Here is a 144179-nt window from a genome sequence, read left to right as displayed (position 1 = left end):
CCGACTTTTACCAGTCAATAGAGCTTTGAGTATATAACCTGTACTGTCTGCCTTCTACATATATCCAGCCTGCTTATATAACCAGTAGATAGCTTTGCCTTACCCGTACATGTGTATACTCTTGCACGCTTTTGAATATAACCTATATAATAACTTTTGATTGCATAATACAACTCATGACAGAATATAAATTGTTGAAGTTTTTGCGTGAACCTATTGTACCACCTCCTGGTCAACGCCTATTACCTCCGGTTGTTCTTACTGACAGTAAGGGATACTGGGTCAGCAAACATTGTACTATCCCCACAGAAAACACAATCAAGTGGTGGTTCAGGTCTGGACGTACCTCAACACAAGGACTTGAATGGTTACATAGCAATCTAGACTCCAAGATTGGTCAGCTTGACAATATATCTCTCTATATATGGTTAGGGACGTGCGACATTACATCCTATGACGGAAAATACATATCATTAAGGTCTGAGGAACAAGACACAATCAAAACACTTACTGATAACTATCAACATATTATTGAACTTTTTAGAAACTATCCAGGTTGTAAACTCACCTTCTTACAACTCCCACCATAGGCTTGGAATAAATATAAACAACATCAGAGCTAAAGCAATTTATAGAACAAGACATCAAACTTCTAAAACAATACACAGAAATCAATGAGCATATTGGCAACCTCAACAGGACACTTAGATCAATTACACCAAATTTCGCCTCAGATATCTATCATAAAATAAACAAAAAAAATCAGACAATTAACGTAAGGCATCTGATCAGTATAACTTTAACTTGTACCGTGACGGAATACATCCAGACACGAACCTAGCAAGAGTGTGGCTACGTAAGATCACAAAACAGGCAATATTTGACTGTTGGTAAATTGACATATAGGTACTAGCGATCAGGGTGGGAATCTTCACAGGTATCGCTGGTCTTATAGACAATTTCAATACTAGAAAATTTTATAATTATACAAGATGGCTTTAGTTAAAAAACCATTAAACATTCAAAAAGTGACAGCAAGCTTTATATTGGAAAAACTTATGAGAACAGATATGTGTTAAATATCGAAAAATCTTTAAAGAAAAAATTTGAGACTACACAGAGATCTGAGATTGAATATTCATATACAGGCGGGGGTATCACTGCTCAACTGGATACAGTATCCTTTGAACTATTCATATATGCATGTGAAACATACTTTGATACATGTAATAAAACAACTGCCAAGGACAAAACCGGCAAAAAAGGTACAATATACCTATCAAATCACTGACTCGACAAACTTGAGCTTCACAATCAATGCTTAATATGTAACAAAATGTACACTACTGATAAATGGAAAAGATGCTCATCAATTCATACATCAACATGCTCAAGAAATTTACAAAATTATGAGTAACACACAGATAAATGGAGCAAAAATTAATATAGAAATGTTAAATCAAAATCTGGCAATAAAACTTAAAACTGGGTCCATTATAAATGTGACAAACTAGCTGAAAACGAAATTGAAGAAATAGAACAAAGTGTACATATCTATGTGTGTAAAATTTGCATAAATGAAGAGTTTGATACAAGAAACAACTTTGTATAGTTAGCAATATTACATAATGACTGTGCTATTAATAATCCAGAATTGTCAGTAGCTGACATGATTTTACAAGAAGAAATTCAATGTAATGCCTGCAATAATTTTTGAACAAAGTGTTGAAAACAGATGCTTAATATGTGACATGCCATTTCATGACAATTGTCTAGATAATGATACTCAAAAATGAAACTCGTGCATAGGGTTAGCTGAACAGAGAGACCTCAGTGACAAAACCCAACAACAAACACATGAAACAATACCAAAATCTGTAGAAATAGAGACAACTTACATTAATGAATCAGGACCAGTTAACATTTCTCTTGAAACAACTACAAAATATATTCAACCTGAATTTAGAGCTACTGTCGGTACTGCACAAAGTGATGAAATACGCCAAAAGACACAACCTGAATCTCCGAATACTTCACATCTGATCACTGATGGTTCTACATATACTGTTACAGCTGATAAAAACAAGTTAAGATGAAAATCACAAAATTCATATGAAGGAATTAAAACAATTAGAACAAAAGTTGAAAAAAGAGAAGAACAATTAAAAATGAAAGAAGCCATGATTAATGAAAATATGAAGGAAAAAACAAACATCTTAGATAGATTACATAAAGCAGAATTTCGAAATTTAGAACTGGAAAATACAATTAAAACTCTGTACACCAAAATAGAGTCTTTTCAGAAGAGGCAAAATCAACATCCTCCTGAACACCAAAATACGACTAGCACTGCAACTGATGACCTTGTGATTGGTATACGAGAAAAAGTGACAAAATATGTACTTAGTAAAGTTGATGATGAAATAAATAAACTTCAAAATGAAAATAAAAATACCAACAATGATACTCTCAATAGACAAAATCAAACATCATATGATTACAAGCAAATGTATCCTTCAAACCAACAACTGTACTATAGAGATAGCAGCTATAACCAAAACTATGGTGAACCACCAGCAACTAATCAGTACAGTATGTATGGAGCGCAGTTCAGTGAACCCAATCAATACTGGTACCGATCAGAAAATGAAGATAGGAAGTATCAGAATCATGATAAAAGAGAAATATCTAGTCAATACTCATATCAAACAAAACTAGAGACCCGAAACATCTGCAAGGATAACTTTATAGAAGTTGTTCCAAATTGGACAAACAAAGAAAAGGTCCAAAACCACATATCTATTCAAAACAATACAACACAACTTTTAAGAACTAATGATCAGAATACATACCACTCGAGGCATATCGATCAGCAAACAATAGATAATCAGTATAGAAAAATAGGACAACCATTGTACTACCAACCTACAAGTTATACAGATCATTTTTTATACCATCCAAGCCTCAACCAGACACCGCACTAGATGACAATCCACGTACATATGTAAATAGTAACTGTACAAATAACGTTTTAGATTTTAATGATTGTGAGCAGAAGAATATGAAAGTTTTGAGTTTTAACTGTAAAAATATTTTAACTAAGTCTTGTGGTCCATTCTTCAGAGAGATGAAGGAAGATGTAGATATTTATTTACTTCAGGAACATTGGTTGTTTGATTGTCAACTCAACATGTTGAATGAAATTGACTCTAAATATATAGGAATAGGAAGGCCGGTTGACACTGATGACCCTCTGCCTCCAATACAAATGCCGAGAGGATACGGTGGGGTGGCAATATTGTGGCGAAAAGAACTAGACCCCTTAATTTCGACTTTGAAAGCAGGAAATAGTAGAATTCAATGCATTGAAATAGAAGGAGATCCTAACATCATCATTGTTTTCTTATATCTACCATGCAAAGGACCCACTAACAGTACACAAGAGCTACTAGAATGTATAGACCAACTGAATGAGATTGTATGTACATACTCCAATACTCATCAGATAATTATAGGAGGAGACTTTAATGAAGACATAATTAATGGTGCTTCCTCTCATAGAAAGAAATATATCAATGACTTTATGCAAGACCATGAGCTATCTTCAAAAGAAACTGGACTTACCTTTATACATTCAAATGGAAAAGATGCCACTGCCATTGACTTTATTCTTTATCAAAATAAATATTCAGAGAACATAATAGATATACAGAAACTAAATGTAACTTCAAATGTTTCGGACCACTATCCTCTGTTATTGTCTGTTTTACATCTTCAGAAAAAGCTCAATATTATTAAAAACTCTCAAACATCTGCAAAAACATTTAACACAAGAATAAAATGGGACAAAATTGATACAGGAAAATATGCACGCCTCATCTCTACAGAAATTAGCTCAACAAAATGTAAAATACAAAATCGTGAAGACCTTGACAGCGGATTCAACACTTTAAATAACATCATAATTAAAGCTACAAAAGATATTGCTCCTAAATCAAAAAAAGGAAAAAAGAAGCCAAAATTACAAGTGATGAATGAGGAAATTCGTAAAGCTATCAGTAACAAGAAAATAGCGTTCTATAATTTGAAAAGTAACGGAAGCATTAATGATCCACACAACTACTACCTGAAACAAAAGAAGCTAACAACTTACGAACTGAGGAAGCAATGTCGCTTAGAAATAGCAATTAGAAGAATAAATGAGAGGCAAAAACTAATTGATTCTAAAGTCACAGATACCAAAACGTTTTTTAGAATGATTAGAAATCAAAGAGGAAAAATGTCAAAACATATAGATTAGCTCAATGTTGATAATCAAATCTATAACAGTGACAACCAAATTATTAACGGCTGGCATATACATTTTGGAGAACTAGCTAAAAAGTCTGTCAATACAAAGTTCGATCATAAACATTTGGAAAATGTTGAAAAAGAAGTTAAAGTTATATCTGATATTTGTCAAAATAGATATATTCATATGCAAGTGACTGATGAAGAAGTAGAAAAAGCAATATCAAGTTTGAACAAAAACAAAGCAGCAGACATTTATGGAATCACAGCAGAAAATATTATATATGGTGGTGAAGATCTGAAAGCTTATATACGTGAACTAATAAATATGTCATTTAAATACTGTTATGTTCCAGACCTACTCAAAATTGGCACATTATTTCCAATATTTAAAAACAAAGGCAATATTAAAGATGCTACTAACTACCGTGGAATTACTGTCACTCCAACCTTATCGAAAATAATAGAAAAGATCTTGAAACTAAGAGAAAATATAAAAATTATCGAATCTCAAAACCCGTTACAAAGTGGATTCACAGAGGATACCACCCCACGTATGTGTGAACTCATCATAGAGGAGTTTGAGAGAGAAAATAAAGACCTAAAAAGACCAACTTACATAGCACTGCTTGATGGGAAGTCAACCTTTGATGTAGTAGTACATGCAAACCTCATTAGAAGACTCTTCCAAATTGGAATATCTGATCAATCTCTACTAATGATACAAAATCTTTACCAAAATGCTGCTACATGTATTAAATGAAATGGTCACCTTTCGGAACCTTTCTTAGTAGAACAAGGAGTACGTCAAGGTGGAGCTATATCTGCTGACTTGTATAAAGTATATGTCAACCCTTTATTGAACCTCTTGTGTGAAACAGGACTCGGCGGAAAAATTGGTAACATAAACTGTTGTGTACCTACCTGCGCTGATGATGTCGCTATTATAGCAACAAATCCACTGGAGATACAGTCCATGGTTGATATTGCAGTTGACTTCAGTCGAAGAGAAGGATACTTATTACAACCTACTAAAAGTGTAATACTGCCAGTAAGAACAACCTCAAAAACAATAGAAACTGGAGAAGGATTTTGGAATATGGATGATAAGCCAATGCCAGTAGTTAAAACAGCAACACACATTGGAATACATAAATCAGAAAAAAACTCAGTCCAGTTAACAGTTGAAGAAAACATCAAAAAAGCAAGACGCACTTTATATAGTTTAATGGGATCAGGTCTTCATGGAACCAACGGTTTGGACCCAGAAACAATTATCTCACTAGTTAAAACTTTTGTACTACCTATTCTTACTTATGGACTAGAAATTTTGATCCCAAAAGGAAAATCTCTAACAACTCTTAATCTATACCACAAGAAATTATTAAAACAGCTACTATCATTATCTACAAATACAGCAGACCCAGCCATTTATATACTCTCTGGCATGATACCTATTGAAGCTGAGTTAAATATCAAAATTTTGACATTATTTTGGACCATCACGAGATCAGAAAAAAACTTCAAATGTGTGGAGAATAGCGGAAAGGCAGCTTAAATTAAAATCTTTCAATAGTAACAGTTGGTTCATTGATATTAAAAAACTCTGTTTGTTATATAATATAGAAAATATAGAAAACTTTCTGGACAATCCACTAACAAAAAACAAATGGAAATCCTTTATAAACAATAAAGTGCAAAGCTACTGGACCAATAAAATTCTTGATGACTCAAAGATGAACTCAACTCTTCGGTATATAAATTGTCAATATTCTATTGGGAAAATACACCCATTGATCACTACAAAAACAGCCAACAATAGAGACATTGTAAGGATTCATACAAGAACCAAAATTGCTACAGGAACATATATATTTCAATCGAATCGAGCATCATTCAATAAAAACAAAGTCAGTCCAACATGTAAACTTTGTAATAAGAGTCCTGAAATCTTGTCACATTTTTTACTAACATGTGAGTCACTTGAAACCGACAGGAAAAGACTGATGAAGATAATAATTGATATGGGGAGTGAACTTTTACCAAAATCTTGCTTTGTAGAGGAAGTAGACTTAGTTCAGCTAATAGTTAATCCTTTCTACTATACTGTGGATAAACGTAACAATGAAATTGTTCAAAATATTACTGGACAACTAGAGTGTGTGTAGACAGCTTATTAACAATCTGCATATGAAGCGGTATGAACTGCTAACCAAACAACAAAAATGTGAAAAGAAAAACAACCTTTCATGAGGAGTAAATATAATGTAAACTATATATGACATTAAGCTGATGATCAGGGTGGGAATCTCCACAGGTATCATCAGTTGTAATCGAATCAAATAGACGGTTATCAACCAATAATAAATTTGGTTATTATATGGGTGCATACAGATTAAAATTAAATATAAATTTTATCTTTTTATTGTCAAATCATATATTAATTGTACATAATGGTGGCGGTACAGAAGTCATTTTTATTGATATATTACTATGTATTCATAATTGGATTAGACATTCATTGCGTATTATTATATTGTGTGGTGAAGGATATTATATATATTCAACTCCATTGGAGGTGTGCCTACATTGGTAGAATTTATCTCGATACAGTTACAGATGCAGATACAGTGGCATATATTTCAAGTATGTTTAGGCGGAGAACAAACTAACAAAATTTATCAGGTAGGTCCTAGACCTGTGATGGCGATCGACCGTAATTAAGTGCAGAAACGTTTGCTTTGTTGTCCTGAAAATGTATCTTTTTCGCCAATGTATCTGTAAAAAAATTTTGCATTTTGTTGACATGAATATCTTTCTTTTTCGCCAATGTATCTGTAGAAATTTTTGCACTTTGTTGTTTTGAATATGTATCTTTTTCGCCAATGTATCTGCAGAAATTTCTGCACTTTGTTGTTTTAAATATGTAGCTTTTTTGTCAATGTATCTGTCAGAGAAATTTTTCACGGCAGCTTACTTTGTTGTCCTTGATATGTAACTTTTTCGCCAATGTATCTGTAGAAATTTTTGCACTTTGATGTCCTGAATAGACAGACTATCTTTTAATTTTTCCCTTATTCAATGTTATCAAGATCGAAACTTTCGTCGGCTGATCCCCCCTTTTTCATATGTATATCTAACCCGAAAATTCACGGTCAGTCCCTCCAAGGGGCGGATTCAGCCGGCGGGGTGTGGCTGGCGTGCGCACCCCTAAAATTTGCAAAGCATGGTTGTCCTAAGCTTAATAAAGAATATTTCGATAATTTTACCTCAAAAATATTTTCGCATCGCTACGCTCGGCGAACATTTAAGTTAGCGCCCATCCCCCCTTCCCCCCACCAACCTATATTCCTGGACCCGCCCCTGCCTCCCCGTAATCGATCTCTCCTTCTTGTGATTAAATGTAGCAATCGGGCGAAGTATATCGACACAAATAACGAAATATAAGTGTTAATATATATCATAAAACCTGGGACTATAATAGTCCCAGATAAAACACATTACTTGAAATGATCCAAATTGTAATACCCAATTTAGGTTGTCAAAATTGTATGAATTGTCTCCCCTGAAAAGATGCTGCAGAATGTGCAAATCTCAAAATACAGTCAGTATGATTCTACGAATTTCTGCATCATGGTAAAGACGCAAAAGCCTCCAAATGAATGCATTAACTAGCAATATCCATCATGTAATAAAACATTGATATACCTTAAAAAAGGGGGAGGATATTTTCTGCCGTAATTTTCAGTCTGGTCTAAAAAAGGTCAACTTTATAAAAGACGTATAAATTAAACTAAAATCAAAACAATCTTTTGAAGTCGATCATGAGTCGAAGTTAATGTTGATTATTCTGCTCCTTGTGGGCGGTGTGATTAAAATAAGCAATAAAATATTTGTTTGTTTGAGTGTTAACATTAGTCCAAATAATTATGAGGTCTTGAAAGGCTACTATATTTTTTTGCTTTTACAGCGACGTTGTAAGGCATCAAAGCATAAAAATATAGTAGCCTTTCAAGACGTCATAATTATATGGACTATCTTAACATGATTAAATACAATATGAACAGCATACAGAAGGAGAAAAAACGCCTTTGTGGTCACCTTGCCTTGTACTAAATGCTACTAGTGTACCTGCCTCGCTTTAGAGATGTTACGGCCATAAACCCGTTCTGTCATATGTCGTTTTGGCCATACACCACTTCGGACTTGGTTGTTTCGGTCCATTATGATTTTTTCTTAATGTCCGTGTCTATCAATGTTTTGAATAAAAAAAATAAGAAGTAAGTAAATATTTCTTTATATATGATTAGACATAAAAAATGTACCAGTCGGCAGAGCCAGGTAAATATATAAATTTTCTAACTTTTTATCAGAAGATTGAAGTCTAGAAAATATAAACCCCCACCAGAGACATATGTACACATATGTGTGTACAGGTCTCTGCCTCCATTACTATGAAAGTGCATTAAAGTCATACTTGCCAACTCGCATGATATTCGCGTGTAATACATGCTTTTTCAACGGTTTATACACGAGAATTTTGTCACATGGTGTGTACACGCTTTTCGTTACTTTATACGCCATTACACGCTTTTTCGTTGTTTTGATTTTTTGGTAGTTATTGAGATCACGATTCACAGGGTTTTCATTAATAGACGATAAATACCGAGAATTTTGTAGTAATTGTTGAGTCGCCATTGTTTATTTACGATGTGGACGAACAACAAAAGCCCTTCACTTCAGGTAAGTTTGTAAGTAGGTTTTAAGATTTTGTTACTTCTTTCTCTCAAATTGACATTGGGGAAATATCCAGCAGAAAGAGGTCACTTTCTGGACCTGTACTGTCGTCTCAAGAGCCGAGTGCTAAGCGAAAACGATACGTGTGTACGTACCAAAAAAGTTGGGAGTCCATGTTAAAATGAATCAAAAGAAAGTGACAGAGGGCCATTGTGCACCCTATGTTACTCTCATATTTATATTGGATCATCTGCAAACATTATCAATCATTTGCAATCATAACAACATGTGTGAGAGGATGTAACTATTTGATAAAGCATTCAATGGTATTCAAATTATAAAATATTTTTCATTTTCAGTTTCAAATCTAGCCAACAGATTTCCACAGGCCATATGGGAAGGGAATATCACAAAACTGTTGAATCAGTTCTCAGAGTACCAGCTGTCTTCTGATGAACTACCCAGTTTTGACCAGACAATAGCAGATGTAGATGACATTTTTAACGGCAAAAAATATGTCATGACATTCTTTCAACGCTTGCTATTTAAACGTTTAATATTTTAGTTTTGCCAAATAACAATTCTGACTGTGAGAGAGCATTTTCAATTATAAAGAAATTTACACTGAATTTAGATCAGAACTCAATGATATATTGACACTGTGTGCCTTGTTATCATGTAAATGTAACCAAACTGGCAGTTATTTTGAATATTTGCCTAGTAGTGTTGTTTTGAAAGCAGCAAAAATAGGCCACTGTTGAATGCAATAAAAGTTTACAGTAGAATATTGTTTTTTTGTCGAGCCTTCGACTTTAGTCGAAAAAGCGAGACATAGCGATCCTTCATTCCGTCGGCGTCTTCGTCGTCGTTGTCGTCGGCGGCGTCCACAAATATTCACTCTGTGGTTAAAGTTTTTGAAATTTTAATAACTTTCTTAAACTATCCTGGATTTCTACCAAACTTGGACAGAAGCTTGTTTATGATCATAAGATAGTATCCAGAGGTAAATTTTGTAAAAATAAAATTCCATTTTTTCCGTATTTTACTTATAAATGGACTTAGTTTTTCTGCCAGTAAATGTTACATTCACTCTGTGGTTAAAGTTTTTAAAATTTTAATAACTTTCTTAAACTATCCTGGGTTTGTACCAAACTTGGACAGAAGCTTGTTTATGATCATAAGATAGTATCTAGAAGTAAATTTTATAAAAAAATAAATCCATTTTTTCCTTATTTTACTTTTAAATGGACTTAGATTTTCTGCCAGGAAACAACACATTCACTCTGTGGTTAAAGTTTTTAAAATTTTAATAACTTTCTTATACTATTTTGGATTTGTACCAAACTTGAACAGAAGCTTGTTTATTATCAAAAGCTAGTATCTAGAAGGAAATTTTGTAAAAAAATAAATCCATTTTTTCCATATTTTACTTTTAAATGGACTTAGATTTTCTGCCAGGAAACAACATATTCACTCTGTGGTTAAAGTTTTTAAAATTTTAATAACTTTCTTATACTATTTTGGATTTGTACCAAACTTGGACAGAAGCTTGTTTATGATCAAATGCTAGTATCTAGAAGGAAATTTTGTTTTCTTCCAGTTAACATTACATTCAGTCTGCAGTTAAAGTTTTTAAACATTTATTAGATTCATAAACTATCCTGGAATTTTACCAAACTTGGACAGAAACTTCTTACAATCAAAAGATAGTATCAAGAGGAATATTTTTATTGATTTACTTCCTCGTTTTTGTTGAGCCTGCGATTAACAGAAAAAGTAGGCGAGACACTGGGTTCCGCGAAACCCTTACAAATTTTTTTTATTAACAAATTTGTATGATGTTCATTTTAAAAAGTCCGCATTTACATCTCGTGTTTTCACACGCTTTTTGACATGTCATGTCATGACATGATTTTTCATTGTCAGAGGTTGGCAGGTATGATTAAAGTTCTTTTTAAAGTTATTAAAGGTATATAAATGAGAGTATATACAACAAATCTCTTTTGATATAAAATAAAAGTATTGCTGAAACTACTTTTATTACATGGCCGAAGTGGTACAAGTCTGAAATGACCACGGCCGAATCAACCAAGGACGAAACCGGCTCCATGGCCGAAACGTCTTGTTTCTCTTGCCTTGACAGGATTTACGATTTCCGGATTTTGTTCATTTCTGTTACCATAGTTACCAGTAACCGCCGATAATTTTGTTTCTTTCAAAACTTCCTGAAGCAAATTTCGGTTTCTCATACTTTTTCAAGTAATTACCCAAATGATTAAGTCGAAATATTCTGCTCTATAATGACAACATTATTTTCCGAGAATAGAGATTGCTGTTGAGAAGGGCATGAAATAATCGAGTTACGAGTAACAGGAGGTGTCCAAGAATGCAAATTGCAGTGTCACTAATTTCAGTGATTAGAAAACCATGGATTTTTCTATATATACAAAGACTTTGTGTCAGGAAATTTGGACTGTGAATGATATCCAAAGCGCAAGAATCGTGAAACACATTGCTACAAAAAACATGACTGAAATACAGAAATTGACACAAGCACGAACTTGTGCGATCTATGACCATATAATAATATTGAGTACAAAAAGTCGTCCAACGTACAAAATGTATTATAGCAAGCCCTTAGATTTACCATGTTTACCCTCTGTCCCCAACCCCTCAATAGAGTCATTAAACAACTTCTTTTTGGTTAAGTTCATGTTTTACATTGTATTTTTTGCACGGCTGCATAAGAATCAAAAAAGCATAAACCCTAGTATTTTCAACACAGTTTGAGTTTTCATTTCACTCTGTACTCATAATACTTGTAAAGGGCACTACAAACCATAGCTTAGAAAGCAAAATGAATTTGATGTAGGTAGTCAAAAATAGAGCATTTCTCCACCTTTTTGCTATTTACTAAAAATAGGTTTCTAAAGCAGCAATTACATGTAGAACAGTGGTTGCCAATCAGAAATATTATTAAAAACTTGAAAAATTATGCAGAATTCCTTATATATATATATATATATATATATATATATATATATGATATAAGCTTAATTACCCTTGCAAATGAACAGTCTGATTGAAACCAGCCCCCACTATCTACATATGGATAGTGGGGGCTGGTTTTAATCAGACTGGCATATGAAGAACACGTCACAAAAGGGTTTGGAGGAAATAAAAATAAAATAATAAAATCATCCCACCCGCCCCATTTTAAAAAAAAATTTGGATGAAAATCTACTAATTAATTTTAGTTGGCCTTAAGAGAAAAATAGAAGAAAAAAATTTGTGACAAGAAGAAAAAATTAGCGACAAGAAGACAAATTTAGTGACAAGAAAGTTTAAACACTATAAAAACAATCAATTAATAGAAAAAGTGAATTCATTCCAGCTGATTTTTTGTTGTTTAATAAAGTTACAAATTTATTTTATTCAGTAGCACTACAGTTATATTATGAATTTTTAGTGAAAAAAAAAAAAACATTTTAAAGTATGTATCAATCTGAACATTTTGCAACAATCCCAGAATCATTATCATGTCACAACAGGGAGTTAATTGGTAATTAAATTATGTAAATAAAAGCACATGGCAATTACTCTTAATATACAAGCATACATGAGGAGCTAATCCTTCAATCATCTGTTTATACCAATTGTCCATAAAGAATTGAGAAAAATAGCTTAACAAAATTTAAGAATGAAGAAATAACCCATAAACACAAACCCATCCAACACAAATTCAAACATTCATAACCTTATGATTTTTAACTACATGCATGTAAGTAGTGAAAACACATTTATATAAAAAAAAAAACACCTTTAATTACCATGATTTCTATTAAGATTTCTTGGCGCTAAATTAAGTCTTTTTGTCGCTAAATTATTCTTCTTGTCGCTCCTTTACGCTTCTTGTCACTTCCTGATGCTTCTTGTTACTAATTAGTGAGACCAAGCTCAGTGTGTAGGTCTAGTTCAAAGCAGGTTTATATTCATATCGAACACATTATCATGTTCTCGTCCTGAATATGGATTTAGTTCAGTTGTAAGTTTTTAATTTTTATTTGAAGATTTGAATAATCTCCTCTTAATCTTCTCCAAAAATACAAGTAAATTTTTTTAACAACCCTTTAAATCTCAAGTTTTGGTAGACCAAAACATGTCATAATTTTTTTCCTGGTATACAAATATTTTTATAACTAAGAAATCTACTGCACACAGATGTTAAGTAACTGTGCAGGGCCTTCAAATATTAATTGCTCCCTGGAGAATAGTAAATTGCAGTATTTTTCAGAAAATGCACCAATGAGATTTTGATTGACCTTGAAATTATACTTTTATGAATAGTAAATATAAAATGAGAAGATGTGGTATGATTGCCAATGAAATAACTCTCCACCAGATACCAAATGACATTGAAGCTAACAACTATAGGTCAACGTACATGAACAGCCTTCAACAATGAGCAAAAGCCATACCGCATAGACAGCTATCAATGACAGACAATTAAAAACTCAATTACAGCAATGTAGTCAAGAAAAATTCAAGAAAAGAAGAAAATGTGAATTATTTACAGATACTGCATAAGTGAAAAAAATCTGAATGTCTAAGGGATATAACTCTACATGTACCTCCAAAATAGTTCACTGGTACAAGAAAATTAAAAAATGGGGATCATGTTGCTCAGTCTTTAGTTTTCCATGTAGTGTTTTGTAGACTGTTGTTTGTCTTTTCATTGTTTTTTGATATTTTCCCATGGAAAACATGAATTGTTGGTTTTTCTTTGACTTTGATGTTTGACTATTGATATTTTCTTCCTTTTTAGCTCACAGGGGCCCGAAGGGCCCCATGTGAGCTAATGCCATCACTTGGCATCCGTCGTCGTTGTTGTCTGTCGTCGTAAACTATACAAAAAATCTTCTCCTCTGAAACTACGGGGTCAAATACCTTCAAACTTTAACTAAATGTTCCTTAGGGTATCTAGTTTATAAATTGTATTTAAAGTTTTGATCCATCGACAAACATGGCCGCCATGGCTAAAAATAGAACATAGGGGTCAAATGCAGTTTTTGGCTTATATCACAAAAACTAAAGCTTTTAGAGCAAATCTGACATGGGATAAAATTGTTCAATTGGTCAAGATCTATCAGCTCTGAAATTTTCAGACGAATCGAACAACCCATTGTTGGGTTGCTGCCACCGAATTGGTAGTTTTAACAAAATTTTGCAGTTTTTATACGACCGCAAAAAAATTTTGTGGTCGTATATTGGTATGACGTTGGCGTCGTCTTCGTCGTCGTCGTCGTCCGGCGTATATATATATATACATATTGGTTTTCGCACTCTAACTTTAGTTTAAGTGAATGGATCTTTTTGAAATTTGACCATAAGGTTAAATACCACAAAAGGAAGGTTGGGATTGATTTTGGGGGTTATGGTACCAACAGTTAAGGAATAAGGGGCCAAAAAGGGGCCAAAAATGAGCATTTTCTAGTTTCCAGACAATAACTGTGGAACGGTGTATGGATCTCTCTGAAATTATACTACAAGTTTCCATACCACAAAGGGATGGTTAGGATTTGCTTTGGGGGGTTATGGCTCAAACCGTTTAGGAATTAGGGGCAAAAAAGGGGGAAAAACAAGGTTGTCCTGGTTAATGGACAAATACTTTAGTACAAAACATAATTTAAAGCAGTGTAAGGGAGATAAATCAAATACATCATTGAAATTATCTCCCTTACACTGCTTTTAAATTATGTATAAAGTAATGGTTAATGAACAATAAAGATAATCTAAAACAGTGTAAGGGAGGTAATCAAAATACAACGTTTTGGTTACTTCCCTTACACTGCTTTTAAATTATGTTTAAAGAAATGCATATTTATAAAGGAAGACCAGTAAAAATATCTGCAAATGTTTTCATCTTTTTTTTTACAAAAAAATCCATATGAAAGATTTGACACTATATTTTTATTAATTCTATTATAAAATAGATTAAGTTAGCACTATGGTAAATTTTAATGGGTAATTATGGTTGCCAACTCCATTGGAAATTGGAATTGAGATTATGACCATATCTTGAGGGAAAGAATTTTTTTGGGGGAAAAAGGGGGGGGGGATAAAAAGAAATTGTGGGGGGCCAATTTTTTCTCATTTCAGATTTCAGAAATTAAAAAGAATTATTCTTCAAATATTATTTTTTTTTCAAATTTCAAATATTGAAAAATTTCAAGAAGTAATCTTTAATTGCACAGTATGGCGCATTAGATTTGTAAAATCTTTGATCACATTTATTTATTTGTTATGCCGAATCTAACAGTGTATTTAGATTTTTAATTTTGGGTCCAGTTTTCAAATTGGTCTACATTAATGTCCAAAGGGTCCAAAATTAAACTTTGTTTGATTTTAGCAAAAATTGAATATATGAGGTTCTTTGATATGCTGAATCTAAACATGTATTTAGATTTTTGATTTTTGGCCCAGTTTTCAAGTTGGTCCAAATTGGGGTCCAAAATTAAACTTTGTTTGATTTCAACAAAAATTGAATATATGGGGTTCTTTGATATGCTGAATCTAACCATGTATTTAGATTTTTTATTTGTGGACCCCGTTATCTAATTGGTTCATATTGAGGTCAAAAGGGTCCAAAATTAAACTTTGTTTGATTTCATCTAAAATTGAATTATTGGGGTTCTTTGATATTCCAAATCTTACCGTGTATTTAGGTTTTTAATTTTGGGTCCTGTTTTTTAAATTGGTCTACATTGAGGTCCAAAGGGTCCAAAATTAAACTTAAGTTTGATTTTGACAAAAATTGAATTCTTTGGGTTCTTTGATTTGCTGAATCTAAACATGTGTTTAGATTTTTGATTATGGGCCCAGTTTTCAAGTTGGTCCAAGATAGGGTCCAGTATTTAAACTTTGTTTGATTTCAACAAAAATTGAATATATGGGGTTCTTTGATATGCTGAATCTAAACATGTATTTAGATTTTTGATTATGGGCCCAGTTTTCAAGTTGGTCCAAATTGGGGTCCAAAATTAAACTTTGTTTGATTTCAACAAAAATTGAATATATGGGGTTCTTTGATATGCTGAATCTAACCATGTATTTAGATTTTTTATTTGTAGGCCCCGCTATCAAATTGGTTCATATTGAGGTCAAAAGGGTCCAAAATTAAACTTTGTTTGATTTCATCGAAAATTGAATTATTGGGGTTCTTTGATATGCCAAATCTAACCGTGTTTTTAGATTTTTAATTTGGGTCCCGTTTTTTAAATTGGTCTTCATTGAGGTCCAAAGGGTCCAAAATTAAACTTAGTTTGATTTTAACAAAAATTGAATTCTTGGGGTTCTTTGATATGCTGAATCTAAACATGTGTTTAGATTTTTGATTATGGGCCCAGTTTTCAAGTTGGTCCAAGTTGGGGTCCAAAATTAAACTTTTTTTGATTTCAACAAAAATTGAATATATGGGGTTCTTTGATATGCTGAATCTAACCATGAATTTAGATTTTTTATTTGTGGGCCCCGCTATCAAATTGGTTCATATTGAGGTCAAAAGGGTCCAAAATTAAACTTTGTTTGATTTCATCAAAAATTGAATTATTGGGGTTCTTTGATATTCCAAATCTAACCGTGTATTTAGATTTTTAATTTTAAGTCCCGTTTTTTAAATTGGTCTACATTAAGGTCCAAAGGGTCCAAAATTAAACTTAGTTTGATTTTAGCAAAAATTGAATTCTTGGGGTTCTTTGATATGCTGAATCTAAACATGTGTTTAGATTTTTGATTATGGGCCCAGTTTTCAAGTTTGTCCAAGTTGGGGTCCAAAATTAAACTTTGTTTGATTTTAACAAAAATTGAATATATGGGGTTCTTTGATATGCTGAATCTAACCATGTATTTTGATTTTGGACATTGGACCATAATAGGTAAATTAAAAAAATTCAAGTTCTTAGACCACATTCTTTCTGTGTCAGAAACCTATGCTGTGTCAAATATTTAATAACAATCCAAATTCAGAGCTGTATCAAGCTTGAATGTTGTGTCCATACTTGCCCCAACTGTTCAGGGTTCGACCTCTGCGGTCGTATCAAGCTGCGCCCCAGCGAAGCATTTTATTTGTTATTATTTTGAATATTATTATAGATATATATAAACTGAAAGCAGCAATAATGTTCAGCAAAGTAAGATTTACAAAAAAGTTAATATGACCATAATTGTCAATTGACCCCTTAATGAGTTATTGCCCTTTAAAGACAATTTTACACAATTTGTTCATCAAGTTTGCTAACATTTAAAAATCTTCTCCTCTGAAACTACTGGGCCAATTACCTTCAAACTTTAACTAAATGTTCCTTAGGGTATCTTGTTTATAAATTGTATCCGAAGTTTGTATCCATCGACAAACATGGCCGCCATGGCTAAAAATAGAACATAAGGGTCAAATGCAGTTTTTGGCTTATATCTCGAAATCTAAATCTGTTAGAGCAAATGTGACCGGGGTAAAATTGTTTAATTGGTCAAGATCTATCAGCCCTGAAATTTTCAGAAGAATGGAACAACCCATTGTTGGGTTGCTGCCACCGAATTGGTAGTTTTAACAAAATTTTGCAGTTTTTTGTTATTATTTTGAATATTATTATAGATATATATAAACTGTAAGCAGCAATAATGTTCAGCAAAGTAAGATCTTCACAAAAGTTAATATGATCATAATTGTCAATTGACCCCTTAATGAGTTATTGTCCTTTAAAGACAATTTTACACAATTTGTTCATCAAGTTTGCTAACATTTAAAAATCTTCTCCTCTGAAATACAGGTGAGCAATTCAGGCTCTTGAGAGCCTCTTGTTTTTATGGGTGTCTTCTGCCATCTTGGATTGTCAAGTGGCAGAACACAATAGGTCTAAATTTTCTATTTAGTGAGCAAATTTCAATGCAGGAGTGCAATTTAATAAGAATTTTCATTTAAATGAAAAAAATATGTGATTTTAAGTTATAATTGATCATTCTTTTACAAAAGTAGAATATTTTTGTTTGCGGCCAAAAAAAAGATATGTCTGTTTAAAGTTACATCATTAAAAAAAATAGGGTAGGAAGGTTGGTATTTCCATTTCATCTTATTTTTTGCAACATGATTTTGAGTCATGCAGTCTGTCTTCAATCGTTCCATGTTGTCCAGTTGTCCATGGGCAGAGTTTATCTGTATTTTTAATAATTGGATTATTTCCCTTGGTTAATGGATGGAAAAAAATGACGGCAAAGTGTTTTTTGCATCACACAAGTTGCGACTTTCCTTTAAACTGCCACCATATTCACAATTGTGAACATTGGGATGTATCAGGCAATAGATTTATTTAATTGGCAACTCTAACTTCACTTTTGACACGAGTTCAGTTAATTTTTCACTTTAAGATCGAAAAAAAAATGACCTCAGGTTGGCGCTCAGAAATAGGGTCGGTCAAGTATAAACGGTAAACAGACATATATATATTTTTTTTGGCCTGATTCAGATTTTTTTTAAACTTTGCATTTAAAGTGGAGGTAACTCAGAAATAGTTCAAATTGTAATGGAATCTACAGAAAATTTTTGTTATTTTATATTATAGCAGGCAAAAACGAGCAGTGACCCCATTTTTAACCGTATTTCCAATGGAACACATCAGTTATTAATTTGATGATGTACGGCGGGCTGGCAGCTGCCAAACAGTGTCCATGCAATAACTTAAAAAAGCTTTGATGAAATCTTTCAAATTTAAATATGTTGTTTCCTATGACTAAATGAAGGTCAAGTTGTATTCTCACAATTTTAGCTTTTATCGTTGTTGAGTTGTAGATGTTTTTAAGTAGTGAAAAGTGATACTCAGTGTTGTCTGTGCAATAACTTGATAACGTTTTGACAAAATCTTTCAGAGTTTAGATGTGTTATTTTCTAGATGACATTTTGCAGTCTTTTATTGATATTTTTTAACCTTGATTTCCAAGATTTTATTTAAATATTAATACATTTAAATATTTTGTTTCTTACATTTTTACACAATTATTTTTAAATAGATCATTTTGTTTTTATCTTGTTAATATTGAAAATATACATGATATATATATATATATTAAAGTGTAATATACATAAACATTTCCCACAGGCCAATTTTATATAGATAATATTGCAATTATTAAAGACAATTATCATGATTACAACCACACTCAGTGTGTGTATTACACACAGAGCTATGTTTTACACACAGATAGGGCTGGGACTTGTCACTCCCCATGCATTTGTAAGTATCTTATTCTTCTGTAATATGATATGTTGTCTTGCATTCTTTTATATATGTGTAGCCAGAGACATATAAACTAAATGTATATATATGTCTCTGGGGTAGCATGTAAAAATGGTCATTATTTGGTTATTGGGATTCAAATTATGTTTTGTATTAATATTAATTACAAGTTTTCAAATTATTTGTTTCAAAATTTAGTAACACCTAATTAAAGACTTGGTAAAGACTTACTGAAAAATTATTACACCAGGGTTTTCGATATCACAAACTAGTCAAAACATTTACTAAATTTTATCATCGGTATAAGGACATCATTCCTAAATATAGCTCAACATGCAGACTTCTTATACGTTCAGGTATTTCACATCCAATTTTTTGGAAATATTCTTTATAAAGCACAAAAATGTCAGTATTCACCTCTGAAGCTAACAAAACCTTTAAATAGACTTATTAAGAAGGGATATAGTTACGATACTGTTGTCAGGTCATTAAAGATTGCATATTTTGGCGTTAATATTGATTCACTTATAGGGTCTTTGCATCGGCACTTAACACATTTATTTAAAAACCAGTTGTTGGCATGACACGGGTTATGTTCTTCTCATATATGTTATGATGGTATGACACTAAACCCCTAACGGGAAGGATTGTGCCTGATATTCATATGATGAAGACATAATCTTTCAATCAGTTTAATTGAAGTCTGGAGCTGGCATGTCAGTTAACTGCTAGTAGTCTGTTGTTATTTATGTATTATTGTCATTTTGTTTATTTTCTTTGGTTACATCTTCTGACATCAGACTCGGACTTCTCTTGAACTGAATTTTAATGTGCGTATTGTTATGCGTTTACTTTTCTACATTGGCTAGAGGTATAGGGGGAGGGTTGAGATCTCATAAACATGTTTAACCCCGCCGCATTTTTGCGCCTGTCCCAAGTCAGGAGCCTCTAGCCTTTGTCAGTCTTGTATTATTTTTAATTTTAGTTTCTTGTGTACAATTTGGAGTTTAGTATGGCGTTCATTATCACTGAACTAGTATATATATTTGTTTAGGGGCCAGCTGAAGGACGCCTCCGGGTGCGGGAATTTCTCGCTGCATTGAAGACCTGTTGGTGACCTTCTGCTGTTGTCTGTTCTATGGTCGGGTTGTTGTCTCTTTGACACATTCCCCATTTCCATTCTCAATTTTATTGCATGGACCATTGGTGTCCTCAAATTTTGGAGATTTTCCAAATGTTGTTTTACATTTATTTACATATAGATTGCTTATACCTGTTTTAAGTCTTTTATATCATGTATACGGTTAAGCAACAATTTTGATCTTTCCTTTATCCATTACAGATTTGAGAAGAAGCCAGATTCTGCAGGATGTTGATAATTGACAAGAATATGTCGAACTGTCAAATGTATTGTGTCTATAATCCAATTATTAAATAACATTTCATATCATGAAGAACCACAATATGGAAAATATAGTACAAAAACCTGGGACTATTTCTCAGAAGGAAATGTCAACCTATATCCATAGCAGAAATACAAAGGATTATGAAGAATTCATTAGTGGCTGGGGAGCAGCCTTCGTAAATATTGGGTTTACATTCCCCATTAATAAAGTGATGTTTCGACAGCAGCTGCATGGTGTGAGAGTTTGCAAGGCTGTAGGGCAGTTACAGAAAGAAGGCATCCGTCATTTGTATCGGGGATTGTTGTCCCCTTTGCTTCAGAAAACTACCTCACTTTCGCTTATGTTTGGATCCTATTATAAAATTCAACATTATTTGACAGTTGAACATCCATCTTTACCGCTCCATGGAGTTCGTATTTTTTCAGCATTAACTGCAGGAACCTTAGAAGCAGTGTTGTGTCCTTTTGAAAGAATTCAAGTTTTAATGCAAGATCGCCAGTATAAAGATCGTTTTGACAATACCGCTCATGCTTTTAAAGAGGTACGTAAATATGGATTCAGGGAATATTTTCGTGGATTATCAGCAGTTTTACTAAGAAATGGACCAAGCAATGTACCGTTTTTCCTCTTTAGAGATTACGCCATGGAAAATTTGCCAAGAGTTGATTCCCAAGCTGATAGAATATCTCAGGACTTTTTCTGTGGTGCTGTTTTAGGTGCATCTTTGAGTACTATATTTTATCCCGTCAATGTAGTGAAGGTTAAGATGCAATGTAAACTTAGTGGTGAATTTGACAGCTTTTGGAAAGTTTCCAAACAAGTATGGATTGAAAGAGACAGAAAACTTAAGAAATTGTTTAGAGGTGTACACATAAATTTTACCAGATCGTTTATATCATGGGGTATTATAAATGCAACTTATGAATTTTTAATGAGAAATATGTTTGGTAGTAATACAAGGCTTGCAGATTCCAAATCATAATATAGTTTGGTGTAAATATTACTGAATAAATTACACCTGACCATGTACAGGTAAAATGCACTACATATTTTTTGTAGGAAGTGGTAACATACAAATTACTACTTAGTGTAATCAGAAATATAGTATTACTCGTATATATATTAAATATAGCTAGAGAAATAATTTAATGAAACATTTATAGAAGTTGATAATTCTTTGGGAGAACATTATTTAGAATAAATGCTTTGCTAGTTTGTGGAAAGTGAAATTGGCAGTATCCATTTTGTGTGTGAAATTTGGTTGCTTTGCAATTGTATTCAGATGATTATCTCCCTCTGCAAATTTTTTTATTCATTGAAAAGCCCTGAAAGTAAAAAATTGTAGTGTAAATTTTACTTATCTTAAATATACAATCATAACAATGTACATTTTGTATCTTAAGAAACAGATAAATTGTTTTAAGCATTGCCAGATGAATATTAATACATCTTTAATTTTGCTTGCATGTTTATAATTGTAATTAATTTATTTCACAGATGTATAAAATAACTTATAGTAGTACAAATGTAATATTAATTCCTGATTAAGGTTACCTCTATCTGTATACTCCATTCTAGTTCACTCACAGTCATGTTAGTGGTTAGTGGTGTTAATACATTCAAGTTCAGTCTTGTGTGTTCTGTTTTATGATTTGAGGACAATGTTTGTCATGGTGTTATCCATCCTCGTGGTCAGGATTTTTTATTGCACCTTTCATGTCTTATTATTTTTGTTGTTGAAACTTTACAGTTATAGAGGGTCTGGATGGGGGATCTTCATTTCCATATTCTTTTATATTTGGTTGGTTTTTCTCTTCTCTATCATGTTTCCCCCGTACTCTCCAATCTTTATATTTTGCACCCCATTTTTCTCTATTCTTTATTGTTTCACTATTTTTTTAAATCTTTTTGGCCCATTTTTCTGTAGTCTAGAATCTTTATTCTCTATTCTATAAACTCCATCCAGACCCCATTATAAGCATACAAAACCTGTAAGCTTGTGTCATGAATAAAAACCTATTAGTTTATACTTTAACTAACCTTTTTAAGTTTAAAATTTTTTATTGTGTGTTATATTTTTGTTTACATTATACAGATATATAGCTGTTTGTTAAGTTGTTTGTGAGAATATTTATTTTGCTTTGGTTAGTTGATTAGATTCCAGTAACACTTTAATACATGTATGTTGACTGATTTTTAACAACAGTTGTACATTTACATGTGTTAACATTTAAATTAAAATGTGTGTTCTTTTCATAAGGCTGTATACAGTCATGACAGTTATATTACAGTTATATTACGTTTATTTTAAGTTTTTAAAGTCCTGATATGAGCCAAACTGATTGATATACAGATTCATGCTTCGCTTACAAGGACTTGACAATGCCCCATTCTACTTCCTGGTTTAAGGACCTTTTGCGGTCCATTGGTTTTGTTGTAATTATACACACCATCAAAAATTTGAAGACTGAAATATCATTGGCTGATTCAATTATATACTAGAACAGAAAGTAGGAAGGAGTGTTGTCAGAGACACAGGATCTGTATTTTAATTAGATTGGATAAGAGCAGGAGACCTTAAGTATCAGGTGGTCTCATCGGTCTATCGCATACAAATATCATGTCTGCTTTACAATCTTATTTAGACACAAACACATTGACAGACAAGTTTGTGTACATGTAGCTTAGAAGGAGCTAACAACAATCTTCAGGATATGTTGTAAAGTCACATACATGTGCATGTATGCTTTATACTTTAGGAAAATCAAAGGCACTTGTCTCTGAAAAAAATATCTTTATATACCTTAATTAAGGTATATACTATTATCGCTATTTTACGAAATTTTCCTTTGCTCTTACTGACTGATAATTTCCTTTCTCAACACAGTAGAGCGATATGAAAAATTATCACTAGAAACTAGGGGCGCACATGCCGTTGTCAATGTAAACATCAACATTGTCATAGGCAAAATAGTGAAAAACAGATTATCATTGGTCATCTCAACTCGATTACTTTTCTCACCTTCGCTGGCTCAGTTGAGAAATTCAATCTCATTGAGATGACCAACGATAATCTATAATTATTAAGTACCTTTTTTTAAGAGACATGTGCCTATGAGGAGAAGGTATGATACAGCCACTTGATTGACCTTGAATTCAAAAATTAAGAAATTTTAGAAATCCTTGAAATAACATCCTTTAGAGTTTACAATATATTACTGGGTAGATATTAGTACTTATATTTTTGTTAAAATGTATAAAAGGGACAATTTACATTTTTTGATATTCAGGAAAATTAGGGCATTTATTATACATTTTTGTAGCTATATAAACATTGATAAAAAGCCTATATAATAGTAGTAATGTGCAGCTGCTGTTTGATTTAATGTTTACACATTTGCAGTGTTCTGAAGTGTATAACACAGATGTATAATTTTAACAAGTGTGTTATATGTGTGTGGTTGATAGTGGTAGATTGTAGACAAGTTACTGTTGTTCATGCTGTTACCATGGTTACAGTGTGTATGATGTGAAATGTTTGCTTAAGTAGTCACAAAATAGGATTTGCTTCTAAATAATCAAATCTGTTGATTATTATTACAATCTATTTATTGACGTCCATTTTCTCTGAATAAGTACACATTTTTGTTAAGGGGCCAGCTGAAACCCGCCTCCGTGTGGGATTTTCTCATTGTGTTGAAGACCCATTGGTGGCCTTGGGCTGTTATCTGCTCTTTGGTCGGACTGTTGACTCTTTGACATATTCCTCTTTAATTTCTATTCTCAATTTTATTGTTAAATATTTACCAGTACATTTTACTGTACAATGCTGTAAGAAGATGTGGGGTATATGGTAATGAGACATCAACCCAACAAATCAATTCCAAAAAAGACGATTTACAAGTAAACAGACAACTTTCACAGATACATATAGACAACTATCCATGAAATACATTTTTGTACATCAAGCCCAGTTATGCTTTTCTTAATAAAATATATTCTTTTAAGACATAATTTAGTACAATATGAAGTTCAGAAAATGAGGACAAAATGGGTACTCATATTTGCCTGGTTGTTACTTAAACATGTACTTAACATGTGAAATGCTACATGTACCTCAAGAAAAAAAAGATATTAGACTGGTACCCTGCCGTTATTTGACAAGTTTGACAATATCTGTATATTCCAAAGGCATACTGAATATTTTACGGAGGGAACCAACCTAAAAAATATATATATATAGTGGTAAGTGAGTAGGTACGGTAAGACCCCATTTTGGCCCCAACATATAGCATTTTAAAAAATTGTTAAAAATGTAAACTTTAAATTTTTTTTGGAAAGGAAAATACCTTTTTTTAAATAAATATGGGCTTGTTTTTGACATTACACTGCACATGCATCAAGTCCTAGAATTAATAATTCTTGCAAAATTACTGAAATCTTCACAGTTTTAGCATTTGTGCTAATTTTTAGATGTTTTTTGTCTAAAATGGAAGTGGCCACACTGGTGTTCAGTCTTAATATTTAAATATATGTTGTATTTGATGATGATACCTAACATATATATAAAGGTTGAGACGGAACACGAATAAGGCTACATCCATTTTAGACAAAAACCATTTATAAAGTGACGTTTCGTGGTGTATTTGATAGATTTTTCATATTTAAGCTTGAATTTGAGCGTCTTTAATGACCATCTCAGTTCAGATCTTTTACTTACACTAATTGAATGGACTGAAGAAGACACTTAAGTGTTTAAAAAATGTCAAAAATCTTTCATCAGATGTACTTCAAATTTTAGGCCAAAATTAGCCCTTACCGGACCTTCTCCTTTTCATTTATCAAATTCTGGGTATTTTCAGTCTTTTTTCTTAGCAATTTACTGTAGCATTTAAACAAAACAAAAAAGCAATCTTTTTAATGTATTTCATCTAGAAAGCTATAATTGCATATTTTACAAACTTGTAAATACTCCAGAAAACAAAAATTTCATTGATGAAATGTTGGATTATATATATATTCCTTTGGTTGACCATCAAGCATTCAGGATCAAAACTATAGCACTGCCACTTCTTACAAAAAGACATTAGGAACCACTGGTATAGTAGAACATGACTTGATGTTTGTGTATGTTTATCAATTAAGTGATATTTGAAAACCAATTAGTTCAGTGATTGCATTTATGCACTATTATGACTCTACATTGAAACTGTAAATGTACAAATTGATTTCAGCATGTTCAGTATGGTAAAAAAAGTAACTATGGTTACAGTGAAAATTAATAAAACAAATTTTGTTATGGTTCTAAAGGTAGCATGATTATTTTGATGTTTTGTTTTTTTTGTTTAAACTTCAGGTAATTTAAGCACATGTTGACAATCAGATTCTAAATAAACGTGTAAATCTGTTTTGTACTTCATATGCCAAAACCATTTTGTAAACAACTATATTTAGAACATTGCTTACAATTTTTTTTTTAATTCTTTATGTAAAATAGTTGTTGAAGTTCACAGTTATGGCAGCAGAAAAGTGTTCAGATATTCAAAACATGTTTTGTAAATAAAAATCCAGCTATAATGAATTCAAGCTTTCAATGGAAATATTTTTTGCTTTTAATTTATATACTTTTCAATCAATATTTTATTGGGTTGCATAACTCTGAGCCTTCATAAAGATTTAATGTTTTGGGTTTTGATATCCTAAGGATGTTTATTGTTCAGTAAGAATTTCATTATTTGCTAATACAAACAATCCAATATTTTCATATTTTCATGTCAGGGCCTTTTCTAGCCAACTATACTGTGTGGGTTTTTCTCATTGTTGAAGGCGGTATGGTTGCCTATAATTGCTTATATCCACTTCATTTGAACCTTGGTAGATAGTTGTTTCATTGGAAATCATACCACATCTCCTTATTTTTATACAAGAAAATATTTGTAATACATGTAGTAGCATAGTCCTACACAGTCAGGTGTACATTTTGGTTGATAATAATACCTTCTCTGCTTAATCAAAATTCTTGTTTGTGCAATCATGTATAAAAAAGATATCACAGCATCAGTCTGGATAGTGGAGGTTAGTTTTAATCAGACTGTCACAGCATGATACAGATTATTAATATATATTGTTATACATAGATCTATAGCTAAATTAACATTAAACATAAGAAGTTAGAGTTTATGTGTCTGATTATTATGATATATATATTTTCCATATAATATTACATAATAAGTCTAGTAGAGCTCTGTGTGATCTCATTATTAACATAATCAAGAATAACTGTATTTAGATAATCTTACTTGCACCATCGAATACTCACACTACTTTTATATCTAGTCTATTATTCAGAAATTTTGCTTGTCGGCAATTTAAATTAAATTCATGATTGAGTTAACTTCGTTATGTAGAACAACATTTGACTTGTGCTCGTTTTCTTTGTTGGACCAACCTGTTGGACCAGACTGGTAGTATTTTAATTAGAAGATTCAAAAGCTACTGGTTTAATCAACATTTTCATATTTGTATCAAGTTTTGAATTTTCAAATATTTTGTCCCAGAACATCATAAATTGTCAAATGCACAGCTGATGCAGTAAAATTGGTACTGTTAATGTTATTACTTATCAAACTGAATATTTAGTGGACAAAATGACTGCTCATTTCCAATCTGACTTACATCAGCTGTTAGGGAGAGGAGTGAATTGTAAATGATGATTTAGTCAGATTGCTGCTAATCAAAACTCTTACAATTCACATTTGTATAAGATTGACCATGCTTTATATCAACATAGTCATCATGATAATACAGAGCAATTTATATAATTGCTGGAAGAATAAATTTCATCAGCAATTTAATTTAATTTGTTCCTAATTTAAAAAAAAAAGTCTGTATCTAAAAGGGGTAATTGGAAGAGCAATTAGGGCTATTCCATTAAAATTTATGTGGGAGGGTAGGAAGGGACTTTCAAAATATCCCTACAACCAAGAACCATTTTTTAGATAATTTTGCATAATAGTAATAGACGCATATTGAAAAAAGACCCATTCAATAATTAAACTTCCCTTCCTACCCTCCCACATACATTTTAATGGAATAGCCCTTAGAAAGGTACATGTATTGTAATAGTGTTGCTATGTATTATACACATGTTTTGCTCAATTTATGAAACAGACGGTCAATATTTCTTTAGCAATTCCTAAACATTAGCAGGTTGTAAACTTCAGAAAACTAGTCCAACATTCTTTGTTCTTGTATTTTTGTTGCACTTTTTTCTGTATGAAGTTGTTATAATTATACATAATATACATTAGGTGTTTGAATAATATATATACATGTATTCAATTGTTTGAGTTTCTACAGTAGCAAATAAAAATTTTGAAAATCACAACAGTCTTTTTATTCTGAATCACATGGATACACACATGTGATGGACTGTGAAACTCAGATCAGGAGATTGGGAAATTTTGGTCAGGAGATTAGCACTCAGAACAGGAGGTTTTTAATCGACATAAATTTTGTCGTAAATGTAACCGTGTGCTATAGAAATTGTTTTTTAAAGTGTTTTTTTTTCTTAAACTTTCCATCCGAATGTATAATGTTTATAGTACCCTTGTACTTATAAATTTTTTCTATCTTTATTCAACAAGTTCAATCCAACATGTTAATTGATTTACAGGTAAAATACAACTTCAGGTAATGTCAGTTACACCAGATTAGGCAGTTGTTGGGCTGAAATTTGTCATTCATTAAATAATTCATACACAGGATTTTTTTCTCTTCAACGGGAGGTCGGGAGGAGACCCCTGAAAACGGGATTATTGTACTCCCGTCGGGAGGTTCACATGTATGACAGGATAACAAAAAAATTATATATTTACTTGTTTTACATGTAGAAAAGAGGCAGAAAATACCAAGGAGACTTTCAAAACTCCATAGGTCGAAGAGAAACTGTCAACGCAATGGCAAAAATCAAAATACAACGAAAAGACAAGTTCACAAACACAACATGGAAAACTCAAGACTGAGCAATATGAACACTACAAAAACTTTTTGTCAATTATCTTGAAAACCGCTATAGACATGATAGAGAAAATATGTCAGATGGGCTGCGTCGGATAGAAATCGACCTTATGCAAATGAATATCAAAACATCTGTTAACTTATTTCGGGTTTAAAAAATCTCTAAGTAAAGTCTGTAACTATTTGAATATCGAGTTGATATAAGAACACTACAAAACAGACCAAAATTAATCTTTTATTTCATATTTGAATGTTCCAACATCAATCAATGTCTTTTACTAGTACATGTATACGTGCAGTTGCATAAGGTCGATTTCTATCCGACACAGCTCAGATGAAAATGTTCAGAATGTTGAGGGTAACTTATTTTACATTTACATCAGAACAGTCAGATGACTTAATTCTTACAGAAATTTTGCCCTTAATGATGAACATAACCAATTTTTTTTTCTCACTTTTATCTATTGTCTTGAAAACTATAAAAGATAGAGATTAACTTTTATTGTCAAATGGTCAGCACAGCAAGATCTACAAATAGGTCAACACAGCCAAAATGGTCAGTCAACTTTTTATAGTTCTTGCCCTTAAATGATGATTTTTACCAATTGTTTAAATTTTTGCCTTTTCCCTTTAAAACTTTAATGAATAATAAATTAATAGAAAATTCAAAAAGCAAAAAGCAAAAATGATCAGCAAGACAAAATCTAAAAATGAGTTAGTTAGGAGCCTGTAAATCAGTTTTTGTTGTTGGTTCATGCCATTTTTTCCCCTGTTAATTCTATTGTCATAAATTAGGCTGTTAGTTTTCTCTTTTGGATTGTTTCACATTCCCAATGCTGGAGCCTTTAATATATATAGCTGACTATACAGTATGGGTTTTCTCATTGTTGAAGGGTTGTAGGTTTTCTCTTTTGGATTGTTTCACATTCCCAATGCTGGAGCCTTTAATAGCTGACTATACAGTATGGGTTTTCTCATTGTTGAAGGGTTGTACCCTGATCTATGATTGCTTATATCCACATCATTTGAACTCTGGTGAATAGTTGTCTCGTTGGCATTCATACATCTCCTTATTTTTATATCAAAATTGTCAGATGTCTCCTTCTACCGGTTATTGCCTTAAATGACAATTGTTTTGGCCAAAAATAGAGCAGATAGAGAGAAACTGTACACAGTAAAATTGATTAGCAAGACACAATCAAATATGTTTACAGAGCCAAAATTGTCAGTCCACTTCGTATTCGAGTGACTACCCTGGAATGTTGATTTTTACCGATTGTGTTTTTTCTTAAACTTATGTTAGAAGATGGCGAGAAATTAAACAGACAAAAATATTAGAAATACAAGATCGATTATTAAAACTAGAGATTTTATCCATAAATTATATTCTAGTCTACAATGTTGGAAAGTGGCCATTGTTGAAGCTGCACACAGATCCAGGTGAGCGACACAGGCTCTAAACCTCTAGTTTTAAAAGTGAGAGAAATAATATTCCCGTGAAAATTCCCTCAATAAATACAATTTGTTAGTGCATAAATTGAATTGTGGTGTGAACTAGAAATCCAAGACTGCTGTAACATGTGAAAATAGTTTCATACAGACATATATATATGCATTAAGAAGGAAACTTATAAATAATGTCTAACAACTAATTTAAACCTGCTCCATGTTTATTGCAGTGAATATCATTTTAAGTCTTGATAATTAAAAAGATTTCAAGAGGACAATAAGAGTCCAATAGGGCCAACAATGATCCAAACAAAAATCCAAATTGAATAGAAAACTAAAGATTGAACACAACCCCATCAAAACTAGGGATGAACCAAGTTTTTACGAAAGAATCGGGAATTCCTGTTCAACTAGTGGCACTTGTCAATTTGCTCCATCTTGTGAAAAGTCCCATAAGTCAAGGAATCAACAAAGAAAGAAGGCTGCAACAAATGAAAATACCTATAACACAGATGTTTATGGTCAACCAAGTCATGATGGCATCTGTTAAACTTTCCTTAATCTTTTGTCTTAATTGGACGTCTATTGAAATCATTCATCTAGACCTTGACATCTGGCCTTTAGGGTAATAAAAAAAAATAATTTTTGTACTCTTGACTCATGAACAGTAATCAACTAATCAAATTACTAGATTTGCTGTTTAGAGCACAAACTTTGTACTAGGAGTACTAAGTAAAGTTTTATGACCAGAAGGCCTGGTATTGACACATCTATAAAAAAAGCTTTATTCAACATTTACCATTATCCCAGCAAACTCAATATTTAATCAAAATTTCTGTGAAACAATAAAGAAGAGAAAAAAATGTACTGAACATACTGAACTTGGCATTTATTGTCCAGTTATTGTCCTGTTATTGTCCTGTTATTGTCCTGCAGATTCTAATCCGTGTCGTGCATAAAGCATTACAAAAAAGTTAATATTTAAAAAATCATCTTTTTTTTATTGATTGACGTGAAGGGCGTATCTTGATTCATTGCTCAGCCTTTTTAAAGATAAATGGAAGGATGTGTAGAAAAGATGTCAATGTAACAGCATACCAAATAAAAACAGCCTACCACACATAGAGGGAAAATTTATTCCAATTTGAGTGTTCATTTCGAATAAATGTTGCTGCGTATTACACATTTCAGGTGAAAAAATGGACAAAATTTTAATGAAATTGTATGCCTCAAGGTTCCTTACTATAACATAAATATTCTGATTAGTTTAGTGTGATGTCCATTTTCGCTGAACTAGTATACATTTGTGTTTAGGGGTCAGCTGAAGCCAGCCTCCGGGTGCAGGATTTTCTCACTGCGTTGAAGGCCCATTGGTGGCCTGGGGCTGTTTTCTGCACTTTGGTCGGGTCGTTGTCAACACTTTCTATATTTGTAAGTAATTATTACATCAGCCAATCAAATTACAGCCTTCAAATTTTTGAAGGTGGGTATCACTTTGATAAAACTGGAAGAACCCAATGAAAACCCAGAAAGAAGAGAGCATTTTCAGATCCTTGTAAACGAAGCATGGACTCTGGACCTTTTTTCAATCTGATTGTGCAAAGCCTCCAATTCTATCTGTTCTTTTTTATAATTCAGCACTCCATCAACATACTGATGAAATCTCGCAATAATTTCTGAATTTACAGTATATATTTCGAGACAATGTATAATTATTCTATATCCTAATAAAATCCTAGTATACATTGTTAACAAACAATCAATTAAATACCAAACAGACAGAATCAGAACTATATGAGGGGCAAGGGGAGATAACTTATACATTGTTTACAAGCAATCAATTATACCAAAGAGACAGAATCAGAACTATATGAGGGGCAAGGGGAGATAACTTATACATTGTTTACAAGCAATCAATTATACCAAACAGACAGAATCAGAACTATATGAGGGGCAAGGGGAGATAACTAATACATTGTTTACAAGTAATCAATTATACCAAACAGACAGAATCAGAACTATATGAGGGGCAAGGGGAGATAACTAGTACATTGTTTACAAGTAATCAATTATACCAAACAGACAGAATCAGAACTATATGAGGGGCAAGGGGAGATAACTTATACATTGTTTACAAGCAATCAATTATACCAAACAGACAGAATCAGAACTATATGAGGGGCAAGGGGAGATAACTAATGCATTGTTTACAAGCAATCAATTATACCAAACAGACAGAATCAGAACTATATGAGGGGCAAGGGGAGATAACTAATATTGTTTACAAGCAATCAATTATACCAAACAGACAGAATCAGAACTATATGAGGGGCAAGGGGAGATAACTAATGCATTGTTTACAAGCAATCAATTATACCAAACAGACAGAATCAGAACTATAAGAGGGGCAAGGGGAGATAACTAAGCTGAAAGTTACTTTTGTTTTATTGGTCTATTTATGTGAGGCTAAAAGAATACTGAATAGACAACATGTATAGGTAACTTTTAATCATATGTATAATTAACAAATAACATGAAAACAATATTTAATTTCAATTTTGTTCTGCAATACTTTGTTCATTACTCATATAACAAACATATAATTTGTTAACTCTCAAAAATTAATAAAGGAAATCTCAGTCAAACTCTAAAATAGTTATAATAATTTTTAAAAATATGGACTGCATTTAAAAATACCAATGGAACATTCATGATCTGACTTATGATCTACATAGCTATGGTTGCACACTTGGTCATTAATTCTCTAGGTTATAAATAAAATGGACATGTCACCACAAGTCACTGGAGTCAGTAATTTGCCCTCACAGAATCTAAAGGACTAATTTCATTGCTTGTACCCTAAGGGAGCTACCATTTGATTTTTATGGGGGGCTAGGATGAAAATATTTGTCCTGCCTTTTATTTTTCCCTCTATTCGATCCTGCCTTTTTATTTTTTACTCTAATCGGTCCTGCCTTTTTTTTTTTTAGTTTATCCTGACTTTTTTATTTAACTAAATTGTCATCCTGCCTTTTTTTTTACTCAAAACTCCTGTCCTGCCTATTTTTTTCAAATTTTATCCTAGCCCCCCCCCCCCCCCCCCCCCATAAAAATCAAATGGTAGCTCCCTAAAATGAAAATATAGGCAGCTCATTGGCCGAATTTTTATTATTGAGGATGTTGTTCAGCAATCAAAACGTTTTTGTATAAGCTATTAATAATATTACCCGGAATGCATTTGATTCTGAAATGGCTAATTGACTAAGAGTTGTTCTGCCTAAAATTGACTTTACCTCTGACTAGTGATGAAAAACAAAACCACAATTGCTGCTCTATAATCAAATAATAAACTTCAAATGGTATTTTTAACCAGTTTAATTCTAGCTGAATCACATAAATACATACTGTATCAAATTTAACAAATTTGATTTGGTTCCAATTCTTTTTAAACATGAACAAAACTTCAAAATTCCAGATAACCCTGACAAACAAGAACATGTGTCCATAGGATGTCACGCTCCACTTACAATGTCAAAGTTCAATGTTCAGTGAACGACAAAACCTGGGTAAAAACCATGATTTGGTATATATTTTAAAATGTTCACATCATAATGAACATGTGCACTAAGTTTCAAGTTGAATTGACAGAACCAGTCTTACATATTGTAAACTACCTTGACCAAATACTTTTGTATGAACATATGGGCAAACAGACACACTGACCAGAAAATATAATTCCCCCTGTTTTATCTTAGAAGGTGCATAAAAGGACAAATTCTTTTTCTGAAAAATGCTTCAAGGACCATTTTATTTGTAAAATGTATGCATAGTTCCATTTTATTTGTAAAATGTATGCATAGTTCAGAGGTTATTTCTCTCCTGTTTTAATACAGTTTTAATAAGTTATGTATCTACGATATAGAAAATACCTCCCTTCTAAACTATAATTTTGCATTTAAGCTTAGTATTTAAAAATTTTGTCATATTCTCCAATTTACCATAAGAATGCTCAAAGCAAAAAGCTTAAAAAACAAGGGTAAGTTATATGAGTCTAACATCATCATTCTTAAGGTCTCATCAATTTCAAACCATTAAAAAAGTTAGAAAAGCTATAAACAAGACTCCCTCTCCAATATAGACACATGATAGATACAGCAAAGTCCATGTTTTTGTGAATAAAAACACCAAAAATTATTTGATTTAGGTTTAAAAAATTATATGAAAGTTTTATTATTTTATTTGGTGTAGGTGACACTTTGGTAAAGTCCAAGGTTTGCAAAGGGAAATACGAAAAAAAAAAATCATCTGCATTAAAAATATAAGATGAAAAGAAAACAAATAGGTGGTGCACAATCTCATTTGATACTAAACAATTTGTGAAAGTTACATTGGAATTGATTCTTGTTACTGTGGATTCATTAATATTCGTGGGATACTAATGTTCGTGGATTTCGTGGTTACAGCTGAACAACTAATTTAAAGATTCAAAGAAGTACAAATATTCTACGGGCTTATATGCGAACCATGCCAAACCCACGAAATAAAATACCCACGAATATACAATATTTCCTCAATCCACAAAAATTGGTACCCACAAAAATAAATAAATCTACAGTAAAGACAAATTTTAGAATACAAAAAGCATATGAACTGATAGCAATGGTCAATTTAAACAGCGGCTTCAGTAAGTGGGGTTTAATATTTTTTAATAAATTTTTAACATATTCAATACTATCACAAAATTATGCCCTCGTTTGATCAAAATACATAACAATTACATAAAAGGTCTCTCTCACAATAGAACTAGTAAAAGTTTTTAGTCTCTTTATTCTAACCTATTTTTCAGGTCACATGATTAATTTCTAGATTATGCTGAAGAAAGATTTTAAGGTTTTCAAAAAAACTTTCCTGAAATTAAATAAGAGTAACTTTGAACTTTGATGAATTTTTATCAGCCCATTTTTATAAAGCTGTCACTGATTCAGACCTGATGCCTGTTCCGCCATAAAAACAAAGAAAAAATTTTATTAAGGTAAAATTACAGCCAATTTTGTGTCAAATTATGGTTCCTTTATTCCTAATTTTCTGGAGTGCACCCCTAACATTAAATTCTGTAAAGTGTAGGTAGATATCAATAAATAATCACAGTGTTCAATCAACACTATATATAACAATGTTTCTATTTATAGCGATCATCATGCTAATGGATCATCAAAAATGTCTTCAGTTGTTGTAGTCGTTTTCTTAGGTTTTTCTTTCTTTTGTTTAGTTGTTGGTGATGCTTCAGCAAAAATATCATCTGAAAAAAGCAAAAATTCTTAAATATTTATATCTTCAATTTATCGAATTCATATCTAAAATAGGATATCTTTTAAAATGGTAGGTTTGTTTCTTTAGGTAGCATTAAAACTGTTCCCAATTGAAAAGTTGGTGTCATCACGTTTGTCTTGTATTAGGTTCTATAGCAGAATTGTCAAAACCTAAGATTTTTCTACCGTTTACATTACTTATTCTCCATGCTCAATTGAAAGATCAAATACATTCTCATTAAACTGAATTTTTTCTACAAAAATGGGAATCATAGATATGTTCTGTAAATTTTTTATATCTGAATTCTTGGATTAATTATTCTATTACTTGTTTATCAAGCATATTCAGCGCTTACTGGTAGAGTTTATATCTGAATTCTTGGATTAGTTATTGTATAACTTGTTTATCAAGCACATTTAACGCTTATTGGTAGAGTTTATATCTGACAAAACTTTCTTATAAAAGAAGAAATTATTCCTAACCATTATCATCTTTAAATATGCTCTTTTTGGTAGCTGCTGTTGTTTTCTTTTTTTTCTTCTCCTTTGGCTTTGCTGCTGGTACATCAGCAAAGATATCTGTGTCGTCTTGGAATAAATCTTCATCTTTTGTCTGAGCCTTTTTTGTTTTTTTCTTTGTTGTCTTTGAGGCAAATAAATCATCAGCCTAACAAGAGAAATTGACATTCCTTACACCTAACAAACTGTTATTGAATTTTTAGGTGAATATAAAACTTTAGACTGGTTTTAAAGCTGCTGTCATATCCGCAAAACAATTTCACATTGATTGAAAGAAAAACTTTTTATGTCAAGGATTTGAAATAAAAGTATGCTCTGAGGTTCAAATAAACATGTACTATTATTGCTGATTTTTCAACTGTATAAATGGTAAGAAAAAATATCTTTAGTAAAAGTTACCTTGATCTTCCACCCATGGACCCAAAAAATCAATAGGCCTTGTCCCCTTTCCTATATCTTCTACCTGTTTAAGTTTCATTCCAATCAATCAAGGGAAACTCTAGTTACCATCCGGGAACCATTATTCTAAAATTGTTCTATTTTTTGAAACAGTGACCTGTTGACCCCCAAATCAATAGACTTCTTCTCTTTACCTTAATCTTCCATCTGCATATGTTTCATTCAGTTGAAGCAAGAGAAACTAAAATTACCATCCAAAGACCATTTTTCATTTTTTTTCTATTTTTAGTAATAGCGACCTTGAACTTTTGACCCCAAAATCAATAAACTTCTTCCCTTCCCTGTACCTTTCATCTGAATAAGTGTCAATTCAATCAAGCGATAATCAAGTTATCATCCAGAAACCATTTGTTTCAGCCAAAAGGATGGTAGGAAGGAGGGACAAAGCAAATTATAAATGCTAGCATAAAAACCTGGCCACTGGAACACATACAAAATTTCAAATTGGTACTACTTTGACCCCTTTCAATTTTACTTTTGTGAAAGAAAGCACTTTTTTTTACCACAATCAACAAAGTTATTCTAAAAGCAATTAAGTCTAAGTAGTTTTGGAGTAGTTTTCTCCATCTGATGTGTAAACATATTGTAAGACATGTTAATTTTTTTGGAAAAACAAAATTTTCAGATTTGTTCGTTGCAGGATGTTCAAGGAAATATTACTGTGTATTCAATTATTTTGTTGGGTGTCAATTTTCATGGATTTAGTAAAAATTGTATTCTCAGGCATATTTGATTTCATGGTTTTACCCAGTTCTGCCTTCAATATCAAAATAAGGAGATGAGGTATGATTGTCAATGACACAATTATCCACCAAAGTTCAAATAAAGTGGATGTAAGCAAATATAGGCAACCATATGGCCTTCAACAATGAGAAAAACCCATACTGTATAGTTGGCTATTAAAGGCAATTTGTACCTCCTACAAGTCCTAGAGCATTCAAGTTTTATTTTTCATTCACCCGTGATAAAAACTGGTACCCACGAATAATTATGAATCCACAGTAAACTTAACTGTAAAATGAAATCAGTTAATTTCATGATTATTCATGCTCAATTGTTGAGAAAAAGTTTAAGTTCTTCAGACCCTATCTATTGTTGATGATGGAAGATGACCTCTAAATGCCTCCTTATTTTTCTGTGTCACTGAGTTTCTGCTGTTCTGGTCATACAAATTTGACGTACAATTATCATACTCAGACTCAGAATTCAACCAATCAAAAAAATAGATTTGCTTTTCGAGTACATATTTTGTACTCTGAGCACAGAGTAAAGTTTTATGACCTAACACACTGAAGTATACCCCACATCACCTTTCATTCATGCTTGTTATATGAATTCAGGATGACTAAATATTAATAGCGCTTACATTTTCGTCAATAGCATTTTTGGATGAATCTGTTGTCTTTGTATCTGTTGACTTTGGAATGGCTGTAAAAAAACATATACAAATTAAAGCAGGATTAACAGCAGGTTCTGGTTCATGACTGCACCAGGAAAATAGATACTGATTAGCACCACTAAAAGCACAAGTCATATTAATTAGGCAAATGGTTATTGAACAAAACCCCCTCCCAAAGATAAAAACGAAAATGGGGAAATACCCCTGACAAACAAGATACATATTCTTTTATATTCACTAGTGTGGACATAGATCAATGTGGATAGTATTTGTTTTATTTGTGTTAGTATGTTTGACAGTGTTTCTCCACCAAGTTTATGATTTGGTTGTGCTACCTTCTCCCCCCAATGTTTATTAAGCTATTTCTATTTCAATCTCATAGGGTTTTATGTTAAACTTTGTATATATCCATGATCACGATAGATATTCTCTAATAAAACACCTCAATTTACAATATGGTAGGGATACTGACACACAGCTTCAACACAAGACTTTAATTCAAAAGCCCCCAAAAAAAAACACAGGCAGATAATATTGAAATTTTTGTGTATTTTAGTTGATGTCTCATTGACCTCTACCCCACATTTATTTTATATATACATGTGATTAATGGATATCATTAAAACTTTCACATTAAGACATTCTCACCACTTTTTGGATTTAAAGATGAATCTTCAAATATATTATCATCTGCACTTTTGGTTGCTGTGGTTACAGGTGGCTCAGTAGCAGGGGTTGGTGTAGTTGCTGTGTCATTAATGGAAGATGAAGCAAATATATCATTATCATCATCAAAAATTGTTTTTTGTTTATTTTTTGTTTTCTTTTTAGATGCAAAAATATCCTGGTCATCATTCAAAATATCTTCTTTCTTCTCTGTCTTTTTGGGGACAGGGGTTTTTGCAGAAAACAAATCATCATCGAAATTAGTTGATTTTGGCACTTTAGGTTTTGTTGAAAATATATCTTCTTCGCTTGTTAAATCATTTTTCTTTGTTTCTTTTGGCTTTGAAAAAATGTCATTGGATTCAGCACCTTTCTTTGTTTCCGACTTCAATGAAAAAATATCATCACTTTTGTCATTTATTGCACTTTGGGTATCTTCTTTTGATTTTATAGGTGTAGTCTTCCTCAAGTCCTCCTCGTTGATTTTAGGCTGTACAGCAGCAGGTTTTGGAGGTGATGTGCTGAACATGTCTTCGTTACCAAACAGGTCAGAGGTCGGACGGGGGACTCGATCATTTTCAGGAATAACTGGAGGAGGACTAGTGTCGAAGGAAGGTTCTGGTGAGAAATGCCTACTGTGACGACTTGGTGGTCTTCTTTTGGTCTGTATTTTGGCCCTATCCTAGAAAACAGAAGCAAAAAATCTTGATATAATACACTGTAGTAGAAAGTGTATAAACAGAAAGAAAAAAAATCTTGTATATTTTGTCTCACTGAACTCAGATTCTCATCCAAATGTCAATTATTTAAGCCTATTGTAATTATCAATTCATGCACATATTATTAACAGAGTCAAATGATCCTTTTCACCTGAGGTAGAATAGCTTGACTTACTGGAACTTTTCCAATTAATTACCGGTAATAAATAATTACATAATCTGAAACTTTATTCTTATAACTTGCAGTAAATACTATATCTCTATAAGTTTACATATACATTTTTTTTATTAACTTCACATTATAACACAATGGAAAATACATCTTTCAGATGATATCAAATTTCACTGTGTTATTTATTGAACAGTATTTAAATAAATTAACCCATATTTTAGAATAGTTGATTCCATACCTTATTTGCACTTTGTAATGTTTTAACCTCTGCTGGCTTATCAAACCCGATAACCTCAGTTTCTAGTTTTTCACTAGGTGGGGCTGCACCTGGTAACAATGCTGCAGGGTTGATACCAAGATTCATCTATAATACAAGGTGACAGTTACATTAATAGATGTATATTTTATTGAATTGCAGCAATCTGATTGATTTACAGGCAAACATGTCATTTAAAATAAATTAAATATCCATAAGCAAGTGATGTTTTAAATCCAGAACAAAATCTGATTGCCACAACAATGAGGACTTTGAAGGAATATTTTTAAAAAAGAATTGATAAAATATTCAATTTAACTACACATTTTCTGAGCTTAGAATCAACAATATCACACACAACTAGTTCCATAAATGAACTTTTAACTCAGAAGCCTGTAGTTCAGTAGTAGTCATAGGTTGCTATCTGTCATATTTGTTTTTTTGTTTTTTGTTTTATCCCAAATTAGCCTGTCTTTCACCAAAAATCTTTCGGCTATTATTGATCATAAATATACTGAATTGTTCAAGACTTACAATCAATTTTAGTCGTAAGATGTTTTGTGAAATGCAGGCCAGGCTATTGGTTTTCTCTTTTGTATAGTTTTACATTTTGTGATGTCAGCCTTATATACCTTACGGTACAGGTTTTGCTCAATGAACCCTATACATGACCTTTAGTTATTAACATCCACCTGATTAGGACTCTGGTGGATATTTGTATCATTGGCAATCGTACCACATCTCCTGGTGGATAGTTGTATCATTGGCAATCGTACCACATCTCCTTATTTCTAAATTTTAGAAAGTATCAACCTCTCAAACAAACCCATTCAATAAATTCCGAATATGTATTGTTGAATTATAACTGGTGTTTGTTTTTGAATGTCATTTGCATGCTTTTTCAAAAGGTACATTATTAACATGAGTTTTGATTATTCAATTACTTGAAAAAAAATATAATACATAGATAATATATTTACACACATGTGACCAAACATTTTCAGAATACTATACAATTACAAAAAAAATCCAAATTGAGGTCAAATAGGAACTAAAATTATACTGAACTTAAGTAATAAAACCACACTTAAAACACTTATAGTTTCTTTCAATCTGGTTTTATAAAGTCAGTTGTATATATACTGTTAAATCAGAAATTTTTTAACTATTTTTTATTATTGCTCATTATGTGACTTGGCAAATTTCGCAAAAATCAAAAAAAATTGTGTCTTTATTTGCATGCAGCATTTCCTAAAATTGTTACAATTAATCTCCCATTTTTGTCCATTGTTGAAAAATCATAGTAATAAATACCAAAAAATTCTGAATAAGCAGTATCAATAGTTATGCAAGTGATCAGAGAGATCCATGACATAAACTCAGCTTGTAATGTTTGCTGCTTCAAGTACCGTTCATCAGGTTCACTGAATATTGATATATGTATTGTAAAATTTCAGCTGTGAATCGCATGAAGCCCTTTGTCAAGTGAGTGCAGCTAAAAAAGCGTCAAATAGTGTTGACTAGTTGATATGTGTTAATACTAATATGGTGAAGATCAATTACTGTGTACTGTGGATACAATTATTTTCATGGATTAAGGAAAACATGTGTTTTTGTTGATATTTAATTTTATGGTTTTACAAGAGTCTACATACAATCCTTTATAAAATGTATACTTCCTTTAACATTTAAAGGAGTAGGTCCAGTAAGACCCTTTTTGGCCCCAAAATATAACATGTTTTACAAATTAGAAGGTCAGGTAACAACAACACTTTAAGGAATGCTACAGAAATTTATTGAAATCGACATGTTTCGGTGGCCTAGCCACCGTCATCAGGATAGAAAACAATACCATAGCAACATTGTGACGTTTTAATTTTCTCAACCTGATTTTGAACATCAGCATGATTTTATGTATTGATTTTATGTATTGTTTTCTATCCTGGTGACGGTGGCCTAGCCATTGAAACATGTCGATCTCAATAAATTACTGGAGCATTCCTTAAAGTGTTGTTGTTACTCGACCTTCTACATTTTATGTTTTTACCGTAACGACCCTGCATACCCGAGGTATCCACATTATGGAATTGACTGACAGACGATTTACCAGGCATTGGTTCACTTGTGTTTAATTGTTTTACAAATTAGTTGAAATGTAAACTTTTGGCTATTTATTGGAAAGAAGAATACTTCTGTTCCATAAATATTGGTTGTTTTTGACAATACAATGCACATGCATCAGATACTAGCATCATAAATTCATGCAATATTACTGAAATCTTCACAATTTTAGCATTTGTGCTAATTTTAAGACGGTTTTTGTCTAAAATGGAAGTGGCCTCATTTGTGTACAGTCTTAATATTCAAATATATGTTGTATTTGATGGTAATACATAACATATATAAAGGTTGAGACTGAACACGAATGCGGCCACTTCCATTTTTGACAAAAACCATCTGAAAAGTGATGTTTTATGACATATTTGATAGATTTTTGATACTCTAGCTTGAATTTGAGCGTCTTTCATGACCATATCAGATCAAATCTTTTACATATCCTTTTTGAATCAACTTAAGTAGACACTTAAGTGTTTAGAAAATGTAAAAACTCTTTCATCAGATGTACTTCAAATTTTAGGCCAAAACTAGCCCTTATCAGGCCTACTCCTGTTTTGTTCACCTGTACCCATAAAATCTACAAAATCTATACCTCACTAAAAATAAGGAATCCACAGTAATCAATTTATCGATTAATATTCTAGGGACTTTCATGTCATGATAGGTACAATAATTCTTCTTTGGATAAGTAACAAAACTTTAATTGGACTAAACAAGTAGGGTTGAAACTTATCAATGTTGGGTCAAACATTTTAAAAGACGTCTGTGAAGTACAGATCAAAGAAATTATGACCAGGTTGACAGGTGTTTCAAAATTGATCATGGTTGGAGGGATGGGCAGCACTCAAATCAATAAATTGTGGGTGGTTGCATTTTCCAAGAATTATAAATAAAATGAAAATTTTATTTTATTGGTGGTTGAGGTCTAAAAAATGTGCCTCCCATGCCACAGCCCTGAGTATATTTGATGTCATCAAAAAAGAATAAAATATTAACACTATGTGTGGTTTCGAGATGCAGCTTTTGAAAATACATATTGGAAATATAGTGGGTAATAGGGCAGAAGTTTGTAATGCGCTGTGGGGAAAAAAGCCAAATGGGTCACAAAATATATAGAAAAGTTGAAAATGTGATCAAATATCTTTAAAAAGGGAGGTAACTTCTACTCTCCGCAGTCATTTGTAATGCACTAGCTGTGTAGGATATAACTAGAACGGTTACAAATATATGGACAAGTTCTAAAAGGGAGGTAACTTCTAGTCTCCACAGTCATTTACCTGTAACTTTCCTATTTTCCCAACAGCTTTTGGTGGAGAACTTGGTGCTATAACGTTTACCGGTTTTTTGTGCTAATGAAAAAAAAAAAAAAAAAAAATAAACTCAAAGATATAAACTAAAACTACAAAATACATTTATAAATTAAGGCAAATTGTATTAAAAAAGCAAAAGCACAACATGATTAATGTTAATTTCACTAAGGGCCTAGAAACAGTAGATATTGTATACTGATGTTTCTGTGAAGTCATGAAACAAGTCAATTTTGATATGCACTCTCCAAATATGCAAAGCACAGGACAAGGTACATTTTTTGGCTTATTTGGCCCTTTAAATTCACAAAATTTTGAAACATTGCATGATGTCATTACTATTGTAAGAAAGATTTTTTGGAAAATAGGCTTATTGTAAGAACATTAACAATAAGAGCACAAGCGTCCCAAAGATAATTTTTTGCCAATAAATAGATTAACACAAAATACACTTACTATATATATTTATATATAAAGATCTTTTTGAGCTACAGTTGTGCTTTATATTATTTGTAAGCATGTGCAAGTCAAATAGTTAAGATTTGGCATAATTTGGCAATTTTACTAAATTAATTGATCAGAAAATCTGAAATACAGTACATGGCCAAATGTATTTGTCACTTATGATTTTTCACTATAAATTTCATATACAACTACTTTTTTCAAATAAAAACATTGTGGGGACATTTCTGGTTGGATTTTAATCAACTTGGTACACAAATGTACCAATAGAAGACGAATTATCACAGGCTTATTTGTTTATTTAGTTATATTTTTGGTTGTGGAGTGTTTTCAATTTCTGATGATATTAACACAAGTAGTATTTTTTGTTCCTGAATTTGTTATACATTTCAACTAAATTAAATAGTAAAAAATTATTATACATGTTCATTCAAGAGAAAAGAAAAAATATGATGACAAAACTATGACTAAATAAACAAATATACTTTAGACAATTCTGCATTCTTTAACACCTTGTTTATAAAATCCAACAATAAATACCTTCAAAATATTTTTTTGAAAAAATGTGGTTTAATATGAAATATAGAGCAAAAAAGGAAAGGTAACAAATACTTTTTGCCATGCACTGTAGTTTGAAAAATATTTGATGTCAGGGCCAATTTGACCCCAAATATTATCATTTCGTTATATGTACCTTTCATGATTTACTTTTCATTTTAACCATGTTTAATGTAAAAGCAAGATATTTCATATTTCAATATTTATAAAAAAAAAAAATGTATATGAAACTTGATAAATATTGTGGTATGTATGCAAAGAAGAAAAAATTAACAAGTTAAAACACGTTGAATTTAGAAGAACATGGTACTGTATCATATGCCCTTAAAACATAACACACTCTCATCTTATTCTTAAATTTTTATTATTGTCCGTAATTTGTAAAACATTAAAATCTGGCATGTTTACATTTAAATTATCTCTGAACGTTCAATTTTATTTTCAAAATTTCAAATAATTTCAAACTGACCAAATGAAAGCTGAAGGTATCCAACTTTGACTTATTTTCACAATTTTGACAGATGAATTCATTCATGGGGAAATTGAATTATTTTGGCTCCAATGATATTTTTGATAATTTTGTGAGGCGACAAAAAATTAATTTTGATGTGAGATCAAATCATCTTGGAGCCTCTTTTATGAAAGTACAAATAGAAAATGCTACAAAAAAATATTAAACAACCCTCAACAGAAAAAACAACAGTAAAACAAACAAAAAACCAAAGCAAAACACAACACAACATCTAATAATCTAAGTGATAAAACTTATTGCAATAAGATACGAACCTCATCTGAATCTGGAGATGACATGACCGTATTATCTCCATCTGAAAGATTATTCTTACATGGTACAAAACATTCAAAAACTTTTTTCATATTAGAAAACATATATATAGCTACATTGTAGCTTCTAGTTGAAGTTTTTGCTTTCACTTTTCTCTTGTTTACTTTATGACGTCATATTCACTTGTTTACTTTATGACGTCATATTCACTTGTTTACTTCAGGACATCATATTCACTTGTGATCATGATGTCATATTCACTTGTGAACATCATAACGTAATAATCTCTTGTTTTTTTCATGATGTCACAATGTTAGTATATATGTAATGTCATTATTTGATAATGTTGTACTATAAATTGAAGTATTCTCAAAAGTAGAACTTTCTTATTATCCTTAAAATTTGCTTCAAAATGATGACAAACAGAAGTTTTTTTTAACTTTTTGAGTTATGCTCTTCAAATGTTTTGAGTACACACTCGTGGTAAAATACTAATATATTGTATATCAGCTGATCAGAAATGTCATGATAATCCCACGTCTTATACTTTTAATGCATGAGTTATCTGAGGTCAGTTGGTGAAATGACATCATAGAGCAACCATCTAACTGTGACCTAATAACAAATGCATTGTACAGGAAAATGCACTCATGTAAAAGTCATTCAAACATGGAAACATGAACAAATGAGATGATACCAATTTGTTGAAAGTCTAATATTGATATTGTATAAGATACATTATATAGGGCAAAGGACAATTTTTTCAAACAATTATATAGATCGCTATCTTGCAATTACATATTAATTTTAAAGAAATATTTATGAATTAGTTTTGAAGTATGATCATTCAAATCATTCAGATAAAGTTTTTCTCCGATTTTATATGCATTGTACACAAATTTAAATGTACATCTATTTTAAGAATATTCATTCAAAAATATTAAAGAATTTTTTTTTTATACTGATTACTCCAATTTTACATGCAGAAAATACATGCACAACCTTTGATATCTAAGGAAATATAAGATAAATTTACTCTAAATCAGTCAAGGTTCACAATTATGACATCACCATGCCATCACCATTGACACAATTTGCTTAGACTAAAAGTATTATTGATTTTGAATTAATCAGGTATTTTTAAATACCAAACTGTTTCATTCCGTTTTCTAAAGGGCCAATTTGACTCTTCGTGATCTTGTGACTTAAACAGCTGAATACTTTCATTCAAAGTTTTCAAATTTGGCATACATTTATCAATTTTACAAAAATAGATTAAAACAAACCTTTTTCATTTTGTACTTCAGTCTTTTTTTTATTTGCACCAAATAGGTCAGCCCCTCCAAACATGGACACAGCTCCAGGAGGCTTCTTTTTCACAGGGACAGGTAACTCTTCTGGTTTGTTTTCCACAGGCTTGGAATCCATCTTTGATGCAGCAGACAACACATCTGGCTTGGTTTCCTGTTTTGCAGGGACCTTCTTCTCTTTAGGTGCAAATAGGTCATCTTCATTATCATCATCAAACAAAGAATCTATAATGAATATCCTTCTTTAATCAAACTCCTTGCTTCCAGACAAGTCTTTTTAATATTACAAAAAATAAATGAATACAATAGAAATAGAAATCATCACATATAAAGAAAGAAAATATAATATTATCAGGACATAACTTTCAATGTTTTTTGCATGATTTTTTTTTCAACAAAACATTTATTTTACTAAAAGGGACAGTCATGGTTAACAATAGCAGGGAAGCTTATCATTAGTAGAATAGAATCATCTATGATCTCCCCTTTGAGTGACTGGGATTAAAATATTAAAATTATTTTAGTGAGTGATTTCCAAATTTCAGAGAAATATAAACAAGTTTAAATTTGCAAACCTACACTAAATTTGATCTTTCCTATTAGAAGATTGGTTTAACATCTCTCATAGTGATTTACTTAAATAAATGGGGAATGTGTCCATGGGACACAGATGATGCCCCCTCTTGCATATAACATGATAAAGGGACATAACTCAAGAACGGTAAAAATGACGATACCCAAAATTGTAAATGATCTGAGTTATTTTGTAATAAGCATTATGTATAAGTTTCATAACATTTGGTCGAGGCAAACTTAAGTTAGAGACCGAAAACGAAAAATTCAGCAATTTTTCCATTTGTAAAGGGGCACAACTTAGAACTGTAAAAGTGACGACACCAAAAATTAAACTTATCTGTGTTTTGTGGTAATAAGCTTTGTGTATAAGATTCATAACATTTGGTTGAGGCAAACTTAAATTAGAGAACGAAAACGAAAAATTCAGCATTTTTGCCATTTGTAAAGGGCCATAACTCTAGAAAGGTAAAAGTGACGGCACCCAAATTCAAATTTGAACAGTGTTTTGTGGTATTAAACTTTGTGTATAAGATTCATAACATTTGGTAGAGGCAAACTAAAGTTAGAGATCGGGACGTAAGGACGTACGGACGTACAGACCGATATGGTTAAAACTTAATGTCCCCTCCACTACGACTGGGGCATAAAAATAATGTAATTTTGTAATTCTGAAGACTGAACAACTTCTTTTTAAATCATGGACAATTAATAAAGCTATTTGTGGATCCATATAAATTCATATAAAATAATATATCCCATCTTCAATATTTGTTTTTACCTTTCTGAGGTGAGACTTTTTCCTGCTTCTTCTTCAGAGCACTCATAGGATCCATTCCACCAAACATTGACACACCCCCTACTGGTTTCTTAGGTTTGACTGGTTCCACAGATAAAGCTGGAGGTTTCAAATTAAATAAATCATCCTCATCATCTATCATAGATAAATATTCAGTTTTTATAACATATAACATTATATGGACCACATCCACAATTCATCATGTTGAAAAAGACAATTGCATCCATTAAAGATTACGAAGATCAGGGTTACTAGCTAGATTACGAGGACTAATACTTAAAACTATCCTATCTATTTTTTTTTATTATCTTGAAGTTTTATTATTTTACTCTTTCTAGTTTTAATTTGTCTTTATCTTCCCTTTTTTCCATATTTCTTATACACATAAGTCATATTTCCAGAATTCATTACCCCTGATTAGATAAACATAATTATAGCAAATCTTATATGCAGAAATTCATTTTGCTACAAACTATATTTTTCTTCCACAATGTAGTCTAGTCTCAAAATTTCTAATCCTCAGAGCAAATAAAATTGAGTTGAATCTCACTCAGTTGATTGATTACTGTTTGTTTAATGTTCAGTGGCAAATATTTCATGCATAATCAAGACAAGGAAGCATTTAATGAATTCATCTTTGTTGTACAGTAATGTTTGAGAGTCTATGGTACCTACATTTTCTATGACATAACAAACTCAGATTATATAAGTAACCTTAGCTATAATTGTATTTAAACTAAAGTCCAGTTATATCCCACATCCCCACTTTGTTAACCCTATAACCCACATCCCCCACTGTGTTAACCCTATAACCCACATCACCACTTTGTTTACCCTATATCCCACATCTCCACTTTGTTTACCCTATAACCCCGAGCCCCACTTTATTTACCCCTATATCCCACATACCCACTTTGTATACCCTATATCCCACATCCCCAATTTGTTTACCCTATAATCCACATCCCCACTTTTTTACCCTATAACCCACATCCCCACTTTGTTTACCCTATAACCCACACCCCCACTTTGTTTACCCTATATCCCACATCCCCAATTTGTTTACCCTATAATCCACATCCCCACTTTTTTCCCCTATAACCCACATCCCCACTTTGTTAACCCTATAACCCACATTCCCACTTTGTTTCCCCTATATCCCACATCCCCACTTTGTTAACCCTATAACCCACATCCCCACTTTGTTTACCCTATATCCCACATTCCCAATTTGTTACCCTATAACCCACATCCCCACTTTGTTTACCCTATAACCCACATCCCCACTTTGTTTACCCTATAACCCACATCCCCACTTTTTTACCCTATAACCCACATCCCCTCTTTGTTTATCCTATAACCCACATCCCAACTTTGTTTACCCTATATCCCACATCCCCATTTGTTTACCCTATAACCCACATCCCAACTTTGTTTACCCTATATCCCACATCCCCACTTTGTTTACCCTATATCCCACATCCCCACTTTGTTTTCCCTATATCCCACATCCCCCACTTTGTTTACCCTATATCCCACATCCCCACTTTGTTCACCCTATATCCCACATCCCCACTTTGTTTACCCTATAACCCACATCCCCACTTTGTTTACCCTATAACCCACATCCCCACTTTGTTTACCCTATATCCCACATCCCCACTTTGTTTACCCTATAACCCACATCCCCACTTTGTTCATCCTATATCCCACATCCCCACTTTGTTTACACTATAACCCACATCCCCACTTTGTTTACCCTATAACCCACATCCCCACTTTGTTTACCCTATATCCCACATCCCCACTTTGTTTACCCTATAACCCACATCCCCACTTTGTTTACCCTATATCCCACATCCCAAAAGCATGTCATCCCCCTCTTATGTTACCTTTTGAATTTTCATTCTTATCAACAGAGACTGGTTCTTTCACAGATGTTTTCTTTGTTATGGAAGTTGAACTGAACATATCATCCTCTTCATCATCGGGTATTAATGACGATTTTGTCTCTGGTTTCTTGGTTGCTGGCTTTGGCATACTAAACATATCATCATCATCATCATCATCAGGTATTAATGAAGACTTAATGTTATCTTTCTTTGTTCCTGATTTTGGAACACTAAAAAGGTCATCTTCATCTTCATCAAACAGGTCACCAGCTGCACAGTATAATAATGATGAGTGAGGTTTGACAGCCATTAATTAAGACAACATGAGCAAAGGAGTATGTTGGGTATAAGTTAGATTTCTTATGTTTCATTTCATCAATGCAAATTTTAACTCTTAATGATATAAATGCAAGCCTGACAAATGTTCTGATTTTAACAGACACAAGAAAAGGTAGTTCAGTTTGTTTAGCTAAAAAGCAAGTTATTGTTTAAATGTAAATAGTGGAAAAAATGGAGGACACAAGTAAAATTATTTTTTTTTACATTAATTTAATCACAAAATAGAATTAAATAAAATGCTTCGCTGAGCGCAGCCTAATACGACCGCAGAGGTCAAACCCTGAACAGTTTGGGCAAGTTTGGACACAATATTCAAGCTTGATACTGTCTGAGTTTGGATTGTGATCTAATTTTTGACATAAAATAGGTTTCTGACACAAAATAAATGTGGTCAAAGATCTTACAAATCCATTGCGCATACTGTGCATTTGAAGATTTCTTCTTGAAACTTTTCAAAAATTCGAAATTTGAAAAAAAATATGAATCCTTTAAAAAAATTGTAAACAAAAAATCCCCCCCCCCAACTTATTGAAACCCCCCTTGGAGCAATAACCCCAAAACTCGATCCCAGCCTTTCCTTTGTAGTATGGAATCTTGTAGTATAATTTCAGAGAGATCCATACACTTAAACACAAGTTATTGTCTCGAAACTAGAAAAAAACCTTTTTTTGGCCCTTTTTTGGCCCCTAATTTCTACATGTTTGGGACAATTAACCCCAAACTCAATCCCAGCCTTCCCTTTGTTATATGTAACCTTGTGGTACAATGTCTTAGAAATCAATACACTTACACACAAGTTATTGTCCGGAAACTAGAAAAATGCTTGTTTTTGGCCCCTTTTTAGCCCTCAATTCCTAAACTGTTTGCCCCATTACCCTTAAAATGTTTCCCAACCTTCTACTTGTGGTATTAAACATTGTGGTACAATTTCAGAGCAATTGAAATACTTATACACAAGTTATTGTCCTGAAACTAGATAAATGCTTGTTTTGGGCCCCTTTTGGGCCCCTAATTCCTAAACGGTTGAAACCATCATCCCTAAAATCAATCCCAACCTTCCTTCTGTGGTATTGAATCTTCTAAAAAAAATTCATAGAGATCCATTCACTTAAACTAAAGTTATTGTCCGGAAACAAATGTGTCTTCGGACAACGACGCAGACAACGACGACATCATACCATTATACGATCCCAAAATTTTTTCAGCGGCCGTATAAAAATCAAAGATTGTGAAATTCTCAGAATCATCACCTACTGTGATTTCATTATTATAAGTCAGGTAGCAATTGTCATGGATTTCATGGGTATACTGTGGTTTCATTATTATTAGTGAGGTAGCAATTGTCATGGAATTCATGGGTATACTGTGGTTTCATTATTATTAGTGAGGTAGCAATTGTCATGGATTTCATGGGTATACTGTGGTTTCATTATTATTAATGAGGTAGAAATTGTCATGGATTTCATGGGTATACTGTGGTTTCATTATTATTAGTGAGGTAGAAATTGTCATGGATTTCATGGGTATAGGTGAACCACAAATTTAAATACTCAAAGAAGAAAAATTTCTTGTATGCAGAATTTAGCAAAACCACAAAATCAAATATCCAAGAAAATACAATTTTCCCTAAATCTATGTAAATTGGTACCCACTAAAATAAATGAATCCACAGTTTGTAATAAAAACAATATAATCATTATTAACCTGCAGGAGGTGAAGGAGGAACTGGTCTGTCATCAGCTTCTACCTCTGGTTTGTCCTCAACCTTGACTTTAGGCTTCTCCTTCTCAACCTTGACCTCTGACTTAGAGTCTTCTTTCTCCTTTGAACTTTCTGACCTTTTTCTGTTTCTCAGGGCAGCCATTGGATCCATACCACCAAACATGGAAACACCACCTACTGGTTTCTTCTTTGGTGGGGAGGTAGCCATGTTTTCCTAAAATAAGAATTAACTGGTATTTTATAAAGTAGTGATGGTGTCAAATAGTGTACCTCCATCATTGAAGTTTGTCCTTTGTGTTCGGCAAGTTTGTAGACTAAAATGTGAGATTGCACAGGAAGTAGAAATTGGTTTAAAAAAAAACATAAATCTTAGATATGGTATGTCTTTAGGTGTAATACCACCAAATCATAGTACGTCACATCCGGTTGCATACGAAAATAGGTCGAAAAAAAATATTCCCTTGAATTTGACAGTTGTAGGTAATTGATCCTACATTTCATTGCAGTAAAACATTTCTGAGTCATAAACATATATCTTGGGTATTTCAAAGCACCATTATTTCTTTATTTGGGGTTTCTATAGAATATTTTGGAAACTTGAGGTTACATGGTTACTAAAGCTTGTACACAGGTTAAAAAAGGGGGAAAATTTGATTGGTTAACTTCCAGTGATGGTTATTTTCTTATATGCAATGAAATGTTATGTGAAATTTTTTCTATAGTACTGGACAGGATAAATCTTTACTCATGCCAAGTATTTCTTTATTTGAAACAAAGACACATTCTGCACAATTTTTTGAAAAGTGCAAATTTAACAAAGACTAATAGGGGAAAATCAATGGTGGTATTACACCTAATATGGGAAGCTGTACATGCACCTTTGACCTTGTGAATACTCTCATGTGTTAAAATTTCTTGCTATTTAAGTGAAATATTACAAATAATGAAATATTCTGAGTGGATTGAGTCTCCAAAATACATTTTATGAGAAAATTTCCTTGAAATAGGACTTTACCATGAATATTAGTTGACAGAACAAGCCATACTTAGAGTTTTGGGGAGCTTTTTCTCCTTATTTCTTATATTCTGCTATACTAGAAAAATTTTCCTAAGAAATACTTTAATAAATATATAGTTTTAAGTAAATGAAATTATTTTTAAAGCAGTAACAACAAATTATTCACCAAAAGAGAAGTTTTTTGTGTCCCTCTCTGGAACGCGGCGTAAATTTAAGTTTTACGTAAGGACTTATTGAAAACTCCTTGGAGACAGTAAACTTTTATACGGATAGTTCATTCAGCTTGAATACTTCAATTAATCATTTATAAAAACATTTCTATCATAAATGAGTGAAAGTTACCCCAAAATTTTTATTTATTGGCCTAAAAAGTAGAAATTTTGAGGAAATGAGAGGTATAAATGGACCAAAAGAGACCTTATAAGGAAGACAAAGAGGTCCATTAGTAGTATTTATCATCCTAAAGTCATCTTTTGTATCATATTCAACTGTTTGTAGGCAGATGAGATAAATATTTGATCATTTATTGGTCCACACTATATTCTATCATGATGCGGCTTGGTTTGGATTTTTCGAAGAAATTTTGCTCGAATCGCTGTAGATGTCGTCTTACATTATACTAGATTTTTCTCAAACTATTGAACCGATTATGACAAAACTTGACAGGAATGCTTGAAATAACCAGTATTACAAAGGAAAAAAGTCACATTCAGTTTATTTAACAAAAAAGTCTTCTTTAGGTGTAATACCACCAAATCATAGTACGTCACATCCGGTTGCATACGAAAATAGGTCGAAAAAAAATATTCCCTTGAATTTGACAGTTGTAGGTAATTGATCCTACATTTCATTGCAGTAAAACATTTCTGAGTCATAAACATATATCTTGGGTATTTCAAAGCACCATTATTTCTTTATTTGGGGTTTCTATAGAATATTTTGGAAACTTGAGGTTACATGGTTACTAAAGCTTGTACACAGGTTAAAAAAGGGGGAAAATTTGATTGGTTAACTTCCAGTGATGGTTATTTTCTTATATGCAATGAAATGTTATGTGAAATTTTTTCTATAGTACTGGACAGGATAAATCTTTACTCATGCCAAGTATTTCTTTATTTGAAACAAAGACACATTCTGCACAATTTTTTGAAAAGTGCAAATTTAACAAAGACTAATAGGGGAAAATCAATGGTGGTATTACACCTTTAGGCTATACTGTAAATTAAGAAACTGTCTATATGACAGATTTATCAATAAATTTCATTAATTCTACATACAAATAATTCAAGTACATTGTAGAATTTAAAATTCAAGATATGACTATTGTAATGTTCACATTTTTTGCAAAAATGAAAATATTTGTGAAATCACAGTACTGATCTAACTAACCTCTGTCACAGGACTTGATTGTTCTTCATTTGATACTATACTGCCTTTCTTCTCACTTATCTGAAAAAAACAAAAGTTTTGGTAGAAATGGCAATCAAAATAACCTGATTTAAAAATAATAATTTTCAATCATTATATTACTTACATGTCTAATTTAAGACTTTATATTGACCTCCATATGTCTTTCTTGTTTATTTGTCATGTTTGGTTGCTGTAACTTAACATTTCAAGGCCTTTTATAGCTTACTATGCGGTATGGGTTTTGCTCATTTATGAAAGCCCTACAGTGACCTCTATAGTCATCATTTGGTCTCTAGTGGAGAGTTGTCTCATTGGCAATCATACCCTATATCTCTTTCTATCCATTATACTGCATATGTAGATATTATAAGAAGATGTGGTATGAGTGCCAATGAGACAACTCTCCATCCAAGTCAAAATTTATAAAAGTAAACCATTATAGGTCAAAGTAAGGTCTTCAACATGGAGCCTTGGCTCACACCGAACAGTAAGCTATAAAGGGCCCCCAAAATTACTAGTGTAAAACCATTCAAACAGGAAAACCAACGGTCTAATCTATATAAAAAAACGAGAAACGAGAAACAGGTTTTCACTGCTGATATTATTCATCCAATTGCTCTTTGCCCAAGTCATGTACCTGATACAAGGGTGCTAATGTTTTTGTCACGATCGTTTGCTGAAATCTAAGGTTTTTCTTTTACTTTCACATTTATTCCTATGAAATAAAGGAAATGTATGGAAAATTTCAAGGTGAAAGCAAACCTATACAACAAGCATTTCAAATATAATTTAGAGGTTACCAAATGGTCAAAATATTGGCAGGAAGTACCCATACCCTATGTCAAGCTCCAAATTTACGGTAGTTTTGATAAAAACTAGAACTGAGAGTGGACAAAAAAATAACCACCAACCCAACAAAACTATTACCACATGTATCAAAGTTCTAAAATCCCCTTAAGCACTGGGTTGAAACTGATACTGGTGGACTTTTAGTCCAGGGGGTATTATCAGCTCAGTATTCAGATAAATCACCACATATCAATATAATACACTTGAAAAAATATCTAGGATACAGAAAGTTGACCTTAGAAGGATTTGGCTATTAACCCTTTAGCTCTTCACATTTTTTCTGTACTTTTTATAAACCCAAGATTTTCAAATGTTTGGCTTTGAGTGTACCTGACAAAGGTTAATCCAGAAAAGTACTTCAAATGTATAAAATTTATAAATGGTTATTTTCATTTTTAGGACCAAATCATATTCCTTTAATAGAAAAACAAAGGATATGGGATATTCATCCATGACACATAATCAGTACATGCACAACAAGAAACACAGAAAAAGCAAAGGAACAGATCTTTTTATTGCTGTTCTTCATCTCAAAGTCTTCATCTAATGTTGGATATGTCTATCCAGGTAATTAGGAGGAGATGCACATGTAAGGCACGTAGACAAACAAACAAACAGACAGATGTTTTAACCACAACTATCCTAACCCCCAACTAAAAACCAAACAAACCTTTTCCCTTAAAATACAAAAATTGTAACTCATAATAAGTAAATGCAGTACATAAAACAAACCTGTAATATTTGTACAATAAATCCAGTACCATGTCTAAAACCACTGACTATAATATTAGTTATATTTACAACATTGATATTACAATTAGCACAGTTCTGGTCGTGTATATGATGCTGTAGATTACAACTGTTTTGTTTATGTTACTGATAAAGCTATTAGCAGCAGTGCTGAATGAGGATTATGGCTGTATAGTAAAACATAGCCAGATGTAGTCTGCATTGAGGCTCGTTAATTCCTAATCATTATCAGATAATTAGTAGCTACCTGAGGTGTGTACCTTGTTTTTTATCAGATAAATCACTAAGATTCATTCATAAAACATATAAAATCAAATGTTATACTACTTCACTGAACTACTTAAAACAGGCATTAAATAACATCATTTAATGTTGTACTTTACTCTTTACATAAGATGAAATTTAAAACCATTTGAGATTTGAAAACATTTGCTTGAAACATTGACTAATTGGAGATGAAGACGCAATAAGAATAAACTGTAAATACTATTGATATTAACTGTAATATTCAGAACAGAAGAACTAATTAAACCCTCCCCCTCCTTTCCTAATCAAAAACATTCGAATTCGAAGAACCACAATGACAATGTTATACCTTCTAGGGGTGACAACTTTGGTTCTCAAGAACTAATTAATAAACATGAAAAATATTTTGTTTCAATTAAAGTTTAACAGATGTTTCAAAACGTTTATGGCAGACCTATAACTAACAAAAACTCATATTAGTTTAATTGTATTGCACAGAAATATATCATTTTACAAGAGATATAGCGACATCAAAAAATTAATGTGCATTCAGGTACCTGATGTTATTAATTAGTATTTAATAATCTGATAATTCATTGGAAGTTCAACAAAACAGTATATAATTCTGATGTTTTAAAGTACATAAATAAAGATTTATATCTAGTTGTTATAATATAGAAATTGTACTTACAGTTCTGTAGAAAGAATATCTTTACTAGTATATAGCATTTTAAGTCCATAAATTGTAAATATCAGTTTAAAAAAATCATTTCAAATGCACAAGTTGTAAATAACAGTTGATGTTTCAATACAGGACAATTAATTTTAAAAAAGTCATACAAAGGAAGTGCATACTTCATATTATCTGCATGGATACAATAAATTACCTAACAACTAGTGTTAAATCTTTACTTATGTACTATTTAAGCATCTGAATTTAATACTGTTTTGATGAGCTTCCAATGAACTATCAGGTTATAAAATACAATATATTGTGTACCTATTTTTGTTAAAAAAACAATATTATAGTGTGTACCTATTTTTGTTAAAAAAATAAAATTATTGTCCAAAATTAAACTACTGTCTAAAATTATACAACTATGACTGGAAATGCATATAATTATTAATTTGGATGCTATTTAATGAAAATAACAATTAATAAATATTGTGTGTGATATATTATCATCTTATGATATATCCCAGGTTAAAAATTACCTTCAGACAAGGTGTTATAAAACACAAAATGAAATGATTTTTAACATTTATTCTTATTTCCATATATACTGTAATGAAGGCAAGATATGATCAAGGTATTTGACAATTTAGTAACCTTTTATCTTTACTTTGATCTTTATGGATTGCACACAATTGACTGTACTGTAGTAATTCACACTTAACTAATTTAAGGAATGAAGAGAAAACTTCTCCTTTAAAAATCTTCATTTTTTTTTTTTTTTTGAAGATGGGACAATTTGTTTTAATATATGATTAAAACTCTTTTTATGTAGATCTATGAGCAATTATCGCACCTTGGATAAATTATGAGGTCATTACTATCAGTTTAACTCCACCACATGGTGTCCCCCTATTGATCCATATGGGGTCAATAGATTTCATATGGGGTTCATGACGTCATATTTACTATTAATGTTGACGTCATTGATTAATGTTATTGTATTTCATTGCTTATTTTTATACAATACTTAGCAGGAAAAGTCCCATGTGCGATAAATTAAGTAAAGTTCATAGTAGATTCAGCCTTTGGCATCACCCCAATCGATTTTACTAATCCTCTGTCATGTCTATGGATCTGTAGAGGGTCAGAGGCAGAAAGAGCTTGACATTATGGTAAAGATATATCTTGATTATTGAAGACCAAATGTTGACCTCTTGGTGTTTTTTGTTTGTTTTTGTTTTAAGGAGTTGTTATCACATTGTTGTTTATCTTATATTACTTTTTATTCATAAAGATTAACAATACATTGTTGTCTCAGAAAATGTAAATATTTATTTGAAAGTTGTAGAAGTGTGAGGCTCACCTTGCATTTTCATTAATGTCATGCTAAATATGAAAAAAACCAAAATGCATGCAATAGTGTGTTTAAATGAGGTTGTGGATGGGGGTTTACAGAATAGAGAATAATGGGCAAAAAATATAAAGAATAGAGAAAAAAGGACCATAAAATTAAAGATTGAAAATAATAAGGTGCTAAAATATAAAGAATAGAGAATTATGGGCAAAAAGTATAAAGAATAGAGAAAAATAGCCTAAGAAATTAAAGAATACAGAAATGGAGGACCCCAATCCAGACCCTGTTACATATTATTCAAAGTATCACAAAACAGAAAGTAGGTGTCTATCATATTTGAAAAGCACAAACACTTTTAAACTGATCACCGTCAAATAACAGACCAAATATTAAGTCATTCTGTTTATCAGTTTCTTAGAAAAGTGTGATAAAAATTTTAAGTTCGTTAAATGTATTAAAAAAGTCTAGCTATCAGTATCAACAAACAGGAAGTAAGTATCTGATAGTTTCCAAAAAGTCCCCACACCTTAAAAAATTGTCACTGTCAAGCTGCTGAATAAATATGAAGTCAATCTGTTTAGTACTTTCTGAGAAAAGTGTGACCAATATATTTTTGGAAGAATGGATGAGTGGGAAAAATTGAAGGACGGACAGACAAGGTATTTGCAATATGTGGGGGTATAACATTACATTTGAGACCATGGCTAGCTATACCTTCTAGATTGTAGTGCAGCTGCTGAGAGATTTTTGGATTTTTTTTACTGTAAATTCAGAAATTATTGGTGCATTTATTATTGTAATTTTTTAAGAATAGACCAAACTGTGAGATTAAGGTGGTACCCAACACCTTGACTAATATTAATTTGGCTCGTTTAATTTTCATAAAATTTTGACAAAATGTTTTCTTTGACCCTTTGACAAAAATATAAAAATTTCAAAAAATTTGAACCAACCACTTTATCAGAAAAATTTCATTGGTTATATAGCAGTTTGACAAACACTAATTTTGATCATTGAGAAGCTTAATATTTCCTTAACAATACAACGTAATTAAAACGTTTAGCTGATTTTTACAGAGTTATCTCCCTGTAGTGTTAGGTACCACCTTAATCATTGTGATTTCAGTAAAATCTACATACAGATTTATGTATCAAATTCAGAATGCAAGTTCTTATTATTGGGATACTTACCCGGTAGGTAGCATCATTTGCAATTAATAAAAACCTCGCAATAATTTCTGAATTTGCAATAATTATTAACAAGAAAAGGACAAGGAAATTCTGGTTGATTGATTGTTAGTTACTTAACTTTAAGTAGTAATTATTTCATGCATATTCTGGATGGGAACAAATTAACATTTCATGCAAATAGTAAGTTCTGCAAGGTAGTTCAACTTGAAATAAAGGGCATGACATTTGGAAAACAATGGACTTACAACAGGCCAGCTAGGGATGCCTAAAAGAGATCTTGCTAGGGTTCTCTAACGTGCAGAGAGCATGCCACTCTCTCTACATGAAGAATCAGATTTAATGTCAACATACTAATCAGTCTACCATAGATTTTTCATTAATTTATAAATAAAGCATAACTTTGTATGATGAATAAATATTTAAAGTTGTTCTTTTTCTAAAGAGACCTAATTAAAGCATGATATATCATGTACATGTCCATACTATAACTAAATATTTTCAAATGCGAAATAAGCATGAAAATTTTTAACTTTCAGCCTCTAAATTTGCAATGATTAACTAAGACATACCATTGATTCAAGTAAATGTATTTCCATAATTCTCCAAATAATATTCTAAATATTTGATCCTAATATATGTTTAATTTTCAACTGAGTGGTACATATTAAATGTAAAAATGTATAGTATTTCACACTTTAAGTGAAACTATTTACAAGGATCCTGCTATTAATATGGTCCTGTTACCTGTACACACCCCTTTTTCTGCTCTAAATCATTGTAAATGTCAATGAGTCACAGGTCAATACACTTAAACCAAACATCTGAACTAAACTTAACCAGTACAGCTATCCTTCTTTATATTTCCAATTGTCTCAAAGGCAAAAAGTGAAATCCCAAACAACTTGTATCTGCCTTCTACATGTAAGAATTTAATTGAACTTATAGATGCAATTACCAAAATCGACACACTGATTTTTTTACAAGGGATTGCTCTGCTTATTGTAAAATACATGTACTTGTTGTTTCCAGAGTTAATTTCCCTTTTATAAAGAAGCACCAGGTTTGTACTTACATGAGCAACACGACGGGTGCCACATGTGGAGCAGGATCTGCTTACCCTTCTGATCACCCCCCGTTTTTGGTGGGGCTTGTGTTGCTCAGTTTTTGGTGAGGTTTGTGTTGCTCAGTTTTTGTTGGGGTTTGTGTTGCTCAGTTTTTGGTGAGGCTTGTGTTGCTCAGTTTTTAGTGGGGCTTGTGTTGCTCAGTTTTTGGTGAGGGTTTGTGTTGCTCAGTTTTTGGTGGGGTTTGTGTTGCTCAGTTTTTGGTGGGGTTTGTGTTGCTCAGTTTTTGGTGGGGTTTGTGTTGCTCAGTTTTTGGTGGGGTTTGTGTTGCTCAGTTTTTGGTGAGGTTTGTGTTGCTCAGTTTTTGGTGAGGTTTGTGTTGCTCAGTTTTTGGTGAGGTTTGTGTTGCTCAGTTTTTGGTGGGGTGTTTGTGTTGCTCAGTTTTTGGTGGGGTTTGTGTTGCTTGGTGGGGTTTGTGTTGCTTAGTTTTTGGTGGGGTTTGTGTTGCTCAGTTTTTGGTGGGGTTTGTGTTGCTCAGTTTTTGGTGGGGTTTGTGTTGCTCAGTTTTTGGTGGGGTTCGTGTTGCTCAGTCTTTTGTTTTTCTATGTTGTTTTGTGTACTGTTGTTTGTCTTTTTCTTTTTTTGCCAAGGCATTGTCAGTTTATTTTGACTTATGAGTTTGAATGTCCCTTTGGTATCCTTCGCCTCTCTTTTTATAGAGTTCTACCAAAATTTACATGTTAATATTTGCCAATTTATTTTTTATACTGGTGAAAACAATGAGACATAAATCTTACAAATTTAAGATTTATCGGTTTGCTATACTCCAAATATCATATTATTCATGGGCGAATTATTTTCATGGATATCTTAGGCATAACAGAAACATGTACTCATGTGTTCATTTAAACATAGAAGGATTTCTATTCACAAAATAAAATATCCCAAAAAATACATGTTTATTCAAGTCCATGAAGATCATTAAAACATTGGTGTTTGGTACAACAGTGAAAAAAAAATTAATTGCTTCCATATTGGCAACTCTTTAATTTACATGTAATGCAGTCAAACAAGTAGGGTTCATGTAGCTTTTTCAAACCCTTAAGTGAAAACATTTTCCAGAATTTTAAGATCAATCTTTTATCAACGTCAGTATTAAGTGCAAACAATGCTTTTCCTCAGAAAAATTGTGCATATTCAAGTGAAAAATATATTCGATTCATAGCATGAAAAATATGCAATGTAAATGCTAATATGTTCTTTATTTATATATACCGGTAATTACAAAAGTAATGACCGCTAAATGTCAATGAAACGGCACAACATGAGCTTATCAAATTCAACATCTAGATGTCACTTCATGGTCTTAAACAATGGAAACAAGCACTTAGATGGGAATATTGTTAATACTTTCAAATATCTTATATCTAACTGGAGGCCCATTGTTAACTGTCAGCAAAGCAACGATTAAAATCCCTGTCCATACTTAAATAGGCGTATTTACACTTTTGGGTATTTAGCAGAATTGTCTCCGTATGACCCTAAATCTGTCTCTGAATAACCTTCTGATATTATGCAACAATCATTTTTGAATTATGACGTCAAACTTTTTAAATTGTGATGGAAAATTTTGCAGAAACCTGTGTAATCGCAGACAAATTTGCATACAAGTGTAAATACATCATCAATAGCATAGTGTATGATTGACTAAGGTTGACTTAGATAATAAACTAGATGTGTCGGAACAACACGAATGGCCCCGTCTCAAAAAGTTTTAAAAATCTGCAATTTTAACAACACATGTGGACACAAATATGCATGGATAGTATCCAGCTCTCAAGACCAATACTAGTTTGATGAAAAATTTCCTTGATCAATGAGTAGTTAAATTTCAAAATATCAGCAAACAGGAAGTGGATGTACTGAAGATGTGTTGAAACGACATGAAAATCAGTATATCGGTTTGTGTGAAGGAATGACGGAATGACGGAATGATGGACAAGGGTAAAACTATATGGCCCCGACAACTTTGTTGTGGGGCCATAAAAATGAAAACTCCTTTTGGCAAAGTCTATGATCTGCTACGAGAAACACCAAAATTTATTTGGATGAAAGAACAAAATAGAAGGTGCATACTGGCATACTATATGATTCTGAGAAAATTTCATTAGGGGTTAAGGAGGGGAATTAGATACAGATGTGAACTGAAATGTGAGTATATGATAAAGTCCATGCTATCCCAAAGTAATATCATTTGGATGAAGAAATGAAATATGAAGAGTAAAAGTAAGTCATGTGATTCAGTGAAAGTTTCAAAACTCTGTTAAACAGATGAGGAGCAGTAGTTGATCATGTTGATAGAATAGCACATGTACGTGGGACCAACCAATGAATTGAAGAGCGGACCAATAAATAGTCATCACCCATTGAAAAAGCAGGAAGTATAATCATTATGAGACAGAACTACAATGAAACCAATTCTTTAATTCCACTTGGAGATGGCACAAAAACATAGGTCTTGGCTAAACTGATATCTAAAGAACTCAGTTCTCCCCTTTTATTCAAACCTATAAAGTAACATGACTCTGAGTGATTTAAAGATTGACATACTGTATAAACATCTGTCTGCTGTTGAAAACTGTATACTGACCTTTAGATGTCTACAGGTTTTTTTTAAAATCTGTATTGCTTAGGGTTTTCCCAAATACATGAAATAACTTTAACATTCTAATTCAATGATCTACAGTATCTGTTTTACTTTTTGACATCATCAGACATGGTTATCTATTTTGTGTGAGATATCACAATAGAAAGTCAGAGGTTTTTAATGCTGAAAAAAGCTTTCATCAGGATGCTTTCTGTCTTTTCTGTTATGTGCCAAGTATGTTTTATATTCACCCAAGGACTGTTCCAAAATTTACTTGGTAGGGGATGGGAGGCACACAAATTATTTAAATATGGGTGGTCACTTTTTCTTTATTTTGTCAGAAATATTTTGTAAAATGAAAATTTATATTTTACAGGTGGTCAGGGTCTTAAAATAGTGCCTCCCATGCCCCCCCCCCCCAACCATGCATTTAATTCTGGAACAGCCCCAACATAACATTAGGTGAGGCTAACAAAGGTAATGAAGGGACATCATCCAATCAGAGAAGATGATAACCGGAGTATGTGCATTTTTAGCCTTTTGCCATAGAATTATAAGGTTGGTAGGTTTGTAGGTTTGAAGTTTTTATTTTTTTCATGAATTACATGACACTATCTCAGTACTAGTATTCTTGTAATTGATGTCTGACCCAATAAGAATGTCAGAAAACAGTAATGTTCTCACAATGCAACATAGGCCCGAGAACACAGTTATTTCGTAGTGCATTTCTTTTAGACAATAAATTCAAATTAAAAAAATCGCACCTGCTCTATCTCAAAAAGATTTTTACAGTGTAGTATACTACTATTGATACAAATAATATCAAAATTATAGAAACTTCTACCAGCTCTAACTCAAAATATTGACAATTCTGTGTTAAGGGGGGCTAAAATTCAGTTTGACAGCTTCAGACATTCTAATTTTTGACCTTTTTTAACTGGACCAAATCACTACTTAACATAAAGATTCAGCACCCAAATTTTTTTAACATGTAATTTCATCCCCTTACTTAATATTTCATGCATAAAATATCAAGAAATAAATTGGGAAAGTGTATCAAAAAAAAATGCAAGTTATACACTGTTCACACTAGGGACTATATTCGTAGACAACGAAAACCAAAGGACGATAACTGTGTCCTTGGACCATACTTCTTGAATTGGCACTTTTTCTAAAAGTTCAGTACCTATTTTTTTTTCATTGTTGTTTATTTGTCTTTCAAAAGACATTATACCTTATGAAAATAATTATACATGTGTAGCTTTTAGATAACAACATCAAAATTCAATGATTTTAAAACATTTTACACAAATTGTAAAGTAAAATGTTTTGACATTTTTGGTTTAGTTTAGCTTGCAGTTGCCCAAAAAGATATTTCTATGACTCATACAAAATATAACAAGAGGCTGTCAGAGTGACAGCAAACTGGATTTTCCTGCAGAGGTCAAACCCTGAACAGTTGAATAAGTATGGACACAACATTTAAGCTTAAAACAGCTCTGAATTTGGATTGTGATTGAATATTTGATACAGCATGGGTTTGTGACACAAAATAAATGTGGTCAAAGAACTGAAAAATTTGAAATTGAACATTTACTTATTATGGTCCGATATCCAAATGCTAAGTACTTGCTAGAATCAGCATATCAAAGAACCCCAAGAATTCAATTTTTGATGAAATACTTCTTAGTTAAACCATTTCTGTTCAAATGGAAATAACTTAAACTTTATTTCCATGAACTAATCATGTTAATCTAAAATTAAATATGATTTAACCATAGACTCTAAAATTAGATATGATGTAAAGAGATATGATGTTATATTTATTTTTAAATTATAATCGAATATAAATAATAGTTTTCTAATAAATCTGTCACTCCAATTATAATTGGGTGATTGCATTGAAAATTACCAGATGTGTGTTATCTTATCACTTAGTGTATAAATCAAAATCAAACTTTATATATATAGTTGATAGTTCCCAATATTTTTTCTTTCATTTGTAACATACTAATATAGATCTGCAACTTATCTTATCTTAATTTTAACTTTTTAACTTATAAACAATAGATTATTATCTAATGAATTTTCAAATCTGGAACCCCAAACAGGATTAAGTAAAAATTAAAATTAACAGACACAACAAAACAATTGTATACATATCTCACTCAGAAAATTACTTTTTACAGAATAACAAACACACCATAAAATTCTTCAAACAATTTACTAAAGAAAAGAAATATCAATAATGAAAATCATGCTTGCAAATTGAAAGGTTATTTCCCCTTGAACAGAACGGTTTAACCTTTTAACAAAGTACTCTAACATTACGTATATAATTATTAGTAATGTAATTAACTTCAAAATGTCTATCTCTTAAAAACCTATAAAACTTAACTGTAATTATCTTCAAAGTGTCTAATAATGAACAGTAAATTTCAACCTTCATTTATACAGTCCTACTAGTAAATTTCAAACTTTATATATACAGTCCTACAGATCTTATCAGGAAACAGAAAATTTTCAAATAAATCTGTCACTCCAATTATAATTGTGAGATAAGACTTTTACCATATGCTTTACCTTAGTCATAATATGATAACAAGAGAGAAAAATATTTAAAAATACCAATTTTGGATATTAAAAATGGCGATAACTCAAAAGGAGAAATACTAAAATCTTGAAAATTGAACTCAACCTTCATTCAGTCCCAGGAAACATCATATTTAAATTTGAAAAAAATTTGTCAAAGTGTATTCATGTTATTGTGGAGACACTGTTTGGCAGCTGCCCGTCCATTTTTATCCAAATGTACCAGCCATGTGTGGGGTTCAAACTCACGACATCAGTAATTGAACTACTTAGACCACTCGGCCACCAAGGCTCCTACTTGTAGCTTGAACTCAAGCACAGTTAACTATATCTTTTAAAATAGCAGGATATAAAACTACGTATTGGCAAAGCATAAAAAAATCTGTCAATTTTAGTTAATACTCCCATACTACATTAATCTATGAAATTTGAATATGAATGTTGTTTAGTGCCTAACTCAATCTGATTGAAATACTAGTGCCGTCTTCACTCTGGGTTTGTCGTAATGATATACACTGTCAAAAATTTGGAGGCAGAAATTTCATTGGCAGATGTAAAATTCACAAATACAGGAAGAAGAAAACAAATCATGGACACGATCTATATTTTATTCCAATTGTGCCCAACTTGGCAGCAAAGGAAAAGACTGGAACCTTCTGCAGACCTTGGTATCTCTAAAAAAAAATCAAATAAGAAAAAACCTACTTTTGGAGGAGATCCAAAGATGTCCACACCAGGTGACTGTTGTTCCTCTTCACCAAACAAAAGGTCATCATCTTCAAACAAATTCTTATTCTTCTTTTGACTCTCTGTCTTCTTCTCAACCTAATAAGGAATAAAATTATCATGTAGTAGGTGTTACCTACTTTGTTATCAAAATTTCTTTACTAATTGGTTGTAAGGCGTATCTTTATTTTGGAACAAGGGAAAATGCACATTTTTTTCAGAATGAAATAGGAAAGGAATATTTTATGTGGAATACAGGGTCAAGGGTCATTTACAGTTGTGTATCCATTTGATGTATGCAGAATTACTCAAAGAAAATGTGTTTTTGTAGGAAACATTTAAAAGTCCCTGCATACCATCCTACATCCATTTTAATGATATACCTTACAGTAGAAACAATTTCTCTACTCAACTCTTGATTTATCAATGCTGTGCTACTTGTATTTTCATTTAATCAGCAGAATATTTTATGTTATTCAGTACACATAAAATGTAAAGCTGTCCTATGACCACATGATATACCCATCTTTTTTGAAAAATCAGTCCAAATATAAAATTTATCTATAAAGTTGTACTGAAAATAAATACATTTACCTAAAAAAGAAACAACTATTTACCTTTGTTTCTTTTGGCAGTGCTGGTTTCTCTCCAAATAGATCATCTTCTTCATCATCAAACAATGACAAAGTGGTCTTGGTAGGAGGGCTTTTTACTGGTTCTGCTTTCTTCTCTGGTTCCTGTTAAAACACACATTAAATCATTATCCTTATAATAAAACAAGACAAGACAAAACACTGACTTAACCTCTAACACGATCAGTGTACTAGAGGTTATATATACATTAGATACAATATTGCATTTGTAACAAAGAGAAACATACTGCAATAATACCAAAAACTCCTTATTTCATACTGTGGATTTATTTTTACTTGATGGAATAGATGGATACCCATTTTCATGGATTTTTTTGGTAGAGGGAAACCATGAATTTATAAGTTCAACGAAAATTACAAATGTTTTATAGGAATATATGCTGACTAAATCAAAACCATAAAAATTAAATATCCATGAATATGCAATAAAATTGAGAATGAAAATAGGGAATATGTCAAAGAGACAAAAACCCGACCAAAGAGCAGACAACAGCCGACAGCCACCAATGGGTCTTCAACGCAGTTTTCATCAATCCACGAAAATAAATGAATCCACAGTATGTACACAAAAAACAATAAAACAACAACAATCAAACAAACAATAGAAAATAAAGAAAATAACACAGATATAAATGAGACAACATATACTGCTATTTCTTTTTTTTTTAAACATGGCTATGCTTGACATACTGATAAAATCAGTTGCATGCACAGTAGAACTCAACCTAGTCCATACCAGCTAAGGAAACAATGATAAAGTATTGTCCAATAGGTGACTGCCAAGCAGATCTGGTACTATGGTGCTATAAGGCCATAGGGGGAACACTGTGTTATAATATAAAATAAAATGCTTCACTGAGCGCAGCCTGATACGATCGCAGAGGTCAAACCCTGAACAGTTGGGGCAAATTTGGACACAATATTCAAGCTTGATACTGTCTGAATTTGGATTGTGATCAAATTTTTGACACAATATAGGTTTCTGACACAAAATAAATGTGGTCAAAGATCTTACAAATCTATTGCTTAATACTGTGCAATTTAAGGTTTCTTCTTTCTTCTTGAAACTTTTCAAAAATTTGAAATTTGTAAAAATTTTGAAAACAAAATATGAAGCCCTTAAAAAAATTGGAACCCCCCACCATTTTTGAATCCCTCCTTGGAGCAATTACCTCCAAACTCAATCCCAGCCTTTCCTTTGTAGTATGGAACCTTGTAGTACCATTTTAAGAGAGATCCATTTACTTAAACACAAGTTATTGTCTGGAAACTAGAAAAATTTGTAAGGGTTCCGCGGAACCCAGTGTCTCACCTTCTTTTGCTGTTAATCGCAGGCTCAACAAAAATGAGGAAAAAAATTAATAAAAATATTCCTCTCTATACTATCTTTTGATTGTTAGTAGCTTCTGTCCAAGTTTGGTAAAAATTCAGGATAGTTTATGAGTCTAATAAATGTTTTAAAAACTTAAACTGCAGACTGTATGTAATGTTAACTGGAAGAAAAACTAAGTCCATTTATAAGTAAAATACGGAAAAAATGGAACAAAATTTGAACAAAATTTCCTTCTAGATACTAGCTTTTAATCATAAACAAGCTTCTGTCCAAGTTTGGTACAAATCCAAGATACACAGCAAAAAGTGCAACGCATGTTTTACGTACGTTTTAAATAACGTCTGTAAAACGTACGTTTTACGTATGGAATACGCATGTTTTAGCCAACATGCGTTTAACGCCTGTTCCAAAACGGGTGTAAAACGCCTGTTTAGAAACGGGCGTAATACATCACGTACGTAAAACGTATGTTTTATAAACGCACGTAAAACATATGTTTTACATGTGTTTTACGTGTGTTTTCATTATATATTTTTGTGTTGCCGATCTTTTTTTCTCAAATTAAAACTTATTTAACATCAATTAAACATTTAACTTCAAGAGAATTTCACGTCAAATTGGTTAGGTTATTTTTTTCACAATTTATTTTCCATTGCTTTTCATTTTTAAGAGCATATTTATAAATAGTGCGTAAGCTGATAAAAAAATAACAACAGCATACTGCAAACATGAATATTTGCATAATGATTAAAATTATCAGTTCATGCTAAACCTTTTAGTACAACATCCTCCTTTAAAAAGCTATTGTATGTATTATTTAAACTTTAAATTTACACATTAAATGTACATACATGTGAATCAAGAATTTTAAAAATGCATGTGCAAATTTTCAGGTGAAGTTGTCTTATTGGCAATCATACCACATCTCCTTATTTTCATATGAATCAAAGAAATCAATGTGAAAAAAGTAAAACATTTGTTTTACATGAGAAATTTCACACAAATTTTAAACATATAAATTACCAGTTTTTATTCCACAATTAAAAAAAATTATCTTTTCAAACTGTCCTTGTTTCTCAAGATTAATTTTATTTTACTTAAAAGGTATAGTTACAGAGACATACAAGTACATGTATAATGTACAACTGTATTACAATGTATGTCTGTGCATAGATGTAATACCCATTACATCTATGGTCTGTGATACTAGTATATATAAATAATCTTATTAGATCTTGTTGTTTGGTAGGAATCATTTCCACCAAGGTTAGATGCAACTGCTGAGTCAATGGGAGTTAATTTTAAATAATATTTTTTATAACTGATTACAAATCATACTCATATTCATATAAATTTGTTTTATTTCTCATTGCCTTCCCCCTTTTAAATTATTGAGCAGTTAGAAGATGGCAATGAGACTTTTATTTGTGGAGTAAGGTAATGGGGAAAGAATGGCCAGAACACTGAAAATATATGTACTACCATAACTACAAGAGACTGTCACATATAACATGTATAATACAATATATGCCCCCCCCCCCTATATATGTATCTTTATGTCTCTGATAGTGATAGTCAGGTACTACAAGTTAACACCCCCTTACATGCTTAGCCTTACCCAATCCTGACCTTATGATTAAGCAACTGGTTTAATTACCATTTTAACAATATTTATACACTCAGAACAAAAGAAGTTTCACTGTTTGATGTGGGAAGCATAACAGAGAGCATCCCAACTTGGATCTTTTTTTCTTCCAAAGGGATAAATTGGTACAGGGGAGCGAAACATAGCCTCTACCTATAAGTTTTTACATGCAGAGAAAAGTAAAACACGAACACAATATTCTCTTTGACAGTAAATAATAATTTGAAAAGGAACAAGTTACCAAAAATTTAAGGACACTCAGAAATTATCAGCAAATTTATTAACATTATCAGAGACATATAATAATTATAGGTAACAATTGAAACTATTTAAAAGATGTCTTTGTTTTTTCACAGATGCTATTAAAACCTCTGTGGTCAGATAAATGCATCAGATATTTATAAGTCATTATGAAATGGAGAAATCATCATAGCTTAAGGTTTTATTCCAAAATATATTGGAAATATATTTTTGTTTTTCAGTAAGCACCTCCCCTAAATCCGCCTTTGGTTTTTCAAATCTATTCTCATTTTACCAGAAGGGATCAGAAGGACATGTGGATGTGGATGTGATATTTGCATGGTCTTATATTAATTTATTCTGTTTATAATCACAGTTAGTAAATATATTTCTTGGGGGGGGGGGGGGGGGGGGGGGGGTGAATGTTGTTTACGCTGACTGGTCTTCTGAACGGTCTAATATTTGCAGTAATTTCTGTTCAGTATCTTTATATGTATAAATTACTGGATGGTCATGAAAGTGAAATGGACTGAAAGGCAAAAAAATGTTTCATGTGACCGCGAGCCCTCTTAAATATGAATTATTTAGCAGAGGCGGATCCAGCCATTTTTAATAGGGGGTTCAGGCCCAATCATGGAAAAAAAGGGGGTGGGTTCTAACCATATGTCCCCATTCAAATGCATTGATCGTTAAAAAAAAGGGGGGGTTCCACTCCCCTTCCCCCCTAGATCCGCCCGGGAACTTTTTAATTGCAAATACTTTCATAATGTCTGCACATTCGCCAATTGTCTTTACGCTCTTTCGGAAACTGAAACAATTGTTATACTAAAGTTTCTTGTTTTATTAGAAATATGAATAAAAGGAGATATGTGGTTAATACGTTAATGAGACCGTAACCCCCCAAAAAATAATTGCTATTCTTTGTTTTTATCTTTATTCATTTTGTCTCAATTAAAATCGAATGAGTGTGTGATTTTGTAAATGATTCCTAATACAGTGGCGTAGAGGGCATACGCCCCCTTTGATTGGAAACTTATGATACATCATTTTTAGCATAAACTCTGCCAATGTTTTGGTCTTCTACAATGTCACCCCTTCCAAAAAAAATTGGACGCTTCTGTACCTATCATACACATGTAAATATTGATCGTAGGCTCAGGCTTACTGCGTGGAAAAAGGTGCAAGGTCTCAATGTAGCCAGAATATCACCCAAATTTGCATTTTTTGTCTTAACATTAGGCTATGGCTTTGATAGTCAAACATCAATCTGAATCTCAACTTTATAATTTTTTGGTTTTAGGGGGTCGTTGTTTGAACCCCGTGTCCCCCAAGGGATCAGCGGCATTTGGAAGCATACACCATTTTTTTAAGCTATAAGATTATGTTTTTTTAATTTCATTAGGAGACGATCGACCATTTGAAATGCCAGTATAGAAAAGGAGGATTTATTTCAGGATAGATATTTTTTTTCATTTGTTCCTACACTTGCTTATTCCAGTACCCCTTACTTTCAACTTGTTTCCCTTATCCTAGAAACATGCTTCTTGATCTTATAATTTGCCAATATATAGATACAAGAAGATGTGGTATGAATGCCAATGAGACAACTCTCCATCAAAGTCACAATTTGTAAAAGTAAACCAATATAGGTCAAAGCACGGTCTTCAACACGGAGCCTTGGCTCACAACGAACAGCAAGCTATAAAGGACCTCAAAAATTACTTGTGTAAAACCATAAAAATGGGAAAACCAACAGTCTATAAACCTATATAAAATCGAGAAACGAGAAACACTTATGAACCACATCAACACACGACAACTACTGAACATCAGATTCCTGACTTAGGACAGGTGCAAAAAAATCATGTGCAGCGGGTTTAAACGTTTTAAGCGGGGGGTCTAGGATGGAAGTTTGAAAAAAGGCAGGACAGGAGTTTTCAGTGAAAAAGGCAGGATGACAATTTATGTAAAAAAAAGGACACAAGATAAACGAATAACAAAAAGGCAGGACCGAAATAGAGTGAAAAATAAAAAGGCAGGACATAGATTGCAACTAAAAAAAATGCAGGACAAAATTTTTCATTTTTCATCCTAGCCCCGAATGACCTGTACCAGAGACGTAAATATTTTTATTTAATCCGCACAAACGTAGTGACTTTTGAACAGGTAAATTTCGCGCAAACGTAATGTGTTTAATCGCGCAAACGTGGATTTTTTTTTTCACGCAAACGTAATGCGCCGGTGTATATATGTCTCTGCCTGTATACTTATATACAATACTTAAAATATGTTTATATGTTAATATAACTGCACTTAATCTGTATCATCACTCATAATTCATAAATATACAGCTACCCTCAAACTTCTGGAGTTCATTTTGAGGGGGGCTTAAAAACATGAAATCCCTAGGTCCGGAATTTAAAGAAATTTTAATCCCGACATCCCGAAATTCGAAAAAAAGAATTCTCGGATCCCGAAAGGATCAATCCCGAAATCCCGAGCTTAAAAACACCCGATCCCGGAGTCCCGATAAAGGTCCGAACCCCCCCCCCCCCCCTTCATTTTGGAACTTATTTGAAATGTGAACTTACAAAAGAATACAGTAAGATTCCAAATATCACATTTATGTATGTGATATGTAGGTCATTTTTATATAAAATCTCGCAAAATTATGACCTATATTTTTAGCACATCTCCGTTTACCCAATAATAGGGGGGAAAACACGTCAAGATGCACGGTGCAATTTACCTATAAACGCTATTATCAAATGTTTATTTTTTATCGAGATTGCCAATTTCCGAGTCCAGTCTGTATTGTCTTGAAAATGCAGTATTTACAATACTAAAAACATAAAGACTTGATTAATAAGTTAACGGAATATAGAAATAAGATATCAAATAATGAAAATGATTTGAACAGCGGGAATCCCAGTTACGTAATAGGAAAATTTAGTCCGGATTCGGTTTTCATTTTTAAACGCCGGAAAGATCTAGATGTTATGACGCAGACGACACCAAGGACGCTGTGCCCGATTGTTCATTAGAAATGTTGTACCTGCTATACAAACATACACGGACATTTGAATGCAAACATTGGAAATGGCATAAAATAAGCAGTCCAAGCTGAGGCGGAGTGTTTAATGAGAAGAAGGTGGCTTTTCAACTTCAAAAATGGGGACGACTTGTCTTGTGAACAGAACAGCCAACCAAACCGGCAAACGCAACAAGAGGCAGATAATTTATTTTGGTAAAAAAATGGGTAGATCACTCAAATCACTTAAACAAACACACTACATTCATTAAGTATGTTGAATGCAATGTTGAAACGTTGTCAATCAGCGTTTCCATATATTTATATACAAACAAACAAACATTCATAACAACAAAACCGTTGAAAACGCTGTCAAGTCCGTTCGTCCTTATGGCATGATATTTTCGCCATGTGTTCGTTCGCCCTCCTTTTATTTTTAAATAAAAAAATATATATTTAAATGGCATTAATGTTTTATAAACTGAATCAGATATTTATATGAAAAATAGTAGGGAGCAACCTTCAAAGGGGGGTAATGGTTTTTGTCAAAGTCAGAAATTATTTCCATTACTTATCAGTTATATGAAAAGCCTAGTCCAAATAATTAGAAGGCATCACAGAAAAAAATTAAAATAGCCTTTCAAGACGTCATAATTATTTGGACTATGAAAAAGCCCTGTCAAAGCCGTAAGTCTTGTCGTAACTTGGCGTAAGTAAACAATACATAAGGAATCTGCGCTCCTAGCAAAGGTGAAAGGTAATATATGCTATGTAACAACTTGGACTATATATGGATATCATACACATGATCATAGGCGGATCCTGGGCGGGGGGCCCAGGCCCCCCCCCCCTCTTCTGTGGGAAAAATTTTGTTGATTATATAGGGAATAACTGAAGACTGGAGCCCCCCCTCCCCCTTTAGGTCACTCAGTGCCACCTTCCCTCCCCCCTTATAAAAAGTTCTGGATCTGCCACTGATGTAATATATGATTATATCAGATTAGAAAAAATGCCTTCATAATATGTATAAGGCCAAATTTCCCTACCTACCCTATATTTTTAGCGAAGAAATAGCCTACCTTTAATAAAGTTTTTTGGGGTATTTTTCAATAAGCACTGTTAAATCAAAATTTCTCTCCCATATGATATACATGTAGACTCAATGTAAAAAAAAAATTGTAAAATAAAAATAAATCCCTACCTACCTACCCTATTTTTTTCAAAGATGTTGTAATAGGAAACACACACATTATTTTATTTGGCCTTAGGCCTACTAGTATCTATCCTGATATAATTAAATGATAATAAATCTCAATAATAGACATATTTCTTGCATACCTTAACCACCATAATCCTTGAAGAATATTAATACATTGAAATGTAAGAAAATGCACACAGTGATGAGGTTTCTGCAGTCTTCGCCAAACTATTTTGGGGTTTGTCTGAATGAAACAGAAATTTTACGTTTTTCTACTAAAAACATTTTGTCTTCCTGACAGAGTTTAGGATACACTGACTTTTCCGATTTCAGACAGACACATGAAACTGGAGAATACTATTTGTATGCCCATCACTGTAGCAAAGGGGGTATTAAGTTTTGCCCTTGTCTGTCCTGTCCGTCCGTACATCGCCAAAATTGGTTTCCGTTTCCTAACTTTAGTTTGCCTCAACCAAATGTTATAAAACTTATTCACTATGCTGATTACCACAAAACACAGATCAAGATCAGTGGCGGATCCAGAGGGGGGCGTAGAGGGCGTACGACCCCCTTTGCTTGCACTTTTTTTTTTTGTAAAATGATTAATCAGACTAGACTTCGTGAACTTTGCCATTTCCCGTGTATTTAATTTTTATGCGACAATTGATTACTTATAAAGACATTTTTCGCTCGTATTTACTGTAATATATTAATGATTATGTCAAAGTCATGTGATTCTCTACGGTGGAATTGACCAGTTCATCGAAAAAAACGTCACTCAGTCATTTTGAAATTCAAATTACAGTAACACATTGCTTAGAGGATGACAAGCATGACACCTTCAAAGCGACAAAGTATTGAGCAAGAACGTATTGACTTCTATTTCACAATTCCACCTAACAGAAAGTAAAAAACTATTACACTCTCATGAAAAAAAAAAGTTCCACAGCAATATTATTTACCTACGAAAACATGTTTAACCCCACACGCCCCAGCCCATTAATAACATTGCTGAATAGTGATCCCCAGCCAGTAAGCTCTAGATATAGATTTAAAGTCTAAGGTACAGACCATTTGATCTGAGGGGGCAGTCTGAGATATTTTAGAGAAAAAATTATGACCCTGATTTTTGCCTTAAACAAAAATTCTGGCCGTATCTGGATTGAAAACAATAATCCTGTCCACTTTTTTGCTATTTGAAAAAATATTTTCAACAGAATTATTTAGCATTACATGAACATGATGAATAAAAAACGGGCATAATTTTTTTTTGGGGGGGTTGCATGTGAATCCCATATCTGACCGGAATGTCTGTTTCGCCAAACTGATATACTGAATACTTTTTTCAAGGCCCGACTGCAACCTGCCTGCTGAGTGTGGCCTATATGTCTCCATGTGTCGACCATCATTCACAACTTCATTGTCATTTCCGACTAATTCGTAGCCTTTGGTTGATTTGGAACCCCTCACTTCCCTTGTTGGGTAAAACATTTCAACCAAACATTTGGATGAAAATTGCTTGTTTGTCTTTCTTCGTGTCGGTCGTATTGTAAATTTCATTGAATAGCCGAATATCTTGTTTACAACAAGAAATCTGTGAGGTTATGCTAACTAACCATACAACAAACGAGAATTTTCCATGTCCATTCTTTACTGACAAATCCCACATCAAATATATTAATTAGTACATAGCTTTGGATCCATCCAATCATTTCATAATAGATAATTGATGGAGAGAATACGGCACCAAAAATGTCCAACCCCACACTTTAAAAATAAAATGCATTTTACACTTATTTTATGTTTTTTAGCCAAAAAAAGGTCAAAAAAATTTTTTCGCCTCGCTCCGCGAACTTCAATACTACACCCCCCTTTCCAAAATCCTGGATCCGCCCCTGAAGATCAAAATTGGGTGGCGTCACCTTTACCGTTCATGAGTTGTGTCTCGTTATAAACAAAAAAAATTCTATTTTTTTTTGTTTTCATAATCTAACTTAAGTTTGTCTTTACTAAATATTATGAAACTTAAACACAATGCTTATTACCACAAATTGGGTGGTGTCACTTGTACCGTTCATGAGTTATGCCCCTTTTATTAAAAAAAGGGCTGAATCTGTAGTTTCTGTTCTTTAACTTTAGTATGTCTCATACAAATGTTATGAAACTGATGCTTATAATCACAAAATAAATCCTTCATCTGTATGTGGAAGATGACTCGTGGAGCAATGAAAATGACAAAAAAATAACAGAAAGACCTGTTCATGTGTACATGGTGTAAATCTACAAAACTGCAATGCCAAAAAGCCACCACATTTTGAAGTTTAAACCTTTTTTAGAATTGTCAAATTGATATAAATCTCCTAAAAAAAAAGTACCATGCTAATATCAAAATAAGGAGATGCAGCATGCCATGCAATATGAATGCCAATGAGACAACTATCCACCTGATGGTCACATCAACGCATCATGTCATTATCATGTGACCATCAGAGTGACATCAACATGTTACTTAGTACACATGTTCACCCACTGAACTAACTAGATTGAGTATGCTGAGATAGATTTGATGTACAACATAAACATTATTGTTGGGACTGGTAAATTAGAAATTGTAGTAATTTAACTAAGCCACCATCTATTTTAAAAATAAAGTAAATTTTGTAAAAATATTTGCAGATTATGCTAATTATTTGTACATGTATATATATGCATTAAAATAAATTTAACTTTAAACTTTTTGTAATTTTTCAGTGCCAATCACTCTTCCAACAACTGAAATTGGTAAGTATTAGATACAGTATTGTAGCAAACAATCATAAGCAGTAGCTATCAATCATGTCAATTTGTCATGTAAATTCTCATTTCCTCTTGGTGATTGAAAAATGTATGTCATTTTGCCTTGCATCAGAGAAGGGAAAAAACAATATTAATAATTGGACATGCTGTTGCTTGCCAAGGCCTTGTGTTGGCAGGTCAACAATGGTTATTAGGTTGGCTCAATGGGAACCACTACTCATACAGGTCAATAATGTTTGGTACAAAATGTACATGCAGTTGTATAAGAATTTTAACCACTTATGAGGGTCTAGATTGGGTTTATAGATTAGGGTATTATGGACACAATTACAGAAAAAGTCCAATAAAAGAAGAGGGTTCCAATATGTCCCCCCACCCTTTTGGCAAAAGATAGAGGGCAACTTTTGAATACAAAAAATTATCTACAAATACCTCCATACATGTATGGTGGAAATGGGTCGGTCAACTCTTATTAGGATAAATCAAGTGATTTTTAACAATTTATTTGGTTTTTGCCCATTATCTTAAAACTTGAATAGATAGTGAGAAACTATGAATAACAAAATGATAAAAAAGACAAGATCAACATATAGGCCATAAGGTCAAATAGCTGAAATGAAAATTACCATAAAATCATGATTTTAGCAATTTTGGGAAAACTTGCTATTGTTGGTCGTAAGACTTTATATACTGAAAAACTGTTGTTTAACTCCAAATTTGATTGCAAAGTCTACCAATACCATAACTTAACTGCGCAAAAATTGTCTATCAACTCCTTCCATATATGAGTTGTTGATCTTAAAATGAATGATCATGATGATACAGAAGAAATAAAAGGGACATTCAAAACTCATAAGGCCAAACAAAAAAGTATGTGTGTTTACTGTACCCCTACCTACCCTAATTTTTATCCCCTACCCTAAAGTTTTTTTGACCATTTTTGATTAAGCACTGTTAAAGTCACAATGTTGCTCCCATAGACTCAATGTAAAAAATATATTAAAAATAAAAAAAAGTCCCTACCTACCTACCCTATTTTTTTTCAGCATGTGGCAGTAAACACACACTTTTTTGTTTGGCCTAAGTGGAAGAGAAACTGATGTCTTGCAAAAAAAAGAAACAACCAAAAAGTCCACACATCACTATTTAGAAAACTTATTATAATAGACTGAATAACATTAACCCACCAAAAACAAGAGGCGACATGTTTAATAACAGATGCACAATGATTCATGTAGGTGAGCCACACGTATACTATTTAAAGGCTGTAACAGTTAAACATGAACCATCTATTTAAGGGATATAAATTTCTAAACTTTTTTTATATAATAATAATTTAATTTTGGATGTAACACGTCTTCCGATTGGCTGACATTGTTTTGTTTATCAGCTCAAAGACATAATTTTGTCATGCGACCTTGATGTCATCAACGTTTTTTCATGATTTACTCCGGTTTAAAATGGAATTAAGAATTAAATTATAAGAAATGACTGTAATATTTTTTCTGTCTATTCTAAATAACAAAAAAAATGTGGTGCACACTTTAAAATAATCCGCCACGTGGGTTATACAGTGTGCACCACATTTTTGATGTTATTTCTTCATAGACAGAAAAAATATTACAGTCATTCCCTAAATGTATAAACTAATATTATTTTTTCTTTCTTAGGTTTGTCAAATATGTTCGTTGGTGTATGATCAGATCTGCATTATAGTATTAGTATTAAACAAACTGTAAAGAAAAGAAAATGATGTTTTAGGTAAATATAAATGACACATAGGAAATATGGAGTTATTCAAAGACAATTTCCAAACATGTCTACAAAATTTTTCATTTACTATATATATTAAATTAATCTGTATTTGGTGTGTCAGATGATGTGCATTTCTGTCCGGCAGAATTAATCTGACCTTGGTTTGTCGTCGTCTGTTAACTTTTACAAAATCTTCTACTCTGAAACTACTGGACCAAATTTAACCAAACTTGGCCACAATCATCATTTGGGTATTTAGTTGAAAAAATATGTCTGATGACCTGGCCCGCCAACCAAGATAGTTGTGATGGCTAAAAATAGAACATAGGGGTAAAATGTAGATTTTGGATTATCTATATTACTAAATGAATAGAGTTGAAATTGGGTGTCACGTTTTCTTCTTTCACATAAAATCCACGGATATTGTTTTATACCACAAAGGGGTAATGACCAGCGTAGTTTTATTATGTGTTCATTTCAAGATCTTTTGGGGGTATTTGGGGATTAAAATTGCAAAAAAAGCCAGTTTGGATTGACCGTCCTTCACAGCTTTCGGCTCTGAAATTTACGTGCTGTCATCATTTCCATCATTGCACGCATGCTCATTGCATGTCTGCCCAGCAAAACTAAATTTTATTTCGTAGCAAATACGGTATATATTGACCTTACTGAAACACTTTGTGATACGCTCTCAACAGATTTTTACACGTCAAGAGCTTTTCCTTCCGGGGAACAGCATCAATTCAACATGAAAAGGTGGGGGATTACTTCGGTTTTTGGTTAAAAATGGGTACAGAAGTGCGGCTGAAACTTTGAAACCAAAGCATTTAGAGCAAGTCTGACGGGTAAAATTGTTCATCAAGTAGAGATCTATCTGCCCTGAAATTTTGAGACAAATCAGACAACCCATTGTTGGGTTGCTGCCCCTGAATTGGTAATTTTAAGGAAATTTTGCAGATTTTGGTTATCTTTATTATTATTATAGATAGAGACAAACTGTAAACAGCAATAATGTTCAGTAAAGTAAGATCTACAAATAATGGACCACTTAAGGAGTTATTGACCTTTATAGTCAATTTTTTACAATTTTAAGGAAATTTTTGTAATTTTTTACATAAATCTTCTGCTCTGAAACTACTGAGACCAATTTAACCAAACTTGGCCACAATCATCATTAGGGTATCTAGTTTACAAAATATGTCTGATGACCCGCCTACCAACCAACATGGCTGACATGGCTAAAAATAGAACATAGGGGTAAAAAGCAAGTTTTGTCTATTAATTTTTGAAACTGAATAAATAAGAGAGAATTTGAAAGGAGCAAAAATTTTCAGACTAATAAGCTCTACCAATTGTCCATATACGTCAAAACTGTTAGATAAATTCTTATAGGAATCATTGCCAATAAATGACAAATTTAACCATTTTTTTCTCATTTTTATTCAGTCATATATTGTTATCACGTCATCGTCGTCGTCCGAAGCTATTTGGTTTTCGAACAATAACTTTAGTATAAGTAAATAGAAATCTATGAAATTTAAACACAAGGTTTGGAACCACAAAAGGAAGGTTGGGATTGATTTTGGGGTTTATGGTCCCAACAGTTTAGGAATTAAGGGCCTAAAAAGGGGTCCATATAAGCATTTTTATACGACCGCAAAAAAATTTTGTGGTCGTATATTGGTATGACGTTGGCGTCGTCGTCGTCAGAAGACACATTGGTTTTCGCACTCTAACTTTAGTTTAAGTAAATGGATCTCTATGAAATTTTACCATAAGGTTCAATACCACAAAAGGAAGGTTGGGATTGATTTTGGGGGTTATGGTACCAACAGTTAAGGAATTAGGGTCCAAAAATAAGCATTTTTGTAGCTTCCAGACATAACTTGTGTGTTAGTGTATGGATCTCTCTGACATTGTACCACAAGGTTCCATATCACAAAGGGAATGCTGGGATTGATTTTGGGGGTAATTGCCTCAAAATTTTACGAATTAGGGGCCAAAAAAGGGGCAAAAAACAGCATTTTTTCTAGTTTCATGACAATAACTTGTGTGTAAGTGTATGGATCTTTCTGAAATTGTACTTCAAGGTTCCATATCACAAAGGAAAAGCTGAGTTTGAGTTTGGGGGTAATTGCCCTAAACGTTTAGGAATTTAGGGCCAAAAAGGGGCCAAAAAACAAGCATTTTTCTAGTTTGCAGACAATAACTTGTGTTCAAGTGTATGGATCTCTCTGAAATTGTACTGCAAGGTACCATACCACAAAGGGAAGGCTGGGATTGAGTTTGGGGGTGATGAATCATAAAGGGGTTCAAAAAATTTGAGGAGTTCCTTTTTTTTCCTTTTTTTTCCTTTTTTTTTCTTTAAAATTTTCCATTTTAAATTGGTTATTTCTGATTTATATATAAAAGCATATAATAATGATATGGTTTGAATAGGTAAATTAAAATTTTTTAAGTTCTTTGACCACATTCATTGTGTGTCAGAAACCTATGCTGTGTCAAATATTAAATCACAATCCAAGTTCAGTGCTGTATCAAGCTTAAATGTTGTTTCCATACTTGCCCAAACTGTTCAGGGTTCCATACCAAAAAAGGAAGGTTGAGATTGATTTTGGGGGTTATATGGCCCTAACTGTTTAGGAATTAGGGGCCAAAAACAATACTTTTCTAATACTTTGTATAAATTGCTTATTTCTTGACCAATTTCAATGGGGTTTTATTCTTGAATTCTTGGGGCTCTTTAATATGCTGAATCTAACCGTGTATTAAATTTTTGGATTTTGGGCCCAGTTTTCAAGTTGGTCCAAATCTGGGTTCAAAATTAAACTTTGTTTGATTTCAACAAAAATTGAATATATGGGGTTCTTTGATATGCTGAATCTAACCTATATTAAGTTTTTGGATTTTGGGCCCCGCTTTTAAATTGGTCCACATTGAGGTCCAAAGGATCCAAAATTAAACTTTGTTTGATTTCATAAAAAATTGAATTATTGGGGTTCTTTGATATGCCGAATCTAACCTTGTATTTAGATTCTTAATTTTTGGTCCCGTTTTCAAATTGGTCTACATTAAGGTCCAAAGGATCCAAAATTAAACTTGGTTTTATTTTAACAAAAATTGAATTCTTGGGGTTCTTTGATATGCTGAATCTAAACATGTATTTAGATTTTTGATTATGGGCCCAGTTTTCAAGTTGGTCCAAATCGGGGTCCAAAATTAAACTTTGTTTGATTTCAACAAAAATTGAATATATGGGGTTCTTTGATATGCTGAATCTAACCATGTATTTAGATTTTGGATATTGGACCATAATAGGTAAAGGTCCAACTTAAAACTTTCAAGTTCTAAGACCACATTCATTCTGTGTCAGAAACCTATGCTGTGTCAAATATTTAATCACAATCCAAATTCAGAGCTGTATCAAGCTTGAATGTTGTGTCCATACTTGCCCCAACTGTTCAGGGTTCGACCTCTGCGGTCGTATCAAGCTGCGCCCTGTGGAGCATTTTATTGACTATTATCATGAAAACTATGACATTTAGAAAGAAAATTTTTTTTTATGCCTTGTATGATTTAAATTATAAAAGATAAATAAACACTTCAAATCACAAAAGTGATCAGCAAGGTAAGATCTATTAAAAAGTCAAATTTTGCCGACAGAGTTAGTAGACTGTCACTCTTCATAGAAGTAATTGCCCTTAAAAGGGGATTTTTTTACCCTCTATTGTGTTTTGAGCAAAAAGTAAAGAAGATAGAGAGAAACTAAACAGACTAAGAGATAAGTTTATACAAGATCAACAAAATAAAGATTTTTGTCATGAAGTCTATTTTCCTCCACAATGTTGTAGAGTATCTTTTGTTTGATATGCACGTCGACCAAGATGAGCGAGACACAGCCTCTAGTTTTTATCAACTCTACAGTTTTCGTTGTTTGTCTTTGTGCTGACTGCTATCGTGTTTCTTTTAGTTGCAAGACTTTTGATGTGACCTCATATTTATGGTTCATTTGTCAATATTAAGTTTTTGTGGTTTGGTTGGTTTCTCAGATACTGTAAGCAATAGATCACCTGTATATATGGTGTATGGTATGTTTGTAGGATGTACATGTCTGTCTGGTAGGTTTCATCTGACCTTGAACTTTCATCATGGTTCATAGGACAATGTTAATTTTTTGAGGTGTGGTCTATTTCTCAGATACTATATGTATTACTATAAACAATAGATCAAATATATTTATTGTATGGAATATTGTAAGGTGTACCCGTCTGTTTGACAGGTGTCATCTGACCTTGACCTTATTTTCATGTTTCATTGGTCAGTGTAAGTTTTCATGGTTATGTCTGTTTCTCAGATACTATAATCAATATATCAACTATATGTGTAGCTAGGAATGATTGAATGGTGTAGGTGTTGTCTGCAGTGTTCATCTGACCTGGACCTCATTATTATGGTTAATAACGATAAGTCAATGTTCAGATTTCTAACTTGTATAAAAATTAAATTAAAAGATATGGTATGATTGCCACTGAGACAACTCTCCACACAAGACCTTACAGCCTTCAAGAATGAGCAATGGTCTGTTACTCAGATATGATATCAATAATAGGCTATATTTGGTGTATTGTGTGACAGTGATTCACTTATATATATCAGACTTTTCAGTTTTGAGATAAGAAGTAAAGCAGTTGAGACACTTCAGTGTCTGCACTTGTGTTTTTAAAAAGCTTAGGACATATCTTGACAAACATCTATATATATTCATACTTTGTTAATGTTATTCCATTTAAAAAAATAATGATTGCCCACCAAAATACATCTTCTTTTGTTTTTACATTACAGATGCTGTAGAAAATTTTCGAAGGATATGTTTACTGATTATGAACAACAGGATTATATCATCATGACCATTGGAATCTTACAAGGAGAAGTGCAAATAAATGAAGGAATCCATGTGCAAAAATTATAATATTGTAAACAGGAGAACAGTCTTAAATAATACTAACAGTTAAACAATTTTGTGAACAAGAGTCCAAGAGCAAGGCAGAGTAAACTTGGAGTGTATATATGTCAACCACAAGTACATTAAGAACACATAATGCTAATGAAATAAGAACTATGGTACACATTTTGTATGATTGTAAATATCTCATCCAAACAAATGTAGTTGTTAAATAAATAGAATTGAAATAACTAAATTTGTAAGGTTTATATGACCATCATATTTTGAGGTCTTTTTGCAAATTCTAACATAGAACCAACCAACCGACGATCAATCCATCCAAATCACAATTGTGGTGAACACAATTTCCAATGACCAACAGAAAAAGATGATGTCTTATCCTAATACATGTACCTTCTCTTCTTCAATTGGCTTAAGCATAATCTATTCTTTTCAGTAGATTATATTCTGAGTGCAACATAAATATACAAGAGGAGATATTGCGTTTACGTCAATAAGACTAGCATAAAAACCAAGACATCTTTAAGGTAAATAGTCCATTCTAAATGGTAATTGATAATCTTTCTCATGAGGGTTTTTTCATGGATTTAGGTTTATGAATTGAATATAGATCATTTGAATAGGATGTCATAAAATATTGTGCTTCCATTCTAATTGTAAGATAGCACACAGTAAATGTATGCCTTGCCAAAAACAGTTCTAGAAGGGAGGCAATCAAGTTTGAAAAGGACAGACAACACCATCAAATTTAAATGTAGTCATTTTGATTTCCAACTAAATACTACAATGATATAATCATTAATTTATATATGTTTACTTGAATATATAAGTAAAAAAAAATCAAATTGTTAGTGTTTACATTAGAAAAGACAAGTATAATGTATTTAAGGTATATCCATTACCAACCAGAAAAAAAACTCCAAAAAATCATAATGTATTTGGGTGTTGTGGACAACAAAAAAACATGTCAAACAGGTAAAATGTTAACAACACCATACAAAAAAAAAATTCATTAAACTGGTGTAGACAACAACAAAAAACCAAGCATATTATGGGTGCTGCAGAAGAAAAAAAAACATGTCAAACAGGTGTTGAAGACCAAAAAATATATGTAAATACGGGTGCTGAAGACAAAAAAAAAAAACATACGTAAAACGGGTGTTGAGGACAAAAAACAACATACGTAAAACGGGTGTTGAGGGAAAAAAAAACATACGTAAAACACATGATTTTCTAGAAATTAACAGGCGTTTAACGTGCGTTTACCCGTAAAACGGGCGTTCTACGTAATCATTTAACGCATGTTTTACGTTCACGCACGTATTACGTGTGTTTAACATACGTAATTCATACGTTTCAAACGGGCGTTTTACATGCGTGGTCCTCAATATGCGTTTTACATACGTTTTATAACATACGTAAAACGCCTGTTTTACGCATGAAAAACGGGTATGCAATTTTTGCTGTGTAGTTTAAGAAAGTTGTTAAAATTTTAAAAACTTTAACCACAGAGTGAATGTAATGTTTACTGGCAGAAAAACTAAGTCCATTTATAAGCAAAATACTGAAAAAATGATGTTTTTTTTTTTACAAAATTTACTACTGGATACTATCTTCTGATTATAAACAAGCTTCTTTCCAAGTTTGGTAGAAATCCAGGATAGTTTAAGAAAGTTATTAAAATTTCAAAAACTTTAACCACAGAGTGAATGTAATGTTTCCTGGCAGAAAAACTAAGTCCATTTATAAGTAAAATACAGAAAAAATGGAATTTTTTTTTTACAAAATTTACTTTTGGATATTATCTTATGATCATAAACAAGCTTCTGTTCAAGTTTGGTAGAAATCCAGGATAGTTTAAGAAAGTTGTTAAAATTTCAAAAACTATAACCACAGAGTGAATATTTGTGGACGCCGCCACCGCCGACGGAATGTAGGATCGCTATGTCTCGCTTTTTCGACAAAAGTCGAAGGCTCGACAAAAATGCTTGTTTTTGGCCATTTTTTGGTCCCTCATTCCTGCAAGTATGGGAGGTCCCTCATTCCTGCATGTATGGGACAATTACCCCCAAACTCAATCTCAGACTTCCCTTTGTGATATGGAACCTTGGGATACAATGTCAGAGAGATGCATACACTCACACACAAGTTATTGTCTTGAAACTACAAAAATGCTTGTTTTTGGCCCCTTTTTGGCCCTTAATTCCTAAACTGTTGGCACAATTTGTGGTACAATTTCAGAGCAATCAAAATACTTATACACAAGTTATTATCCTGAAACTAGAAAAATGCATGTTTTGGGCCCCTTATTCCTAAACGGTTGGGACCATCATCCCCAAAATTAATCCCAACCTCCTTATTATGGTATTGAACCTTCTTAAAAAATTTCATAGAGATCCATTCACTTAAACTAAAACTATTGTCCGGAAACCAAATGTGTCTTCGGACAACGACGCAGACGACGATGAAGACATCATACCATTATACGATCCCAAAAAGTTTTTGCAGTCGTATAAAAAGTGTTGTTTTTGTGAGTAAGTGATAACTAATCCTCATAGAGGCTAAACAGTTTAGAATTTAGAGAGAACAATGCAAATCTTTATATATATTTAAGAAATAAAAAGATAAGATGTAATGTGATAAACTGAGAGCACATTTTTTAATGTATAATACATTATCAATAAAAAAAAGTGTCATTGATAAAAAAATTGTTATTAGTTTGTTATTAGTATGTCTGCAGCAGCCATCTCAAAATATGCAAAAGTTACAAAATAAAATGTCACATCTCCTTATTTTATTATTGCTTAAAATACTTTGTCATGTGACTTCATTCTTTACCTTGACTTCATTCTCTGTTTTCTTCTTTAGGATTTCTGCTCCTCCAAACAATGACACACCTCCAACTGGCTTCTTCTTTTCACTGAAAATGCACAAATGATCTTAACAAGTAATAGTTCACAAAACTGGCTGATTATTGGTGCTTTGATAGCATTCACTGTTTGTTGCATTTATTTTTTGAAAAAATTAACATTTACCACAATCTTCTTGATAACCAAACTATTTTTATCTTTTATTATATAGGACTGATTGATTGATTGATTGATTGATTGGAATTTAACGCCACTTTCAACACTATTGTGCTAATTCGTGGTGGTCAGTTTTTATTGGTGGAGGAAGCTGGAGTGCCTGGAGAGAACCACTGACCTTCGGTAGGAAAACTGACAATCCTAGTCAATTAAGATTGGAGTTGAGTGCACCTGCCCCGTGCGGGATTCGAACTCACCTCAGTGTTGACTGGCTAGTGATAAAGTAGTTCAACTTCTTAGACCACTCGGCCACGGAGGCCCCTATATAAGACTGAGTAATTTTTTCTCCAATAATCTGGGTAAATCAAAAAAAATTTCAACCAAAGATAGGTTGCTTGGAAAGTTTCAAAGAATTTATTTCTGTGTAAACTATGCATTTTGATAGAGGGTATAACCTTAATCACAAAAGAGTCAAGACTTGACATCGAAACAGAATAAAAAACCAGAAATTCACCAGTTTATATATATTTAACAGATTACATATAATGCATTTAACAACAGATTGTGCCTGATGAAATGAGTGTTGGTGTTGTACTGTCAAATAGTTTTGGAGGTCCCATTATCCTATATATGTATAATTATCATGTCCAGGAAATTATAACTGCACAAAAAACATTAATTCTTTTAATTTTTTTGAGTAGCTTATTGAAAAAAAAAACATAAAATCTTCCAACCTTTCTTTTGGTTTGGCTGGTACACCAAACAAATCTTCTTCCTCATCATCATCAAACAGGGATCCAGCTCTGGCCTTTGAATCAACTGGTTTCTGAAAAAAATTATAATACTCACAATACTGAGTGCAATGAGTGAAAATAACTATATTTAAATCTGTAAATCAACTATTCCTGTAATCCATATCAGTTTCTGTTGCAACCTTGGAATACATAATATCTAAAGGTAACAATTCTTTCACAAGGACTATCTACTTTATAAAGGTGAGTATGATGTATCTCTATTTTGACACAAAAAGAAAACAACTAAAAACAAGACTGATAATGGGTAGTAAATTCACATACCATGGATTTAATTTTTATCGTGAGTACCAATTTTCATGGATTGAGAAAAAAATTGTATCTTCACAGATATTTGAATTCATGGTTTTGCTAAAGTCAGCTAACAAACCTATAAAAATATATGTTATTCGTTGAACATTTAAATTTGTATTTCATCTGTAACCACGAAATCCACATAAATTGGTATCCCATAAATAAGGACTCTCCCTATTGAATAAATTGAAAAAAAAGGTCAAGGTCATAATTGATCATTGACATTTTGACCTTTCAGTAGGCCATATGTTCCCATGGTCATTACTGAAGATCCCATGTGTCTATCAATAACTTTTCTCTAGTAATAATCATTTGATAATTTAAAAAAATAAAAATCCCATAGGGTTTTATAGGAAATCCCTCCTTTCCTTTGGCCCCTTAAATTACCCCTTTATAAACCCCCATTGCACAAACCACTAGACATGTAAGTCTAACACATTGTGGAACCCTAAGTTAATCTTACTAGTGGTTTTGGAGAATGGGTGTTGAAAACCGACAATACCTGAAGCCTTTTACTAATGCAATGATCCCAAAAATATGATCAGTCATTGTTTGAATTCATGAGTGTGTCTGTAAAAAATCTGACAACCTAAAGTCTGGTATCCTCAATGTCATCACACATAGATATGGATTGAGTGACAGTAAACATAACAACTAGAACCAGTAGCCTACCAGACAACAATATCAGTCAACATATTTATTAATGCCAGTTGTAGTACAAAAGAACAATATCAAATATAACTTAAGGTGGTACATAACACTACAGGGAGATAACTCTGTAAAAATCAGCTGAACGTTTTAATCACGTTCTATTGCTAAAGAAAGATAAAGCTTCTCAATGATCAAAATTATTGTTTGTGTAACTGCTATGTATATATATATATACATCCAATGAATTTTTTCCAATAAAGTGTGCGGTTCAAGTTTTTTGAAATTTTAATATTTTTGTCAAAGGGTCAAAGTAAATACTTTGTCAAAATTTTATGAAAATTAAACGAGCCAAATTAATATTAGTCAAGATGTTTGGTACCACCTTTTAAAATATGTTAAACTTGTGTTGCTTCTCATTAGGGCTGTTCTAGATTTATACTCATTAAGGGGATGGGAGGCACTTTTTTTAGACCCCAACCATCCAAAATATAAAATTTTCATTTTAATCATAATTCGTACAAAATTCTAAAAGAAAATGCAACCATCAACAATTTATTAATTTGAGTGCCTCGCATTCCCTGATGTATTTAAATCTGGAACAGCCCTAAGGATCATACCAGAATTTTGGTGCAGGACATAGTACTGTCTCAACTTATTGACCAAAGTTATCCTGGTATAATTTCATTAGATATACTTACTTTTTGTGATGCAGCCTTTCCAGCAGTGCTTTTTGTACTTGCAAATAGGTCGTTATCATCATCTTCAGCAAACAAAGAACTTGCTGGTTTGGCCTTTGATTTACTGAAATCAAATAATTAGATACAATTAAGAAGTAGGCAGAGATCTAGGTTTCGAGGTTAGTGGAAGCGTGACCACTTACAAAAGCCAATAATGATAAAATATTGTTTTTTTTCTTCAATTTTAGGGGTATTGGCTAAGAAAACCTCCACCTGAATCCTTCCCTGTATAGTTCAGTCCTGAATATCATGTCAAATCAGTTATATATGAGACTGGATGTTAAGCAACAAAAGCAGAAAACCTAAACAATAATTTGAAGCTTTTTTTCTTAAATTTGAGAAAAGCTATATTTGAAATACTGTGGATTCATTTATTTTCGTGGATACCAATTTTTTGTGGATTGAGGAAAAAATGTATTTTCGTGGATATTTGATTTCGTGGTTTTGTCAAAATCTGCATAGAGTCAGATAGTAAATTTGTATTTCGTTGAACTTTAAATTTGTGGTTCACCTTCATCTACGAAAGCCATGAAAATTGGTATCCCACGAATAATTATGATAATCGCTATTTTACAAAATTTTTCTTTGATCTTACTGACTGATAATTTCCTTTCTCAGCACAGTAGAGAGATATGAAAAATTATCGATAGAAACTAAGGGGGCACGTGCCGTTATCAACGCAATTAACAACGTCGTCATAGGTAAAATAGCGATAAACAGATTATCATTGGTCATCTCAACTCGATTGCTATTCTCACTTTCGCCGTACCAGCTCAAGCGAGAAAATCAATCACTGTGAGATGATCAACGATAATCTATAAATCCACAGTAGTGTGCTTTTATAAAAGTACTAAAGTTGTAAATGAAGAAACGTTTCTTACACTATTGTTCTCCTTTCTTATGAACAGCTATAAGTAATTGTTTAACTTTAACAAAATGAGTTTTGATTAAGGTTGATTTAGAACTTGTTAAACAGCTAAGACTTAATGTCCATTGTTAGAAGCTAACTGGTTAAATCCATTTCAGTATATTGACTTTTATAAAAAAATTTGTGTGATGACCTCTATTTCAGTTTTGACTTAGGACTATTGATGAATTAAGTGCTAACAGTGTTAGGGGAAGAGTTGAATTTGCAGTGAGGTGTGAGATTTGCACCATAGTGGTGACCTCAATGTGAATTTAAGATGAAGACAAGTTATCAAAGTGTGCTGTTCCTTTACTTTAAGATTTCTGCATATAGGTTTTTTTTCTCATAAAGTATTACACCATATCTCTTTCTTTTCCATTGAAATTACTGTAAATTAAGAAATTATTGTGTGCATTTATTATTGCGATTTTTGAAGAATGGACAAAAGTGAAAAATGCAAAAATGTGAAAAAGTGTGTAATACAGTATCATTTATGGAATAACATGAAATAGTTTCAATTTGGTGTACCTGTCTGCTCGAGGTTTAGCTGGTGCAGAGAACAATGCATCGTCAGCATCATCATCATCAAACAAGCTATTTTTAGATGAGCTTCGTCCTTCTTTTTTCAATCTGTCTACTTGTTTTGTTGAAGTTGTTGAAGAGCTACTTGATTTGACACTACTAGAACGTGACTTCTCACCATCTGACCAATCATTGTCTTCCTGTTTTAACATAAGGATAGTAATGTTAATGAGGTAGTTCTATGATAAGAGACACAACTCATACAAGTCAGTTGTACATTTGTGTCATCCATTTTCATGAATATATCCTAAGCTTCTTGGAAACATAGATTAATAAATTTTGTTTCACATAAGTGTATTACTTATTGAGAGAATTACAGTTATCTCCCTTTGAGTATCTTAACCAGTTTGGTTAGGATTATTTTGCTCAAGTAACATAATATACACCAGAAATTATTTGATTATTTGATTTTATGAATCTGTGCCATATTTGACCATGTGATTGCTTATAAGACCAGTATGTGGTTTTAATTTCAAAATAAGTACTACAGAAACTTCAGATTTGCTTGGTAAACTTCTGAAATAGCATATAATCTCAGTAGAACTATAAATATACATATCAAATATTATATTTTAATAACATTTTTGTTAATGGTTTAAAGCACTAATAATTCGATGTCAAATGTGATAAAGTAGTATTAAAATGAGACCAAAAACAATAATTTCAATTAAATTACCTGTTTACACCACTGGAGTAAGAATTTTTATTGAATATGATATGCTTGCTTTACCTCATCAGAATCCTTTCTTTGTTTTTTAATGGCTGCAGCTAAGGGATTAGGTCCACTACCAAACATGGACACTGCTCCAGCAGGCAACTGTAATAAGGTAGGCAATTTGTCAAAATAAAGATATAATACCTCTGACATTGAAATTACATAAAAAATCAATAATTAATATCTGAGATTTCTCTATTCCTCTACGGAAGTAACCTTGTCAGGCCCATAGAGAGGAAAATCCTAGGTGGGGTTACAAGTTATAATGGATGGGAGTCTTGGGTAGCTCAAGGCTGATAGACATGATAAATGCTTTATGGTATTAAATTGGTGCAAAATCATGCACTCTGGCAATTTCTTTACAAAATATTGACTTTAATAAAGTTTAATGGATTATATCAACCCAAAACCCCTAGTTATGAGTTTGCTTGTTTACTCTAAATCATCAATTCGATTCCTTCATTTCAGAAAAAAAATTACATCTACAAATTTCAGAGACCTACCCGTTATGAATAAAAAGAGATCAATGAGACAGCAATCCACCAATATAAATAGCTAAAAGGCATAAAGAGGTCAACACAGTTGCATTGATTTAGGGAAAGTTCATTGCAAAAATAAAAACTCATATTTCTATTTACCATACTAATGTTTTATAATAACCTTGTCTTTAAATCACATTAAGTAATTTCATCAGGGATGTGCAATAATAAATGCAGTCAAAAATATCTGATATTATAGAATCTGATATTAAAGTTCAATTTTAATCCTCTAAGTAAGTCTTATAAACAAAACTTTGGATTTATTTATTTTCATTGGTATCAAAATTGAAATCCCATGAATATTGATGAAGCAACAATAGAAGCACCAATTAAACTTACCTTTTTCTCTGTTTTCTTCTTTTTCTTCTCGGGTTCAGATTTTTCCTTTGTTGAAGAAAACAAATCTTCATCCTCATCATCAGCAAACAAATCAGACTTAGCACTGGCTGGCTTCTTTTCTGGAACATCTATTTCATTTAAGTAAAAATATCATTGTATATAAATGCCTTTCTTTTTAACAACTTCATTTTTCTTAATTAGTCTAACTTTAGGACTATCCCATTAAAATTATTAAGGGAGGGTAGGAAGAGAAGTTTTATTTTTGGTCATGGATCATTGGTCATTTGTGGTTGTATTTCCATTTGATGTATGCAAAATTACTCATAGAAAGTATGGACTGAAGGGAAGATTTTGGAAATCTCTTCCTAAATATTACACTTAAATATCTTTTTAAATGGAAATACCCTTAAAAACAATAGAACAGTCTCATCATCAATGTTTTAAGCACTTCTTCAATGACAGCCTTTCTTTATCTCCACATGTACAACATTACTAATTGTCTCCCTAGTTCGAAATAACAAATATAGAGAATTTGTTACTCAATACTTCAGAGATGAAGTCTACTGTTGAACATATGGTATGCTGGTGCACCTTAAAAAGCACCTTTTTCTTCAGAATATGCCTTTACCAGTTCTAATATATGCATATGCTATTTGCCCTGGGTACCATTTCCTCCGGAAATGCAAGAACTATTTCCTCTAGGGTATAACTCTACTGCTTCTGACATTTTGTATTCAATTATTATTGCATTTGTTTAACAATGGTAAATACTGTGAGATTAATTATTGTGATTACAGGAAATACTGCACACAAATAATGCTATTAAAATCAAAAACGCAAGATTTTTTTTTGTGAAACATATCCCATCTTAAAATATTTACCTTTCTTGGATTCTGTACCTGTGGGAAAAAAATCGTCATCATCTTCTTCTTCATCAAACAGTCCGCCACCTCCCCCACCAGATTTTACTACAGGTTTCTTAGATTCTACTTCTTTTTTCTGTTGTTTCTTTGGACTTGAATCAGCTATAAAATAAAAACGTATAAAGTACTAATATTAACAATATTGAATTAAAAAAGTAAGTTTGCTTTAACACATTTCTTATCAAACTGACACACTTTATAGTCATTTATCCTTCTCTTTAGTACTTAACGCTGGGCAGAGAAACACATAATATCACATATTCATGATTTTTTTTTTCTAAATTTGCATGGCTAGAGATTAAAGGGGTAGGGAAAAAAGCATACTGTAGTTGTGGCAATTTATTTTCGTGAGTTTCTTTGTTGGTGTTTTATACTAGAGGCTCTAAAGAGCCTGTGTCGCTCACCTTGGTCTATGTGCATATTAAACAAAGGACACAGATGGATTCATGACAAAATTGTGTTTTGGTGATGGTGATGTGTTTGTAGATCTTACTTTACTGAACATTCTTGCTGCTTACAATTATCTCTATCTATAATGAACTTGGCCCAGTAGTTACAGTGGAAAATATTTTGTAAAAATTCTTAAAAATTTTCTAAATTTATGAAAATTGTAAAAAATTGACTATAAAGGGCAATAACTCCTTAAGGGGTCAATTGACAATTTTGGTCATGTTGACTTATTTTTAGATCTTACTTTGCTGTACATTATTGCTGTTTACCTCTATCTATAATAATATTCAAGATAATAACCAAAAGCTGCAAAATTTTCTTAAAATTACCACGTGTTGCCTGATTGGTCTGAAAATTTCAGGGCAGATAGATCTTGACATAATGAACAATTTTATCCTTGTCAGATTTGCTCTAAATGCTCTGGTTTCAGAGATATGAGCCAAAAACTGCATTTTACCCTATGTACTATTTTTTAGCCATGTCGGCCATCTTGGTTCGCGGGCGGGGTCATCGGACACATTTTTTTAAACTAGATACCCTAATGATGATTGTGGACAAGTTTGGTTAAATTTGTCTTAGTAGTTTCAGAGGAGAAGATTTTTGTAAAAGATTACAAAAATTTACGAAAAATGGTTAAAAATTGAATATAAAGGGCAATAACTCCTTAAGGAGTCAACTGACCATTTTGGTCATGTTGACTTATTTGTAGATCTTACTTTGCTGAACATTATTGCTGTTTACAGTTTATCTCTATATATTATCATATACAAGATAATAACCAAAAACGGCAAAATTTCCTTAAAATTACCAATTCAGGGGCAGCAAGCCAACAACGGGTTGTCCGATTCATCTGAAAATTTCAGGGCAGATAGATCTTGACCTGAAAAACAATTTTATCCCCATGTCAGATTTGCTCTAAATGCTTTGGTTTCAGAGATATAAGCCAAAATCTACATTTTACCCCTATGTTCTATTTTAGCCATGGCGGCCATCTTGGTTGGTTGGCCGGGTCACCGGACACATTTTTAAACTAGATACCCCAATGATGATTGTGGTCAAGTTTGGTTTAATTTGGCCGAGTAGTTTCAGAGGAGAAGATTTTTGTAAAAGTTAACGACGACGGACGCCAAGTGATGAGAAAAGCTCACTTGGCCCTTTGGGCCAGGTGAGCTAAAAATAGAGTATCCAACTTTGACATATTTGCAACAATTTGTTCACATAAAAAGTTGTTTAATTTTGGAAAAATATGAAATATACATAAATTCTGGATAAAAGTATATGCTTTAAGCATTTTGGGAACAGAATCTAAATATGTAAACATGATTTTGTTGTTTTCCCTGCAAGTATCATGTATCCTCTATGTTTCATGATGGTCTAGATGGGGGTCCTTTATTTCTTTATTTCTTGAATTTTTTAGACCATTTTTCTCTATTCTTATACTTTTTGCCCATTATTCTCTATTTTTCATATTTTCACCCCATTATTCTCTTTTCTTTATTATTTTTGCCTATTTTCTCTATTCTTTATTTCTTTTGCCCTTTTTGTCCATAATTCTCTATCATGGTAGACACAGAGACAGCAGTTGATTGTGGACTAAGATTGTCAACTCAAAATTTTAATTAAAGAAAATAATGGTGCTGTTTTAGACTCATTATCTTTTAAAAAGTTAAGATATATAAGGCTGATATACATACCTCTCTTCTTTGGTTTCTCTTCTTTCTTAACATCATCATCAAAAAGGCCTCCTTCCTATCAAAAACAGATATGATATATATTAAATTCAAATACAAAAAAGCTTTATTTAGAGTCAGCAAGATTTGTAACAAAACAACATAAGCTTGCATTGAGCTTTTGAAACCTACATAAGACATTCATGCTAACAATCAATTCTTTTCAACACATAAATATAAATCAAACAAAGCACATTTAGAATATTCTAACCATATTTAGGGCATGTAAGGCACATTTATCATGAAACATTTTATTTTTATAATGATTTAGGTTTAACTTTGAAATATCTATAAGAAATCTACAATTTCATCAGTTTTACATTATGCACAGGTATAGTTTAAATTTACCATGCAAAATTTTGAAGAACTGTATTATAAAAATATCTCCATATATCTCATTCAATAGTTTTGCATACTTGTAATTAAAAAATCCATAGATTGGTATTAAAAGAATTTCTTAGTAATTGCTCTTGACAAAAGATATCTAACTTCTAACTCTAGATCTTGTTTTTATACAAACTATATTATCTGCTTTGGCAGTTGCTAACTTTTTTAAGTTGAAATACTAGCATACAATAAAATTTACAAACACAAACAAATTAACAAGAAGAAGAAGCAGAAGAAAAACGAGATTTTGCATGATGTCATAAACCTACGTCATTGACATTGCCTTGGAATATCTATATTTAGATACATGTTAGCTGTTCCAAATCTTATACATGTATTAACCTCTAATGATTTTTCCTGTGGTGAATATAATGTTTTATCAAAGAAGACTCTTTGCTTTCAGCCAATGAGAAAAGAGAATTTGTTTAGTCATATAATACATCATATTATCCCATTTACAATATTTTTGTGAAGACTTTTGGTCAGAAGTCATAATAATAATAAATGTTTCTAAAAAAATAGAAAAACTGTGTTACCTTAAAAGCTGTATAGGTTGTTATTGATAAAATATCCTATCCTTAATCATACTTATGCTAATTGCATAAATGAATAAAATGAGATGTAATCATGTTTGTGTATGTGTGGGTGTGTGAGCTGGGTTATACATCAATGAAACAGCAACCAACAACACAATAAAGCCAGAAAAGACATAGATAATATATATGTATCTATATTATCCTAAAAAATGCTATTAAATGATAAATATACTTACATCTTCGTCATCATCATCAAACAATCCTTTTCCAGTAGAAAACAAGCCTCCTTTTGGTGCAAAGAGATTGTCATCTTCATCTTCTTGTATTGAGGTGGGAAACATATCATCATCTATAAATTAACACAGAAAACATATCATCATCTATGAATAGACATAGGAAACATATTGTCATCTATAAATAGACATATACTGTATTCAACATGGAAGACTTTTTCATGATTTTCTAAGTTCCTGTATATCTTAACACCAAGATATAAAACATTTCTGCCAAAGGTAATACAACAGCCTTCCAAATATCATTGACATGCAATTACTGGTTCCCCTTAAACTTTTTCCCCAAATAAACTTTTTATCAAATTTTGATGTGGCCATGGCCAATCACAGACACAGCATGTCAAAGTCTTGCCTCTGCAACTTCTCTAAGTCAAGACAATATACTATTTAAGTATCAATGTACAAACCATCTGTATGCTTTTTGGGTTTGGCCTTCTCTTTGTCTTTTTCCTTTTTGTGTTTTTTCTTTTTATGACTTGACTCAGATTCTGATCGCTGCTTTTCTGCAATTAAAATAAATATCCCAAACTTTAGCTTTTTTACAATAACAAAAAGTAAGTTTTCATTGGTATTAGTGTTTTATGTTCTTTCACTATATAATTATCAATATCTGCAACTCAAATGAGAAAAAAAGTATTGATGGAAGGATAGTTGTAATGGTATCATTTGTAAAACTGACATCACAAACATGTCAGTTGCAAATTTCTACATCATTTGGTCTTTGGTGGAAAGTTGTCTCATTGGCAAACATACCACCAGGGCTTCCAAAATAATTTTAAGCCAGCCGGACATTTTATATATTATCCCGATTTTAATCCCTTAAGACTAAATAAACAAAAGGCAACTATGGTAATCAGTTGCCGAGTTGGCCATCCCAATGATTGACATTAAAAAAACGATATTAAACTTTCTTTGATTCAAATTCGAAGTTCTGACGTAAACTGTTAAATTGGCAGTGCATCATTCGAAGTGTGCAACATCAGCGTACTTATATCAGCCTTAGACTCTTTATTTGTGCAAAATAACTTTGTCAAAAACTTTACTTTCGTTTTTTATACACGATGTTATCTTGACAATGGTAAAACATGGACCAGAGACGGATACGTAAATTCCGTGTACGTTTGCAAAGCGTGAATGAGTGGAAGTAGCTCTTTCTACGTTATTTCTTCAAGAAAATATTCGAAATAAACGTGAGATAAAGGTATCAATGACAATTTAAGCATTTTTTAAATAAATTAGGATGCATAATTAACTTTCACACCTGCGCACACGTGTACTAGATCGAACAGAGACATGTCTCTAGGTTCAAACAACGTGGTTATGACGATTTTTCATTTTCACCTTTTTATTTTTTTTTATCAACGTATTTCTGATAATTTAAATCTTTTTGACTAAATTATTTAGATGCAAACCGCTGAAATGTAAGAAAATAACTTTGAATAGACCGATCAATGTCCGGTTCAAAATAGTTTACCTGTCACCTGAACAGGTAAATTTCAGCTGTTTGACAACTAATTAGCCTTGATTAAAATGAGAAGGTATTAAAGTAGGGGTTGTTTTGATAGTACTTAATGATCATGTCACTTTTATGACCGGAAATGTGTGGCTGTTAAAGGCAAAACTTTGGGTCAAAAAGATCGCGAATTATGTTGAAATGACCGTCTCTTAAAGCCTTGAAAACTAAAAAGTAGATGACCGTTTCATGCTTTGCCCAGCCGGACTTTTACCGGACATTATACAAATGTCCGGCATATATGACCGTTTTGGAAGCCTTGCATACCACATCTTCTTATTTTTATATCAAACAAGTGCATTCTGTATGTGTCTGTCCCAAGTCAGAAGCTATAGTCAGTTGTTGTTGTTGTTCACTGTCTATCATTTGATTTTTTCATTCATTGTTTTGTACATAAATCAGGCTGTAGATTTTCTTGTTTGAATTGTTTTACATTTTGTTTTCTATAGCTTACTATACGGTGGGTTTTCTTATTTTCAAAGGCTGTATCATGACCTTTAATTGCTAATATCTACATCATTTAGTCTCTGGTTGATAGGTGTCTCTTGTCAATCATACCAAGTCTTTTATTCTTATTTCAGTAAAACCATCTGGTTATTTTATCAGTCAAGTTATAAATCCATTCATTTCATTTTAGTGGTGTCAGTAGTTTAACTCTTGTATCACTAGCCTGTCAACACTGAGGTTGTGAATTGAATCTAGCACTAAATTTGTCTTCTAACCTTTGTGTTCTTCAGCGACCACTGGAGGTGCTATTCCTAACTTTGATGCTAGCTCATCTGCAAATCCCCCAACCTGTGATAATTAACCAAGCAAACATCAATTAAGGAAGTGCCTTTATAAATCTTCACATACATGCAAGAACTAGGTACAATTTTGTAATTGTTGAACATTGGACAAAAATGGGAAATTAATTAATGCGATTTCAGAAAATGGGGTCTACAAATGCTATCAGAATTTAAGAAGCAAGTATTTATTTTTGCAAAGCCTATTGCGTTGCAATTTTGCAATAAAAACATCGCAAAAATTTCTGAACTTACAGTATCCGAACCTAACCTTTCATTTTAATGAAGTTCTCTGGTTAGTGCCAAACAACAAGGTAAACAAATAGTTGTTATATACTGAAATACATTTTGCTTAAGAAGAAGTATCAAGCAAAAAAAATATATATACGTCCACTTGTTTTTAGATATTGACATGTTTTTTTTGTTCACATATATTGTTATAAATCAGGCCATTAGTTTTCTAGTTTGAATTGTTTAACATTTACCATTTAGAGGCCTTTTATAGCCAACTCTGTGGTATGGGTTTTGCTTATTGTTGAAGGTTGTACGGTGACTAATAGTTATTAGCTTCTATGTCATTTGGTCCCTGGTGGAGAGTTGTCTCATTGGCAATCATACCACATACAGTCAAACCTCGTTGTGTCGAACTAGGTTGTGTCAAAAACTCGGATGAGTCGAAGTTATTTCTCTGTCCCGGGAAAATTCCCGTTTGATCAATGCATAATTACCTCTGATGAGTCGAACTCGGTTGATTCGAATACTCGGTTAAGTCGAGTAAATTTTATAGTCCCGTCGAAGTAAAATTGATGTAAATTGACCCCGATGTCTCGAAGTTCGAAAGTAAGAATTTTATAAAGATGCAGACCTAATGATAAAAATTCAAATCGAATGTATTTCTTATGTCACCTAATCATTTTCACAAGAGATTAAAGCTGAGTAAACATACTTGTTTGTATAACAGTTAAAATGACAATTAATAATTAACACCTATGTTGATCGTTCAAGCGGAATGTTAGTGTGTTGAACATTTTTCACCTGAGATAAAAACGAAACAAATTTAAATGACCAAAGCTGAGATTAAATGAAACGTTAGATTTAAAATTCATTAATTACAATAAATAAAAGGATTAGGACAATTATAATAAATTCATGATAATTTAATGTTAAGCAGACGACCTCATCAGAGACCGTTCAGAACTTATTTCGTGCCGCGAGGGATTTCATAATTTATAGTGACTGACCTTTGTAAATATTTGTGTAGACTATTGATTTTATTTGTGCATGATTTGTATCTGTACTTGTGTGTTTAATTATTACGAAGGATCAAAAATGGAGATTGAATACACAATCATAAGGTGTCATATCGAAAAAAGGCACACTGTTCATTGTATCTAGTTTACACAAATCTCATACCGTATTTCATGCATTCCAAACTTATGACAACTCACTCGACCTCGGATGAGTCCAACCTCGGATGAGTCGAATACTTTGATCCAGTCCCTTTGACTTCGACACAACGAGGTTCGACTGTATTATTATTTTCATATTTAAGAGTTTGGCGGGAAAAGGGAGTTCTCTGGATTTTTTAAAATATTTTGTAATATATAAATATTTTCAATGTAAATAAAAATAGAACCTTTGTATCTTTAGAATCTTCATTTTCCACTTTTTCATCTTCAACATCAGATTCTTCTGTTTCGTCGCTTTCATCACTATCTTTCTCCTTCTTTGCTTCAAACAAATCTCCTTCACTTGATTCAGACTGATAACAGAAAAAAAACATACTTTTTGGGGAATCTATTTCATTTATGATAATCATTAAAGTTGATTACAACAAATTTATTATCATTTTTTTATGTTTCATTTAGTTACCTCTTCAACTACTTTCCATAACAGTAAATTAATCACAGAAAATAAACATTAATTAAAACAAAAATTAACATTTCTCAATCAGTTTAATAACCAAAAGTATACATAAGAAAAAATAAAAACATTAAAAATAAATGTAAACTGTGTCTTGCCTGTGATTGCTACTGTCAGTGTAAAAGTGTAATGTTGATGTTCCAGATTTAACAATATTTCATGAAGGTTTAACAAAGTAACTGATGTCTGAAAAACTTAAACCTTAGAGTGTATCTAAGTGTTGATGAAGCTACCGCCGAAGGAATGTAGTAGTTTGTGGTAGGTAACTTTTGTGTGTGTACTATATTCATAATACATATATCATATGTGTCACTGTTGACATGTGTTTCTTGAAAACATTTTTTAATCTGATTTAGATGACTTTACCTCGGATGACTCAGTCATGTCAGTTCCAGTTCTTGGTTTAGAAACAGGTTTCTCAGTTTCTGATTCATCTTCTGACGAAGAGAACTGTCAAATAAAGAGTAAAATTATCAGTACTAAACATGAAATCATCAATACACAAAACTGTGGATTTATTTACTTTCATAGGTATCAATTTTGATGGATTGAGGAAAATTGAATTTCCATGGATACCTAACCCCATGTCCATGTAAAATTCTAAAATTGAGAATGGAAACTTGTAAGGAATTTCTTTTTAGTTGAACACTCAAAATTTGAGTTCCCCAATCTTTATGAAATTCACAAAAATTTAAAGTTTTAAAATAAAATAAAGCCTTGTCTTGACTGGTGCAGACAAGTGACCTTTCAAAAGCAGTAATTGTATTTGAAAACTTGAAGTTATGTATTTAACAAATATAAAATTTTCAATATGTCTGCAATAAATCTAAAAATAATTATCATGTGTAACACTGATAAAAGAAAATGGCTGTTGTACCTCTGAAGAATCTTTTTCTGCTTCACTTTCACTTAGTTCACCATGGCCAACTTCCTCCTCTTCTAAAAATAGAAATCATAAACAGTCAATATTCATTCATGTACATGACAGCTCAGGTAAGGTTTTGGAGCAAGTTAAATTCTTGATAGTCCCATGCACCCACCCTATGTAGAAGTCAAGCCATTCTTTTTCTTTTATCATAATAACTAAACATACAATATCCTGGAAAATGAACGAAGCTTTTAATTTATTTGTTTTACAAGATCTGAGGTTAAATTTGGATCAACAGGAGTGGGCTGTCCATGTTAGGCAGGTAGAAGTGTTGACACTACCTGAGCTATAGTGTTTATGATTATTTGCTTCACATTCAGTTGTCAATATGACAGCAATGGATTTTTCTAACTGTACGTCACATACTGTTGACCATTTATTTTCATTGGCATCAATTTTTCTAGGCTTGAAGAATAATTAAATTTTCTGGGATATTTGATTTGGTTGTTTTACTGAAGTCTGCAAAGATGCCTGAATAAAACTTGAATTTTGTTGAACGTTTTAATTCATTGCTCACTTTTAGCCATGAAATGCACAAAAATTGATATCTGATGTGTAATAATGAATCCACAGTAATATTAAACTCTTTGAAAACTTTTGGAAATCTATATTTTTGAATTGCATGAGGCTAAATATCGACCTTAAATCTTAGCTATGATAATTTTAGCAAGCAGAGATACCCATTGTATAGACAAATACATTTAGAAAAGAAAAAGTGTTTTACCCGATTCTTCTTCCAGTCCAACATCTTCGTTGGACATAAAGTTTGGAGTACCAATTAGGTATGGTAGTGGTCTGTTTATGTATGGATCCTAAAATAGAAAAAAACATAAGTTAGTTTCATAATATGCCTTCCTTCTTTGATTAGTATCAGTGACTTTTTTTAGTCTATATTAAGTGTTTCTTTTTTCATTTCTAGAATCTATATTTAGTTGGACAAATCTTTTCCACCAATTTAGTCTTTTATAACTTTTTAATAATATATACCTGTAACTAAAAAAATATAATTAAAGTAATTGACCAAAATACAAGGTATTTGAAAAATGCTTTCAAACAATAGATATATTAAAGTATATTTTGAACGAAATTAAAGAACCTTAGTGGGCGCGCTCACATACCCCACGTCCCCACATTGTCACTGGAGAAATAAAAAAAAAATTGTATAAGAAAAAAAAATTGAATCATAATTTCCTGTCGATATGCACATCTACATAGTATGTCCTTATTATCTACAAAGTTTCATGAAATTCTGTTGTGTGGTTTCAGAGGAGTTGCGATGACAAACTGTTGCAGAGGTATATTGAAGCAAATAAGTTCAAGGGGCGTAACTCCTAGAAAAAAAATTGAATCATAATTTCCTGTCGATATGCACATCTACCTAGTATGTCCTTATTATCTACAAAGTTTCATGAAATTCTGTTGTGTGGTTTGAGAGGAGTTGCGATGACAAGAAACAGGACTGACGGACTGACTGACGGACGGACTGATGGACGGATCAAAAACATTATACCCTCCGCAACTCGTTGCGTGGGGTATAATTAGTAAGGCATGTCTTTTTCATTTTAATTTCTATTTGCTCTTGAAAATTCAAGATGAAAATACAAATAATGGTCAGTATCATCTCTGGACTTAACTCCATCAAATATTGAAGTTTTAAGAGTCAACAATCCTAAAATTAAACCCAAATAATTTAATCACACATTTTCTATATTTGATATAAAAATTTACCCTACCTTTCTTTGAAAGGATAAATTATGTCACTACAGATGATACAATTTTAACACAGGTTAGGCATGAGAGACATGATTTATTAACCCTTACATAGTGTCTGTCATCACTTCTGGTTTATGCGTTTAATTGCAAAAGCCATATGTGTAAATGTTTCTGTAATAATATGTCAATCTCCTTTGTATTATGATTTGTCCCTCCAATACTGCCCCTTTGGTACCCCTCTAGCTTCTTCATTAACAAACCTTAGCTTCTAATATAGGATCCACCCTGTAATTTGTTTCATCATCTTCAGAGTCAGAATTTACAAACCTTAGCCTCTAATATAGGATCCACCCTATAATTTGTGTCGTCATCATCTTCCGAGTCAGAATTTACAAACCTTAGCCTCTAATATAGGATCCACCCTATAATTTGTGTCGTCATCATCTTCCGAGTCAGAATTTACAAATCTTAGCCTCTAATATAGGATCCACCCTATAATTTGTGTCGTCATCATCTTCTGAGTCAGAATTTACAAACCTTAGCCTCTAATATAGGATCCACCCTATAATTTGTGTCGTCATCATCTTCTGAGTCAGAATTTACAAACCTTAGCCTCTAATATAGGTGCCACCGAATAATTTGTGTCGTCATCATCTTCAGAGTCAGAATTTACAAACCTTAGCCTCTAATATAGGATCCACCCTATAATTTGTGTCGTCATCATCTTCTGAGTCAGAATTTACAAACCTTAGCCTCTAATATAGGTGCCACCGAATAATTTGTGTCGTCATCATCTTCCGAGTCAGAATTTACAAACCTTAGCCTCTAATATAGGATCCACCCTATAATTTGTGTCATCATCATCTTCAGAGTCAGAATTTACAAACCTTAGCCTCTAATATAGGATCCACCCTATAGGTTGCAATTCTGTAAATACAGACAATGCAATTTCCCATAGGAACTCCCTTTGCGGCTAAAACTGTGACACTTTTACTATGAAGTTTCGTGAAAAATAATATCCCAGAACGGAAAGTTTATATGCACTACTATTTTATTCAAAGGTCAAAATATAGGGCTGTGCGGCATATTTTCAACATTTATATGCCCTGAACTTCTAAGAGTTTAAACTTATACTAAAATTCTATACTACCCTTACCTCCATTTTTGGACCTCCTAAGAATTAAAATTTAGCCGCTACCATGTTTATCTATACTGGTTACATTCCCAAGTGATGTCTCTATGAGATGAAACACAGAGATCATCAATGGGAACCAGTACGTTAACAAATTAACATACCTATGAATATTAAATATCTCCCCAAAAGAGGCGTGGTTTGAGAAACAGCTGTATTTACAAAGTGCAACCTATACAAACATTTATTCAAATAGAAAACTCTCTAAAAACACTTTTTCTCACAACATTACTTATTTATCAGAATTATAGCCTTAAAGAAATCACTGCATATACTCTAAGTCTCCTTTTACAGTACATTTTATACCCCTACCCCTGTTTCAATTTTATAAAGATTTTGAAAACAAGACTCTAATTATTGCCAGTTTACCCTATGTGCATGTTTTCTGACATGAACTGTCTAAAACCTGTTTGAAACTATTCTGATAACAAATTGAAAGCATTTTAGAATACTATAAATGTTTTGTTTAGTAGTTAAGCATTCCAACATTCAAGATTATACAAAGTATCAAATCCTGCCTGTGTCTCCAGTCCACATCTTACTGTATGCCTATTTGTCAATGAAAGTTCACAATTTCTGCCTCAAATGGTCAGTTTAGAATTCTTGTCACAACAGTATCATCCCTAACCATATATCTAACATAAGTTAGTTAATATATGTCCTAGAAGTGTTTAAACAAAGGCATATTTGCAAAAGTTGTATTTATGAAGATATCAGTCTGGTGCATAAATTCACTAAAAGTTTCATTGAAATGACTACTTACATCTGATTTTTGCATAACTTCCTAGCACAGTTATTGTTTACTTTATAAAAGACCTTTAAAATAAAAAAATCATAGCATTTACAAGTTAAATTATCTGTTTTATGACTCAGGGGTAGGCATTTTCCTCTGTTTTTTGCCCCTGGGGCCTCACATTTCCTAATTTTTTTCCCTGTTTCTAGCAATGTGAAATATTTACTACATATTAAGGATAGAACACACTATTGTAAGTTTTACTGAGGTCTTTTTGTAATTCTAGCTTGTACTTTTTTATGCCGCAGTCACAAAAAAGCACATTTAGGCGTTACGGCTTACTTTTGGGTTATCGACAGGACAAAAACACCCCACCAGAAATATTTAGGAAGGATCAATGAGTTGCAATTACTGCGAAGAGTAAATATAAGCACTTCTAAACAATTTAAATTACAAATAGGCATATATTATGAATTTATTTTGAATTCAGGGCTTTAAGTAAACCATGCATACTTTAAACTGTGAATTTATGCTGAGTCATCATAGTTAAGGCCCAGGATTTTCTCAATCTTCATGAAATATTTATAAAACTTCATATTTGAGTTAAATTCTTTAAAATCTCTGAGATAAACCAGATTTTGTGAAATTCTGTATGTTCTATTTTTTAACCCTATATAGGTTGCAATTCTGTAAATACAGACAATGCAATTTCCCATAGGAACTCCCTTTGCGGCTAAAACTGTGACACTTTTACTATGAAGTTTCGTGAAAAATAATATCCCAGAACGGAAAGTTTATATGCACTACTATTTTATTCAAAGGTCAAAATATAGGGCTGTGCGGCATATTTTCAACATTTATATGCCCTGAACTTCTAAGAGTTTAAACTTATACTAAAATTCTATACTACCCTTACCTCCATTTTTGGACCTCCTAAGAATTAAAATTTAGCCGCTACCATGTTTATCTATACTGGTTACATTCCCAAGTGATGTCTCTATGAGATGAAACACAGAGATCATCAATGGGAACCAGTACGTTAACAAATTAACATACCTATGAATATTAAATATCTCCCCAAAAGAGGCGTGGTTTGAGAAACAGCTGTATTTACAAAGTGCAACCTATAATTTGTGTCGTCATCATCTTCAGAGTCAGAATTTACAAACCTTAGCCTCTAATATAGGATCCACCCTATAATTTGTGTCGTCATCATCTTCCGAGTCAGAATTTACAAACCTTAGCCTCTAATATAGGATCCACCCTATAATTTGTGTCGTCATCATCTTCTGAGTCAGAATTTACAAACCTTAGCCTCTAATATAGGATCCACCCTATAATTTGTGTCGTCATCATCTTCCGAGTCAGAATTTACAACATTAGAATCCAATGCCTCAAATGCATCCTCTGTTACTTTTATCCCCAACTGTAATGCTTCCGATACTTTTGGTATTAATTCTGCTTCTCTTTGTTCTCTTGTCTTTTCCTGAAAATGGACAGATGGATTACAATATTGACAATGTGGGTATTTTTGTGGATTGTTCATTTCACAATTTCAATGCAGTAGAAACTTTTCACGTGGGTGTTAATTTCAATATGTAAAAGGAGTTGCGTCGGATAGAAATCGACCGTATGCAAGTACACGTATACATGTACATGTATAAGACTTTGATTGATTTTGGAACATTCATATACAAAATAAAAGATGGATTTTGGTCTATTTTGTAGATTTTTTTTATAACAGTTCTATTCTTAAACAGTTAAAACTTTCCATAAAAACTTGTTCAACCCGAAATAGGTTAACAGATGTATTGATATTCATTTGCATAAGGTCGATTTCTATCCGAAGCAGCTCATTTTACATATTGAAATTAACACCCATGTGAAAAGTTTCTATGCTCAAATGTTCACCTTGCATTTGGTTGATGTTTCATTGAATTTCAACCAAGATATTTATCTCCTTTTATTTACTGTGTTGTCGATATGTTTAAATATACATGAAAATCTCAGAAAAGTCTGCACTACCTTCGTAGTGTCATGGAAGCATGTTCACCTCAAGTGCAGGATTGATTGATTAATTGGTGATTGCTTTACGCCGCATCAGCACAAAAAGGCTATATCGCGGCAATCAAGTGCGGGAGGTTTTGGGTTTTAAAGAAAGATCTTCCTACCTAAAGAAAAACAAAATTTAACGAAATGTTTCATAAATATTCACCTGTGATTCTTCCTTGTTTGATTCTTTTGCTGTTTCCTCGCTGCTTACATCTTCATCATAAACTCTCTAATATATTAATGAAATAATATGTCTAAAGTCATTATTTTCATTTTAATTTTATTTCAACACTTTTTTTAACAAAGCATTCATATCTATTTTAGTGAAATATATCATCTCTTATTTTGAACAACAGTCTTGTAATATTCAGGCAAAAAATAATTGCAACATTTTCCCTGAATTTAAAAAAAGAACAGTGTTTTAAATATTATTTGGCAGAAAACATGACATTTGCAATCTGTAACACCTAAAGAAAATGCTTGCATATTATCATGAAAAGTCAATTCAGAGTCTTGCAACTGAGCAAAGTATTTTTGTCACTTTTTCTATTTATTCTCCCCTAAGTGTATAAATAATTTTCTAATTTTTTTACAGCAGAAGTATTAATTTTCATGGTGTGTTCATTTCTTAATTTATTTGTGGTGTTCTTTTTTAGTTTTAGTACTTTTGCAGTGTGTTTATTCATTTAGTATTTTCTGGTTGACTCTTCTGTTTTATTTTCCTAATGTACTAATTTTTATGCCCCATTAATGGCCATTATGTGTTTCGGTCTGTGCGTCCGTTCGTCCATCCGTCCATTTGTCTCGCTTCAGGATAAAATTTTTGGTCAAGGTAGTTTTTGATGAAGTTGAAGTCCAACCATCTTGAAACTTAGTACACATGTTCCCTATGACATGATCTTTCTCATTTTAATGCCAAATTAGGAGTTTTGACCCCAATTTCACGGTCCACTGAACATAGAAAATGATAGTGCGAGTGGGGCATCCGTGTACTATGGACACATTCTTGTTATCATTATTTTCACATTATATTCATGCTAGAAGTAATTATTTGATGCATTAATATTTTTTGTATTTTTAGCTTAATCATTTTTATTTTAAGATTTTTCAAAGAGTTCTCCATTTTTATTATTTTTGATGGTGTATTCATATATATTTTTAGCATTCTAATGATTAGTTAATCGTAAGCATTTTCATGATGTTTTCATTTTTTATAGGTCCCATTGCAAAAGCTAGAAAATATATAATATTGATTTTTAATCATCTCATACTTACATTTTCAACAAACTGTGTATTGGCCAACATAATGAAATCATTGAAAACATTGTGTACTCTAACACCTGTCATCTGAAAATACAATACAAATAATTGTATCTATAATAATTTCAGATTTTATCTATTTTGTGTTTAGATACTGGAATTAATGGTGCATGATTGATAAAAACTTCTCTTCTAACTAGGCTACTTTTCTTTTACATTTTTTTAAATCTAAAGTATATATATATGATTAAAATCTGTAAATTTCTCTTTTCGACACCATGAAGGCAATTTTTCTTCCTATTCTATGTGCCAGTAAGATCAACTATTTCCTCTCAAAAAAAGATAACAATCATTAAAAGAAATAATGATATTTGGTAATTTAAAAATATCCAAAGACTAATACTTTTATGACTGTTTTATATTTCAAAATGGCAAGCATTTTTACAGATAAATTAAGGAGCTCAATTTATCCTTGGTATTATCACCAATTTTTATTTTCAAATTGGCTAAAAGGTCTTTAGCTATCAACTAAGGAGCTCACAACCTCTTCTCAATAATTTTATGTACAATTCAATAAACTGTTGACACATAGATATATCTCGCCTGTTGACATAAAATTCAGAAAAAGACAATCTGATGGACAGCAATATTGCTTATTAATTCAAAGTTGCTGGACCATGATCTAGTGGGTAGGGCCTAAAAATGGTTGCGATCTGAGATGTACAGACAGTAATGTAACTTTATAGAAAATATCATTGTCTATTGTAAGTAGGTCTTATCAAACTAACTTAAGCAGAAAACTTAACATTGAAAATTGCTAATTAATTCAAAGTCACTGAGCCATGACCTAGGGGCAGGGCCTTGAAATAGTCGTCAAACTGATATGTACTGATAGTAATAAAATATCAATGATCTATCACAAGTAGTTCCTATCAAACTAACTTAAGCAGAAAACTTTACATTGGAAATTGCTAATCATTTCAAAGTCGCTGAACCATGACCTAGGGGCAGAGCCTTGAAATAGTCGTCAAACTGATATGTACTGATAGTAATGCAACTTTATGTAAAATATCAATGATCTATCACAAGTAGTTCTTACCAAACTAACTTAAGCAGAAAACTAAACATTGAAAATTACTAATTAATTCAAATATGCGACCACATGCTATAAGAATTTTCCTTTAAATGTATATCATCCACTTTTTTCTCAATTTCAACTGTATATAATATTGTTAGCGTTTACCTTTGTGTCATGAAGAAGGCCATCCACCTCTTTTCCAATCTCATGCACTCTGGAGATCATTTGTTGTGAAAAGTCTTGTAAATGGTGAAGTAACTATAAGATTAAAAATCATGATTTGCATGATTTGTTAAGAAAATCATGAAAATCTCATTGTCAGAAAAAAAAGATAAACATGGTATTCTTCATACTTTCAATAATTCCCCACTTTGAAACTATGTTTAATACTATTACAAAATGTACACATTTCTTAAAAGTGCAGGAACTGAGAAGACAAATTATTGTGTAATTTTGTTTTCATTCCAGTCATTAGCTTTATTGAGGTAACATGACTATCACATGATTATTTAAAACAAATTTTCTTATAAGTATATTCAACAGTAATTACAGACTTTAATTAACATAAAGCCTTCATGAACATAGTGAGCTTGTACAGCTACATGCAAGAAAAGGGTATACTGTAAAAATCAGAAATTGATTTATGCATTTATTATCATGAATGCTTGACCATGTTGACCACTAGCAGAAATGCATAATCTAATTAATGTGATGGCAAATATTTTATGAAGGAAAATTCACTACTGAAATTAAGTATGCAAGTTTTTATTTTTGCGAATCTGATACTGTTGCATTTTTCGCAAACATTGCAATAATTTCTGAATTTAAAGTATTATGTAAAAGACTAAAATTAGTGAAAACATTAATATGAAGATGCTTTTAAAAAATAATTTTCATATTGTTTTTTTTTTCATTGTTCAATTTTATATCATCTGAACCCTTGGAAGCCTGAAGTTTTTTTTATGTTAATGGGTGAATATTACATGTATCTTAATTCCAATTCTTGACTATGTTTTGCCAATACATAAAACTTCATAAAATTGACAAGGAATAACAAAACTTCTATTCATTAACTGACATCATAGATTACATAATGTTCTCATACCCCAGCATCACCAGCAAGGGACCAGTTGTTGGCACTCTTCCTCATCTCATCTATGGTCCATGATTTTTCCCAAAGCCTTGGACCATTGCTAGGGGATTCCCCATTTACTGGACCATTCATCTACAAAAGGAAGAAACAATATTTCTGCTTATTGTTCACAATTTTAGTAGCTTAGGAATTGTTTAATTAAATGGTGTCATAAGTTCAGCACACACAAGGGAATTTCGTTAAAACAAGTTAAACTGCAAAGTGAATAACTGCACATTAATGTTACCACCACTATAAGCATGATAAGTATTTTTAAAATTTGAAGTTGATGAATCAAAGATGTGAAAAAGCATCACAAGAAATATATACAAGCTTGATTCTAATTTTCAGAAAGCCCTGATTTGTAGTTCCTGAGCAAAATGAGACAACAATTTTAAACATGGTCATTTATATGTATAAAAATATGCAGGTGTTCCAAACAGTTTGGTAATTCTGACTCTCTTGGGAAAAGTTTTGGCAAAAATGCATTGTACAATGCAGAGCTCACACTACTTCAGAATCATAGGGAGAAGTGACTTCTCTTTTTGAAACTAATCATGCTAATAGGCAGAAGTGGTGAGATTTGAAAGAGAAGTGCTTGTATGCTCGCTTGCGGCACTACAATGTTTTTTTGATTTTTACTATAATAAAAAGGGCCATATGTATCCTATTTATCTATTTTTTATATTGTTCAATTTATACCTGAGTATACAATTAAAGTAACAGTTGTTTCAGTTTATTATTTAGTTGCACAATTATATAAGTCCTCTTGTCAGAAACCACCAACTGAATATCTAGTACTAAAAAGAACTTTTTTTTATATCAAAAAGGAAAAGAAAGTATAATATATCAATTAAAATTCAATCAAAAAATTATTCTGTATATCATGTTTATGAAATTCATTGTTTCTCTGACATTAAAAAGCAGGGATCGAAGTTAAAATTTTGGCATGGTAGCCCACAGCTTTAATTTTGTAGCCCACATATATAGTCCTATACAAGAAAAGCAGAAATTTAAGTAGCCCACACCAAATTTTAGGGGCCATTGGCGAGTGGGCCCCTGCTAATTTCAAACCCTGAAAAGATATATAAACTTTACAAAGTTGAGCAACTTTAATCAATAAAAGAAACAATGCTTATAAATGGAAATATATTCATTAAGCAAGGAGATCTAAACAAAAGTCTGTTAATGCGTGTGGAATGTGGAATTTTTCCTTTTGGGATCAATTTTCTTGTCGGCTGTGCAATTCGTGCATCCGTAGTTATTATTGTAAGAATACGGATTTCGATCATATCTGGTCCAGTTCAGATCAATCCCACCTCCGTAGTTCGCACAATTATTTCAATAGCGGACGAAGAAAATTTACAAAATAAACGGTTTGACAAGTTATTTGGAAAGGAATATGACATTTTTAATGCAATAAATGGATTGAACATTAACTAAAGTCACTTTTCAACAAGTTCTTATGAAGAAAAAAAATTATTTTGCTGAAAATCAGAATGTTTTGATGTACGCTCTCAAGTAACAAGTACCGGAAGTGTTAAAAAGTTGTCTGTATGAAATAACATATAATTAATCTGTATAGTCAATACTTTCTCTTTTCTAAAAAAATAAATTGTTTATGTCTTTGAATTTCTTTACTTATAAATGAAAAATTGCTGTTTCATCAGCTTGGTAAAAATTGAAAATTAACGACGGCGAAAGCAACTGAAAGCGAGTATTGTGAACACCAGGGCGACTAGTTATCGCTTTTGACAGTCAGGCTAAGCAAAGTGAAAGACGAGGAAGCAACTTCTTTGCCCCAGTTGTCTGCTAGCATGAGCCCTGACAATGTATATGTCTTATCTAAAGGTGTGGCAACCTTCTGATGAGGGCTATTTCTAAAGAGATAAAAATGAAAATATATATAAGTCAAATTGCCTTTATCATGTTTATACCTTAAATGGCATGAATTTATAGCAAAAGGAACAATTAGTCTTAAATATCCATTTTTTTTAATTTTCAGTTTCATAAGTAATTAGACCTGAGAAATATGAGTTTTAAGAAACTTTCATAGCCTTGCACATCATGTACATTTAACATGTTTAATTTATTTGTTTATCTGTTCAGAACTACTGATGAGAAGTATTTCTTTTAGAATTTGCTGCATTTTTTCAAAAATGTTTGCCATTCCATGTAAAATATTGTGAATTTAAAATGAAAATGTTTTGACACTGGAATAAATCGAGGGATAGTTTCTCATTTGGGAGACTATTACAAATATGGTGGGTTGCATACAATCTGTTTATAAATAATTGTTTTAGTCTTTTTAAATACCAATTACAAACAACTACATGTAGCTAATGATATGTAGGTACAAAGTTCTTGCTAAACTTCACCAAACAACAGATCCATGTAACAGTTTGCAACTAACTCTGGCTCATACCACAATTATTTCCCTTTGCTCACGAGTCCAATACATTTGTAATAAAAAAATAGGCATATTTTCCAGATTTTTGTTTGTACCTTTTATTTGAGAAAGTGAGTGATTCATGGTCATAATGGTATAATTAGGTAGAAAAATAATGAATTCAGATCTAGAGTTATAAGACCAAAAAATTGTATTTGAAAATGAAAGTTGTAAATTTTCACTTAAACATGTTAAAGGTCAAATTTTTGCTTTTATCTTACATAGTGGTTGTTATTTGAACCCTATGGATGTGTAATTAGGTGTTCAGACGAAAGCAGCGATAGATTTTCCTGAGAAAAGGTTGAACTTCATTCTCATTTTGTTTGAACTGGTGCAATTTTACAAATAAGTCATTATTTTTAACAAAGAATGTGTTGTAAAAGTAATTGTGGTATGAGGTCGACTATCGCATGGGAAATAAATCAGTATCATGTATGATGTGATGACACTATTTGTTATAAAGTTTTGCGGATATGTGAAAAATTATGTACAATGTGAACAAAATTTAACCATGTTTACAGCCCTTTAAATATGTACGGTGTAATGTCAATGTTCACATTTTGATACTAATGTTCCCTCATATTTTTGTTTACCTCTGGTTCCATTATGATATTATTTTGATGTATAAATGACTAGATGTGGGTGTTCGTCTATTTGTATTTTTCCATTTCCTGTGGCCTGTCACATGATCACAGTAAATTATCTCCCCTTATAGTACAATTCCTAAGTCTCTGTGTATCTTCCTCCTATATACACGGAACACCTTTACTTACCGTTGAATCTTTTTCCGTCCTTTAGGACCACCCCTAACGTAACACCCCCCAAATGTGTCCGATTCCCCCAAACGTGTCCACATGACGTCACTGAAATGCAAAACATGTCTTACGGCGCCAAAGCTTGTCATTTGTATGAACGCCCAAACGTCTCCATTTTTTAATAAACACCCAAACGTGCCTAATCCCCCGAACGTGTCCATATCAAGCTTATTTTTTTTCCTTTATTATAGGATTAACTGTGACGCCTTTTTAAAGGAATTTATTGGTGTATAAACTCGACTAAATCACTCACAACCAAATAAAAGTCCGAAGGACTTTTATGATATGTTTGTGAGTGACTTGGTACAGTTTATACACCAATAATTTAATGTTGGATGTAACGCGTCTTCTGATTGGCTGACGTTGTTTTGTTATCAGCTCATAGACATAATTTTGTCATGTGACCGTGACGTCATCAACGTTATTTCATGGTTTACTCCGGTATAAAATGGAATTTAGAATTCAGTAAATTATAAGAAATTACTGTTATATTTTTTTCTGTCTATTCGAAATAACATAAAAAATGTGGTGCACACTTTAAAATAACACGCTACGCGGGTTATTCAGTGTGCACCACATTTTTGATGTTATTACCTGACTTCATAGACAGAAAAAATATTACAGTCATTCCTTAAATAAATTCTTTTAAAAAGGCGTTTAATCCTTATAATTCTTTAAAATTAGAGATAAGGAATGTATTCGTAACCTCTACGACACGTAAATTGAATATTTGTGTCATTGAATAGGCCTGGCGTATGAATATATTTGTTGGTTAACGCAAAAATATGTACTCCATGAAATTTGCAATCTGATAAAAAATAAACTACAAAAACTCTTATTATCATTCAAACGAATGTTTTGTGTTTATTATTTAATTTAACTATTAAGACCTATTAACGCGAACAGATAATAAATTTTGTTAACGTCGATCCGGATTGTGTCATTATCGCCGCCATCTTGTTGACATTGGTTACGAAAAGAAGTTCGGTCAACGTCAAGAAAAACTACCGGAAGTCCTCTTAACCAATCATATCAACGTAATCTCTAATATGCAAATCATATAAGAATTATTGAATGATCATTTGTTTCCATATTTTAAATACTTCCGTTATTTGGTTATTGCTATTTCATTAGCGTAAATTCATTTTACTATTTTATTAAAAAGTAGAAATAAAGTACTTTACATATTTAGGTCTTTTTTAAACCGGCAGTATAAGTGGGGCATCCGTTCAGCTATGTCGGATGTAAATGTAAGCATCCACGCTCAGTCAAATTGTGGATATTAAATCTCGTGTAAGGAGAATGTCACTTTCTCTGCAGATTAAAACCTTTCTAACAACTCTTTCATGGTGCCATCAGTTGTATTACGGAAGGCAACATTTTTGTCCTGATTCATTTTTTTTTTCTAGTGGCAGTTAAAATTTCCGCAATTTTTATTTAAGACGACCTCTATTACATAACGGATATTGGCGTAGTCGTTTACTGAAGTCATAAAAAATGGTCTTTACTCGCTCTTAAATTTTTTAGATTAATATCCCAACTAGTGTTTGTCTTGAATAACCATAAAAATTAAGGCCCAATCACAATTAAATTCCTGGTATAATAATAGAACCTATCTACAGTATTTATTGTTAACATGATGTCGTTCAAATAATCCATGAAATATTTGGCAATCGACGTTATGTCTCTTGTTCGTGTGTCTTTAGTGATGCCAGAAACCTTAAATTTTTTACAAAAGAGCCTGTAAACCAATGTGTTTTAGAACTGTTGAAAAAAGGGAAGTCAATTCTATTAAAATCCCGCCGTGCAATATTCGCAGACAAGTTTGATATAAAAAGGCATCACCGGAGTTTATTAATACAAAATAATTCACTTAGTAAACGATTAATTCGACTGTACTAAATTATTTGTATTTTCGCTCTAAATCAGCATGCAATACTTGCAACTGGACAAAGAGCATTTCAGTTAAAAGTTAATTCATATGTTACAGATTAAATTTGCAATTATGATAATCATTAACAACCGACATTGAACAAACTAATGACAATAAATGACCACTTCATCAACTGTGTTCCCCATCATAGAATTGCCGTAATCGTTATTGATGACATTTAGGGCGCTAAAAGACGTGGGACGTTCTGGCGTTTAACAGTGGACACGTTTGGGCAATATTGAATATTACGGACACGTTTGGGGAGAATAGACACGTTTGGGTGAATCGGACACGTTTGGGAGTGTTACATATATAAGACTGTAATCAATATTACCATCCTGAATATCATACAAGTATATACAGTTTATTTACATATCTGTATATATATGTCTGAAGTTAGTAACTGGTTGAGTTAATCTATATTCTTGACAAATTATCTTATTCTTGATTGTTTTTTTCTGCAAATTGATGCTCTTATAGTGTGCAGTGCATAGAACAAATTTCTAGATATTAAATCACATTTGTGTTCTTTATATCTTTCTAATACTATAGATCTGTGTTTTGATTTCTGCTTTTGTTACAACCAGACACATATATATACACATAATCCATAATCTGAATGGTTGTAAATAGATCATACAATAAAATGGAGGTATCTTTGAAGATAGTTTCTTCTGGTTGATTTATGAAAGGACACCGTATAGATTCTAGAATCTTGCATTTTAGCAATAGATGTTCAATGTGTTCGTCTTCATCATCACACAGTTTACACAAAAGGGACTCGCACGTTTCTTTTGTGTCATAAAAGTTCTAGTGACTAGTTTAAGTTTGATTGCTATCAATAATACACCTTTTGATGGACTGCTGTCATTATTAAGATCAATGATTGGATGACGCTTTCTCGGTAAAAAGTCTTAGATACCACGGTTAACACGAATCATGGTTTTTGTGCTCTTTAACGACGAAAAGACTTTTTTAATGGTTAACTTGTTACAAATATTGTTATAGATTTCTTTGTTTCCATTGAACATAATCCAAATAAAAAGAGATTTTTTTTATATTTTTTTAATATCCTTATTTTTGTTAGATGTTTGACCATACAGGATGGTGAATCTTGCATAATACAACAAGCAGTTTTACACATCGACGTTACAAGTTAAAAGAACTAATCTCATCTTTTATTTCTTCCTAAAAAAGTTTTCATTTTTCTTTTGTAGGTCGATTTAATATAGAAACATCCTTACGAATTTTCTATTTTAACTTTATGAGCTCCAATATGAAAACTTGAGGCTTCAGTATCAAAAACTTCTCTTAGGGTATGCTACTTCAATCTAAAATATGGCTAGAGTTTTCAATTTTTTGATAAAACAATCTACTGAAGATATTTTTTATCTGAACTGAATGATTTTTTAAGAATTATTAAATACAAAAAATGGCTGCAGTTTCTTGCAATGGTTATGAAATATATTTATGATTTATATTTTCAGGGAAATCACTGTTTAAAGACAAATATAAATTTCTGCACGAAAAAAATTATCTGGATAAATAGGGAAAAAAAAACCCACTTAATTTCAATATTTGTAATCAAATAATGAGTTTCATAATAAGCACAAAAAACTGTATACATTGATGAGTTTAACATTAAAAATTTCTCAAAAATTGGACCTCAAATTACTTTTGACAATGTTTTAAATAAATGTGTTTTTATATGAAAAAAATAGCTGTATTTATTTCTTATTCACCATCTTTTTAATACTTGATAATTGGATCGATTTCCAAATTCTGATGTTAATTGTTATACCATTGCGATGCAAAATTAAAGGTGTTCCTTAGAGCTGTTTTATGGTATGAAAAAAAAAAATACGATGAACGTCAATGAAACAGCAAATCAACGACAAAAATACTTTAAACATACCTTGATGCCAACAAATTGGTTGATTTATTTTGATTGCTTAATTAACGTCATACATGGTTCCAATAGAATATAGACGGATGTCTATAATATACAACATATCAAGGTCTGAATTGTTAAATCTCAGCTAAAATAATCTTGTTCATAGATCTATATTTGCCAAAATGTTCCCCGTAAAAAAATAATCTAAAATTACAATTTTGGCCAATGTTTAAGTATATATATACGGCAAGTTATAAGTCGTTGTTTTTTGTCTAGTGGCCCAGCGCGGAGGACACGGTCAAATTTTATTACATCTGAATCATCTGAGGCATCTTCAAATTATTGACCAATAATCACGTAGGACCGTTTTGTTAGGATTCTCATTTGAATTTCATTTAAGAATTTAATGCTTCTTTTTGTAATTTTATTGGGGTGTAAAAGTGTTGACCGAAGCACGCTTCATTCTAGAAATGTGCGCACGATCAACACTTTTACAACCCTATAAAATTACTAAAGAAGCATTCAATTCTTATAATTACATTTTTATGCTAGGTATGGCATGGTATTGGTTGCAAAAATTTGATATTTTTCATTTAAATGCAATATTTCTTATTTAATTGGTATATTTCTTCATTTAAATGCAATATTTTTTTATTTGAATGGTATATTTTTTCATTTAATCTTTGCAACCAATACCATGTCATAGCTAGGTTCATGAAAAATCGATTTCTATCATTTATTTCTTTAATAAACCTGTGCACTTTATTGTGATGGCACGTGTCATCATGAATATTACACTTCATTGGGAAATGAAGGTTAATTTTAGTATGACGCGCAAGCGTTGTTATCCAATCAAAATAACGGATTCTTCTGAAACATACATGTAATGTAATTATTTACACCCCAAAATACTATATTACCTCGAAAGGAGTTTGCCTTTATGCAAACGATATCAAATTTAAACTTCTGATTTTCCTGTCTTAACTAATTTGAAACTATCCTCAACTTCAAAGACAGATAATTTTATATCATCTACTTCTTCAGAGACTCCTTCGGCTCCTGTCTTACTTTAACCATTGAGGTTTTCATAATGCGCATATATTAACCCCCAATTTAGTTTTAATTAGTTAGTTTTCCATTCTATTGTCTCTAACTTCATTTTTACTTCAATGCCGTCCAAACAGCACTGAGTTACATAGATCTTGTCAGAAGAAACTAGAAGTTCTATATAACTAATTATTGCAGCTGGTTGTGTACATACAGCAGATTTATGCAGTTTTATGCAAGTACAACAATGTATACATGAACAAGATGGAAGGAGAAGGCTCCTTGAAATACATGGAATATAGCGGAAATGACTTCCCAATTATTGCATTTGTTGTAGCATCTGGTGGCGGTGGATAATGTAATGAAAACATGATTATCTAAAATGTGATGGGTTTGACTGTTTTGGTTGCGGAATGTGATTTATCTGTAGAATCAACCTCTTCTTATTTGCGTTTGTCTTGTTTTGCTGCTTTAGTATTGTTTTTCGCGATTCAAAATTATGAATTTCTATGCCAGTTCACAAGTTGTTTCCATAAAGATCCACAGTTTTGTCCATAAGAGTAGGTATAAATAATTAAATGATTAATTATTACTAAGTTTTAAAACTTTAATCCTAGTATCTATGATGGTAAAATTGAGAATGGAAATGGGGAATGTGTCAAAGAGACAACAACCCGACCATAGAACAGACAACAGCAGAAGGTCACCAACAGGTCTTCAATGCAGCGAGAAATTCCCGCACCCGGAGGCGTCCTTCAGCTGGCCCCTAAACAAATATATATAGTTCAGTGATAATGAGTTTATTTGTTATAGTTCGCAACAGGTTAGTTTGTTTATGTTTTCATGTATGGACTGATGTGATTTGATTTGATGTTATAAAGTCAATGAAAAATATACATTTATTTCTGTAGCTCGTAGTAGATTGCACCTTTCACTCTAAGGTCTTTAATTTTTAAAATTTTATCCACATATATCGTCTTCAACACAAGGGCCCGGCTGCAAGTAATCTGATAATAGTTAGATAAAAAAAGTATTTTTCTTTTATTTAAAAACTATTAGTAGTTTTGATTTTAACTCAGGACAGGTAAAAATCATACCTGTCCACATGAATGGTCTGGTCTGGAGCATACCTGTCCTTAAGACTGGCCAAAGGCATACCTGACTACAGGTCAGGTCTAGAGCAGACACTACAATAGGACTGGGGCAGTCATAAAAAGAAGACATAGTCTGGTATACAATCGACAACGTTAACTTGCTTGTTTATTCAATATAAATCTTAAGTTAACTCGGAAAGTATCCAAAATGTCTGCTAACATATTCTTTTGTACAGAACAGTAACATGCATCTCTATCAAATCAAAAATGATAATTATAATATATGATAAATAGCAGCATTTCTGTAATGGCCCACTGTCTCCTTCATAGAGTCTTCAAAGCATTTGTATGCTAAATCGAATCGCTCAATGAGCAAGTAGCAATATCCAAGCAAATTAAGCGCTCTAAAATGTTGACACCCACCCTTAGCTTCCCTAACTGCTATTTCTAGTTTTTCTGAATATGCATGTGATTTTTGCAAGCATTCTAGTTCGTACAAAGTAAAAGTCAATAGAAAATATGCGTATATAACAGGGTGTATCATGATACATCCCTCGGGATAGAGTTAAACAAGCGCACATTCGTATTTGACAGGGTATGGTACAAATATTAGATTACTTGCGGAAAACATTATATCAAATCCTACAAACACACTAAGACGTATACCTCCCGTTAAAAAAGGGCAATCAGTTTGAACTAACATTTTACTGGACGTCATCCCAATCCCTTCTTTCAAAGAACACTCCCCTGGATAGATGAAAGACGTTCCCTCATTCGTTTCCAGAATACGATTCATAGTGTCAATGGTCATGCTCAATTTGTCAATATGAAGGTAAAACGTTGCAAGATAAAGGTATCCAGATATTCTATCCATATCTATAGCATTTACGATTTCATTTTCTTCGCCTTTCAAATTTGTTTTATATTCGTCTTCACTTGCCATTTTGTGCTTCATTAATGCACACCCCAATTCTGATTGCAAGACACTTTCTAACAAGGTTAAAGAAATCATCATCGATAGCGTCGCACTTATGAGTTCTAACAAATATCCATTTTGCCCACAGTACCTCAGTTTCGTTAGTTACTATTGTGGCAAAAACACCTAATATGCATTTATATGTGGATAACTGATCATGTTGATATCGGTGTTTGTCAAACGACGATACGAGAAAATCTAGATCATCACATAAAAGAATGAATTCTTTTGGTTCTCCATTGCTTTTGCTCCATGTTTTACTTTCATTTTCATGGTTTGTGAGATTAATAACTACTTGAATTACATTTCTCGAAATTTCTTGTATTTACTCTATAACCGCCTGTTTTCCATCCATACCAGTGAATTTCGAATATAAAAAATTTCTTCTACGATCAAAGTAATGTTGGAGTTCTCTATTTTCAAAACAAGATAGTATAAACAGCAAACAGTATTTGACAAGGCCCAATAAATTATACTCGTTCCATTCATTTGGATCGTGTGATTATGAATACCAGAATACTGCTGTTTTCATGCAATACGAGCTTAGTTGTTCTGGATACAGTTGTTCGAGTTCTGATTTCAGCAATTCTTTCAGCAAAAAATATAGCTGTATTTGCATATCATTAAAACTCCACACTAGCTCCCGTTCACACAGCAAAAAAGACTACCGCCATTCTAGATGACTAAACTGGGACGTCTTGTCTCCAACGGGAACAAGATGGCAATCAAGAGAATGAATTTTCTCAATCAGATCTTTCTGAGGCCAGTTGTATTTACGTTGTCTTGTAACCCATTCGTCTGCCTCTGCTGACCATGACACCAAAACAAATGTCAACTTCAAATAAAGTAAAAGTTTTTCCTTTCATAAAACCATGGGAATATGTTTCAGTATGTGTTGCTGCTAGGCCGTGTTGGGAATGCTCGTAAGTGCTAGGTGCAAACATCCTAGAATAAGTGACTGAAAACTGAGACATTTTATCCTAGACAAAAGTGAATTTCCTTCATTGTCTTTTTCTAGCATATCGTTTATATTTTTTCCATAAGTTTGATCGAGCGTGAAGAAACCCGCTCGACATTGTCTTGGGTCCCTTCGGAAAATATGGTCATTTCTGTCGTTTCTTTCCTTTTCATTCGAACAAACTAACATATTTGGTATGACCATCATTCTATCAATATCACTACCTGGGGAATACGTACCTTCTGCATAACTCCCACCGTAATGTATTTTAAACTTTTCATGCACAGCAGTGAACAATGTACTTTGACTGTTTACCATGTTTTTTTGCATATTTGATATTTTACTGCTAATCCCTTGGTCTGTGAAATATAACGTTTTAGATACGATGCTTGAAATTCTTTTTGCGTCGTCCATATTTGCTCTTTCTAATTCTAACATCAATGCATTTTTTTGCTTGTACTATTTATAGTGTGTTTTATTTTTGTATTTCTACATTATACATGCTTTTCAATCTGAAAAAAGGATATAAAAGTATTATAACTAAATAAGATAAAAAAATATCATCATCGAACATTACGTTTATTTGATTTGGTTTATAATATCCTGTGTGTACATTCTTCTTTAAGTATGAGAATGAAGACGTAAATTATGATATGAATATTGTATATTTATTTCCCTTTTATGTGGGAGATATGAAGATTTGTTCACCAAAGAAAATTCATATAACTTTTAGAAAGTGAACAAATCGTCAAATCTCCATAAGTCATGGAAAATGAATGTTTTATTCCACTGCCTATACTTTTTTTTACTTCCTGAATATAAGATATTAAGTCATATGATACTTCAAATTTAACAAATTAAAAAAAACTGAACTTATATACTTGAATAGCTAAGTTTTACTTTAAAACACGTGTACATATACGTTCTTTTAAAAGAAAACCCTTTATTTCATAAAAAGTTTCATAAATGTACTGCTATTTAATTAGTGTCTGGCCGTTCTCTAATTCTCTAACAACTTTTCCGTATGTAGTTACCTTAACCATGACACCTTTCATTAGATATTCGGCAATTCTCACAACGCAGGTGAGAGGAAAAAACCGCGATGAAAGGAAAGTTAAACAAACGTGGAATAAGGATATTATTAATCGATTTTGAAAGAGAAAAATCGAAATACCAAATCATTTAACAACTGCATGTTATGACCAAGTTTATCATCTCACTTATTTTTCACGTGCCCCATGCTTCTTCGTAATTATAAATGTAGGAAATATATACGTGCACAGAGGATTTAATTGAGTATATATGCATGCATTGTTCAACAATTTTCTAAACATTATATTTGCAGAAACTCGTTTCATTTGACTTTAATTTACATACAATATTTCTAACCCGCTTGCTTTTATAACTAAACACGATACAAACATTGATAAACAGTACCGATCAAAATTTAATTATTCATTCTATGAGTTTTTTCTTGTTTTTTTATGTCTGGAATAATTTTGATCACGATAATGACTATATTATCGCTAATTAAAAAAAGCTCAATCGTTATGCATATCAATCGCGCGCAACGTCTAACAAGGTAGTCCTGATCATCGTTCAGAGAGGAATATGATACTCAGAGGGGAATATGATTTTTGTTCAATGTCATGTGAGATAGTCTCAACCAATCAAACGTATATTTCTTTATCAATATTTGTATACAGTGGAATAATCAGAGACATTCCAGGGCTTGTATTTCCTATCATGATTTCCTTGAAAGAGATTTGGTGCTCACAAGGAAGCTATTAAACCAAGAGTTCAACGTGGTGAAGTTGACAATCCTTTGAAAATTTTACGGACGCCATCACGAGTTGGTTGACCGTTATGGAATATGTTTCACAGATGACGACGGATATGTTCCAACTGTCCTAACCGAAATCCCGGCCTCTTGTCTTTTGGTCTATTTTTTATTTTTGCCATGCCGTTGTCAATACAAAAAAGAAGATGTGGTATGATTGCCAATGAGACAACTCTTCACAAGAGACTAAATGACACAGAAATTAACAACTATAGGTCACCGTACGGCCTACAACAATGAGCAAAGCCCATACCGCATAGTCAGCTATAAAAGGCCCCGAAATGACAAATGTAAAACAATTCAAACGAGAAAACTAACGGCCTAATTTATGTACAAAAAAAATGAACGAAAAATAAATATGTAACATATCAACAAACGGCAACCACTGAATTACAGGCTCCTGACTTGGGAGAGAATGTGGCGGGGTTAAAAATGTGAGCGGGATCCCAACCCTCCCCCTAACCTGGGACAGTGTGTAACGGTACAACACAAGAACAAACTATAAAAATCAGTTGAAAAAGGCTTGACTCATCAGACGGATACAAATAGAAAGACATCTAACAAAAACACAGAGTGGACGTGGCCGGGTCAGTTTATTTTCGACTTATGAAATTGAATGTCCATTTTTGTATCTTTCGCCTCTCTCCTAGACATTAGACAACCTGTCCCAATATAGATATAACACATAAAAATTTAATTATGAAGAAAACATGACAGGAATGTATGTATTAGAAACTAAACACAATACACCATTCAATAGAAGCTCAATCAATATAATATATCTTTCTAATTCTAATAACAATAATTCTCTTGCTTCATTGTGGAAGGGCACTTGACAAAATAGTGAATACAATCTTCAACTGAATGGCCACGTTTAGGTTTGATATTAAGCCTTTGAAGATCTGCATATAGGTTTAACCCACAATTTTCGTCGGACAATGACTGTACCAAGTCAGGAATACATGGCATTTTGTTTTCACATGTTCCGTTGATTGATAGCTTTTGATTTTGTCAGTTTTTATGGACTTCCACTTTTTGAATTTGCCTTTGAGTTCGGTATTTTTGTGATGCCTTTTTTAAGAAAACTGCACATTTTTCTCGATATTGTATGAATAATATTTAATTTTCTATAACCACAACTGAAATATGAGGTGGGCTGTATTAATTTAGTTTTCATCATTTGTTTGAATATATTTATATATTGAGAAGTCCGTAATTATGCAATTCCATTCTTCATTAGTAGAAGGGAAACATATTTTTGTAGTAATGTCTAATCTATATTGGGGTACTACATAATCATTTACATTTTGCAATTAGATATCTGACCAACGTGTTGGTGCATTAAATCTCAAAGGTTACCAGGGGCAGTCCGATTATGTAAAGAATAGAACATATTAGCTTTCTAGACCTACTTCTGTCTGCTAGCAATTGCCAACCAGTTTCGAAATAAATAGCTTCGTGATTAGCTTACACGGGTCGCCCAGTTTCTATTCTCCCTGCTTCGAACTGAATTTAATTGAGCAAAATATTGAAATTTTGAGTCTGTACAATCAGAATCTGTTTGAGTTCAACAATCCCACAACTCACGTTCATAATCATCCATGATTGGTCAATAGATGTGAATCATATGTATACCTTCAAGATACATAAATACATATTTCAAATTTTTAAGGGCATTTAATCTTGTACTTGCATAATGAATGTACCATTACTATCAACAGTAAGACCTTAGTGTTTGTGAGAGGAGACAAAATTAACTGCTTGATGTATGTACCATTACTACCAAAAGTAAGACCTTGGTGTCTGTGGGAGAAGACAAAATCAACTGCGTGATGAATGTACCATAACTACCAAAAGTAAGACCTTGGTGTATGTGAGGGGAGAAAAAATCAACTGCTTGATGAATGTACCATTACTACCAAAAGTAAAACCTTGGTGTTTGTGGGAGGGGACAAAATCAACTGCTTGATGAATGTACCATTACTATCAAAAGTAAGACCTTAGTGTTTGTGAGAGGAGACAAAATCAACTGCTTGATTTTGAAACTTAATTTCATAATATCATCTAGGAGATGATTTCTAGAGAAAATCATAGCTTTTGTCTTATTATAATTAAAATTTATTAACCATCCTTCAGACCATGTTGACATTTTGCCGGTTCTTACTCGCTGTTTAATACATGTACATCCTTGCTTGTGTAGAAGCTATTACTAGAATACAAATGGGACGTGTATCATTCGTAAACAAAGACTTATCAGTTTATCGGTTTTGAAAAAAGGGCATGCCAATTGCTTTTTTCCACTGCATAGGAAATTCTGCTTTTACTTATGACATACTAAATAAAAATGATAACGATGCATTTACAGTATTACATTTTTTTGAATATTTGATGACTTATTCAGTCAATACCAGAAGCTTTCCCCAGTTTAAACATCTGCAAAATATCATATACTTGATCTGGAGTTATGTCTCTTTATAAGTCAGAATTGATTAAGAGACACATTTGTTAATAAAGTCAAGACATTTATTTTTAAAGTTTTGGCAATTTTGGTCCATAATATTTTCAGCCATGAATATAGATTTCCAATCAAACATGTCAAAAGTAGAAATAAGCGTGTTACATTTGTTGACATCTGTGTTACAATTGTTCCATATCATATCACAAATGGTAGTAAGCTAAGAACACATAGACAGCTGAAATTCAATTACAAATTAAAAAAAAACAACCGAAAATCTAATATTAAACAGAAACAAAAAAGTAATACAAAATTTTGCTAACATTCGGTAAAGTAATAATGTCCTTAAAATTGAGCAAGGTCGGCATAATAAACTTATTTAGAAGAAATACTTTGTCCCTTATGTCTTTCAAAAGTAAACGACGAATTTCATTTAAAACTTTAATGTACAAAACTGAACTTAATTTTAGAAAACTTTTTTTTTCTGAAATTAGGGTAATAGTTCCCTCTTTTGTAAATATGACGGATGAAACTAAATTTAAATGTATATTTACTTGAGCAATGATACCATTATAATTATTGTAAAATTCATCAGTGATATGCACAATATACTCGAAATGTTAAATTGAATAATGAATACCTTTTTGCATACCACCTCCTCAGAGTGATCCGGATTATACAAATACCGGTATATCAATGTTATTTTCTTTTTATTTTAATCTTGAAGCTAGATATATTTATATTTTTACGTAGAAGTGTTATCATTTATTAGCAAAAAGTTGAGATTTTGTCAATCAAACAAGAAAAAGACAAGATAGTACAGCGATTAATATCCATATAAAAGCAGTGATAAGGTATCAATTTGATGACAGAAAAATAGACGCAATTAAGATTTCATTCTGAATCAATAACTATAAAACATCTTCTAAAAGTGTTACTGCAACTGGAAATGTTGTTTGAGAAAATGACAATTTTCCTCTTTTATCAAAACTATAACTGCTCTTTTTAGAACAATATAAAAGATAAAATATTTATCTCTTACTTCTATGTAAATCAGGTGTAGTCGTCTCATATCTTCGGGGTTGACGCCCCTCATATATGAGAATCCCACATCTAATACTTACATATAGGTCTTGATAGATATGGAATGTCTGTGTTTATGTTTATTTAATGTCTACAGTGAAATTTTGGTAGCGATCCTATAATGTTGGTTTAGAAACCAATAACATATTCTTATTGTTCTCAGTCATATCTAAAGTTTGAACGATTCAATTTGCAAGTTAGACTCAAACCGTAAAGCTATCCAAATAAATACACACACTCATACATTTTCTTATATATATCAACAAGATTCCTTACAAGAAGTAAACAAAACATGAACAATTTTATAGTATGAACACGGAAGAAATATTAGTACATTTATTCTCGTGGATAAGAAAGAAAAAAATTAAAACCTACATCACTCAAACGTTTTCATACAGACAAAAAGCACATTTGCCACCCCCACTTACCAAAGATATTTGATAAAGTATTATCCTCATATAAAGTCTTAATGTTCCAGCTGGTGTCGCTTTAACCTTCTAATCATATATAAGGAAATATATTGAAAAGGGACATAACTAGAACGTCTGAACCAGTGACAATTCTACGACCGATTTTATCCATCGGATCACCAGTGATGGTAATACAAGGCTGAAAACACATTCTGTATATATAATTCGTCTAAATAACAGCCCAACAATGTTAGATCTATAAATTTGCGGAAGCAATTTTTTTGTTCTTCCCTGGCCGGGATTCGAACTCGTGCTACTGAGATATCGTGGTACCAAATCGCCTTGCACTACGCCCGGCGCGCTAGACCACTCGACCACCTAGGCTCGACAAAAAATCAAGCTTTCGGTGGCCGGGTGTTACCTTTCCTCGTCAGTTTTCATCTAGCTTCGTAACACAGTACATGATATATAAAGCATGTTATGTATATTGAACGCTGTTTTCAATTTAGACTTGTTTATATATTTTCGTTTGGGCTTGTATTATATTTGCCTTCGGGTTTATATGATCCGTTCATTCTATTTTGACTCCTCAAAATACAAGAGTCTATCCTAAATTGAGGTAAATTATATGGCCTTCCAAATACTGTTTCGATTCCTAACATCACTGAAGAGACATTAATTGTCGAAATCCGGATATGGTGTACAAAAATCTTTGCACCTTTTGTTTGCGGTATACCATCTTTGCCGCAAGTTTATTGTTTTCTGTTTGGTATTAATTTATAAATAAGATCCATTTATTACACCTGGTGATCCGTTTATTTGGCAATCGCCAATGGCAGTCGGCAGGGTTTAAGAACATTTGTTGTTCGACCTGTTAGTCAAATGCGTTTTGTTAAAATATACTTTTTCACTTTTTTGGTCTTTGGAAAATGTTGTTTGTGCTGTATTTAGACCCCTCTAACAAGAAATTTGTTTTGCATGCACACTTATAAAAATTGCGGTTTTTATCCAACGCAATCATAGGTTTGAACGTTGTTTTCAATTTAGACTTGTTTATATTTTTTCGTTTGGGCTTGTATTATATTTGCCTTCGGGTTTATATGATCCGTTCATCCTATTTTGACTCCTCAAAATACAAGAGTCTATCCTAAATTGAGGTAAATTATATGGCCTTCCAAATACCGTTTCGATTCCTAACATCACTGAAGAGACATTTATTGTCGAAATCCGGATATGGTGTACAAAAATCTTTGCACCTTTTGTTTGCGGTATACCATCTTTTCCGCAAGTCTATTGTTTTCTGTTTAGTAATAAATTTATAATTAAGATCCATTTATTACATCAGTGATCCGTTTATTTGGCAATCGCCAATGGCAGTCAGCAGGGTTTAAGAACAAATGCGTTTTGTTAAACTATACTTTTTCACTCATTTGGTCTTTTGGAAAATGTTGTTTGTGCTGTATTTAGACCCCTCTACCAAGAATATATATATACAAGTCTAAATTGAAAACAACGTTCAAACCTATAATTTTGGTGCCGTATGCACACTGGCAAGCACTATTCTTCTTCAGTAGAGACAATGGCGGTAGTAAACAATTTAGAGTCTATAAAATTGAGAATGGAAATGGGGAATGTGTCAAAGAGACAACAACCCGACCAAAGAGCAGAAAACAGCCGAAGGCCATCAATGGGTCTTCAACACAGCGAGAAAATCCCACACCCGGAGGCGGGCTTCAGCTGGCCCCTAAATAAAAATGTGTACTAGTTCAATGAAAATGGACGTCACACTAAACTCCAAAACATATAAATGAACTAAAATTAAAAAAACATACAAGACTAACAAAGGTCAGAGGCTCCTGACTTGGGACAGGCGCAAAAATGCGGCGGGGTTAAACATGTTTTGTGAGATCTTAACCCTCCCCCTATACCTCTAGCCAATGTTGAATAAATAAACACACAGCAATACGCACAGTAAAACTCAGTTTAAAAGAAGTCCGAGTCCGATGTCAGAATAGGTAACAAAAGAAACTAAGCAAAATGACAATGATACATAAAATAACAAAGAACTACTAGCAGTTACTGACATGCCAGCTCCAGACCACAATTAAACTGATTGAAAGATTATGTCTTCATCATATGAAAATCAAGCACAATCCCTCCCGTTATATCTATAAGTTTAATACAATAGTGTACAACAACAATTTTTGGAAAAAATCGTGTAATTTCCTTAAGCTCGAGAGTTGTTAATAGAAAAACATGTGATATTCAATAGTTCGTCATTAATTATGAATAATGACAATGTGTAATTATAAAGTTAATTATAGTCTTTATTCAGCACAAATTACACCAATAAGAGGGTCAAGGGCATAACAATTACATGTATTAACAACAATATAATGATGACATTTACATTTACATAAAAAATAAAACAAAATATTAAAAACATAACACAACAAATGACCTCAAGTGCCCCCTGTCCTTAGTTCCATAGACTGTTTAATAAAGGAGCCTAAAGATTTAACTTGCTGACTAGTGGTTGGATTCAGGATAAATTTCATTTTATTATCAGAAAAATCTTTGTATTGAGTTTTTAAATCGTTAAATAAGACATGTCTTAAATCATCATTTATTTTAAATAATAAAAAGAAATGGGATTCATCATCCAGAACTTTGCACTTATTACAAAGTCTTTGAGGGCGTGGAATATTTTTATATCTTCCAGTTTCAATAGCGAGGGAATGATCACTAATTCTAAATTTGCATATAAGTTTTCTTGTATCAAGATTAGGGTATGTCAAATAAAATTCTTATCTTTATTCAGTTTTTATATGCATAAACAAAAGAAGTCTGCTATTTTGGTCAAGAGATGACATCTTATTGTCATATATTTCTTTATATCTTTACTGAAGTTCATTTTTATAGTACTTTTTACTAAAATTCTTACAGGATCTGTTTTTGATTTTGTTTTTGGTTTCATCTTTGGATTTGCTAATATTATTGTCAGACCTAATTTGATTTACATATGAGTACCATGAGTATATACCTTGATCATGAAGTGACTTTGAAAGAGAGTAACACTCTTTAAGTAAATCAGATGAGTTTTCACTTAAAATGCGGTCTTCATACAAAAGTGACTGCGTGGCAATGAAACAATAAGGGGAATCTTCCTAATTCAGATCTGGAGGCAATGTTACTAGCACATTTCTTTATTCCAAGTGTAAATTTACAAAACTTATTGTGAATTTTTTCAGGGGGACTCTTTTCTATAAAACTGAGTTTATCCAAAGGAGAATTTTTTTTCTGGCTCTAGCAATTGCATTATAGTATAATTTGTACACATCCATATACTAAATTTCGCAATTATATGTAAGAATAGGACGAACCAAAGAATCAAATAAATGAACAGATAAATTTGCAGGTAATTCGTTCAGACCACTTGTATAGCACTCGATAGAGTACATAACTTTAAGAGCTTTTTTCGAAAGTGCTTCAGAAGATGACAATAAGTTTCCATTTTGTGAGAGCAAGTTGCCTAAGAGCTTAAATTCATTTACTGATTCTAAAGCAGTGTGCTTATAATTAAATTTTATATTTTGCGTCTTTTTATGACGATGACCAATAACCATGATAGTTTTAGTTTTTTTACAATTAACAGTAGTGATTTGCCATTTATCCTGGGACTATTATACTAATAATTAGTATAATAGTCCCAGATTTATCACAGTAAGAAGAAAATTTATCTAAGCTTTCCTGAAGACCTTCTTTTGATTCTGACATTATTAATAAACATCTGCAAACATTTAACTTCCAATAACATAACTTTCTAAAGTTAGCGGTTGACAATCATTTCCTGAGAATAGCTTTGGAACATCATTTATATATATGTTAAAAAGAATAGGGCTTAAAGAATCCCCTTGCCTAACTCCTCCGTTTATATCAAAGCAATCAGTAAAACAATTGTTAATTTTCAGTGCTGACATTGTCTTAGAATACATACATTTAATCATATTAATAATTCTATTGCCGACTCCTGAAGACAAAAGTTTAGAAAATAAAGCTTTACGCCAAACAGAATCAAAAGCTTTGCGCAAGTCAATGAAGCATGCATAAATTTGTCTCTTACCAAGATGTGTGTATTTATTTATTAAAGTTTTAAGTACAAACAAACTGACAGTTGTCCTCATTTTAGGTCGAAAACGAAAGTGAAAATTACTGAATTTGTCTTCCATATAAATCATTACCCTTTCATTTAATACTTCACTAAATATTTTTGCTACACCATTTAATGCATAGTGTGGTGGTGGTGGTGGGGTTCTTAAAAGAAGACGATAGAATAGTTCATCCTTTGCAAAAATGGCGTTTAAATCGTGCTTATCTAAAAAATATCATAAAAAGTATGAGTCAACGAGCTTTTTTCAGGCTACAGGTAGTGACAAATAGTCGGAGCTTGTATGGATTATACATGAAAAACCACCTTCGTGTGATTGGAAATAAAATAAAATTTGACAGATGTTATAATGTTCTTTCGGTAAATAAAAGAGAAAGGCTAGGGTTACCTAACTCTTTTGTTTGATACATTACAACATGTGTAAATATACAGTTTGTTCCTTTATATAAATAAATTATTTCAGTTATCTCCCCTGATCTATCAAAGTTTTAAAATTTTGAATCGATGAAAACATTTTCTATTTTCGTCAAAAAAGATGTTATATCATAAGGTAAAGTCCTATAAATTTTTTCATTTATAAGAAAAGCTTCACAAATAAATCCCATTTCTGCATCAAATTTGGCAAATTTAGTAAAAATATAGATCGATCTTTTGTAGCTATTTCCAATCAAAGATTAGTCACCCTACCTACATTAATCTTAGTTAAACGCCTTCGGGCACCGAGCCGACCGTGCGAGGGATGTATATCCAGTCAAGGTCGTTTGTTGTAATCTTAGTTAAATGCTTTAACCTTCATTTCATTATACGTTCTTTCATGTATTTTGAAATCAACTTATCTTGATTGTACGCTAATAAGCCTTTACTCTTTTATTTCATTAAACAAATTTAAAAATGGAAAGGTTGAGGACTAAAAAAATATTTAAACCCCGTCACATGTAAATGCATATGTCAAAAGACAAGAACCTAGTCAGTAGTTGTAAAGTTATATCTCAGCTTTTCACGCGCATTAAAAAAAGTGTTTTAATTACATATTTAGCATTCTGTTACATTTATACACAATTTCGGATGTTTACCTTAAGTAAATAATATGTCTTTTGTGTATTTATTCTATTGTAAAGTTGCTGTCTCGGAATTAATAACCAATATACATGTATCACATTTCTCCTCTAACTTCGGTTTTTGCAGCAGATTGAGTACCTTGCGCTTACGGTAGATTAACTTTATACCGCCATCTTGGGTTGTAAAAAAGCAGTACACAATCGGTCTTATTCTTTGCTTAAATCTGCAAATTTTGAGACAGATTGGCAATTAATGTGTAAGACTGTATATTTGAATAAAGAAAAGTATGTGATTTATTGTATTATTTAGAATGTTTTAACAAATACAAAATCTTTGTGTTTGTTCGAATCAATTTTTTAACTTAGACATTTAAGGGGAGATAGCCCAAATAGTAAAATTTTTATAAAGGAATGTTAAAGAAATTTTCCTTTTTTTACTTGTAGCAAGAAAACATTCAAGTTCGGTGACACCATTTTTTTTCTTTTTATTTTCTTAGAGCATATTATAAAACCGATAATCTAATATTTCATTTTAAAATTCTATCTCATAGATTTCTTTTTATTCACAAAAAATGTATAATCAATGCAAATTTGGGCAATTTTGCATTGGTAGCTCGAAAAATAGCACGGTGACCCATACTTTTTATTATATATTTGAAAAGAGCATAAAATCGAAAATTATATCTGAGGAAATCTATATCGATGATCCACCTTAATTTCAGTTAATATGATCATTCTTTGATAGTAATCATTTAGCATCGTTTTACATTAGAATGTGTTGTTGTCCGGTGTTCCGATATATCAGAGTAAAGAGTAAAGAGCTTAGTCTCGACGAATTTTTGCTGTATATTTTGATATTCTATTGAAAAGGTTGAGTGATTAATACTCATGCAAGACATATTCAACCCCGATAGATGTAAATTTGATGTGCAGTCACAACATTGTTGATGTTTGACTTCAGTTTTATATTTCTGTTTTTGTATTTGAGAACCTTTGGTGTTGATGTGCGTTGTAGTTATGTGATATGGTCTAGTTAGGTTAAAATAGAGGTTTGTGCTCATTTATCAACAATTAAAACAGAAAACCAACGGCCTGATTTATGCTAAAACCAAGTTCATTAGATGAAAATGTTATTCAGAAGTGTTGTAGGCAGTTTTTGGTAAATTATGACAAATTTTATATATTTTTTGTAAAATTATGCGTGTTTTGTTGGGTTATGTCATAACCAGAACCGAAGTGATGGAAGTGGGAAATTCCACTTATGAGCCACAGTAATTTACCTCTTTAACTTGCAGAAGTCACATATTGATTTAGGATTTTATATTGCTATAAATAGCAGAACCATATTGGATAGTTATTTTATTGTCATAATATATATTAATTACCCACACCACTTCATCGAACGCGGTCTCATCTCATGAATATCATTGACGACTGGCCTTATGAATATTAACGCCGGCTAGCTTCACACTAGTTCTCTGATAATGCCCAGAGGATACAATTCGATGGTTTAAGCATTATCCTTTATTTGTCGCCTAAAGTATTTTGAGGAAATGAGATCATCTACAAGACTAAAGTTTGATACAATACGAATAGTATGAGTAAGCAATTGATCTTTTTGGTAGTATTATCGTTTTGTGCCAAACAATTTTGTTAAAGCTTTGAAACATCGGGTAAACAGAACCAGCTTATGTTATTATTTTTCGAATTCCCAGTACAGTCTTTTACCACTAGTTCTTTTACCTCGTGTATTAAAAAGACGAATTTTTTAAGACACTTAAATTAGACAATTGCCACATTTGTTCTACCCCTACTGAATTTTGGCTGATGGTTTTAGCCATCATCACAATTTCTTATAATGAAATTATGAAAATAAATTAACAAGAACATTACAAAATCATGGATATGGCTTCTTGTTGGCAAACTTTTGCTAAATCGAGTTTGCCATTTTAGTAATTTGTAGTAATTTCAATCATAGTATATTTATTTTTGTTCGTGTCCCAAAATGTTGTCTCAATATTCAATAAGGTGTTTATTCTGGTAACTTAGCAACTGAATATTTTCATTACTTTCATTACAATAAGTATTTATAGATATCATACATTGGTCAATTCGTTTATTAAATTGGATCACAAATAAAGGGATTAAAGGTGGAATTTAATTAAAGGTGGTATTTCACATCCACAATTTTTATTGTAAACAAAATATTCTTTATAAAGCAAACATGTATAAACATTCTATTTATTTCCGGCTTAATTGAATTTAAAATGATTAAAACAATGCTTTTCTTCTACTGCTTTTTTTTGTGGGAGGAGCGGGTCATTGACGCTTAAATTGTATAAAGCACGAATAAAATGTTTCTTTTATTTTTTTTTCTGGTAAAATATGTAAGAATCTCACAATAGCGTGCATTCCTAAATTGTTCATGACGGTGAGTTATGAAATCTTTTCGGATGTAAAGCGGTAGATAGTAAAGTATTCGAAGGTATGATTTTTTTCAGATAAAGAATCGTCTCGATGGTCTTGTGCTTAGCGGGATCGTCCCGCGTGGGTTCGATCACTCAGCCGGGTCAACCCAAAGACTTGAAAACTGGTATTTGCTCTTCTCCATTTAACACGCGGAAAATAAGAGGGAAGACTGTTTAGCTTGGTGTCAGAATAATGTACCCGGTTGATTGACATATTACCTTGTGAACTAGCACGAGAAATCTCGGTATAGTACAAAGCAGGGTTCATATTCATATCTCATTAACATGTTCTCTTCCTGATATGCATGTGATATTTGCTACTGGACAAAAAGAAACAATCTATCTTTATCTTCAGATATGTACGTTTAAATTGGTTTTTACATCCGCAAGCATTTTTATACCGTATCTTTAGGATGGTTTTTTCAACTGCGTTACCTGTATTGCCGTTGTAATTGAGTTAAGTGTTGTTTTCTTAATTGATTTTAATTTTAAGTTCTATGGCGACAAGACTTCTATTTGACCCCATTGGCCCCCTTACCTGAGTATTTTGCTTTTTCTGTCAACCAGGGAGGTTCAAAACAACAAGGGGTAATATCTAACAAAACAGCCTCGCCACATGTTAATAGAGATGTCCAATATCAGGAACCTCGTCAGCGGATGTGTATAATATAAAAATAAGAAGATATGGTATAATTGCCAATGAGACAACACTCCAACAGAGACCAAGTGACATAGAAGTTTACAACTATAGGTCACCGTACGGTTTTCAACAATGAGCAAACCCATACCGCATAGTCACATATAAAAGGCCCCCAAATGACAAATGTAAAACAATTCAAACGAGAAAAATAACAACTTGATTTATGTACAAAACAATGAACCGAAAAACAAATATGATATACAGCAACAAACGACAACCACTGAGTTACAGGCTTCTGACTTAGGACAGGCACAAACAAAATGTGGCGGGGTTAAACTAGTTTGGTGGCGCCAAACCCTCCCCCTAATCTGGGTCAGTGGTGTTACAGTACATAATAAGAACAAATTATATAAATCAGTTGAAAAGGGTTTAACTCATCAGATCGATACAAAGTAGAAAAACATCTAATAAAAACACAGACCGGACGTGGCAGGGTATACATATACATACCCACAACAAAAAATACACTAACACAGCCAATAACAACTAATAAAAAATTCACGCATCTAAGACTATAAAATATCAATCAGAACACAACCAACATCAAATGATTTAATGTAAAGACGCCTTTAACAGGCAGACAAAAACATGACCTTGTGTAATGCCAAGATACAGTTATCGACAGATTGTAGAACTAGAACCATGAATGTGTATAAAAATAGTTTTATTTTAATTTACTGAAAACAAAATCAATAGTTATACCAATAAAACAATATTCAAAGATTTAATTACAGCCTTGAATTGGTTACCTTTTAGAATAATTTTATTTAAAGGATTGACGAGGTTACCCGAATCGTATCTAAATTTCCGGGCTAGGTTTACATCACCGTACAGATTGGGAAGTTTTCTACTGGTACAACCAAACTTCCAAACCAAATCTTTGTATCTATGGAAGAATTCAGTGAAGGCTTTTGAGTAATTTGTGGTAACGAAATCCCTGACTAAATAATTTACTATTAATACATAGATTACGTTCATTGAAATCCAAAACGTCATAAAAGACATGGGCAAAGCGAACGAGAAATATAAACACCGTAAGATGGTGCCAAGAATAAAAATATCATAATGTTTTATGTCTTATGAACATTGTTGAATGCTAATGGATGTCAAGGACAATTCTTTTATGGTCGATCCCTGTTTTTTCACGACATGATAGACTCGGGGGTTCATTTAGTCACGCTAGACAAACGGTATAGGCATACTTTTTCTTGAATGGTTGTTGTTTGCTATAAGTCCAGTGGCAAATATTTCATGCATGTTAAGGCCGAGAACAACTTAACAATAAATATGATAGGTATTTACCTGCAAACGGTGGCGACACGGATGATTGAGGGGAAATTTGGACTGCCACTGGAAAATGAGGGTATTTTGGATAGGGCATACATTTAGTCTTGCAACAGGTCACCTATTGACCCCTCAAACAGGTACTACAAGGGTTCTTAACGTACAGATGGAGTGGCACTCTCTACACGAGGCATCGGATTTAACGTCCCCATTCTAACCAGACGTGGCTGCGAATTTATACATCCAAACAACCAAACGCCCCACTTTTGAAAGGGTTTTTAACTGCCTGTCGGAAGAAGACAATGAGTGACTATATTTCTATTCCCCGGTCACCCTTCGGATGTAATGCATGTGTTCATAACGAGAACAAATTAACAATAAATACAATATGTTGATCCTTTAATAGGGGTCGACCGGGATGATAAGCGGGAAATTTGGACTGCCACTGGAAAATGAGAGTATATTGGATGAAGGCAGAAATTTAGCCTTGTAGGAGTCCACCTACGGACCCCCTCAAAGAGGTGTTACAATAGGTTTTAACGTGCAAAGGGCCTGTCACTCTATCTTCACTAGGCATCGGATTTAACGTCCCCAATCTGACCGGACGTAAGTTCGAATTTATACACTCCGCACAGTCAACAGATGCCCCACTTTTGCAACTTTTATTGTTGAAGTTATTCTGTTGATCTCCCGATATACCTGGTGTGTGTATGTGGTTGTCAAAAGGTGTAGAAATGTTTAAACTATGTGCTCTGTTATTTATATAAAAGATGTTTTAAATTACAATAGTCATAATGATTCTTCACGCAGGCTCTTGTAGTTCAATACCTAAATCGTACATTTTACAGGATTACTCTGAATTTGAGATCAATAGTACCAATATTATACTTCAGGAACAAGAAAATGAAAAAGATTTGTTTTATCGAACTGAATTTAATGACATTTGTTTTTGTATATGGAAAATGCGTTTGGCCTCATGATAAATAGCGTAGTCAGCTGACAGCGCTTCTTGGATGTATAAGTCGTCCTTGAAATTCACGAAATCATCGTTTTCATCTTCAATTTCCTCGTCATTTTGGTGAAAACTGTTTGTATTTAAAGCTCTGTTTGTCTGAATTTCCTTATTAAGATGAGCTCGTGATGGACTTTTGAAGTCACAGTTCGTAAATGGAAGTTTGAATGACTTTTCAAGCATGCTTAGTGACAGGTCAAGTTCTTCGCTTAATCCAATGAAAGAGATCATTCTATGTAAATTATTTACAATGTACTGTGTTATGTTATTTTTGAAATCGACTATTAATTTGTCTAAAACTAAATTATTTTTAGTCCAACATGATAGTTTTCTGCTATTCATATTTGACGAAATATTAAAGCTTTTTAAATAATCATCATTGCAAAAATGCGGAGAGAAAAGTAACTGTTTTAATAACACGTTTCCCTGGCTAAGGATCCAACTCCTTAAAGACATATCACGAGGATCAGACGAACCACAAAATTCGTCATCAGGAAATGTTTGACAATGGTTATGACTAGATATAAGCCTCTCTAGGGGGTCTCTTAAAAATATCACATATGAACACATTTGATTGAGATTTTCACACATTCCGAAACTGAATTTTCCTCTGTGAATTTTAATTCTATCTTTGTACTTATTTGTTATCTTATTTCCGGAATCCCATAGTGCTCTGTTTTCGCTTGTCATTAATGGCGACATTGGCAAGTCATACGAATTTGAAATATTATTCAAACATCTTATCATATTTGAACCACCAGTTCTTGGATGATGAATGAATACTAAACTGGAATCTGTTAGTGGTTTGTCAACTGTATATACTCTTCCGCTCATGAAGTAGTTCTGATGCATGTTTTTGTGACGTATCCATGGCGTTATTTTAGTCATTATACTCTCTAAAGTTGCTGTATTGTAGTGTCCTGCATTAGATCTTGAGATATTCCGGGGATGAGAGGAACCTCTGAAATAAAAAAAAAAAAGGATTATAAATGGTTCGTCTGTTCATAAACGATAGCAACATTTGAGGATAACTGTATCAATGTAATAACAATTTGCTAGGGAAGTCATATTCAGTAGTAAGTTAAAGGAGAAGAATTCTTGCATGATAAAGCAATCTTGTTTTGACCACTTAAAAGCATTGATAGTTTTATCAAATACTATCCTTAAGATATTAGTCTATCAGATATCACTGTGGTTTCAAACTTTTGCACTTCAGGCAAATCTGCCAACATTGCCTCACTATGAGACCTTGTCATTGATATTCACATATGCCTTTCACGAAAAGTAACTTGCTACCATTTATCTTCGATGTAAATGTTTTTTGCGGTAAGGCCTTTTCAAAGTTGGCTAATATCCAAATTGTCAAAACCATGTAAGTACAATAGACGTCCAGTTGATTTGAACTTTGGTAATATAGATAATTGTTTCATTGGCAATAACAACACATCTCCTTATTTTCATATTATAGGTCTATGCAGAACAATCTTTGGCGCCGAGTTCACAATCCTCAAAATTCATACATCAAATTAAGACTTGATAATGATGTTTTATTAGGTAATTTTTTAAAGATGGAATGGCAGATACAACCACCTATTGGACTTTGTCTAAGAGATTTGAATGGCAATTTCATGCAAAGCAGTCCACAACATTGATATTTAACTATCAGAATCTAGGAGAAAGGGTAAAACCGTCGCTTCGAAGCTGTTAACTAAATCAACACATTCAAGTTTGTGTTAAAAGGGCCAACATGTTTTGTTCATACCACAACAATTCGAAATTTTATTTAAACGTTTAATATCAAGCGGTACTTGTCAGACATGTCGAGCTGAATTTAACGTGCTACCTATATTAGCAAGGCAACATTCCACGGAATGAGTCGAGGTTATGTCAACGAAACGCACGCGGACTTTTTAGACCAACGATATTACCATACGTAACTATTGGTGGTATATTCATTTGTGTAACCAACACATTCTACGGGGTTTATTTTGTATTTTCAACATTATATAAATTTCATTTTTTCCATTGGTCCCGTGGATTGTGGACATGAATATTTTTACAATCATTTTGAAAAGAAAATTTTAAGAAATCTTGTTCAAATTGGAATCGTTTTGAAACGCTTGAAATCAGTTTGCATTTTATATTAGGGATCATAAAGTATTCATCTTTATATCGAAATTATATTATTACAACTAGAAGCATATAAATACAGATTTGGCGCCCTATTTATCGTTTTGAACATGTATGAAACATTTGCCACCTGACGTTAACCAAATAACAACAAATCCTATTAAAAGGTTAATTAAGAACAAGACGGTTCCCCATTACTGATCTCAAGGAGTATGGTTACTAGAAGATTGTTCCATGGAATAAAAAGGGAACTCTAGACACATACAGAAATGCTGTTTGTTAAAAATGTTCTTTTTTCATTCATTCAAAGAAGGTCTGGTAGAGAACAAAAAAAAAATATAAGAAGATTTGGTATGATTGTCAATGAGACGACTCTCAACCAGGGACCAAATGATGTAGTCTAGAGCAGGAACATATATATTGTTAGATATACTGTTCCCAGTCTAGAGCTAACAACTATAGGTCACCGTACGACCTTCAATAAGCAAAAACTATACCGCATAGCAAGCTATAAAACTCCTTTATGGAACAGATATTTGTACTTCAGCACCTAGGCAAAGATGTGTCCACTGACCCGCCTTAGATTGTTTAAATTAAAAAAAAAAATATTAACAATACTTTAATACGATATATATACTGATCTTTTTTAGCGAACATTCCAACCATATTTTATCTTATAATTACATTACCTTTAACAATCGATCAGTGTTTCATTTCTCATTCAACGAACTCAAACTACATTTCCTGGCTCAATGGAAGTCAACTTGGTGTGACAATTATGTTTTTTAAGTTCGTATTAAATCTTTTTAACTGTAAAATTATTTAATAATTTGTTTAAGATTAAAATCTGTCAGCGGGACAATGAACAACTAGAAACCTGATAAAAATTTATTAAATCATTCAAAATTTCAATAAATATCGTTAATAACAACTGTGATGTACAAAACTGTCCCATTATTTTTAATTTCTGCACACAAAAACAGCATCAAGCATGTTAATTAAACGCACCGAGTGACTCGTGCCAATCATTCAGACGCTTGTTTATATAACTCCTGCCATACTGACATTGACAAGATCCTAACCAGTTACTGACAGCTGAGGGTGTATGGGGAGCTACATGAAAACTTTGTTTGTTGTTCGAGAAAACGAGCCGGTAGGATGTGAGGTTTTAAGGAAATTTAAATGCGCTATGAAAATAGAAAAGATATCTCATTAGATTCGTTGTACTCTTTGGATTAGAAAAGTCTATTTAATACAAATCTTAAGGAAAATTTTGATTGTGATTTGGAAAGACATCTTACTAAATTCGCTGTACTCTTTTGATTGGAGAATCCAGCTTGCTACTTAGGAGTTTTTAAGTTACCTGGTTGTTTTTTACGGGTAGTAAGCGACTTTAATGGAAGGTTACATAGGAAAAGTGTAAGGTACAGACATAACGATGGCTATTGATAGAAGTTTTTTTTGAGATACAAAAATAACAATCGCCATTGATAGAAGATTCTTGGGAAATACAAGAAGATTGTTAAATAATAATTAGGATTTCGTACTTTTACTTTAAATATTGTAATAATAATTACGTCCTACTCATAAAAAACCTGAGTTGTATCATTAAATACGTCAAGCTGTAAATCGTCCCCATTCTATAAAAATTATGTCATTAACACCTGGACAGGCCCGATATTGGGGTGGTTTATCTAGATCACTACTGCAATATCAAGGAAAAACTTGCACTTGCCTAATATTGTTCAATTACTCATTTATTTGTGGTTCTTTTTCTATAAAATTTGGAATTTAAGCATTAAATATCAATCTCTACCATAATATGAAAACAAAATACATGTAACAGCACCCCTTCTAGTCCTTAGTGGCATATTATAAGTCCTTGGTGCACGCTACTGCCCCCTTTTTAATCTGGATGAGTAGATTGACAGAATGCACACTTACATCAAAAAAAATATATCAGCAAAGGAAGAGCACTTTTCAAAAATAAAACCTAACAACAAACAAAAAAAAAACAAAAAAAAAACAATAAAAATAAATGGAGAATGTGTCCATGGGACACAAATGATGCCCCCACTTTTTCTATTATGATATTTCTTTTCCTGTCCCTTGGTTTACCGCTTGGTGCGTGCTTTTTCTCAGGAACGTACCTCATAGTTTACAGTTATCAAGATGTATCTTGAAAAGTATAAAAAAAACAATTGATGGGTTTAATGGGGGGGGGGGGGGGGGGGGGGGGTCGTATCTAATTAGGCCGTGTCTTTTTTTATTCGCTTGTTTCGAGAAATATTATAGATAGGCCATATATTTTCAAGTAATTTTCAAATATTTCTTAAATTTGATTAAGCCAACTACAAATCTGTGTAAAAGGTCTTATTTGAACTAAATACCGATTTGTACAGAAATCAAGCCGTTAGTTTTCTCGTTTGAATTGTTTTACATTTGTCATTTCGGGGCCTTTTATAACTTATACTATTCGGTATGAGTTTTGCTCATTGTAAAAGGTCGTACGGTGTCGTATTGTTAACATCCACGTCATTTGGCCAGTCTCTGGTGGAGAGTTGTTTCATTGGCAATCACACCACATGATCTTATATTTATAAGGACATTAATATGACTAAGATTCAAATATGTTCCTTTTATTTGATAATTGTTTGAATAATTTAAATTGAGTTTTAATTGTTTTTGGTCACAGATTATCCAAATCCTATACTAGCAAGAAGACGAAAAACTAAGAAAAACACAGCTTAGGCCTCATATGTTTAATCCTTTGTTTTTGATTTTTCTTCAAAATAAATAAAGGACAAGTTTCGTCACGATACATCAATTTCCTGATGGTATAGCGTCATGCTTGGCTTCAAACGAACGTGTTAACTTGCGTAAAAATACAAATGTTTGCATTGAACGTGTACACTGAATGGCTAATTAACCTAAGCTAGTATCTGGAACAATTAACTTTTATTACCTGTGTGGTCTTTCAAACAAAGTTAAATACTTTAAATTATATGATTTAAAATTCTTGCTAAATACAAGAAATCACGAAAGTCGCAAACAAAATATCACATTATATCAAGACCTAATCGACCCATTAAGGCATTTAAGCTTTAAAATATATTACTAAACTGCTCTGACGCAACATTATTTTACAAAAATCCATTGAGACTTAATGCTTGTAGGTGAAAAGGTTTTAATTGAGGGCTGTCATAAATGTTGCGTCAAATTAGTTAAGTTATAATTCTTAATTGTCCACTTATTTATCATACTCTTGTCGAAGAATTATTGACGAAACAAACATAAACGAATTAAAAGATTTTGGGTTTACTTCGTTGAGGCAACAACCCAACGACACAAAAAACCAAACAGACATCTAAAGAATTACAATAGATTTGGCAATATAACCGTTTATTTGTTCTCTCAGTAGTGGAACACAATGCATAGAATGTGATAGATAAATATTTGCTCAATCTTTTGTTTTATATGTTCATGTATAGT

General features: G+C 32.3%; 3 protein-coding genes and 1 long non-coding RNA gene across 9 annotated transcripts in view; 2 read left to right on the top strand and 2 right to left on the bottom strand.

The window, feature by feature from the left end:
* The first annotated feature begins 7851 nt into the window (after positions 1 to 7851).
* Positions 7852 to 22088, top strand: LOC127723269 (mitochondrial nicotinamide adenine dinucleotide transporter SLC25A51-like). 3 transcript variants are annotated; one of them, XM_052229838.1, is made up of 2 exons: positions 7852 to 7894; positions 20656 to 22088. In XM_052229838.1, exon 2 carries the CDS (start codon positions 20763 to 20765, stop codon positions 21699 to 21701), a length of 939 nt encoding a protein of 312 aa, XP_052085798.1. In that variant the 5' UTR covers positions 7852 to 7894; positions 20656 to 20762; the 3' UTR covers positions 21702 to 22088. The 3 variants fall into 3 exon arrangements, with proteins under 3 accessions (XP_052085798.1, XP_052085797.1, XP_052085796.1); XM_052229837.1 differs by having other exon boundaries at positions 7852 to 7926; XM_052229836.1 differs by having other exon boundaries at positions 7852 to 7978.
* Positions 22089 to 34644: 12556 nt separating this feature from the next.
* Positions 34645 to 114090, bottom strand: LOC127723253 (WASH complex subunit 2-like). 4 transcript variants are annotated; one of them, XM_052229813.1, is made up of 35 exons: positions 113956 to 114090; positions 110887 to 111006; positions 109947 to 110039; positions 108719 to 108790; positions 107607 to 107672; positions 106701 to 106877; positions 102478 to 102565; positions 101703 to 101764; positions 101192 to 101275; positions 100539 to 100664; positions 98840 to 98912; positions 97012 to 97107; positions 96548 to 96660; positions 95353 to 95407; positions 93167 to 93310; positions 92286 to 92413; positions 91423 to 91509; positions 90639 to 90832; positions 89165 to 89267; positions 87444 to 87535; positions 86522 to 86603; positions 66687 to 66806; positions 66049 to 66168; positions 53958 to 54017; positions 51533 to 51764; positions 49490 to 49759; positions 47580 to 47732; positions 46202 to 46450; positions 44918 to 44958; positions 43082 to 43153; positions 39669 to 39794; positions 38522 to 39221; positions 37841 to 37902; positions 35980 to 36163; positions 34645 to 35486 (listed from the first exon to the last, which is right to left on the bottom strand). In XM_052229813.1, exons 1-35 carry the CDS (start codon positions 113965 to 113967, stop codon positions 35383 to 35385), a joined length of 4560 nt encoding a protein of 1519 aa, XP_052085773.1. In that variant the 5' UTR covers positions 113968 to 114090; the 3' UTR covers positions 34645 to 35382. The 4 variants fall into 4 exon arrangements, with proteins under 4 accessions (XP_052085773.1, XP_052085774.1, XP_052085776.1 ...); XM_052229814.1 differs by lacking the exon at positions 43082 to 43153; XM_052229816.1 differs by lacking the exons at positions 106701 to 106877; positions 107607 to 107672; positions 108719 to 108790; ... (1 more) ...; positions 110887 to 111006; positions 113956 to 114090 and adding exons at positions 104284 to 104308; positions 106516 to 106622.
* On the top strand, positions 73155 to 83918 carry LOC127723283 (uncharacterized). The gene is made up of 4 exons (XR_007991973.1): positions 73155 to 73187; positions 76921 to 76950; positions 78636 to 78726; positions 83563 to 83918. It is a non-coding gene; the product is annotated as an uncharacterized LOC127723283 (long non-coding RNA).
* A 24198-nt stretch (positions 114091 to 138288) lies between the features above and the next one.
* The window catches only part of LOC127723265 (uncharacterized), a 12695-nt gene continuing 6804 nt past the window's right edge, over positions 138289 to 144179 (bottom strand). The window contains exon 2 of the mRNA XM_052229832.1: positions 138289 to 139518. Coding sequence (XP_052085792.1) covers positions 138465 to 139518 — 1054 coding nt within the window. The 3' untranslated portion in view covers positions 138289 to 138464. The remainder of the gene's footprint in view (positions 139519 to 144179) is intronic.

Source organism: Mytilus californianus, unplaced genomic scaffold (assembly GCF_021869535.1).
Source record: "Mytilus californianus isolate M0D057914Y unplaced genomic scaffold, xbMytCali1.0.p SCAF_13, whole genome shotgun sequence".
NCBI lineage: Eukaryota > Metazoa > Mollusca > Bivalvia > Mytilida > Mytilidae > Mytilus > Mytilus californianus.
The sequence above is the reverse complement of the archived record's forward strand: the minus strand, read 5'-3'. Positions and strand labels throughout refer to the sequence as shown.

Excerpts from the sequence above, each read along its gene's own strand:
- LOC127723269 (XM_052229838.1), top strand. The coding sequence starts at position 20,763 with ATGAAGAACCACAATATGGAAAATATAGTACAAAAACCTGGGACTATT.
- LOC127723253 (XM_052229813.1), bottom strand. Across the intron at positions 102,566-106,700 it reads ATCCTATATTAGAGGCTAAG|GATCCATACATAAACAGACC; the intron begins GTTTGTAAATTC and ends TTTCTATTTTAG. Across the intron at positions 51,765-53,957 it reads AATCAAGTCCTGTGACAGAG|GAAAACATGGCTACCTCCCC; the intron begins GTTAGTTAGATC and ends TTCTTATTTTAG.